The sequence below is a fragment of the Panthera tigris genome, chromosome B4 (genome assembly GCF_018350195.1).
Source record: "Panthera tigris isolate Pti1 chromosome B4, P.tigris_Pti1_mat1.1, whole genome shotgun sequence".
Taxonomy (NCBI): domain Eukaryota; kingdom Metazoa; phylum Chordata; class Mammalia; order Carnivora; family Felidae; genus Panthera; species Panthera tigris.
This window is the reverse complement of record NC_056666.1, coordinates 128480408-128620573: the sequence shown is the minus strand read 5'-3', so window position 1 is coordinate 128620573 and position 140166 is coordinate 128480408. Positions and strand designations below refer to the sequence as shown.

Sequence of the window (140166 nt, the reverse complement as noted above, 5' to 3'; positions counted from 1 at the left end):
GCTGATGGGCTCCAAAGCCTGGGCTCTTACCTCCATAAAAACCTACCCCCTGGCCAAAACCAGTTTTTCTCAAAACAGTGCCTGACTCAGGGAAGCCTCAGCTGGCGTCAGGCAGAGGAATGACCCCTGAGGCCTATTATACACTCACTCCCTCTCCCTCCCTGCAGACAGCTGGGGCAGGCATTCTGCCCAGGACTCACCCCTAAACCCTGCCCGGCCGGCTCCTAGCAGAGGCACCTGCGGGTTCACCCCCTTCTTCTCCCCCAAACCTCTCCCTTCAGGGCCCGCCTGGAAGATGGAGGGGATCAGATGGACAAGGACATCAGGACAGGAGTCTGGCCGTGTCCTTCTCCCTGGGGGGACCCCAAAGCTTGTTCACAGAACCAGTGCTCCCCCTCTCCCTCCCACACACCTCAAGCCTCCTCCATTAGCACACATGCCAGCCTCTCTGGACGGACACGTTATCCACTCGCTCCCATCCCCACACTGAGGGGTGTCCTGGGGGCTTTGCAAAGCCAACCCCATCACCCTTGGCAGCTCGGGGTGGCAGAAAACAGGCAGGCCGTCAGCTTCTGGCAGACCAGCCCTGCCTCTCACCAGCTCAGCAAATGGTTTGGGCCGGTGGGGCTGGTCATCTATCACCTGGGAACTGCAGAAACAAACCCGGAGCGTGGCCCGGATTGTTCAGCGAGAAGTCTAGAGGCTAATACAGCTCCTGACAAGTGGGTTCCTTTGAGGCACCTCCTCTAGGCATTCAAGGGGCCAGGCGGAACAGCCAGGTGGCGTAGGACTGGAATGCAAGCAGAGGTCTTGGGGGACCCCGCCTCGTCACTGCAAGCCTGAATCGTGGACTCCTGAGCCGGCTGCCCCTTCCCAGCCTGGCCTCCGACCTGCCAGGAATCCAGAACATCCTTTGTTATCCTCCAAGGAAGCAGGGCAAAGGGAGAAGGCAGAGAGAGCCCCTCAGAGGTACTTGGAGGCCCTGTGGCCAGCTGAATGCTGGACACACTTCCAGGGAAAAGAAGCACTCAGGGAACTCGCTCCTTGCACCAACCCCCCAAAAAGCTCAAGACATGCCGAACAAGGAAGGTATTGCTTAATCTTCCCTCCTCAAAGGAAGTCCTCACCAGGGCTGGGGGTGGGGGGGCACCAGGGAGCTCCATCCAGGTCCACAGGCAGCACCCAGCTCAGGAAGGGGGTGGGAGTGTTTGGGGAAGGTTAAGTGCCACTTCCTCCCTGAGCCTCAGTGTCCTCCTATTTAAATGGCTATTGCTCTAGGTCCCTTAAACGGAAGGCTCCCAGCAACACATCTAGCACATAGTAGAAGCTTAGTTAAGTCTTTCCTACCAGGGAGAAGTAAAGGGCCTAGCACTCAGCCGGACCCATAGTAGGTGCTCAACTCGAATCATTTGCTCTAGATATGTAAAGTTGCCTATGATTCCGGCACACAGTAGGTGCTCGATCGGTTTAACTGTCCCTGATCATGTAAAGCTTCCTCTAGTCCCCCCCCCCCCACAAGCCTCCAACCTTTCTTCCTGGCTTCCCCCACTTCAGCCAGCCCCCCAGTTCTGTTGGGGTCTCTCTCCTACCTGAGAATGGCCAGCCGGGCCTCTGGCACGGCTTGGAGGGCTGCCTGGAAGCGCCTGGAGGTGCGGGGAACCGCCTGCCTCTCCAGCCGCCGCCGCCGCCGCCGCCGCCGAGGCTTCCTGCAGCGGCTCCCGGGTCACTGCGCCGGGCTCCTCCTCTGCGCGGCTGGGGGCGCCGAGCTGGGCGCGGCCGGGCGAGGGGACGCGGGGAGCCGGTACCCCATGGGTGGGTTCTGAGGGCTCCGAGGGGCCTGGGCGCCGGGCGGGCTCGGGCTCGCCGCTGCCGACCCCGCCCTGCCCCGACCCGGGGGACTCCTGCTGAGCCAGGTGCCCGGAGGCGCGGGGACGTCCGATCCCGGGGTCCCCGCCTAGGTCTCCGGGGCTGGGGGAGGGTGGTAGGGACGACTCCGGGGCTTAAGAGGGTCCTCAGACACTCCTGGAGGGTCCTTTGGCGGTGTGTGGGTGCGTGCGGGTGTGCGCGTCCCGAGTGGGCGAACCTGTGCTGGCCGCCTATGCCACCTTTTCCGCCCGCGCCAAAGGGGTTCGCTCGGGTTCGGGGTGCTGCCCGTCTCGTCGCGGCCTCCTCCTCTGCCTGCAGCTCTGCAGCTGTCCCCGCGCCAGAGGAACGGCTCCCTTCTCCCGGCGAGGCTACGCCAGCAGCCGGAGGAGGAGCAGGGCGCTCGGCTCCGCGCGCGTGTGGGAGGGGGCCTTGAACGCCGCCCCAAGGTTTTGCACGTAGCTCCGAGTTAGCCTGCAACCCGGTCCTCCTCCCACTTCACCTCCTCCGGCCCCCAGAGGAAGCGAACTTTCTGCGGGCCCTAGCTCCTCCCTCCCTCCCTCTCCGGGAGGCGAACGCCCCTCTCTCCCGCAGGGCGAGGTCAATGCCCTCCCCCCCACCCCCGCCCCCAGGAAAGCGGTGGCAGCCGAGGCTCGCGGTGGCACACCCAGGGGCAGAAGCCCAGATCAGGCTTCGGAGCGTGCCTCGGTGGACCCCTCGCTCAGGGTCCGCCCGCCCCCTCCGCGGCCCGCGAGCAGCCCTTCCAGCCGCCCTGCGCCCGCTCGGCCTGCCGGAGCCCGCTCGCCCGCCTTCCCCGGCGCCCCGCCCCCGGCACTTCGCTCGGCCAATGGGCGGCGGGTCCCGCGGCCTGGCCCCGCCCCGCCCGCCCCTCCCGCGGCCGCCGGGTCGCCGCAGTCGGGCGCTCCGCGTGCCCGGGCGCGTGGGGTCGGGGCCGCTGGTGGGGCGGCCGGGGACGCGCACCGTGACCGGAAGGCGGCATCTGCCTGCGAGGCTGATGTCTGCGCGCGCATGCACACGCACCCCGCGCCGGCCGCAGGTGACCCGCGAGGGTTCCCCCCCGCCCCCCCAGCCAGCCGCCCGGGGTCCCCAGCCCGCGCTCCAGGACTCCCGCGCGCTCCTCCATCGCGGAAATGCCCAGGTGCCCTGCCGGGTGCCCAGCCCGCCCGCCCCGAGCCGCCGCCACCTCACGCCCGAGATCGCGGGACCCTGCGGGATGGCTCGTGGACCCGCACGTGCCGCCCGGAGGAGCCGCGGAGTCGCCTTGGCCTCGCGCGCGCCTGAGTGGAGGTCGGCGCGTGCGGGTCTGGGAGAGCACTGTAGAGAGAGCCCCGCGGGGATGAGCCGGGTGCCTTGGGCGGTGCGTCCCTCAAGGCATTCTCCCCGCCTGGAACTAGGGCAAGACTTCAATCATTCTCATTGCCACATCTATGCACCACATATTACTTCGTATTTTCTTAAATCCAAGGCCCAACTCTCCCCGCCAACACGTTTTTTAGAGGATCGTTATATCACTGCCTTAAATGGGAAGCCAGTATCACTTGCCAAAAATAGAAGGTAGAATAAAAATAAACACAATGAAAACAAACGAACGTTATTAAATTCTAGCTGGAAACCGGCATACCAAGGCTTGAGATGTGCCCTCAGTGGAAAAGGAAGACTGGCGAGGTTTGGAGAGGTGTTAAAGACCTATCAGCACCCAACGGAAACTTCTTCCTTTGTACTTTCAGGAGGCTGAAAAGAGAATGTTCTCACTGTGTGATGCGTTGAAGGGACACAGCGCTGTCTATCAAAACATATTTTGTATCAGCCAGAGAACTGTCCCATCACTTGCGAACCTCAGACCTGGCGAATGTCTGCCAATCTTCCCTCCACCACCTCATGGTGGGGGGTGGGGGGTCGGAGGGCCACTCAACTGAGGGTCCCACTCCACTGGGGGAGAGACTAGCGTTCAAGTCCTGCCTCTGCAGCCCCTCAAATATTTGATCCCGGTCCAGTCATGTTTCCGTGACTAGTTATTCTTCAAGGACTAGATGGGGTCACACAGGGCTACCTTGTATGGTTGTGCAGGTTGCTTACTGACTCAGGGGTACTCAGCTAAAGAAATTCACCTGAGCCTTGGTTGTGTCACCTATAAAATGGGTGTGATATACTAGGTCCACAGAGTGACAAAAACGCTGAAATCATCTTGGACCTTGATTCTTGAAAGGGGTTTGCTCTGCTTGTCCCTGTGTGGTCTTGAGATTCTCTCGGGACATCAACCAGAGAAGATGAGGCAGGTGAAGGAGGAGGGACTAGGTGAAGAGTGCAGCACGTGCATTACTTGATTGTGTTTAAACAGAGGATGTGAAATCTAGGCTCGGGCTAAGGGATGTGCCCAAGGTCACCCAGCCAGCAAGTGGCAGGATCCAAGCCCAGCACTCGTTCCACATCCAGACTTTGCTTCCAGGAACTGGCTTCGGCCCAGGAGGGTTTGTGCTCAGCTCTACACAGAGGCTGTGAGCTCAACACCGGGAGGCGGGCAGGGTGTCATGTTTCACCTGAAAGGCTGGGGTCAGAAGCACTTAGGCCATCGGGCCACTTATCCCACTCCCATGCAGGAAATGTGGCAGGTGGCTAGCTCTGAGCCCGCCCAAGAGCCCTCTGCTTCAGCGCAGTCCTCCACTCTGAGCGGGTCACGCTCCGTGGACCATATCTTTTTTTTTTTTTTTTAATGTTTATTTATTTTTGAGAGAGAGAGAGAGAGAGAGAGACAGAGCACAAGCCGGGGGAGGGGCAGAGTGAGAAGGGAGACACAGAATCCGAAGCAGGCTCCAGGCTCCGAGCTGTCAGCACAGAGCCCGACGCGGGGCTCGAACTCACGAACCGTGAGATCCTACCAGAGCCGAAGTCGGACGCTCAACCAACTGAGCTACCCAGGCACCCCGATATTTCCATGGATCATATCTTAAGGGCTGCTGCACTTGGATTTGCAGGGCCCCAGGAGCCCCACCTGCTCCTGCCCCTACCCCTGCCCCTCCTCAAGTGCAGAATGGCTCAGTCAATAAGCAGGTGCACATAGGGATCGATGCCCAAAGAAGCCTCATGTGGCAACAGCACACTTCCCCGTGTATCCACTTTCCTACCCTCCTCCCACCGTCCATGTGCCTCACTGTCTCGCGTGGACCGTTTGTCGTCACCATCTCCCTCCTTCCTGGGCTCCCCATAACCCATGACCGCTTTAATCTTTTTCCAAATAATGCCACCCCCTGCTCAAGAATTCTCAATGGCTCCCCATGGCTGAAGACACAAAATCTAAACTCTTTAGTCCAGCGTACAAAGCCTCCAACCAGGATCTAGTTCCCATCGTGTCCCACCGTCAGCCTGCCTTGCAGCTAAATCAGACCAGTTCCAGGTCCCCTCAAGAGGCTGCGATTTCCCTCCTCCGGGCCTTTGCATATGTCGATCCCTCTATCTGGGATAACTTCTCTATCCTTACCCAGTGAACTTCCACACATCCTTCAAAGCACAACATTTGAGCACTCCCTACAAAGCCTCTTAGCCTTTCTAACCGTGTGAATAGTGTTATCCTCTTCTGGGATCCTGTAGCAGGAAAAAAAAAAACAAAAACAAAAACAAAAAAACAAAAAAAACAAAAAAAAAAAGGCAACTCTTGTACAGTAGGTAACTGACCATTCCTTTAGGCCTCAGTTTCTTTACCTGTACAGTGGGTGTTACAGTTTCTACCTTATGGGTTGTTGGGAGAATTAAAACATCGTGTAAAATGCCTCGCACCAGGACCTTGCGTGCAATGCATACCGTAGTCTTCATGTGACTGCTTCCTTCATGGCCTGTGTCACATCCTGCCTTACATTTTGGGCACACGCCTCACCATCCCCATTAGCTCCTGAGCTCCTTGGAGCGGGGATGGAGCCTGAATCATCTCTGTATTCCCACGTCGTTAAGGGCAGCGTCTTGCACGCTGTGAGTTTTTAATAAATGCTTATTGAATTGTGCTCGTCTCAACAGCCTCAGAGCAGAAGCAATGCGCAAGCTGTCCTTGGAAACAAGAGCAAAAGGGGGAGGGTAGACACGGAGAGGCGGTTTCGTTTAGTGCTCCTAAGAGCCCCGCTTACGGAAGGGGAAACTGAGACTCGGGGAGGCTGTTCAAAGCCAGGCGGCTAATGGGAGGCTGAGCTCGGGTCTGAACGACATTTCTCCGAAGGGAAATAATGTGTTTGCCTGATCAATGTCCTGTCACATCCCTGGCTGCTTTTCTAGAACAGTGGTTCCTGTCCCTAGTGGAGCATAAAAATCACCCCGGGAGAGGTTCACGTGTTAACAGCTCCCGCTCGGAGGTGTTGATTTAATTGCTCGGGTGTTGGGCTTGGTGTCCACAGTGTAAAGCTCCCCAAGTGATTCCAATGTGCAGCCGGATTTGCTCAGTGGTAGGGCAGTGGTTCTCAAAGTACGGCCCCCGGACCAGCAGTATTAGCATATCTAGAACTTGTGAGAAATACAGGTCCCACCCCAGAGCCACTGAGTCTGAAGATCTGAGGCCAGGCCCAGCCATCTGGGTTTTAACTAGCCCCCCCCCCCCCGCCCAGTAATTCCGATGAGATGCCAGCGTTTGAGAACCACCGATTAGAAGATTAGAATCGGCAAAACCTTAGACGTCAAGCGGCACGATGTTCTGATTTGAAGACAAAGGGATGGTTGGGGGCTTGACCGCGTTCGACACGTGCTAGACCCAGAGCCCAGGCATCGGAGTCAGCCTCGAGCCCTTTAGCCCAGGCCATTGGGTCACCAGCTGCACAAACTTAGCTGGATCAGGAGCGTGGGTCAGGTGCAAGTCAGTGCAGAGAACAGCTAGCTGGAGGAGACTGGCACCGTGCCTGGCATTACAGGGCCTCGCCAAGCATCCCTTGAGGTCGAGAAGTAAGGACAGGGTCAGCAGGAGCACAGCTGAACCAGCCACGCCTTGTGCCCTTCTCGTCATCTGACCACTTCTGCCTCCTGCCGAGCATAGAAATGGTATCTGTCACAGCAGATATTCAGTAAAAGTCCAATAAAGGAAAGAGTGAATGAACGAATGAATGAATGAATGAGTGAATAGTGTTTAGCTTCCTCTTCTTTACAACAAGAATGTTGGGTCAGATCCTCTCTGAGACCCCCATCTGATTCTACATTTCTAAGCTAAATGAATCCCACTGCAGGTGACTAGTGTGCCTTCTGGCTCTAGTTTGTGTACAAATTAGAAAAGACGCCTCCTCCGGGCAGAGGCAGAGCTTCCCTAAGGCTCCCAGCTTTGGCAGGCAGGGGAAGGGGAGGAGCACAAGCTGAATTTCCTTAGCTGATTTCCTTTCCTGGGCCAGTAAGCAGCCTGCACAATCATCCCGGGCAGCCTTTTGTGACCCCATCTAGTCCTTGAAGAAATGCCACAAGATGGGGCGTCCGGCTGTCTCAGGTGGTTAAATGTCCGACTCTTGATTTCAGCTCAGGTCACGATCTCACGGTTTGTGAGTTCAAGGCCCACACTGGGCTCTGCGCTGACAGTGCAGAGCCTGCTTGGGATTCTCTGTCTCCCTCTTGCTCTGCCCCTCCCCCACTGGCGCGCGCACTCTCTCTTCCCCCCTCTCTTAAAAATAAATAAACATTAAAAAAATTTTTTAATAGAATATGCCACAAGATAGTTCTGCAGGGAGCAGCGATGACCAGGAGAGTATGGTCGTTATACCGGGTCAGGCCAAGCTAAGGGTGTGACCGGGAAAGAAATAGCCAGAATGAACCCGAGGCTTTTCATCATGAGGATCATTCTTGAAGCCCCCACTTCTCTCAGGTTCTGGCTTGGTCCCAGCTGCAAGAGCCCATTTTTGCCAGGACACAACCCTATGTGGGGGTGGCACTGTTGCCCTCATTTGTGGGTGAGGAGCCCGGGAGGGACCTAACGGGCTTAAAAACACCCGGGCGAGGAATGGAACAGAGCTGGTGCTGGAGGCAACTCGCCCGATGGCAATGACTGTCTGTGGGTGGGATTTACGCTCAGACACACCAGCAATTGCCACGGCTGCTTGTGTGTGTGAAATGATTATGGTGCGATCTCCGTGGGTGCCCCCTATGAAGGAAGCAGGAAACCGGTTTTGTTTTATAGGTGGCGGAACCGAAGCCCAGAGATGTGTAGCGATTCGTCCAAAGTCACTTGACAAGTAAGAGGCAGAGCCCGGGCCGACGAATATACGGGTCTTGGAACAAGTAATCCTTTGGTCTTTTTATGACCGATCACTGTCTTCTGAAGGCTTGGCCTGAACATGCTATAATGGGCCCTCCCATCCCCCCATCTCTCTATCCAGCATCATCGTCATCATCTCTGTCATCTCCTCTGTCGTCATCACCTCCATCACCGCCATCATCATCAACATCACCATCACCATGTCCCAAGCCCATGAAATTTCTGCTCCTCTCTGGATGTTTGTCGGGCCCCTGGCCTTGACCTGGTGTGGTCTAGGCGGAGACACAAAAGCAACACAACGTTCGTTAGCCTTGCTCTTTTGACGGGACTCTATAGGTACCTTCGTCATCTTCCCTCACATTTAATCTTCTCACAGCCCCAGGGCACATGCCGAGCAAAACGCTACATGGAAGAAAAGCTGTGGCAGGAGGGGCTCAGGGGCAATGGGAGGACAACAGGCCTTCTAGCCTAATATTTGTCAACTGCTTCCTTTACGCTAGGCTCAAGTTGGGGGAGGTTGGCCCTGTTCTAAGCATGCTGCACAGTTAACTCATTGAACTTGCTCAATAGCCCTGTGAAGAATATCTTATTATCCCTATTTTCTAGACAAGGAAACTGAGGCTCACAGAGGTGAAGTCACTGGGCCAAGGTCACTCAGCTCTTATTGGTGGAGCTGGGATCCGGCATCTGTGTGGGACTCCGAAACCAGTGCTCTCTCCGTGGTAGGAAGTCATCTCTGATGCAGCATTCTGACTGCCCCTCTGGGAAAAACACTTCCTGATTCTGCCCTGGAATCTGGCCTGGACCCCTTTACCCAGAGGGTGGTGAAGACCTTAGGCACAACTTCCCAGGTTCTGACGGCCAACTGAGTCATTGGTCTGGCACCTCTTGTCGACAGAAGAGGTGCCTGTAAACCCTCAATGGAAGAGGGATTGAGGGAGGCCAAACCCACAGAGGCTCACACACCACGCAGCTCAGCCTCCTGGCCCCAGGGTCCACCCCGTCTCTAGAATAACTCTCTGTGAGCAGTGAGGCAGAGAAGTACCCGGACTCTCACTTACTCTGCCAGCACCCTCTGCCCCTCCCCATCACCACCGGCCACATCTGCATTTGCTCGTATGAGCCAGGTGTGGTAGAAAGGACACAAGCTCGGCCACCGGACCGTCTGGCTCTGTGTCTCACCTCATTCTGGCCTGGGACAAGTTAGCTCTCTCTGAGCCTCCGTTGACTCATCTCTCAGAGGGGCTGTTGCGGAGACATTCATTCCATCATTCAGCCATTCAACAAACACTTAGAGAACCCCGAACGAGGAGCCTACGGTCTCGCAGGGGAGGCAGGGATCCTGATTTGAGGCGTGCACTGGAGTTAACCAGGGAAAGCGTGTTTCAGGCAGAAGAAACAGAACACGCGAAGGCTGGGGAGAGAGAGAGCGGCCCGTTTGGAGAACTAAGATACACCCAGACCGACGGGCAAGCGGGGAGCGGGAAACGAATACGAGACGATGCTCGAGAGAAAGGCAGGGGCCAGCCATGCCTAGCAGCACTTGGCACCCAGTGGGCACGCAATCGAGGTGAGTCGCCTTCTGCGGGGCCCAGGGCAGAACCCCGAGCACCAGGTGCGTGCTGATGGGCGGGGAGAGCGGGGACTCGATTTCCTCTCTTGGTTGGCACCTGGCGCTTCTGCTAATGCCACATAATACAGTGGGCTCATTACCTCGGAGTGCTGAGCCAGGGAAGCAGGGGGGAGAGGTTTGCCAACTACCTCAGATCTGCCAGAAATAGAATCCAATGTTCCGGGATGCTAATGACTGTGGCCTTGGTGTATTTCTCTTTCCCGTTAGTGGTCTCCCGCCGCTGGGGTTGTTTGAAGAAGAGGAAATCAGGGTCGTGGAAGAGAGACAGAGGCAGCCGTGCAGAAGCCCCAGCTCCCGCCCCACGCAGACAGATGGCGAGCCTCACTCCACACCCCAAATGTGCTTCTGTAAAATTGTGCAATAAGGCAGATTGGTGTAAATCCTGTCTTTTTCCCTTCCACGTCCCCTGATCCCTATCCACTTCCAGTGGAGGTTTGTCTGCAAATTTGGCCACCCACGATTCCTCCCGTCAAGAGGGGGGAGTTCGGGGCGCCTGGGTGGCTCATTCGGTGAAGCGTCCGACTACGGCTCAGGTCATGATCTCACGCTCTGTGAGTTCGAGCCCCGCATCGGGCTCTGTGCTGAAAGCTCAGAGCCTGGAGCCTGCTTCGGATTCTGCGTCTCCCTCTCTCTCTCTCTGCCCCTTCCCTATCCCCACTGATGCTCTGTCTCTCTGTCAAAAATAAACATTAAAAAAAAGAGGGGGGAGTTCATTTCCTCACCACTGGAGTCTGGGATATGCTGCAATTTGCTCTGACCAACAGAACATGGTTGGAAGTGACCCTGTGCCAGTTCCAGCCTGGGCCCCGAGTGGCCCGGAAGCTTCCACTTTCACTCTCCCCAAATGCAGCCACCACATAGTCAGGAAATCTAAGCTGTCTTACAGGAAGGAGAGACCACAGGGTAAAAAAAAAGGCCACGTGGGGTGGGGGGGAACTGATGTGGCTCTTCTAGAACCTTCCAGCCACCAGCTAAATGGCTGCTTCCATATCCAGCTATCACCCCACCTACCAGAGAAACATAAGAAATCATAAAACCATTGTTATTTTAAGCCACCAGGTTTGGGGATGGTTTGTTATATAACAGAAAACAACAGAAATAGATCCATTTGTTTTGTTTCTGTCTCGTAACCCTCAATTTCGACCACAGTGTCTGTAAGGATGGACAGGCCCATAAAACACCGGAAAGAAAACTGGCTTATTCCAAGTCAAATTCCAGCGAGTCCTTACGTTTCTCACCGGTCACTTTTGGTTTCACATCAAGTGCCTCTCTCCGCCTCCAGCTCTGTCCGCCTACTCACCCCCCACCCCCCAAGTTCTGTGATCTTTCGAACCCCACTGTTCCTGGGGATCCTTTCCCGTCACCAAGGATGGGCAGACAGAGGGAAGAGCACAAGGCTAGGAGCTGGGCCTGAGTTCTAGTTCCTGTTCAGTCCCCACCTTGCTGTGTGACCTTGAGCAAACGAACGGCGTCTGGGGTCTTAGTATCCTCACTAAATAAAGATACTGAGTTTCTTTAGTATCCTTAGTATCCTCCTAAAGAGATGGTGATTTCTACTCTTGCGATCTCCCACCCAAAGGGTATAGACAAGAAAAGAGGGGCACCTGGGTGGCTCAGTCAGTTAAGCTTCTGACTTCGGCTCAGGTCATGATCTCACTGTTCGAGAGTTCGAGCCCTGCCTTGGTCTATTTGCTGGCAGCTCGGAGCCTGGAGCCTGCTTCAGATTCTGTGTCTCCCTCTCTCTCTGCCCCTCCCCATGTCTATGCTCTATCTCTCTCTCTCTCAAAAATAAATAAACTTAAAAAAAAAAAGAATCCTCAACTCTTTAAAAAAAAGAAAAAGAAAAAAAAAGAAAAATCTCAGTAGAGTGTCTGTTAGGAGATTCTATAACAGACAAGTACCAAACCACTATCTCTGCCCAAAGGTGCAAATGTTCAAGCAGAGGACAGGGTGCCTCGGGGAGAATCTGAAAAGCCGGTCGTGGCTTAGAGTGATGGCCACTGAGACCTCTTCCAACAGAGTCAAGGAGCCTGAGTTCTAGAGCAACAGAAGGAAAGATGTAGAGATCTGGTTCAGAAGCAGTGACAATGGGAAGTCTGGGGAGGAAAGCCCTTGCCATTGGGCTGGGTTTTCTGGGGAGGCTTTCTGCAGAAGGAGGGATTGAATGGGGGAAGGTGTTCCAGGTGGGAAACTTCTAGAAGTCACAGGCCAAGGCTAGCTCTCAGGCTATCTAACGTTGGCCAAGTCACTGAGCCTCCCTCAGCCTTGGTTTCTGCGTCTATAAAACAGGGATGTTGAGAGAATTAGAGAGAATACATAAAATCTACCACAGGGCTCAGCACACATCAGGCCCTCAATCATTGGCCATTTCTTGCCCTGATTTGTCACCAGGAGGGTGCTCGCCCTCCTCCCTGTTCGCGCTCTAGGAATCCTGAATCTCACCTCCCACGCCCAGGGAAGCCACCTGCTCGCCGTTCTCTCGAAACCAGTCCCAGACCTGGTTTCTCTCTCCATCTTGCCTGACAAGCCCCCAGAATCACTCCTGGTTTTGGCGGGGGGGGGGGGGGTTTCTTTCTCCTTTTCCCCTGGGGGCCTTTTAATTTCTTCCTCTGTATCATAAACACAAAACAAGTGTTTAAACGTCTGCCTCAAAGGCAATCTGGGAAGCAGAGCGACTCTTACATAAAGACCAGATGAAGGCCACACTCACCAGAAGGGCCATCTGGATGCTGGCTCGCCCTTCCTTCTCGCCCTCCACTTGGGAACCGCTGTTGGCTCATAACTAAGGATTCTGGTGGGGAGCTGGAGGGAGCAGCTGTGATGGGGAGCCTAAGGCAGGTTAACTGCCCAATTGCCCTGGCCTTGGGGTGGCCACTGCTGTGGGCCAGGGCTCCCCCTCCTTCCCCGTCCACTTCCGGCTCTACTCCCTGCCACCGGGGTCCTGGGGTCCTGGAAATGCAGGAGGAGCCCTGCCGCCAGGGAAGAAGCTGGGGTAGAGGGGGACCGTGGAGCCTGACGGTGACTCCCCCAGGCACTGGGGATAGACAGCCTGGGTGTGGATCTCAGCGCCACCACTTTCTGCCTTTGTAACTGTGAGTACCTCGCTGCTGAGCCTCTCTGAACCTCAGTTTCCTCAACTGCAAAATGGGAACAATAGTAATACCCACTTAATAGGTTTATTGTTACAATGCACTGAGATCATACCTTCAAAGTGCTTAGCTTTAAAAAAAAGGGGGGGGGGGAAGGGGTGGCGCCTGGGTGGCTCAGGTGGTTAAGCGTCCGACTTCAGCTCAGGTCATGATCTCGTGATTCATGGGTTCGAGCCCCGCGCCGGGCTCTGTGCTGACGGCCCAGAGCCCGGATTCTGTGTCTCCCTCTCTCTCTCTGCCCCTGCCCCGCTTGCACTCTCTCTCTGTCTCTGTCTCTCAAAAATAAATAAATATTAAGAAAAAATTGCCAGGATGGCTTGGAGTACCACGTGCTACTCCCCTAAGGACAGATCATGAGAGACCTTTCTCTCCTCCAGCTGTGCTATGAACAAGGGCTCCAGGGGATTTGGCTTCCCCTCGGTCTGTCATTAGCTGCTTGGGTGACCCTTCGCTCAAGCACCTACCACTTGCCCTCTCTAGCACCCAGGATTATGAGGAGACCAACAGGCCATATTTTTACAGGTGGGGGCAGGTTCTGGAAAAGTAGAACGTGGCATGCCAACGTTAGTGGTTTTATCAGTGGTGATTTCTATAGTCACGGCCAACAGAATGCCAGGTTGGGCTTAAGAAAACATGGCAGAGCTCCAGCGTGCAAGCACACGGCACGTACACGTATGCACGCAGGGTACCTGTACATGAGCACACACCTGCATCACGAGAAGGGGCTTCAGGGTGTTGGGGGAGGGGGGCGGGCTGTAAAGGTTAGGGTGAGGACCCGGGGTCTGGAGCCTTCGAGGCTTGCCCCTGCCACCAGCCCGCTGTGTGGTCCTAGGAGAGTTACTTCCCATCTCTGTGTCCCAGCGCCCTCACCTGTAAACGAGAGCTCATAACGGTACTTAACTCAGGAGCAGCTGGAAAGATCAAGGCGCGTGTCCATTTAGACACACACGCATCTGTCCTAGAACAGAGCCTGGCAAACGGTAAGCGTTCAGTCAAGTGTCGGCTGAGTGTATCATTACTTTCCCTGGGTCTCAAGCTACTTAACCTTCTTGTGGATCCTATGAGAGGTGTTGTGTTTACCCCTTTTATCCAGATGGGGAAACCGAGGCTCGTGCCATGTGCCCAAGGTCACCCATCTTGAAAATGGCAGCGCCAGAACTTGAGTTCCGCTCTGCCGACCGGGAAGCCTGCACTCTGTCATCTCCCTGAGAAACAAACCCCCCCGCCCCCATTTCCCAGCCCCGGGGGGGCAGGCAGAGGCCCAGCCAGAGAGAGTAAGTAACTCAGAGCCGCAGGGCCGTCTAGAGGCAGAACTCAGATTTGGCTCTGAAGCCCGCAGGCTTGCTTTCCGCCACGCGCGTCTTCCGACCGTGGCACCATTGAGGCTGGCACAGGTTGCCTCGTGGGCTGGCCCCGGGCCTGCACAGGTGCGACGGACCCTCCGGGAGAATGTCGAGATTTGAGATGGCACAGGGTGACCTTTCTGCCCTCTTGCACCCTGAGGTTGGGTGACTGGATAAGATGATGCACCTGGAAGGTCTGGAGAAGGTGAAAATGCGGCACACGTGTGGGAGAGGTGAGCGAGCCCGCCGAAGCTTCTCTTGCCGTCAAGGTCAGCTGGGAAAGCTAGGTTCCTGCTGGGGGAGTGGGGGGAGGGCAGGAAGTCCCGCCCGCTCTCTGTCCAGATCGCGTCTCTCCTCCCTGCTCCTCTGCCGCCTGGTGTCCCTCTGCCTGCGTATCTGTCCCCATCTCCCTCTGTCTGTCTCCCGTCCTCCTTCCCTCCCTCTCCAGAGAACGAACCGTGCCCACCCCGCCAGCAGCATTCAACCAAGATGAGTAATTAATCCTTTCTTATCTTCCTTATCTTATCCTTATCTTATCCTTATCTTATCTTCTTTATCTGGTCCCCTCAGATTTTGTTACTTTTGGCCGAAGAATATCCAAAGACATGTGATAGCCAGAGTCAGTTGCAAACTTGAACTGAATTTCTCTGCATAGAAATGTGTAGCCTTCAAAGGCCATCTTATAAAGGGGATTACTGGAGCCGCGCACTGCCCCCGTCAGCGAGATCTGTCAACGTGAAACGGGGCAAAAGCAGATCATCTAAGAGTTATTTACTCGCCTGTGTCAGTCATAAGCCATCTTTTCTGGGACTGAGTTACAACTGCTCCCAAGGCGGTTGAGACAAGGATCCGGATATAAAGGTGGAATAGGATAAGAATGGGAAGACAGGCTGGCTCAAGGGTTTCTAAAATAGAGATCCGATGAATTGGAGGCGTCTGGAGAGATCCAGCTTTCGAGACAAATAACATATCTATTCATTCTTCCTTTCTTGCTTTCTTTTGGGAGCAAGGGTGGGCTCGGTTCCAGGCCCTGGGAATACAAAGGAGATAGAAATAGACACGGGTGGGCAATGGGGACATGTCCCCGTCCTTCTGGAACGTTGGGTCCGGGGAAGGACAAGACAGGTGAACAGACAGTTAGAACAGAATGTTCAGAGAGGCCCGTGTGCTCACACTGGGTGAGATACTGGGGACGTGGGCACTGCCCTCGAGAGGCTTAGAGTCAGCGTGAGCACCAGCACGTGGGGCTCAGCTGACAAAAGCCAGCCCTGCGCGGGTGGCCCTCGAAATAGCCCGGAGCCAGGGTGGCCCAGAGATGGGAGACCACCACGGGAAGGGATGGTGTGAGCAAAGCCAGGGAGCGGGGCAGTACGGAGGGTGTAAGGATGCTGGGGTGACCCTAGCAGAGATTTGTTTAGGGGAGCAGTGGGCGCAGGGCTTGGTGAGAATGTGGGAGGCCACCTTGTGCAGGTCCTGGGGAGCCTCGGGGGCTTCTGAGCCGGGGACAGTCAGCTGGGCTTCACCCTGATGGCTGTGAGGGCTGGTTCCAGCTGGGGAAACGTAAGCCTGACCAGGTGGAAGGCTCACCCCGGCTCGCCATCTGTTGAAGAAGGGGCACATAAGTGCCACCTGGCTTCCTGGGTGGCGGGGGCGGGGAGATAGCATCTGGGAGGCGGAGAGGGCTCCTTTGGGGGAAGAGGCTTGATGGGCCCGATAATGATTTATTCAACAGGAACAGACACCTGTAGCCGGGCAGACTGGCCTTGGTCGCTCTCCAGACCTCGTTCTGGGTACACACGCCCGTCTCTTCAGGTGACCAGGGGCGTGGCGGGGGGGGGGGGAGGCAGGGGGACACAGGCCAGCCCGGAGGGAGCAGCCCCCTCCACCTGCAGCTGGGCGGTGGGGGTGCTGGTGGAGGGAGATGCGTCCGGCTCACCTGGTGGCGAGCCCCGCCTGCTGCAGGGGTCCCAGGGCCAGGACTCGAAGGATTTCAGGAGAACCTTTACAGCCTCCCGGCTGGGGCTCAACGCAACTCAGCAGCTTCTTCATTCCCCCGACAGACTGCAGATGCCTCATGGGGGCTCGTTTTCCCCACTCTTAGCCCATGGCCCTTGTATGGAATTGAAATCTGTCCCTTACAGCATCTGCTCATTTGTCCCCAGGGTCTGTCTCTAACCGTCTCTTCCCCACACCTCATCACAGCCTTTCTGCCGCTTGGAGATCACAATTTCCCGTGAATCTCTTCTCCAGGCTAACGTTTGTCGCCGTTCCCAGTGGGAACCCTCATCGATTATTATTCATGAATGTGCATTGAAGACCCTCCACGTGTTAAGCCCCGGGCTGGGCACAAAACAGAGCCTGATCTCTTGGTTCTCCTCTTCCAGTGGGTGGACTGGGGGGGCCCTACCCCGTTCCAATCATTGTGGGAATCTCTCCAGTTTTGCTATTTCCCTCTTAACTGCTGGGGCCGAGAAATCAGCCCAGCACCGCTCTGAGCCTCCACGGCTATCCTGGGAAGTGGGCAAGACAGCAGTTACTGTCCCCTTGCAGCAGAGGAGGTGACCGTGAGGCCCAGAGAGGGGAAGTGATTTGCCCAAGGCCACACGGCAAATCCGGGTTTCACAAATTCACACATCTGACTTCAGCCTCCTAATTCTCTGGGTGATACTTTCCTTGGATTTGGCGGAAGGACAAGGGGGAGCTTTTCTGGGGAGAGGGAGAAGGTGAGGACCTCAGGGCTCTGACCTTCTTAGCATCCCTACCCACTGGGATTTGCAGGACCTGCCTGGTGGAAGCAACATTACCCCCTGCTTCATTTCTTCCCCTGACTCTGTGGACTCAGGGGGCACAGACCCCTGGTGTCCTACCCCTGGTCTGAAAAAAACATAAAGGCTAAAAAAAAATTCCTGAGAAGTTAAAATTAGTTTTCCACCTTCTTCTGCCCCAGAAAGAGCTAACAAATCACCTGGAAGGGACTCTGCTTTCTGGGAGCTGAGAGGGGTGCTGGCACACGGTGGGCGGGGGGGGGTGGTTTGAGGGTGTCGATGGGGGGACTTGAAGGGTTATTTTACTCACCACCCCCATCTTTTGTGTCCACAGAGAAAGCAAAACACTTTGCTGTATTTTAATATTAGAAGCCAAAAGAGAGTCGTTTCTGCCACCGGCCTGGTCCCTCCGATGACCAGAGGGAGGCATTGGGGCTTAGCATGTGGCTCAGGGAGAGGAAGTCCTGAAGGTCACGTGACTGGCTGGCGATTAAGGCCAGCGGCACGTAGCAGCCTAGAGCAAGAGGCTGCCAGGAGGGGGCCCTGCCCAGACTCCCTGTGGACTGTGAGCCTCTTCCTTCCCTTGGTTGGGCCTTGGTCTCCTCATCTGTAAAATGGGGCTCGGGACACCCAGGGGCTCAGTCGGTTTGAGCACCAGATTCTTAATTTCAGCTCAGGTCGTGATCTCGCAGTTCGTGGGATCGAGCCCCGTGTGGCGCTGCTCGTTGAAAGCGTGGAGCCTACTTGGGATTCTCTCTGTCTCTCTCTCTCTCTGTCTCTCTCTTTTATGCTCTCTCAAAATAAATAAATAATAAAAAAGTATAAGAAAATAAACTAAAGTTGGGGTCATACTGCCAGCTGGAAGGAGGTCAGGTGAGAAGGGGATGGAACAGCTTCCCCGCTTATAATCAGACGCTGCCTCTGGTGTAGACACCAGGCAGGGGACAGGTGCATGGAGTCACGGCCCCAGGTAACCACTCTAGGAGGCTGCTGTCTGCCGACACGTCTTGGAGATGCGGAGAAACTGAGGTGTGCGGAGGCCAGCTATACTGGTAACTCAAGCCTGAGTCTCAGTGCCTCTAGGTCCCAAGCTCTTTCCATTACCCACCTGATGGGGTTTTGCAGACTGTTCCTTGCCTTTCAAGTGTGAATGACCGTCACTAGGATAGTTCCGGAGAAGCACCCGGAGCTCCATGGCTGCCCCTCACCCTCAAGTCGGAAGCCCTGGGGCTCCTCCCGGGAGCAGGGCCGCTCAGGGACCCCCTGTCCCCTCTGCCCTCCTCCCCTGCATCCCCTGCCCCCCAGAGCCGGCCCTCCTGCATTCCAGCATCCTGTGCAGCAGGAGTCCCCCCGGCACACCTCCCCCACCCCTCACACGCGGGAACTTCCCACAGAGAATGACAGAGGGAGCAAGGGATCCAGTTTCCATAGCAACGCTGGGTTTCTCATTCCCCGCACACAAAATGCCAACCCAGGGTTGGAGAGGTGCGGTCCCCTCCCTCACTGCAGAAGCTTCTCTCCGCCTTCTCCCTCCCCCGCCAGCTCCACCTGGAAAGTGGGAGGGAGGGACCCTGGGACACTCGGACCCGCGGAGGCCATTAAACTGCACCCTGTGGATGACGGACCCACCAGAGGTGGAGATGGCCTGAGGGTGTGCAGAGGGAGAGAAAGGAAAGGGAGGGGAGAGGGCACAAGCCTCACGCAGAGCCTCCTTCCTGGGACAGGACTGTCAGCAAAGACTCCCCTTCCCCCCCTCCCCGCCCTGCTGTCACCACACAGGTCACCAGGGACCCCCCAGACGGCCTGGGGGTCGTCGGGCAGACCCGAGTGTCAGTCCACAGCCTGGTGCTGATTCAAAGAGAGGCCTCTGCTCTCTGAGCTTGAGTTCGTTCATCCAGAAAACGGGAGAAAGAAGAGAAGCCCGGCCCGGGACACAGAGCTTGGAATCTCAGAGCGCAGTGAACGATGCTGATTCCTACTGCTCCGTGGTTGTTATTAACAATGACACGAAGTCCAAACAGCTCCCCCCGGCAGGGCACCTTCCGCGGCCCTCTGCTCTGCCCTCGGCTCCCACGCACCCCTAGGAAAGCCCTCGGCTCAGCTGCCTGCCTATGGGACTGGCGGAATCAGAGGGCGCGGTGGCCCCAGGGAGCCAGCAGAGCACCCAAGCTCGGTGCCACCCCTGCCACAGCTCCCGCGCCCCACGCCTCTGAAGGTCCTTCCACGCTTTCTCCTGTTCACACCCTGTCTGGGCACCCGGCCCAACTCGAGGACTCCATCCCTAGGGAAGCCTTCCCAGCCTCCCAGGATCTTACCCTCCCCTGAGCTCACCTTGGTCCTTGCTCCCAGCTCGAACCATGTCACCTGGGAGCACCTGTCCTTCTAAGGAACCACCGTTCCACAGCTCTTCGGGGCTAACGCTTGGTGACTTTGTCCTGGGTGCTGTTCGCTGTGCTGACAATTAGTACATAGAAAAGCACTCAGTGCCCAGCTGATACTCCACACACCATTCTCATCATAGAAGCAGAAGCTTCACACAGTCTCCCTTCATCCCAGCAATCATAGCAAACAGGTGCTACTATTATCCCCATATTTGAAAAAAAATTGTTTTTAATCTTTATTTATTTTTGAGAGAGAGAGACAAAGTGCGAGTGGGGGCGGAACAGAAGAGAAGGAGACACAGAATCCGAAGCAGGCTCCAGGCTCCGAGCCGTCAGCGCAGAGCCCGACCCGGGGCTCAAACTCACAGACCGCGAGATCATGACCTGAGCCGAAGTCGGACGCTCAACCGACTGAGCCACCCAGGCGTCCCTGTTATCCCCATTTTAAAGACGAGGAAACAGAAACTCACAGAGGCCAAAGGATCTGCTTGAAATCACAGAGCTAGAAAACGGAAGAGTCAGGATTCGAACCCAAAGCCCTTTCCAGAAGCAACAAGGTGAAACAGCACTGACACGTGGCACCAAAATCTTTCCTGGGGAGGAAATGGCCTTTTTTGGGAAAGACTTTCACAAGTCTCTCCATTAAAAGGTGACACGTGCGGGGCGCCTGATCTCACGGTCCGTGGGTTCGAGCCCCGCATCGGGCTCTGTGCTGACAGCTCAGAGCCTGGAGCCTGCTTCACATTCTGTGTGTGTCTCTCTCTGTCCCTCCCCCATTTATGCGTGCGTGAGCTCTCCCTCTCCCTCTCTTAAAAATAAAAATAAACACCTTAAAAAAAAAGGTGACAGGAGCCCAAGAACCCAGAAAACAAAGTCATAAGAGCTGGTGCTTCATGGGTACCTGTTATGCACCCTGTGGTTTTGTAAGAACTTTAAGTCAATTACTCAGGTTGATCGTCCCAATAACCCTGTGGAAGGTAAGAGCATGAGTTCCACTTTGCAGATGAAGAAACTAAGGGGGGGAGGTGCGGATTATGAAGTTCTTCCAAGGCGACCCAGCTCATAACCAGAGGCGAGATTCAGACCCGGGCAGACTGACTCCGATGCCCAGGCTTTCAACCCTTTTGCGAACAGGCTGAACTATGTTGCAAAAGACAAGGAGTGGAATTCCTGGTGTTGCTCCTGGGAGGAGAGACTTCAGAGGTCAGTGTAGACAGGTGATACAAAGACACCATCAAAGTGAGTCGAGACAGGCTAATATGGGGGCCGACCTCCCGTGGCAGGTGGCTGCAAGGTCTTTTAAGAGCACAGATGCCTAATGTGATTTTAAAGTTATTTGCATTTCTGTGATGGAAACCCTCGCTTTCTGCTTGTTCACTTCTCCCACCAGATCTCCAGGGAAGTGTTCCACGCTAATGACTGCTTTGTGTGAGTGCAGCAGGAGAGGGGAGAGGTTAAGTGCACAAAGGAAAAGCATCTTTAGTGCTTTCGTCGACAGACTGGGGAAGACGGGGTGGGTAGAAAAACCATTAACAAAGTTTGCTTCAACCACACACACGTACGCAGGCGTGCACACATCCTCTAATGCAAGTTCGTTCGATCTCCTGCATCCTATTTTACAGCCTTTTGCAATACTTAATTTGAAGAATGGTCAGAAATAAAGAAACAGGGACTCTGGAAGCCAAAGGGCAAGCGGGGGGAAGACGCGGGGGAAAGCCGGAAAGGTTTGGCAGGTGAAAAGCATTAGGACGAACACACAGGAATGTGCGTGAGAACTGGCCAGACACAGGAGAGTCTTGAGAAATGAAACTATGACATCTCACTGAGATCCTCTCCACTTTGATTGGAAAGAAGAAGCTAGGGATTGGAATTACTTTTTTGTTGAGGTTTATTTATTTTTGAGAAAGAGAGCACGAGCAGGGGAGGGGCAGAGAGAAAAGGGCCAGAGGGTCCAAAGCGAGCTCTGAGCTAATAGCAGCGAGCCTGATGTGGGGCTCGAACTCAGGGACCCTGAGATCATGACCTGAGCTGAAGTTGGACGCTCAACCGACTGAGCCACCCGGGCACCCCTGGAGTTACTTTTTAACTACCTTTGTTTGCTGGGCTGGGCGTTCTGGATAAAGGCAAAGACGGGCAGCATGGGATCCTTGCTCATTATGATCAGGTTACGGTAGAAAATAAGGAAGGAAATGAGCGTCCCATCTCATCAGTTTTGGGGGAAACAAAAATAATACTAGGGGCTGCAATAGCCTGGAGATAACAGTGACTTTGATAACAGGAGTCTCTACCTCTCCCCCAAGTTTGCAGAAATTTAGACTTCCAAAGGGCATGGAACTAGGGGGCTCGTCCTGATAATTTTGAAGCTCTCAAGGGGTAGAAAGTCTCCATCTGACATACATAGGAATAATTGACTACTAGGAAAAACGCTAAGAAAATCTGAGGTCCCCATCCTGTCTCTTGCCAGCTGGCCTCTGATGAAAAATCGAGACGAAAACACCGCTCCCGGCCACCCATGGCGACAGACTGCTAATCTGTTATGGCGTGCCAGACCTGTGGCACGATGGCTATAATCAGTTCTATGGATGCTGAGTTATTTCAGGAACCCTGTATAGACTTCCTCTGGAATGCTGTTTGGATTCTCCTCAACTAATTTCTTTGGTTCTTTCCAATTCTAGCAAGTTTATAAACCAGACATCGCTGACCTACGGGGTTGCCCAACAGCTGCCAAGGCTGCTTCTCCCATGACACCTGTTCTACCACAGAGCCCAGAAAGGGATCTCTCTAATCAGATACACTGACAAAAAGGTGGCCCAAATGGAACTGGCCCTGATCTGGGGGATCACCTTCCCCAGACCCTCAGGGTTTATTGAGTATTTCACTAGATACGAGACAGCGAGGACAGACGTCATGTCTTCATCGTCTCTTTCCCTGGTGGCCCTTCCAGGAACCGGCCCCAGCCCGTAACCACCATTTATCTGGCTGCCCAAGTTAAAAACGTACAGGCGGCCCCGGCCTCCAATCTGGCTCTCCCTCCGCATGTCCGAGTTGTCGGCAAATCCCGCTGGCTCTGCCCACCTAAATCCTCCCCAAAGCTGTCCACTTGTCACCACCTGCATCGCCTCGCCACCTCCTGTCCCAGCTAGCCACCGTCATTTCTTGCCTGGGTGACAACAGCAGCCCCCTCCATCTGGTCTCCCTGTCTCCTCCCTTGGCCCTCTATGTTCTGGCCCCTCTACTGCAGCCAGAGAGCTCCTTTTAAAACAGAAGTCAGGGGCGCCTGCGTGGCTCAGTGGGTTGAGCGTCCGACTTTGGCTCAGGTCATGATCTCACGGCTCGTGAGTTCGAGCCCCGCGTCGGGGTCTGTGCTGAGAGCTCAGAGCCTGGAGCCTGCTTCGGATTCTGTGTCTCCCTCTCTCTCTCTGCTCTTCTCCTGCTCGTGCTCTGTCTCTCAAACAGAAATAAGCGTTTTAAAAAAACAACAGAAATCAGATTGTGTCACACTCTCCAGTGGCTTCCTTTCTCCAGCAACTAAAACCTCAAGTCTCTACTGGGCCCTAGCAGCCCCTCTGTGTGCCCGCCCTGCCCATCTTTCTGCCCTCTTTTCTCCCTCTCGCCCCTCCCACCTTGCTCCTTTCTTCCAGCCCTGCAGCTGTCCCAGCTGGTCCCTGGACACACCAAACGGGTCCCTCCCCCCAGGCCTCTGTGTCCCTCCCCCCAGGCCTGGGCACTCGATGTTCCCTCTGCCTGGGCTGTTTTTCCCCTGGATGTCTGCAGGGCTCACATTCTTTTTATTTGAGTGTTTTCAAACGTCACCTCTTTAAGAAGAGCTCTACTGGCCAATCTTTCTATGGCATCAATAAATAAACACCTATCACTGTCCTTTGTTATGTTTCCTCTTTTTTTTTTTTAATGTTTATTTGTTTTTGAGAGAGAGAGCTTGCGCAAGCAAGGGAGGGGCAGCGAGAGGGGGACAGTGGATCTGAAGATGGCTCTGTCTGACCTGACCGCAGCAAGCTTGATGTGGGACTTGAACTCAATAACTGCAAGATCATGACCTGAGCCCAAGTAGGATACTCTACCAACTGAGCCACCCAGGCGCCCCTACTTTGTTATGTTTCTAATTGGTTGTCTGACTTGCCATTCTGCTCCACTAGGATGTTAGTTTGCTTCCTTGCTGATGTCAGGAGCTGTTTTGTTTTTTAATTAAAATTTTTTTTAATGTTTATTTATTTTTGAGAGAGAGAGAGACAGACCGCGAGCAAGGCAGAGGCAGGAGAGAGGGAGACACAGAACCGGAAGCAGGCTCCAGGCTCCGAGCTGTCAGCACAGAGCCCAACAAGGGGCTCGAACCCACGAACCGTGAGATCATGATGCTCAACCGAGTGAGCCACTCAGGCGCCCCAGTGAATTAATACTTAAAAAGAATCGTGATGTCTGGCACTATACAAGTCTTGGCTGTTATTATAATATTAGAATTTGACATGGTCCCGCCCTGCTGTTACTAATTCAAGAGTGTGGGAACACAGGGAGACCACTTGAACCTGGGCCGACCTAGACTAAACCCAAAAGGGCTGGCTATAACCCTTAGAGAAGTGAAGCCCCCCGCCCCCCACTTTACATCAGCACCCTCAGCGTGCTGTCATCTGAGGGTATGTGTTTGTGCCCCGGTCATATGGAGCCATGAGGGAGAATTCTCCAATTATTGTAGCTTCTTTACCATCAGCTGCTGAACAGGTAAACCCAGGAGCCATATTTAAGACATGAAGGGAGGAAATTCGGTCCCCACTTTCTCTCCCCCCAACTCCGCCCCCACAGCTCTGGTGCTCATCACGTGAGAACCAAAAGGGTGCTAAAACCCACTCTGCTTAACCCAACTCCCACCCCCAAGCCCCATGGTCTAAACACTGTTGCCATCCAGGGCTCTCAGTCTGTTCCACTCAGACTTCATCAAGGCCGACGGATAGAAGGACCCATGGAGCCAAGGTACCTAAGGTTTTCGAGCACCAACCATGTGCCAGACCATAAAATGGGTGCCTTATACATATGGGATCCACTGTGATTCCATTCAACGAACAGGAATCTGGGGACATAGGAAAATCTTATTACACCCACTTTACAGAAGGAATGACAATCAAGGAGCCTGATTTGTCAAAAAAGGCATTTGGGGAAGGGGGGGAAGCAGGAGACCTGACACCCAAACCCATCTCCATCTGACTGCACAGCCCATCCTCTTTCCCCTTCACTGGGCTGTTTCCCAAAGTCTCTTCCATGGAAAATATGGTAATAAACAATGATCATCCTGAGGAAAGAGACTACCCGGCAAAGGCTCTCCCTCAGGACGGCGAGGTGCAGCCGTGAGTACTGGGGTTCCAACCTCGGCAGCTTAAACCCAGAGGGGCCGGCAGGACACCACCCAGCTGCTCCGGGCAAATGCATTCCTTTAACTGGGTGCATTGTTGTCCAAAGTAAACCAATGCTCGGTCATCAAGGAAGGGAGAACGAATGCTATGTACACACTGGTCGTGTCCTCCACCCCAGCTGGAGTCTTTCTGCTACTTAAGATGTAGGTAAGAAGGATGCCGATCCCCCTTATATTCCCGGAGGAAGTCCCAAGCCCTCCCCAACCTTTATGCAAATTCCCAGCGGATTTACCTTCTCATGACCACCTCTGCCTCCTGTTTCTGCTGAGTTCATTCCGGTTCTGAATCGCCTTGCTGTGCTGCCCGTCCTTTCTCTGTCTTGGGTCAATCCAACTGGGGAGCTCAACCCCTTCCCTTATGTTTCGGGTGCGCACCCCCACACCCATACTTGCAAGGCGTTTCTGCGTGTAATAGACTGTACTTGAGATTGAAGGGGATGGACCGAGAGGTTACACCACGGCAAGAGAGGTAAACAAACAAACAAACAAACAAACAAACTTGCCCGTGTCTGCCCATCTAATCAGCAGCAGTTCAAATCGTACATTCAAGATTCACATGCCAAAAAGACTTTGGACTTCGGCCATTCTGTCCCACTGGAAGGGGCTCGGTCCAACCCCGTGTCATCATTTCCATGATCATAGGTCTGGTTTCGTAGAAGTAGCATCTGAGACAAGGAATCTTGTGCAAATGGTCTGTTGAGGACCCACAGGAGGACCGTGTAGGGAGTGAGGGAAGCAGAATGGGGGAGAAGAGACTATGCTGAGATGTGGATTCAGTGGACACTTGGCCTCACCCCACCCCTGGGGAGCCCTGGAGGGAAGGGCTCCACAGATTTCTCCTACTTTGAGCCAAGGGGCAGGGAGGGGCTTTTAGACCCCTGCCTTGGTCAGTCACTGGCCAAGGGCAGGCAGGGTGGCCTCCCAGGCTTCTGTGGGTGGGAGGCAGTTCTCAGTTGAAGGGTGCGGTCAACAGCCACAGCAGGAGGGACCTGGGCGAGCCAGTCCTGCAAAGGGGTCTGGACAGGTCACCAACAGGATCTATGACACCCTGCCCTCTATGGTCTTCTAGGTTCTGGAAACTAAATTTTCCTCCCTTATTTAGGCAGAGGATTTAACCCCCGTCCCCCTTCAGCTGCCCACTTCCAAACACGTGTTTCCAAACTTATCAACGTGCTCAGCAAAACACACGCAAGATCCCAGCCCCGAATTTAGAAGCAAACAGGGTTTCAAATAGCCGTTCTGCTTCCCTGGCTAGGTGGTAAATACCTTGCAGGCTTGATGTTGGGTCCCAGGTCGAATAGGCTCACTTCACCCAGGCTTGCAGCCCTTGGAGGCTTTTGGTTTTATTGCAAAACTCGATGGTTTCCCTAATTAGCCCACCGGCCTGACCTGCTGGGTCCCTGGCTGGGTCACCTCCCCGTGCCTTGCTCCCCAGCCTGGGTTCATCGGCAGGTGACGCCGAACCCCCTGAACAAATTGTGTCATCCTGAGCTGTGTGAGTTTATTTCCACTAAAAATACACCCTGAAACTGGGGCACGATGAAGGATTGCTGACAAATGAGGAAGAGGAATGAGTAAAGCCTCTGAGGCCAGTCTGATTCCTCAGTCACCGCCAAACACTCAGCAGCACCCAGCCGAGCCTGGACCCCCTCCACTCACTCATCACCCTCAGCAGGGAAACGTTCGTTCGAGCAGCCCTGTGTGGCTCAGAGGGCTTGTGAGTCCTTGTTAGCAGATGCCCCGGAGGTCACGCAACCCCTCACTTTACTAGGGAGAGAACAGGAGAGCGAGAAGGGACTGACTTTGCCCACAACCACACCACTAATTAGTGGTGGAGCAGAGCCTGGAGCCCATGCTTGGCTTGCTCCCAGGTCATTCCTTTTGCCCCGGTTCCTCGGGAGTCTGTGATTCCTGAGGTACATCCTAAGGCAGGAGCATTTCAGAGAGGTCAGTGAGGGCATCCTCACTGTTATCAGTAAAGAATGCTTTTGGTGTCAAGTTACAGAAATCCAAGGTCAATGGCCGCTCTGCTGTAAGGACATTAGTGTTTACTTACCCAGTTAGTAAAGTGAAGCGGGGGTTGGGCCACTGACTCAGCGATCTCAACAGAGATCCAGGCTCTCCCATCTCTGCCATTCTGAGCATTTTGACTTCATTCTCAAGCTTATTGCCTCATACCACAAAACGGTTGCCACAGCTCAGGATGTGAAAGCCTCATAAATAGTATCCAGAACGAGAAGGAGCTACCAAGAAAATTTTTAAATAAAAGATAAATTTAAAAACGCAGTCACAAAAATACTAATTCAAAAGGACACAGGCACCCTATGTTTATTGCAGCGTTATTTACAATAACCAAACTATGGAAGCAGCCCAAGTGTCCATCGATAGATGAACGGACAAAGGTAGTGTATGTGTGTGTGTGTGTGTGTGTGTGTGTGTATAGATGTATATATATACATATATATATGTATATATATATGTATGTATATAGGTGTGTGTATATACATATGTGTATATATATATACACACACACACATACACACACACACACACACACACACACACAATGGAATACCATTCAGCCATAAAAAAAGAATGAAATCTTGCCATTTGCAACAAAATGGAGTGTATTATGCTAAGTGAAATAAGTCAGAGAAAGCCAAATATGGTATGATTTCATTCACAAGCAAGTGGACTTTAAGAAACGAAACAAATGAGCAAAGGGTAAAAAAGAGAGAGGCAAACCAGAAAACAGATTCTTCACTATAGAGAACAAACTGATGGGTGACACAGGGGAGGTGGGTGGGGGTGATGGGTTACATAAATGATGGCGATTAAGGCGTGCACTTGGGATGAGCACCTGATGACGTACGGAAGTGTTGCATCACCATATTACACACCTGAAACTAATATAACACGATATGTTAACTACACTGGAATAAAATTAAAAACTTAAAAAATTATTTTATTTTTATTTTTTTAAGTTTATTTACTGATTTTTAAAATTTGTTTAGTGTTTAATTATTTTTGAGAGAGAATGAGAGAGAGAGAGAGAGAGAGAGAAAGAGAGACAGAGCACAAGCGGGGGAGGGGCAGAGAGAGGGAGACACAGAATCCCAAGCAGGCTCCAGGCACCGAGCTGTCAGCACAGAGCCCTACACAGGGCTCGAACTCACAAACTGGGAGATCATGACCTGAAGTGGGACGCTCAATCAATTGAACCACCCAGGCGCCCCATGTTTATTTATTTATTTTTGAGAGAGACAGAGACAGAGCAGAAGCAAGGAAGGGGAAGAGAGCGGTAGACACAGAATCCAAAGCAGGCTCCGCGGGGCTCCAACACATGAACCTCAAGATCATGACCTGAGCCACCAAAGTTGGATGCTTAACCGACTGAGTCACCCAGATGCTCCTAAAAAATTTTTTTAAATAAAAAGTAAATAAATAAAAATAAATTAAAAACAAAAAAAAAAAGGCTGCCTTATCCCTGCCCCGCCCCCTCCTGAGAGAGGAAAACCCTTTCCTTACATCTCATTGGCCAGAACCAGGTCCCAGCGCGCCCCTCCACCAATCACTGGCAAAGGACTTGGTTTAGACCAATCAGGATTCACCCTGAGGGTGGCCACACTGCAAAGGTTCTCTCGGAAGTTCCGTGGCTGTAAAATGGGAATATTTCATAGCCGCCACACAGGGTTACAGTTAGTGAAGACACTGATATGAGACAGGAACATTATTCTTACAATCCTGAGAAGGAGAAAGTCTATAAAAATAGACCTTTGATCATTAGAGAAATACCTTCCACGAAGAGATGCGCCAGGAGATGTTGCTAAGAGACATTTGTAGTTAACACAGACAAAGCTTCTTTGGTAGAATAAATCCGAGGAGGGAACTCCCAGAATCACACAGAAACCTCGAAGCTGAAGAGAAGATGAGAGTGACTGGAAGGACTGGAAAGGTGGGGGGCGCGGGGGAGCCGAGATGTGGCTTCCTTCGTGGGCTGCACCTGCAGCCTGGCTGTGTGGGTTGGTGCTCAAGGGGGGCATAGCAAGAGACTACTCCTTCTGTGTACGAGAAGAGTCACCCCCACCCCTGCTTTTTAAAAATAGCTGTAAGGGGGTGCCTGGATGGTTCAGTGGGTTAAGCCTCTGATTCTTGGTTTGGGCTCAGGTTATGATTTCACGGTTCGTGGGATCCAGCCCCAAGTCGGCTCTGGGCTGACAGTACAGAGCCTGCTTGGGATTCTCTCTCTCCCTCTCTCTCCCCGCTCCCCCTTAAAATAAATAAATAAACTTTTAAAAATGGCTGTAAGTTTTCCATTGAATGGATGTACCATAATTTGCTTACTTGGTCCCTCAATGATGGATATTCAGGTTGCCTCCAATCTTTTGAGAGATTTCTTCTTACAACACAACAGTGATCGTTTTATTTGCCTGCGGATAGCCATTGAGTAGCTCTCCAATTCTCTAAGGACAAAACACTAAGTGAATGTGGCCTCAGGCTCAGGCCTGGTCTGCACCCGCACCCCTCCTGGGAACGTCTCCTTCCCACTCAGAGCTGCAGACCCCCAGGCCTTTCTGCAATCTCTGCACGCAGACCCCCCCTCACGGTTTGTATGCAGGCTGCTCCTTTTGCCTGGAATGTTCCCCCACTTCACCTGGTTAGCCCCTTCATCTTTCAGATCTTGGCCTGAAAACTGCTTCCTCCGGGAAGCCTTCCATGGTTAAACAGTGTTTATCATGGGCTCCCATCCACGTGAAACACAGCAGGAAGGGAACAAATATGTACACATCTACATGGTCTTATACATACACAACACTCTGGAAAGAATCCTTATGAAACAAGCACTTGACTTGTCTCCCAAGAGGGAAGCCGGGTGGCTGGGGAAGAGGTGGGAAGGAGACATTTCTCTCCACACACCGTCTTGTATCTTTTGCATTTTTGAACCATGTGTTTCTTGATTTAGACAGGGAGATGTGTCGAGAGATAGAGCAAAACTTCACAAATAAAGCAAGTCTCTTGGCTGCTGTGGAAAACGGGCTGATGGGGCCGAGAGCAGACGTCAGCAGATCAGTGAGTCAACGTCTGGGAGCTGGGAACAGGGCTGTGCAGGTGCAGAGATACGGATGGAGTCAAAAGACAGGCACTGAACTCCTTTTACAGCCCATTCTGCCCTGATTCTGTCAGTGTCTTCAGAGGAGACTCTGAAACAGGAGCTTGTCCCCTGGAGAGCCCTCCTCCATCACTGCTTGGTCTAAGAGCTGGTCGCTTTGTGCCTGATGGCAGAAGTGGATCTGACAGGGAGAACTCCGGCACCTGAGCAGAAAAAGCAAGGGGGAAAGGGGGGAAGGGGGGAAGGGGGGCGCCTGGGTGGCTCAGTCGGTAAGTGTCCGACTTCAGCTCAGGTCAGGATCTCACAGTTCGTGAGTTCGAGCCCCACGTCGGGCTCTGTGCTGACAGCTCGGAGCCTGGAGCCTGCTTCGGATTCTGGGTCTCCCTCTCTCTCTGACCCTCCCCCACTCACACTCTGTCTCTCTCAGAAATAAACATTAAAAAAAATAAAAAAACAAGGGTCAGTGTTAGGAGGGGAGGACCATTGTGGCAGCTCCCCTTCTCTCTGGCACTTTCTCCTCACTGGCCACCCTCCTTTGCAGCATTCTGGATGTCAGATACATAGGGGATCTATGTGCCCATAGTTCTGGGCAAACACCCGGTTCACTGGCACCCCACCTGGCATTCCCACCCCCCCCCCTTGTCTGGGGTGACCCTACCTGCTGGCTCACGGAAAAGCTTTCCTCATGGAGGAGAAGCCAATCCTTTGACCTACGGTTTGGGGGAAGGGTTTGATGAATGGAACAGTGGACTTCTGGGTAAAATGCAAAAGTCCTTCAGAGAAGCCACATAGGAAACTATAATCTCACCCAGAGTACAAAGCAACCCTCCTAAAGCCGTGAGTCACATGATCACAGACATAGGAACACGGCTCACTACTCCAAAGGCAATTCCAGTTTGGCAGTTTGTTATGAAGTTAAACATAGGCTCGCCATCTGACCCAACGATCACACACTCAGGTGTTTGTGCAGGAGAAATAGCAAAAGACTTCTACACGAATGCTCATGGAAGGCTTCTTCATAACAGCCGAACCCTGAAAACAACCCAGACGTCCATCAAGTGGTGAATGGATAAATAAATTCCACTGTGTGGGATATCCTCACACAGTGGAATATTACTTAGCAATCTACAGGAACAAACAGGGATACGCAGTTGACTGTCAAACATGACAGGTTAAGCGAAAGGCTAATCACCCTATGACTGTCTGCACGTGACATTCTGGAAGAAACAGAACTGTATGGCCAGAAAGCAAACCTTTCGTTCAAATTGGTGGTTTCCAGGGGCTGGCGGTAGGAAGAGGGACTGGCTGTAAAGGGCCTGAGAGAATTTTTAAGGGAATAGAAACGCCCTAGCTCCCGACCGAGATGAGGATTATGTGACTTCTCTTAGAGAGGCCTTCTTTCAGCACTGAGCGCCCCGCCCCGGAAGCTCGCCGGAAGTCCCTTGGGGCCTCTGGGGGTGGGGTTGAGGGAGGAGCCTGGTGGGCGGGGCTCTAGGCCCCGCCTTCCCCAGAGACTTGCTGGTCGATCCGTTTCTACACACTGAGCTTCCCCTTAACCTGTGGGAAAGAGTGGCTCCACTTAGCGAAACAGAAGTTTGAAAAGTACTGGATCCGACATTCCTTTAAAGTCCCTTTCAGGCCTGACATTCTACACAATACGTAGAAGGAAACTGATAATTATTATTTGTTCTATTTAATCATTTAATTTCACCTTCACAGCAGCCCCGAGAAGTGGTGCTTATTCAGCACCTAACGTGTAGGAAACATAGGCTCGGGGAGGATACCTGACTCGCCCAACACACAGCCGGTAACGACCCGCCCATCCACACCGGCCCGCCCCAGCATCCATGCACTTTTTAGTACAGTTCGTAACACCCCCGGTGCACAGTGACTTCAGAGAGGTGCCCATAAAGCCTCAGGGGGAACAGTGAGTGAGAGAAGTGATTTCTGGTTGGAAGACAAGACCTTTGAAGTCTGAACAGGAAAACTACCAGGAGCAAGGCTGGATGTGAGCAAAACGCTGGAGAGCCCTGCGATTGGAGGCCAGGTTGGGGGTGGGGGGGGGGGGTGGTTGGAAAAGACGGGGAAGGTCCCCTGGGAGAGGAGGGAGGTGCCCCAGAGAGGCTGGTCAGAGAGGGGCTTACCTCCACTGTGAACTCCCCTCGTAAATAGGTTTTGGAGATACTCATGATGGGCAAAGGTCTCTAAAGCCCAGGCGGTCTGCAGAATGTAGGGCGGGTGGAGGGAAGTCAGGGTTCACCTTCTTCCCACGTTTGCAGGGAGCAGTGGCCCCAGCCCACAAGGGAAGAAGAATGAATGATCCATGAATGAATTAAACCAATATTTATTCACCGCCGCTCAATCCCAGGGTCTGTGCCAGATGCTTTCACTGATACTAACTTTCTTAATTTTCATAATAAGCCTGTAGAATCAAAGTTATTACTGCTATAGTCTCACTTGGCAAACATACAGAATGCTTATTACGTGCCAGGCACTCTGCTAAGCCCCGAAGATACAGAGATGAACCAGACGATGGAACTGAACGGTTTAAAGCCCAGTGTGCGAATCACGATTCTGCATTTTAGTAGCTCTTTGTCATTGGTGAAGTCACCTCTCTGTGCCTCAGACTCCTTCCCTGTAAAATGGGCATAATAGCAGCCCCTTCCTAGGACTATTGAATAGTGTGTTAGAACACTCGGCAGCCTAAGTGTCACGTGAGCCCTCGGCCACAGCTGATTGGAGGAGGGGCGGGCACCCACACAAAAGCAGCCAGCCCATTGGCCAGGGACGAAAAGATTCTCTGCGAATGGGAGTAAGACCAGTAATGTATTCACATGCCCCACAAAGGTTGGCGGGACCTGTGGATGCTTCCATTTCCTAACTTTGGAAAGGTATATCCATTTGGCTAATTAAGCCACACCTCCTGTTTAGCCAAGACCATTCAAATAATTTTCACATCCAACAGCCCCATCACACCTGTGACTTGAAGGGGGAGGGGATGCGCACCTCATTTTACTGGTGAGAAAACATAGGTTCGCAGAGCGAAGCCACGAGTGGTCACGGAGCCCGCCTCCGGGAAGCGGAAATGCCAGCAAGCCCAGCTCTGTCCGTTACATCTGGCTTTGAGTTTCAGCTTTTTTACCGGGTGTTCAAGAGAAAATCACGTGCACTTTGTAGTTTGGTAAAAATAAAAAAAAAATTAAAAAAAAAATAACATATATATTATTGTCAGCTCTGAGATGTGTTCAGGGTTGGAAATGTGGTACATCGTGTTCCAGCCTTTATTTAGTACGTGGTTCAGATCCAGGCCCTCTGCACAAAACAGCCAGGACGGTGCCTCAATTCTCTGTGCCAACGAAGAGCCCGCGCCGGATGAGTAATTCCAAAACTCGGGCAGCCCCTGAGCCCTGCCAGCTTCCCTCTGGGATGCCTTTTTCAGCCCATTTAGTATTTTAGAATTCCTAAAAATACTTCTGCTGTGGATATTCCTCACAGTTGGTGTTGAGAAGTTGGGGTTCTGATCTAAACAGCTAACCTTGGCCTCCAAACCCCATACATTGGTATCCACCAACCCTTCCTTCTAGCCTGGTATCCGCCCATCCAGTGTGCTGCTCAAACTCCAACCAGGATCACTTGCTCATCGTTCGCTCAGCGTTTATTGAGCACCTGGTATGTGCCAAGGACTGCGCTAGATGCTGGGAGTGAAAAATATACATGAATTAAGTAACCACGCATATAAATATAAAACTGCAAATTGTGGAAAAGCCCAGGGTGGGAAAATTGCTTACAAGAGAAAGACCTGGCTTAGTTTGAGGGTGAGTGGGTCAAAGAGAAGCCTGCTCTCAGGAAGTGATGACTCTTGAGATCTGACACCCACAGCCCCACATCCCTCCCCTCCCCACCCAACTCTGACCATCCCCACCACTGAGCCTTTCCTGGAGCCAGACTGTTTCTAACACCCGCACCTGACCATGCCAGTCTCCTGCTTGTGAGCTGCCAGTGGCTCCTGGTTGCCTGCTGGCTACCTTAAAAATTTTCACTTGACCTTCAGAGTAGGGTCCTTCCAGGCAGGGCAAGTGGCCTGTGCAAAAGTCTGGGGCTATAAGAGCCAAAGGGTGGCCACTGAGGAAGCTCCAGCAGAGGTGAGGGTCATCTCTAAAGAGGTGACACCCTGCCCCCACCCCCGATCCCTCACTTAAGTCCATCAAGGCTATGTCTTAACCGTGCCTCTCATCTTCCCGCTTCTGTCCTCCTCGTTGGCCGCCATCTTGGTCCAGGGCTCATCGTATCGGGGATTGGGCCACCACAACAGCCTGCTCTCATCTCTGCCTCTGGCCCTCACTATCTTTTCTGTGCAGTGGCCAGAGTGCTCAGGGACCCATCGATGCCCTGTGGCCACATCATTCCCCCACTTAAACACTTTGGTGGCTCCTGTCACCGCCTGGTCTGACTTCACAGCCTGGCAACACCTGGCCTCGGCCTCCTTACCGGCCTCATCTTTGGCCTCTGGAGCCCTAATGTGAGCCACAAGGGCTTACTTGCAGCTTCTCTCATGTCCCGTGATCTCCTGGGAGGCCAAGAGAGCTGCACTTTCTTCTCTTCTCGTCTCAGGGATGCTCTTCCTCTCTCTACACCCTTCCCCTCAGGACTCAAGCCAGGGATCACCTTCTCTGGACACCCAGCCTGGGTCAGGTGCCTCCTCTGTGCTCCTGCAGAGCCCGAGGCCCTTCAGAACACTTCATGCAATGAGCTGTCATCACCTGAATACCCATCGGTCTCCCCAACCAGACTGATGTGCGTGAAAGCAGGACCGTGGCCACCACTGCAGCCCGTGGTCAGTGCAAACATCAGGTGGCAGTGCAGTGGTCAGCAAGGGAAGCACAGAGGGAGGGAGGGAGGGGTGGCGGATGATTGGGTGGGTAGATGAGTGGACAGATCCAGGGCTTGATGGAAGGAGGGGAGCACAAGTAGGCAATGAGGGAGATGAATGGTGGGAAGTCCGGGGAGAGCTCGGACACAGGATGGGAAAGGCAGGTGGAGCCGGCCCTGGGGCAGCCAGAGAAAATGGGGGGCCAGAGAATGGGGCCTCCTGGAAGGAGGATGGGGCTGCCACACGCCAAACAGGAGCAGCGATGATAAGTAAAGAAGGCGCATGCTGGGCACTTCCTACAAAAAGGCAAATTAGAGGGGCGCCTGGGTGGCTCAGTCGGTTGAGCGTCCGACTTTGGCTCAGGTCACGATCTCACGGCTCGTGAGTTCCAGCCCCGCGTCAGGCTCTGGGCTGACGGCTCGGAGCCTGGAGCCTGCTTCGGATTCTGTGTCTCCCTCTCTCTCTGCCCCTGACCCACTTGCATTCTGTCTCTGTCTCTCTCAAAAATAAATAAACATTAAAAAAAAAATCAAAAAGGCAAATTAGAAATTCTGGTCTCCATTCAGGGACAGGCAGAGTGACTGCCTCGGGTTATACAGCTGGTGAGGGCCAGAGCTGGGGTTTGAACCCAGGTCTGTCTGCAAAGCGTCCGCCCCTCCGCCACACTGCCGCTCCCGTGGAAGGTGGTATCCACGGCCGGGTACTGTCATCTAGGATCGGCTGGTCCAGGCGTGGTCCCCGGCAGGTAGGGGAAGGGGGCCTCTCTGGGAAGGAGGGAAGAAGGGAGGCAGTCGTCCTGGGCGGGGAGGTGACCCGATCTTCAAGAAGCAGAGTTACTGGGCTGGCAGGGACTTGAGAGAGGGTTCTGGTGCCAGTGTAATGAAGAAGGTGTGGAAACCGGATCCAGACGTTGGCAGGATGCGGCTGTAGCTGCATTGATTAGAACCTCCTGGGAGATCAGTAGCTCCTTTCCATAGATAAGGTGCGTGGGGTGGAATCAGGTATTGGCTTCCTGGGGGGGGGGGGAGGGGGCAGAGAGGGAAACCCGCCAGCTTCTCCTCATCAAAGCGGGCGGAGAGTAAGCTGAGGGGGGAACGGGTGACCCGGCTCTGTCCCCGCCCCTCCTCAGATCCGCTTTAATGCGTGGGACTCCTTTACTGGAGACCTAACACGTGTGAGGCACTGTGTGCATGCTTTCAGAGACGCGATCCCACTCTGTCCCCATGACTCCCCTCACCATTAGCTCCGTTTCCAGATGGGAAAACCACTGCTCAGAGAGAGACACAACTTGTCCAGGGTCCCACGTAAAGAACTGCTCTAGACCCAGATCTGTCTGCTCCCAAAGTAGGTACCACTACTCGAGCTCAACGTGTCCCTTTCCATCTCTGGGCCTCAGGTTCCCATCTGCACAATGATGGCACTTGGCGAGATGATCTCTAAGGGCTCGTCCCGGTCTGGAGCATGTCTTCCAAGTCAAGTACGTCTGCTTTTTAGTTCTAGGGTCAGAAACACAGCACCTACTCCATGCAGGCCCCACGCTGGGCACTGAGGCGAGGAAGCCAAGAAGACGTGGTCCCTCGAGGAGGGGGCAGGCCACAGGGGGACAGATGGTTCTAGGAATGACCCCGGGACTCAAAGTTCAATGTTCCCATGCACGCTGAGTCCTCCTAGGTGCCCGGCCCAGGGCCAGGGATGAAGGGGAGATGACGATGAACTGGGGGGCCCAACCAAGGGGCTTGTCTTCTCTATGGAAGCTCGCTGGGACCCACTGCTCCTGCCCCCCAAGAATGGGGCCAGCCCTCACGTGTGCACTGTCCCTTATCGTGTGCCCAGCCCTCCCACAAGGGCCTGTGAGTTAGCTAGGGATGGGTTCTTCACTAGACTCACCTCCTATACAAGGACAAGATGAGGCTCAGAGGAGTTAGGGAGCAGATCCAAGGTCACAGCGCTTTGGAAGAACAGGAAGATATAAGCCCATCTATTGCCTTGTCCCCTTCTACGTCCCTTCCTAATCCCTTAAAACTCAGAGGAGATCTGAAAACACACAATATGTAGTGTCCTAAAAAGCAAAGCTGGTGGGCTCAACCACAGAGCAGATACAAAAGGCGTCTTGAAGGAAGTGGGGACTCATTCCGGACCCTAAGAATGGGGTGACAATCGGCTGAAGCAGAGGAGGCATCCCAGGCAGATAATTCACATGTGCAAAGGCGCAGGGGCAGAGTGAGCTCCCAAGCTGTGGTTGGAAAATGGTACACCTGGAACAGAGAGGAGAGGTGAGGCAGGGAGTACAGCTGAGGCAGGGAGCACGCCTGGGGCAGGGAGCACGCCTGGAATGGGGAGCACTACTGGGGAAGGGAGCACGCTTGAGAAAGGGAGGACACTTGGGGCAGAGAACACATCCAGGGCAGGGAGGACACCTGAGGCAAGGAGCACTCCTGAGATGCGGAGCACTCGTGGGGCAGGGAGCATGCCTGAGAAAGGGAGCACACTTGGGGCAGAGAACATATCTGGGACAGGGAGCACTCCTGGGGACCGGGATGGGGAAGGGGCAGGGGATCCGGGTGGGGGATGCCTGGCCCCCACAAAGGCTTGAAGGCCGGGTTGCATTTACAGAAGATGGGACCTGGGGCGGGTGCAGGGGAGCGGTGCGGGTGGTATCCAGGATTTCTCAGTCACTCAGTCCAGGACAGAGGATCTGGCGGACCTCGCTGCTTGACCTGAACAATAACTTTTCCTTTTGGAGCTTGTTGTTCCCTCCTCAAAGGATCAGAATCGCCAAAAGTCCATGGAGTTCTAACATTTACGACTCGGGGTTGGAATGACCTTTCCTGAATCAGCACTGTGACTGAGGAGCGCGTGGGTGCTGGCCCCAGGTGGGCTGAAGCTTGAGCCCAGGGAAGCCCGGGGTTTGGGGCGGGGAGGACCCCGTCTGCTTGGCCTCAGGATCCCTGGGAGAGGAGGGGACTGGGAGTTCGGACCAGCCAGTTCAAGCAAAGGGACCGCCGCAGCCGAGAGGGTGGCCAGGAGACAAATCGCACAAACCCACCCCCCCACCCTGGAGAAACCCATCCCTCCCTGTGTCTCCCTCACCTCCTGCCTGACTGCTGACCCAGAATCCCATGCGTTTTCTCTCACCCCCTGGAAACACCTTCCCCCCAGCCTCTCCCGCCCATCCCAACACTGCCAGCTAAATCTCATCCCCTGGGTCCTCCTGTCTCCAAGGAGAAGGGGGAAGAGGACACCCGCCTGTGTGTTCATTCCCTCAGAAAGTGCATGTTAGCAGCTCACACTGGTCCCGTTCTGGAACACAGACGAGTGGAGAACTCTGCCTCCAGGCGCTTGCGTGCCAGCGGCAGAGAGAGACAGCAAATGGAATCGACGCGAAGGTGATGTGTGATATAGAGGACGGGACAGAGTAGCGCCGGGCAAGAGGAATGGGGTGGCTGCGGCTGTAAATAGGGTGGGCAGGCCAGGCCTTGCTGAGAAGGTGACAGTTGAACAAAGACTTGAAGGACTTTTTGGGGGGCTGGCTGTGAGCTGCAGGGATTTACCCAGAGCTCCCGGCAGCCCCGAGAGGCAGCCCGTTTACAGAAGAGGACACCGAGGCTCAGAGGGCAAAGTTGTAGCCCAAGGTGCTCAGCCAGGAAGTGGTGGACCCAGGATTCGAATGCAAGTCTGCTGATTCTGGACCCTCACAGGGGAGCATAATGGTTAGGATCAGAGTGAGAGTGCCAGAGCCCCGGGGACTGAGAGCCAGACCTCATCTTGGCCACATCTCAGCCGAGCCTCCTTACCACTCTGGACCTCAGGCTCCTCATCTATGAAGTGGGGGTCACGATGGAGCCAATGTCGTGCACATAAAGGCTTATAGGGTGCCTGACGCCAAGCAAGGTCTTCAGAGTGGTAACAAATCATCGCTGCCATTGTCACCATCATCATCGTCACCACCACCATCACTGTTATGGGGAATAAAGGCAAAAGGAACACGTTTTTTACTTATAACTCACAACCCACCGACAAGTCCTTGAAACAGAGTGACCTTCCTCTGGTTGCTCGGCTGCCTCAACGTTGACCTTCTGCTACCGGCAAAAGGCAATCTCAGCCCCGCCCCCAGGATCCTGTGAGTCTACTTTAAACATACAGAAATTCCTTTGGAAACTTCCTTTATCTCTACCCCTCGAGATGTATGTTGGCGACCGGCCTCCAAGCATGTGGCCCCCTGATATACATCTGAAGGGGCTTGTGACTGAAGTTTTACTAAACAGTAATAAATGACCTTTGCCTCTCAAGCTCCTGGAAACCTTGTTTCTGAAATGCCTTGGGGGTTTGTGCCGTCCCTAACCCCCTCCCAGCTTGAAAATATAGAGCCGGCCACTCCTCATGACTCCAGTGTGGCTCTTTTTGCCCACGGCACTGTCCCCGTGCTTTAATAACGCCACCTTTTCCCACCAAGGGTGTCTCAAGAATTCTTTCTTGGCCACCAGCTCTAAATCCCAACATTTCTGCATCGATCACCACCATCACCATCACCATCATCATCATCATCATCACTGTCACCATCATCACTGTCACCATCATCACCATCATCACCATCATCATCACCATCAACACCATCATCACTGTCACCATCATCATCAACACCATCACCATCATCATCATCAACATCATCACTGTCACCATCATCACTGTCACCATCATCACCATCACCATCATCATCACCATCAACACCATCATCACTGTCACCATCATCATCATCAACACCATCACCATCATCACAATCACCATCACCATCATCATCATCATCCATCACCATTTTTTCTCTGGCATCTCATCTGCCCAGCCCACACCACAGAGCCCTCAGTAAGGGTTCCTGGCCTGTGTCCAGAGCCTGCTGACTGAGCCTGTGTCGGGGGACTGGTGGATGTGAAGGGGCTGCCTCCGCCAACGGACAGGCGCCTTTGGCTCCATCTACCCCTCCCTCCCTCCCTCGCTCCTCTCTCTCCAGCTGATGGAATATGGAGGAGCTGGCACAGCCGGCCGCTGCTGAGAGGGTGACGGACAGCCCTGATTCCACGGGCCTGGGGTGCCGGGAGCGGGGAGGAAAGCAGCGGTCGCCATCCATCCCACGGCCTCCAGCCTACCTTGTCTGGCGTCTCGGGCCGCCCCTAGGACAGGAGACAGCCCTTCCGCGTGCCGCCAAGTTTTCCATCCGAAGGTCCCTCTGCCGTTTCCTTGGCCCCTCACAGCAGCCCGTGGTGGAGAAAGGGCAGTGGTCTGTTTGCAGAAGAGGACCTGAGGTCCTGAGCAGGGAAGAGGCCCATAGAGAGTGGCCAGAGCAGGGGCTTATTTTTGAAGGAGAAGCCGGCCACCAAGGTAGCAGCCGGCAACAGCTCTGGGCTTTACCGCTCAGAGATGTCTGACTTTCCCCAGGAGACTGAAGTCAGGAATTGCTTTCCCCAACCCCGAGGACACGATCGGCAGTGGCGGGCTTCCAGGGCAAATGACAGAGAAAGGTGTGTAGACCAGCTGGGGCTCTACACCCCCCTTAATCCTACCCTGCTAACAGCCTCCTATGCCCCGCAGGGGCAGGGCGCCTGGCCTGCTCTAAACCCTTGCTGCTGCAGGATGGATAAAATCTAATCCTGGTGCCTGCCAAGTCCAGCCCCACCTTCCCCAGAACTTCTTCCTCCCTAAAGCCCCCCGCTGCCTGCCACACACATGTTTTCTTATTTTATTTTTGACCCACTGCCTTCAACTGCCCACCCTGTACTGAGCTCTCCTGCCTCAGGACCTTTGCACAGGCTCCCTTCTTTGCACACGATGCCCCTTCCTCAACTCTTTGCCTGGGTTATGTCCACTCATTCTCTCAGTCTCCACGGAAGTGTCGCTTCCTCAAAGATGCCCTCCCTGGGCCCTTCGACTAAGCTGGGCCTCCTCTTTTTTTTTTTTTTTTTAAGTTTATTTTTATTTCTTTTGAGAGGAGTCAGAGAGGGGAGGGGCAGAGAGCGAGGGAGACAGAGAAGCCCAAGCAGCTTCCGTGCTCTCAGCACACGGCCCAATGCGGGGCTCGAATTCACAAACCATGAGAGCACGACCTGAGCAGAAATCAAGAGTCGGACACTTAACCAACTGAGCCGCCCCGGCGTCCCCTACTTTATTTGCCCTCCCAGCATCCCCAGCTTCTCTGCCATTGCACCCACCACAGTTTGTAATCACACGCCTTATTTACATCGTTGCTCACATCCTGGGGGAGCTGTGGCCAGGATCACGGGTCCCTGGAGCCAGACGGCCTGAGTTTACACGAAGGTTTTACCCTGCGCCGGCTGGGTGGCCTTGGCCGAGTTGCCTCACTTGTCCGCACATCAGTGTCCGTATCTGTAAAATGGGCCAAGAAAAGTACGTGCTCCCGGCCCTGCTCTGAGAGTTAAACGGGTCGATGAAATACAGCACTTCGATCAGCGTGCGGTCCTTCGCGGGAGCCTCATCCACGTCTCCCTGGACGGTCACTGTCCGTCTGGGCATCGGCAGGGCCCTGCCCGTTTGCCCGCCGGCTGACCGCCGGCCCCATGCTGGCACCGGAGCCAATAAACAGCTACCGAAGGAACGAATCTGTGAGCGGTGCGGCGCGCTGTTTCCAAAAGCTTCCGGTTTTAAAACGCTTTATTTGAAAGGACTTTATGGACGCCCCTATGATAATAGCTCCCTTCAAGTCGTTATTAATGGAGAGAAATAATAATGTGATAATATCACCCGGTTGCTGATTCGGCGATGCCTTCACTTCCAGCTTTTCTCTTAGTCTCGATGCTTGAAAAAGACCCTCCTGAAGGGTGGGAGCCTGGGGCTGCGCAGTCTGCAGACGGGCCGGTGCCCACACACGGATTTGGGTGCGATGTGGGCGCCCGGAGGCAAGCAGGGACTCAAGTGTGCCCAGACTGAGCTGGAGATGGCAGAGAAACACAGGGGGCTGGGGGGGGGGGGGGAATGTCAGGTAGGTGGCCGTGTGCCCCACCCTGGGAATTCAGGGGGCTGGACTGGGGCTGGGAGTGTGGGAGCGTCAGCTTAGGTGCGGGATTGACAGGCAGGGTGGGAGGGGGCCGGGTGTGCCTGGGGTGCTCGGTCGAACTTCTGACTTTGGCGCAGGTCCTGATCTCACAGTTCGTGGGTTCGAGCCCCGCACCAGGCTCTTCACTGTCAGGGCGGAGCCTGCTTCGGATCTTCTGTTTGCCTCTCTCTCTGCCCCTCCCCCTCATTCTCTCTCTCTCTCTAATAAATAAACATTTTAAAAAGAGAGAGAGGGGGGCCTGGGTGGCTCAGTCTGTCAAGCGCCAACTTCTGCTCAGGTCATGATGTCGCAGTTTGTGAGTTCGAGCCCCGCATCAGACTCACTGCTGACAGCTCAGAGCCTGGAGCCTGCTTCGGATTCTGTGTCTTCCTCTCTCTCTCTGTCTCACTGCCCCTATCCCGCTCGCACTCTGTCTCTCTCTCTCTCTCTCTCAAAAATAAATTAACATTAAAAAATTTAAAAAAAGAAGAAGAAGAAGAAGAAGAAGAAGAAGAAGAAGAAGAGGGGCGTCTGGGTGGCTCATAAGTTAAGCATCTGAGTTCAACTCAGGTCATGATGTCGCAGTTCGTGAGTTCGAGCCCCACGTGGGGCTCTGTGCTGACCGCTCTGAACCCGGAAGCTGCTTCAGATTCTGTGTCTCCCTCTTTCTCTCTGACCCTCCCCCCCCACTCAAAAATAAATAAACATTTTAAAAAAGAAGAAGAAACCAGGAGGACTGCTGGCTACCAGTTACAGGCAGGGACAGGGCTGGAGACTCTGGGATGTGGGTTTTTACTCCACACAAAGTATCAAAGAAATCAAAACAAGGCAATCATCTTTAATGAAACCAAACTTAAGGCCACATCACGAGAGGAACCATGCTGGCTCTCTGCAAAATTCCACTTTTAAATAGCTTCGATTGAGAGCTAGGTTCCTCTCAGGAACTTCTATCCAGCATGGGAGCCAGCTGTGCCCCCATTTTTGCCTGTTCTCTGCCACGGGGCAGATTTACACAAGTAAAGTTCACCATCAGTGTCACCCCCCGGGGCCAGCTAAAAGCTTAAGGACCCCGCACCAAGTGCTTACTGTCAGGATTGTGACATCGTGGGTTAGGAAGCTTTCTGTTATATACACTCGGGCCCATTCATTCATTCAATAATGCCAGGCTCTGTGCTAGGTGCCAGGGACACAGCTGAGGGCAGATTCAAGGTCCCTGCACGTAGGGAGTTTGCAGCCTCGTGGGAAAGATACCAACTAAACAAGCAGCAGACCTGAGGGGTGGGCAGGGTCTAAAGTGCGACACAGGTGCTCAGGGTATACCCCAGGTTCTGGGAGGACGGAGAGACGGGAGCCGGGTTCCGTTCCTTCTAGTGTCCTGTGCGATGTTGAGCGCACTTATTAGCCTCTCTGGTCCCTGCTTTCCCAAATGACCAGGAGGAAAAGGCCCTAGGGACTAGAAAAAGTAGCCTTGGACCCCGGGAGGCTATAAGAGACCGTGGAGGAGACGGAGAAGGCACTGACCTTGTCTGCTCTCTTCCCCACTGCGGAACCTTCTTGGCTTGAATTGTGTATAACTCAGAAGATGATCGGAAGACGAATCTCACTGTGTCTCAGGTGACCGTGGGAGTCTGTGTACTCTGCCCCTCGTTGGTCTTGGGTGGCCATGTGGTCCCGTTTCGAGTGATATTAATGTAAAGAGAAATCTCCGGAGGGCCCGGTGAGTGGCAGTTTGCTTCAAGGTAGTTTTTCCTCTTCAGTGGAAGAGAAAGCCACGTGAGGTGTAGGCTCCTTTGCTCCTTCTCTTCCCTTCCTATTTTGGACAGTTGTGTGCGGATGTGATGCCTGGAGCTGTGGCAGCCGTCTTGTGACCATGAGATGTCAAGCCTAAGCACCAGTACCCACCTGCTGAGAGTGCTAACGCAGCAGATGACACAATGGACTGAATGTTTGTGTCCCCCCAGCTTTCACATGTTGAAATTCCTAATCCCCGATATGATGGTCTTCGCGGGTGGGGCCTTTGGGAGGTAATTAGGTCACAAAGGCGGAGCCCTCTTGAATGAGGTTCATGCCCATATGAAAGAGACCCGAGAGGTGTCTCTCGCTCTCTGCCATGCCTGGATCCAGGCAGTCGGCAACTCGGAAGAGGGTTCTCACCAGAGCCCAACCGTGCTGGCGCCCTGATCTTGGACTTCCAGCTTCTGGACTGTTGTTTATAAGCCACACAGTCTGCGGTACTTTGTTGTAGAAGCCCAAACTGACTAAGACAGATGGAGCGAACGAGGATGCCGGATGACATCGCCAAGCTGGGGCATCGACCCTGGGCCGTCCGCCGTCCAGACGCCTGGCTAAGTGAGCGACAGATGTCCTCATGGGTTAAGCTACCGAGAGCTGAGTTTTGGGTTGGTACAGCTAAACATTTCTAGCTCCTTCTCCACCTTCAGAGCCAGGTGAACCATTATCTCCTTCAGCCAGTTTTTCGAGAAATGTTTGCTGACCATCAACAAACATTTATTAAGCACCCCTACGGCCCCTGCTTTGTTTTGGGTGACAGTTTGGTGGGAGGGCCATTATTACAATGAATTGTAGTGAAATAGACCGGTAGTAATGAGCTGGATGATTGAATTGATTATAAATTGCAATGAGTTGCATGTTTCAAACAGTGGGGTGCTGAAATAGAAAATGTCAGTGACCCCTCTGGGTAGAAGAGTCAAGGAAGGCCTCTTGGGGGAGGAAATATCTCAGCAGAGCCCTGAACGAGTGCACAGTGCAGGGCAGGGAGGTTTCCGGGCAGTGGAATGACCTGGCCAAAGGTCCTGAGGTAGGAAACAGCTCATGCAGCAGGCCGGGGTGGGACCGCCAGGGACAGCACGGGGTCTGACTGTGCTCAGGTTTACGACCGTGCCTGTGTCCAGAAACGGAAACGCCGGGCGGTCCCATCTCCCTGTTAATGTCACCAAGCTGGACTTCTCCTTGCTGGCGCTGGCTGCCTCCAGGCTCCTCCACCTCCTCCGTGGCTGAGTCAGGCTGGCCAGGGACAGAGGAGAGGAAGACACAAAGAGGGCATGTTAAAGCAACACTGAAAGTGCCTCATGTGGCCACCGATCCCCGGGCTTTTCGGGCAGTGGAGGCTCTACCACGAAGCATGGCTGAGCCCTGGTTAGCAGCCGGTGGCCTCTGCCATCAGAAGACAGCACGGGTGCAGGTTCTGAGACACTCCCGGGGTGAATCAGCTCTTGGGGCAGAGAGAGAGAGAGAGAGAGGGATTGAGAAGGGAGAGGAGGGGAAGGAGGAGGGGAGAGGGGGAGAGGGGAGGGATTTGGCTCAGAATGTCTTGGGTCTCTTCCCTCTGCAGCCTGGTCACATCCTTCCTCCTGTGACATTTATTGTTGTGGGCTGTATGTTTCAGACACCAAGTCTTAGCATCCTGGAACACCAAGAACCTTAGAGATCAAGTCAGGCCTGCCTAACACCCAAGTGAGGGGGAGGGAGGGCCACAGGGCCACGCCGGAACCTCTGAGATCTGAATCACATGCCCCATGGTTGGACCCTCGGCCCCCAGTGCGGGGTCTCTGGGTCTTGGTGTCCCCAGGCCCCCTCCCCAGGCTGCAATCTCACGTGTGTCCATTTCCACATCTGTGAAAAGGAATAGATAAAAGAATGTGCCAGGAGGGGGGGGCACCTGGGTGGCTCAGTCGGTTGAGCGTCCGACTTGGGCTCGGGTCACGATCTCACGGTTTGTGGGTTCGAGCCCCGCGTCGGGCTCTGTGCTGACGGCTCGGGGCCTGGAGCCTGCTTCGGATTCTGTGTCTCCCTCTCTCTCGGACCCCCCACCCCGTTCATGCTCTGTCTCTCAAAAATAAATAACTGTTAAAAAACATTTTAAAAAGAGAGAGAGAGAGAGAGTGCCCTGGAGAACTCTGCCCTGGAACGTGATCAGAACAGGGGCTGCCTCCACCTGAACACGGCAAGTGCTCAGGAGGGTTGTTACTTGCCACCGAGGCTTCTCAAGCCAGAGACAGGCGGCGGCGTACCTAAGGCCGTCCAGCGAGTCTGGGTCCCGGGCTGGAACCCTGGCTTCCAGGCTGGCGCTGTGTCACTGAGCTCGCCAAGATTTGCCGGCAGCTGGCATTTTTCTTCACCACCTGGGGAGATGCTCTGTCCAGGCACCAAGCTGCTGTTCACAATCAAACAGAGACTCACAGCGTCTCCCCAGGGGCACACGGATCTGAACCACAGACAGATGCCTGAATCTGAACCACAGACACATACACACACACACACACACACACACACCCCAGGCTGTTCACGCCCCAGGCACCCAGGCCTCCTCCTGGACCCCATGACCTTCTCCGTCCTTCTTTTCATCCTTTCTCTCCCTCTGCCACCCACAGATTGTGGCTGTCCTCCCCAAAGCCCCAGCCCGTCACTTGAAAGAGGGGGGAGTGTTGTCAGCCTTCACTGGCAACCGGAAGCCAAAACTTCTGCTCCCAGCCTAGGCTCGTGGTGTCCCAGCTCACCTGGAGGGCCAGAGGAGGCCGTGGGGTGGAGGTTCCAGCCAGAGCCAGCTTCCGGCTGAGGGCCTCCAGTTGGGGCCACCTCCTCCAACCCTCATCCCCCCCCAAGGGTGTCCTGGGGCAGCTAAGTGTTCTGACTGAAGCCCCCTGGCGGGGGGGGGAAGCCAGGGGTCTGCATGATCTCTCCCATCTGGGCAGCTCAGGAAGCTGTGGGGCTGGAAGGATCCCTCCTGTTCATCTAATCCCGCCCCTCCTCCCAGATGGGGTGGTTGAGGCTCAGAGAGGGGAGGACATTTGCCCAGAGTCCCACAGCAGAACCAGACTCCCAGCCTGGGCTCTATCCTCCCTCACTCTGAGGGCTGTGGGATCGATCACAAGCCCGCCGCTGACCCCAGATAGCACTGTCCCCCACCGCCCATCAGCCCCTTCTCCACAGCCCTCCAGGCCCTCCAGACACGGGCTGCGGTTCCCAAGGCAGAGACCTCCTGGCTCCTTTGTGACGGTCTCCAGAGTCAGAGACCTTCCCAGAGCCTGTCGAGACTCAGCTGTGATTTATTCCCTGTTTCCCTTCCTGTTTATTCAACCCCTTGGCAAAAAGCCCCAGGGGGAGAATTTATGAGCAAGAGGGAGGGAAACGGGGAGGGAAGGGATGGGGAGCCGGGTGTGTGGGGATGAAAAGGAGGAGGAGAGAGGAGGGAGAATAGAATTCAAGGGAAAAGCAACACAGAGGGTGTGTTTGTGCGAGAGAGAGAGAGGGAGAGAGAGAACGACCAGTGCTGGCTTCGCAGGGGGACTTGCTTGGCAGGGATCCGCTGGTCCGGGAAAACCCTCAGCCTCACCGGGGGTGCTCCCGGGGGATGCCCGGGTCGGGAGCAGGGATCGGGGCCCCTAAGCCACTCCCAGGGGGACAGGCAGCTGGAGACGCTGCACCAAGGAACCTCCCACCCCTCCCGGGGTACCGGTGTGCCCTGCGCCCCACGCAGTAGTCAGTCAAGTCCCTGGTAGCACTGTGTATACAGCAGGAACTCTTTAGACACCGCTGGATGCCAGACAGGAAACAGCCGGGAACCCCGGGTTCTCACCGGTCGCTGACCCATTCGATGCATGGCTTCGAGCAAGATGGGTCCCCTCCCGGGCCTCGGTTTCTTCCTCTGTCCAGTGAGGGGACACCGGGTGGCAGCTAAGGGGCCCTCCAGCTCCGACAGCCAAGGGGGTTGTGATTCCAGAGGCCACCCAGCTAAATGTCACCTCAGCACAAATGCCTTGACCTTCCTCCCCACCCCTGATTCTACCTTAGGTTATGTTTGATCATTTCCGTGACAAAACATCAAATCACAGCAAAAGTTAACGCATCTTTCGGGGGCACCCGGGTGGCTCAGTCGGTGAAGCATCCGACTTCGGCTCAGGTGGCGACCTCGCAGTTCATGAGTTCAAGCCCCATATCGGGTGAGCTCGAGCCCCGTTTCTGGCTCCACTCTCTGTCTCCCTCTGTCTCCCCTTCTCTCTCTTTGCCCCTCGTTCACTCTCTCTCTCTCTCTCTGTCTCAAAAATAAAATTAAAATTAAATATAAAATAAAATAAAATAAAATAAAATACATCTTTCTGAGATACCCCTGGAATGCACAGTAAGCAGAGAAACGATTACTGTGACACTGACCAATGAGTTTGAACCTGAGGGGGTTTAGGCACCCCGTCTGGTGCCCTGGGATGTCAGCGGTTTGCAGAGGCTCCGGTGGCCGCACAACAGAAAGGTTAAGTGCACGGTTCCTCTCCACGTTGTTTGCAAAATCATGCTCCATTGTCAAGTTCAGTCACTCGGGTATTTGCGAGAGTTTACAACCACATAACATGTACTTAACCACTCTACCCTAATGAATATGCCCTGATTAGCTTCTTTATCTTTGTGTTGTTCTGTATGGGCTTCCTCTTACTTTCAATTAAGTGTGTCCACGGAATTACTAACTTATTATTTTTGAAAGAGAAAAAAAGAGTAATTTGGGTCAAATAAATATTTTCACGAAGTTAAAAAAAAATGCCCCCCCCCCGCACCTTCTCCACCTCACCCCCCAGCCCTTGTCTCCTGCCACCTGCCCTCTCCTGTCCTCTCTCTCTGCCCCTCCCTCTGATGCTAACGGCAGGTGCCGGTCCTCCCAGAGCGACCCCTGCCCTCAAGCCCCTCTGCCCCACGGGTGCAGGACCGGGGAGGCCGAAGTGTGGCTGGAGGAGGCAGGTCAAGGTGAGGTCTACACCGTGTCAGCACCGATGGAGGCGTCTCTGGCCCTGTGGGCTCCACCAGGACTTATTTGGTGCCAGGGCCTCTCCACGTCCATGGGATCACTCCCGACTGACTGCTGGTCCCGCTGACCCCGTGCCCAGCCTCCACGTCCTTACCCGATGCAGGAACTAGACAGAACCTACGGACCGACGAGGTCAGCTGCCTGGTCTGATAGAGGAGAGGCAGGGACGTTGGTTCGAAGTCACGCGGCAGAGTCTGTGCGGATTAGACATGATCTGACCAGCCTCTCCCCTGCGTGGAAACTCCCAGGGGCTGCCCACAGGACAAGGTCAGACACCCTGGCCTCGGCACACGGCCTTTCAAGATCTGCTCCCGCCCCGGCCCAGCCCCACTTCCCACTGTGTTCACCAGCCTCTCACCCTCCCCCTGCCACCCCGTCCTTACCCAGATGGCTCTAACTCCCCCTTCACAATCGCCCAGGTCCTCCTCTCCATGGGGTCTGCTGGCCCACGTGGGATTGAAAGCGAGACTCCGGAGCCCCCGCTCCCCACCACCGCGTGCTCCTGCCCCAGCCGGGGAGGGGACACCCGGTGGGGACCCGGTTCCCGTGGGGGGGGGTGGGGCAGAGGCGTTCTGCAGGTGGGGGAGGTGACTTCTGGGGGAGTCAACTGCTTTTTGTCTTGCCTCCATCACCCTGCATTCTTGAAAACATCAAGGAGAAGGAAAGTCTAGATCTGGGCTTGTGCTTGGTGGAAAGGAAGATTCTTCTCTTCCTTCCCGCCCCATACATTTACCTTTCTGGAGCCTAGGCAGGACCCCATGAGGAGCAGAGGTTGCCCTGTGCCCGGAGGTGGGGCCAGGGCTCTGTCCCGCCCCAGGGCAGCTCGGCTAGCTGGGGGACGGTGGGCAGGCTACCTCACCAGCAACTCTATTCCTCCGGTGTTAAATGGGCACAGTCATCACATCGTCTCATAGCGCTGAACACAGCACGGTGGTGGCCTTCTCGAGAGGATATTAGCAACAGTAACGTGCTCGCCCTCTAGGAACTGGCCTCTCGCCCGGCAGCTCAGGAGCCATGCCCCTGGGACAGCATCCAGGAGCCGCCTGCCCACCCAGCAGCTCAGAGGAACCCGTGTGTGCAGGGGTGCAGAGGCAGAGGGCGACGGCACAAGGAAAGGACATCCCCTTTCTGGAGTGTCTGTCCCCTACAGGCTGCCTTACCCTCTCCCAGATTCCTCCAGTGCAGCCTAGGGAATTGGCCAGAGGTAGCAGCTCTGTTTTGCTAGGGAAATAAAGAAGCGACTCGTGGCCTGATCATGTCCAAGGAGAGACCATTAGGGAGACATTCTTGGGCAAGGAGGAGGGGGGCGGGGAAAAAGAAGAAAAAGAAAACTGGGTCATGAATCTGGAGATCTGGGACTAGCTACTGTGTGACCTTAGACAAGTCACCTGACCTCTCTGGACGTCAGTTTCATCTTGTGTGTGTGTGTGTCTGGTTTGAGGGGAGGAAGGGGTGTTGATTGATCAGCACTCACCCAGCGGGCCTGGGAAACCATGCTTTGTGGTCTGCGAGGGTTGTCCTGGGTCCCCACGCAGGTCACTTTCCAGATTTCTCCCAGTCCGCTGGGACTTGCTGCATGGGAATGCCAAGCCCAACTTTCTTCAAAGCTACTTCCAAGCTGCTGGTCACTCTCCGCTCCCATCCCCCACTCTGTCCGGCAGCCCCAAGGCAAAGGCAAAGGCAAAGGCTGGCGGGGTCCCATTCGGGGGGAAGCGAGAACTGAAGTTCGTGGCACACCCTGCTTTGTGCTGTGTGCCAGGCTCTTGGCGGGTATTACGTCCTTCACCCTCATAACAACCCAATAAGGAAACGGTTCGTGTTTTCCTTTTATAAATAAGGGAAACTGAGGCTCGGAGAGGTTACGTCACTTGCCCAAGGACACCAGTCAGTATGATTCCAAGTCAGTCCAAAGTCGGCTACTGTTCTCAACTCTGAGATGGGAGGCAAGAGGGCTGGAGAGCACGGAGGCCATCCTAAGCTGGGGCTAATGCTGTGAGCGCTGTCCTCACCCCCAGAAATGGCAAAGAGGTCCCCTTCCTCCTGGTTCTGAGAACCACCTTTGGAACCGCTCTTTCATGGAGGAAACAGCCATTCATGGAGCACCTACCATGAGCCGGCTCTAAGATGGGCATAACCACCATGAGCAACACACGGTCCCTGCCCTCTCGGGGCTGATGGTCCAGATCAGGAGACAAGGGAGGCCAAGAGTAGGCTGAGTGTCATAGCAGAGGGACCTGGGGGGCTATGGAAGCCTACAGGAGGGACCCTAGCCTAATAAGAAATCAGGGAAATCTTCCTGGAGGAGGGTACATGCACAGGGGGCTCTCTAGTGGGCTCAGACAGAGGAAGGTCTCTCTTCTTCACTGCTCTCTCCCTGGGATCGAGGACCCTGCCTGGCAAAAGTGAACTCTCAAGAAAGAAGAGGCTGAAATGCTTTGCTCAACTCCAAGCTCCGTGACAGCACCCTGATACCTTCAAGAATCGTGGCAGGAAGGATCTGGAAAAGAAAAGGATAGGGCTGGGGGTGCTGAAGGTGCGTGGGGACCGGAGGAGCAGTGGGAGAGAATGAGCTCTGTCTTCAAAACCTGCACCCACTGGGAAGAGAAAACCACCTGCACCGGGGGCCCCCCAAGGGGCAGAGCCCGGAGCTAACAGGAGGAGGCACATTTGGCTCAGTGTAAACGAGCATTTCAACAGTTCCGGGGTTGGAAAGGCTGGGAGCTGGCCCGCGAAGCTGGGCCCCCTGTTAGAGGGGTTTGAGTTGAGGCTGGATGACCGGCTATTAAGGATGCTGGGAAAATAAATAAGTCAAAGGGCCGGGTGGGAGGTGGTGTTAGCTGAGTTTGAAGGTCCCATCTGTGGCTGCGTCTGGGATTTGCCTGCCCAACGATGACTGACTTTGGCCCTGCTAATAGAGCCCCCGTGCAGGATGGAGCAGAGGATTGCTGTAGGCCATTTATGACTCTCCCATTCCCCTTGGCCAGATCCCTTCCCGGCTCCCTTTCCCGGCCGTATCCTTATGACCCACTTCTGGCTGACCGTAGGCAAGAACAGGTCTGCTGAGCACTTTCTAGAAAAGATCTTGTGTCCTCCCCACTCCCCCACCCCGCCACTGCTGGCTGGCCCTTTTCACCCTTCCTTATGGGGATAACGATGTGAGGACCTGATGCTTGGCAGCGGTTCTGAGACCACGAGGTGACAAAATACAGGCTGAAAAGCAAGCGCTCCGGAAAGCAATGATTAGCAATTCTAAGATACACCATATTTTCACATTGTGACATCTTTGAAATCAAGATATATCTTATAATAATCATGGGGGGGGGGGTCAGAGTATAATTGGCTTTTTTTTTTAACCTGTGGAGGCACAGCATGGCCTGGGGGTTTGCCCAATACCACATAAAAATGGATGGTGGAACCAAGATTCCAATGCAGATATTTTCCATCTCAGCATATAAAACGCGGTCTGGAGGAGGGAGGGAAGGGAGCACCAAAAGGCTTAGCCCTCATTTACAGATGCGACAACTGAGGCCCAGAGAGGTTAAGCAATTTTCCCAACGCCACAGAGCCCGTCAGTGGTAGAGAAAGGATTTGAACCCAGGGAGTTCTGGCCCCAGCGTCCAGCACCTGCTTGTCGCATATGCAGCCAGTCTACCGAGGGCCTTGACCCTGAACTGTCCGGTGCAAAGACACGACTCTAGCAGGAGCGTGCAGCCAGGCCCCATGGCTGGAGTCAGGACGGCCTGGCAGGGCTCTTCAAAGCAGAGTGACTCGAGCCGCCTTCTCACTGCCCGGGTCCTTCACAAACAAATGGTATCCGTCAGGCAGCCCCTGGGCCCCTGTACCGGGCAGGACGCTGGGCTCCCGAGCTGGCACGGTTGCCCGGCACCCCAGGGCCATGCTTGGATCTGCAGAGTATCCCTACAAGCCTGAAGGCCATGTTCAAAGAGGCAGCAAGAGCAGGGCCGGGAACGCGTGGACGCCAGCCCAGCCTAAGGTCCCCGTGGAGGCTGCCGGCCCCGCGTCCCCAGGCAGCGGGAAGGTCAGCTGGGAAGGACGCCCCCGGCCTCGGGCTGATCCACGGGCCTGGAATGTTCGCTTCCTCACCCGGCGCCCACAGCTCAGAGACACGCAGCCCGACTCGGTGTTCCCTCTGCCAAGGGTGGGCAGCCCACGTTAAATTCGGCACTCGGAGACGCTCGGAGGCCGAGATTGCAGAATCTGGGGGTGATGTTCCGCGGCTCGGTTATGGTGGTAACACAACGGGGCGTGCTTGTCAAAACCCTCAGCGCTGTGCACGACAGAGCCTGGCCTTTACAGTAAGCAGATTGCACCTCGCGAACCCTGACTGAAATTCATATCCGTGAATATAAACAAATAGGTAGACGTGTGATTTTTAAAGGAGAAAAATCCCTAAACCTTGAACGTGGGAGACGGGCCCCACGGTCTGGCCCTTGGCCGCCTTTCCCTTTTCCCTCCCGACGGGGCTCAGCCCCCACCTCGCCCCTCTCCCCTACACGGTGCGCTCAGAGCTGTCACTGTCCTTGGCGGTGTCCCCCGGCCCCAGGCACCTCCTGCTCAGAGCTGAGCTGGCCGGGTGGGATGGTCCTCAGCGCAGTCCCGTGACAGGGTGCCACACAGCCACCTCTGGACAACGCCGTCCGACGGCTCCTCGGCGTAAGTCCCCTCTGGAAGCGTCTCTCTTGTTCAGCCTCAGCACGGGGACCGTGGGAAGTCACCTCGCCCCTCCGTGCCTGGGGCCTCACGTGTTTAGGCGACGAGGGTAGCACCCCCCTCGCAGGCTGCTGTGAGCCTCTGATGAGTGGATGTGCACACACAGCTGCGCCTGGCACAGGCACACTTTCCAGAAGAGTTAGCCAGGGTGTCCTGACCAGCACTTTCATTGCTATGCAAGGGGAGGAAGGCACAGGCCACAACAACACGGTCCAAATGCAGCAGAACCCCAGAGGGTGTTCACACACCCTGTAAGCCCCAGTGACAGATCCCCCCCTATATGGAGTGGGGGCTGTTCCTGTCTTGTCAACTTATTGGCATCAAAAAGGCAAGGCCTCAGAGCTAGACCCTGTGTATCGCCTCCTGCACGACCACCCAGCATCCCCTCCTTGGAACTCCTCCTCGGCGCTCTGTCCATCCATCTCTTCTGCCGCTGGATGGGTGGGGGAGGGGAGGGCTGGGAGACCTCAGACCCTACAGCTGGGGAAGGGGAGGGGGCGAGGCCAGCACCAACATCAGCTCCCGGGGTGGTTTCCCCCTAAGACAGCCAGACTTGCTGCTCTATCACTTGTATCTTATTGTGCTAAAATAGTCTGTCTTCTCCTTGACCATGAGCATCATTACAAAAGTCTACCTTCTCCAGAGTGCAGTGTTGTCCTGCAGCATTTTGTTTAATGCCATTATTTAATGGTCATCTTCCAGATGGATGAGGAGAGGGTCTGTGTTTCTCTTGTTCAGGGCTGTTTCTATAGGGCAAGTGAGGATGGGTGGCTGGCTGGCTGGCTGGCTGGCTGGCTGGATAGGTGGGTGAATAGATGGATGCATGGATGGATGGATAGGTGGGTGAATGGATGGATGGTTGGATGGATGGACAGATGGACGTGTGGATGGATGGACGGATGGTTGGATGGTTCAATGGATGGATGGATGGATGGATGGATGGATGGACGGATGGATGGATAGGTGGGTGAATAGATGGATGCATGGATGGATGGAGAGGTGGGTGAATGGATGGATGGTTGGATGAATGGATGGTTGGATGGTTGGATGGCTGGATGGATGGACAGATGGATGTGTGGATGGATGGACGGATGGTTGGATGGTTCGATGGATGGATGGATGGATGGACGGATGGACGGATGGATGGATGGACGGATGGATGGATGGATGGATGGATGGATGGATGAATGGCTGGATGGATAGACAAGTGGATGGGTGGATGGGTAGATGAATGAGTGTGTGGGTGGGTAGGTGGATGGGTGTGTGGTAGGTAGATGGGTTGATAGGTGAGTGGGTAAACGAATGGGTGGATGGATAGATAGGGAGATGCATGGATGGATGGGTGGGTGGGTGGATTGATAGATAGGTGGATGGGTGGGTGGGTGGATGGACATGTGGGTGGGTGAATAGATGGGTAAATAAGTAAGTGAATGGGTGGATGAGTGGATGGGTAGACTGGACAAATGATGCTTAGTAAAGGCTGGAGCTGGGGACTCAGGGACATCACTCGCCTCCTCTCCACCTGCTGTTTAGTGTTGACAGCTTATGATATCTCCTCCACTGGTCCTGTGAGGGACCTTGATCCCTGTGATTGGTGAGTCAGTCCCCGAGCTCCCCAGACAAGGAGAGCGCAGACTAAAGAACAGAACCGACAGAGGATAAAGGTAAGAGGAGTTGGGGGAAGCTGGGATAAGGGAGGGGGGTGGGGGCAGAGCAGCTGGAATAAAGGTCTGTGAAAGCAGAGAGCTGTTCCTCAGGAGGAAGAGAAAGCGGGGAGGGAGGGAGCAGCAAAACTAGAGCTGGAGGTGGAGGGAAGAACTCGATCAAAGGAAAGGCAAATGAGGCAATGGGCTCCCTGAGTCCCCAAAGGCAGCGATGGGCCTGACTCCCAGCACCCTTCCTCTCCATCAGCCAGCTCGGTCTCACTACATCCCGGGTCCCTGCAGCGGCTTTGGGATTATCCTTCCCTCAGCTCTGCCCTGGGAAGGAAGACATCAGCGCAGGGACCCCCCCTCCTCCCCAACCAAGATCCTGATCCCCGCCCCGCATCTGGAGGACCCTGGACAGCTGTGTGGACCCTCTGAGCATCACCTTCCTCAACTGTAAAATGGGGGTGACAAGGATGTCACAAAAAGGAAACCAGAGAGTACGCGAGAGGGTCTGGAACCCAGGCAGGGCCACCATCTTGCCTTCCTTCCTCTTCTCATTCCCGATGGACCATAAGGTGCCCAGAGAGTCAAGGTGCAGACAGAGCTGTGTTTCTCCTCCGTGCCTGCTCAGGAATCAGCGGGAGGCATCTGGGACAGGTGCTGGGCCTGTCCCCAGAGACTGGTCTCATTGATGTGGGGTCCCCAAGAGATTCTGGGCAGCCAGCGTGGAGCAGCTGGGATCTAAGTGGATGCGTGTGCGTTAGGCAGGGACTGGGACAGAGACCCAAGTCCCAGTCACAGTGGGCAGTACTTCTGAGGAGGGCAACCCGGTGGTGGCCAGGGACACGAGGAGGCCTGGGGCGCTGGTGTGGGAAGGAGGAGAACTTTCCTCTGAACACCAGTAGGCCCTGAGAATTCTGTTTCAGGTGCCCATATAATCTATTCAGACAGAAAATAGTGATAAGCAAATGGGATTGAATCCAGCTCCCCCCGCCCCCAAGACTGGCCGGAAGTTCATAGTGGCGCCATCTTTAATTCCTTCTCCTTCCCATGGATTCCACGAGAACAAGGTTACCTGGTCGCCAAGGAAACAGAAGTGGCTCCGGCCATACACAGCTACCGTGGGCTGAATTTCGTCCCCCCAAAATTCGTGCATTGAAGTCCTCACCCCAGTACCTCAGAATGTGGCTGTATTTGGAGATGGGGCCTTTCAAGAGGTAATTCAGGTTGGAATGAGGTCTTCGGGGGGGAGCCCTGGTCCAGTCTGACTGGTGTCCCTCTACGAAGAGGAGACGTGGACGCAGACGTGCACAGAGGAAAGACCACGTGAGGACACAGGGGGAAGACGGCCATCTACCGGCCAGGAGAGAACAACTCTGCGGACACCTTGGTTTTAGGCTTCCAGCCTCCAGAGCCGTGAGTCATTTCTGATGTGTAAGCCACCCCGAGTGTGGGGTTGTGGAGAGAGCACCCCAGCAGACTAGCGGGGCGGCCTTGTACAGGACAGCGGGTCCCTCCACCAACACCTTCGATCCCTGCCACACGAGGACCAGCTCTGGCCTAGACGGCCCTGAGCCCCAGCCGACCCCTTCCCAGCCCCTCACCCTTGGTGGTGCCCAAGGCCACTGGGCCCAGGGCCCCTCTGCCCTCCTGCCTGCCCTGGAGTCGAGGCCTCCCCTCAACCCTGGAGACACCAACATAGCCCACACCCCCACGGGCAGTCCCGCTCAGTCCCTTCGCGGCCTAGACCTTCAGACAACAAGGCCTTCAGGGCAACCGCCTTCTGTGGCAACCTGCCTTTGTCAGCCCTGGAGCAAAGAAGCTGTCAGACCACCTTCAAAATACAGAGGCCTGGCCAGCAAGTACCCTTCCTTCCTTCCTGACGCATCTGCAAGGGGCGCACACCACACAAGGAACTTTCTCGTGTCTTCTTGCCCTCCCTGCCTCCCCCTCCCTTCCCCTCCCTCTCCCCCCCCCGCCCCACCTCCCCCTCCTTCCCCTCCCCTCCCCTCCTTTCCTAACCTCCTGTTTTCTCAGGGCTCTTGCAAATGGCAGAGTCTTGCTGCAGCCCAATGAAGACAACTGGTTGACCCCTGTGACGAAAAGGTCCCTCAGTTTTGGGCACCAGCACGCTGGTGACCAGAGTTGGAAGGAGCCCCACAGGGGGTGGGAGGGGCGCTAAAACAAGGGATGAGGAAGCTGGGGAGTGACGGTCTGAGCCCCCCCCCGGGGTTCCTGGGACAGGCGCTGTCACCTGCACCACCCGAGACCCGCCCCGTGCTCCTGCCTGCACCCCGCACCCCCACCCGGGCGCCCACGCTCAGTGACATCCTGGGCGCAGAGAGCAGAGTGCAGGTGCCCAGGCACGTGAAGATGCCTGTGCCACATGAGCACGGGGACTGTTATTCAGCAGGGAAGAAGCAGACGGGCTGCTGCGTGCAAGTGGGACTGTGCCCGCAAGCCCGCCGTGTCCGTTTCCAGAAGGACCCTGAGGTTTGGAAAAGTAAAGCTTGGAGTGCCCCATGCACGCAGCCAGGAAGGGACCGAACTGTGCATCCAAACTGCCAAGCCCTCGCTCTGTCCCTTTACAGCGGGAGGCCTCAGTGTCCTCCACTTGTCCCCTCCTGCCACCCCTCTTTCCTCTTGCCCCCACCCCCCCCCCCACCTACATGGCCTCCGGCCTGCACCTCCCTCCACTTTGCTCCATCCTGGACCCACCTGCAGAGGTGCTTCTCCCACCCAAACCTTGCGTTGTGTTTCCGTCCTAACCTTGCTCAAGAACCTGCGTTGGCTCCCCATGACTTCTAAGAATCGACTCAGAAACCCCCAGCCAGGCACAAAATGCCTCCCAAGCATCTGGCTCTTCTTGCCTGTACCCTCTGAGGGCTCCCTGCTCCCCTCGCAGAGCCTCAGCTCCAGATGGGGGGATCTGTCAGCCCCTCCTCTGAGAAGCCTCCTCAGTTGCACATGCCCACCATAGTTTCTTACCCCTCGACCCCCTGTGCAGCAGGCCACATAATGGCTCCCCAGAGAAGTCCTAACCCCTGGAACCAGCAAATACGTGGTTCGATGACAAAGGGGGGATTAAATTTGCAGGTGGAATTCAGGTTGCTAATCGGCTGACCTGAAAACAGGGAGATTATCCTGGATTATCTGGGTGGGAAGGAGGCAGAGAAGGCCGTGACTGCACTGTTGGCTCTGCAGATGGGAAGGGCCAGGAGTCAAGGGATGCAAGGCAGCTGCGAAGGGCAGGGAAACACTCTCCCTAAAGCCCTCGGAGGAAGGGAGGCAACACAGCCCTGCCCAACGACCTCCATCGGCAGGAGACTTCTGATCCACAGAATCTACGTTAACAAACGCGTATTGTTTAATCCACCAAGTGAGTGGTAATCTGTTACTGCAGCCGTAGGAAATTAACACACCCGGGCAGAGGAAAACACACCGGACGCCGAAATAACCTGGTTCCGGGGACCTCCTTGAGCTGCCTAATCCTCCTCCTTGATTTCCTCACCCAGGAAAGTAGTAGAAGCCGGAGCTGGCCATGGGGGTGGAGGAACGTCGGGCACAGCGTGAGTCCGCTGGCTCCTCCCACCCGGGAGGCGGCGTGATCATTTGTTTGAAGACAGATATTAGTTCCTTTCCCACGTTTCATCTTCTCCAGATTGAACATTCCAGCTGCCACCTACATTCCACGTGTTCCTAACCATTTTGCAAGCAGGGTCTAGCATCCCAGGGATGGGACTGTGCTCATCACGGCCCTTTTTAAAAACTCATTCTTGGGGCGCCTGGGTGGTTCAGTCGGCTAAGCGTCTGACTTCAGCTCAGGTCATGGTCTCAGGGTTGGTGGGTTGGAGCCCTGCATTGGGCTCTGTGCTGACAGCTCAGAGCCTGCTTCGGATTCTGTGTCTCCCTCTCTCTCTCTCTCTCTCTCGGCCACTCCCCCACTCACAATCTGTCTCTCTCTCAAAAAAAATAAATAAATAAACATTAAAAATTTTTTTAATTAAAAAAACTTTTAAAATAATAATAAATAAAAAATTAAAAAACCATTCTTATTTTTTATAACAATAGCTACAATTATTCCAAGAGCTCCCCTCTCCTTGCTGGATGGGAGGCCGCCTGATTCATGAATCGTTTAATAAAGCCAATTAGAGCTTCAAATTAAGGGAAAAAATAGCTTTGATTGTTCCAGTGGCTCTCGAACAGGGTTGATTTTGTCCCCGAGGGGCATCTGTCAAGGTCTGGAGACATTTTTGGTGGTCATACTGGAAGGTGGTCCTGGCACCTAGGGAGTAGAGGCCGGGGATGTTGCCGAATACCCCACAGTGCACAGGATGGCCCCACAAAAATCAGAATTATCCAGCCTCAAATATCAGTAGTGCTGAGCCTGAGAAAGCCTGGCTTACTCAGATGCCCACCACCTCCACGTCCTCATCCTCGGCCAGTTTTAGACATTTTGTATCAGGAGCCCTAACCTTGCAATGACTTTGCAAGGTAGCACGAACATCCAGAAGACAAAATGCAGGCTCAGAAAGGTTAAGGAACTTGTCCCAAGTCACACAGCTTGAAAGAGGCCTTGTCGGGACTCCTCACAGGACTCCCTCTTGTGGTCTCAGAGCCCGGGGGGGCCCTTCTGACGTGTCTGCCTTCTGCAGATAATGGGCAGAGGCACCCCTGGGGGTGCGCAGCCGGGCTCAGCACCTGCGGGAACTCCGTGCAGATGAAGACGTTGGCACCCAGGCCTTCCCCATCAGATCGGAGCCCACGGCTTACCTATGGGTCCCTCCACTTGAAGGTCAAAAACATTGCATAGAAAAGTTTGGCTTTTCAAAGATGTCACCCAAAAAAGCACGCCATGTTTTATAAAGTACCTCCCTCGGTTGGCTGGTTAGTCAGTCAGTGAGTCAAGTTTCATTGAGCTCCGTGTGCCCAGTGCTGTCCAAGCCTCCGAACACGCTTTCGTGGGCCCTTCGTGGGACTCAGTGGTCCACACCCTTGAGAAGGCAGCTACCAGCCCGGCAGGATGCTTACCAGTATGGGCTCTGCAGTCCAATGGCCTGACCTTGAAACTTGGCCCTTCTAACCTACAGTTGTGAGGTCTTGGACAAGGTGACCTCCCAGGGTCTCGGACTCCTCAGTTGTGCCCCAGGGGCCTTCACAGTCCACCCCACCCCCCCAGGGCTGTTGTGAGTTCGATTTGCACGGTGCCTGATGCCCACACCATAAATATCAGCTCTAGCGCCGTGGCCTGTGACAAGGAGCAGGGACAAGTCAGCATGAATGTGGGGCCCTCCTTGTCTTCCCCCAGGTCCCTGGGATTCTCTGAGGGTCCAGTCAGCTTCCCGACCTCCCCGGTGTGAGAAGAAGCCTAAGGGAGAAACTTGTTGGATCAACATGTTAGAATCCAGGTGGAGAAATGCTGATAGGCGGCTTGGGCTCTGTGTCTGGGGGAGTCTGGAAGGGAATCGTGGGGGAAGAAGAAACCACTGCTGTGTGTGTGGAGAATACTGAGACACCGTGGGGGTGGGGGTCTTCTCAGTATCGCTATGAATTGGGAATAAACTTCTCTCCGGCCCCAGTCCCGCTGCCCACTTTGGGATCTCCTAGAAAGGCCAAAGCAAAGATTTAAAGTTCTTTGTATTACGCCCTGGTTGCGAGTCTGTGATTCTTTCCACGTGTCGCCAAGCCAAGACTGGACCACGTGGAACACAGTTACCCACGGGTTACGTTACTTTCTCCCCCACTGTACAGACCGGGAAACGGAGGTTTAGAGACAGGGGGCTCGCTGCCCCCAAGTCACAGAACAAGACAAGGGCACAGTGCTCCCATTTTGGCTTCCTGACTCCAATTTTCCACGCTCCAAATGAGTACCTGAACCCCCCTCTTGTATACGTATTGCTCAAAGGAGTCTGTTTCTCCATTGCGTCTACAATCAGATTACGGGGCCACAAGGAAACAGCAGGGTTGACATACTTTGCTTAGAGTGAGAATTACTGGGCCTTCCTTGGCCTCGCTCTCCTCCCCGGGCCATGGTTTCTGTCAGCAGAGGGCTTGTGACGGCTGCTGGGTAAACGCTCCTATGAGACCAGATTCCTGGGGAGCCCCAGTTCCCCAGATCCGCTGGCACGGCCTTGGCCTCGTCCCCTCCCTACCACATCCGAAGCCCCAGAATGAGGCGCCATCCGGAGAAGAGTGGCTAGTGCTCCCCTCCGGAATATGAGAGGGGTGGGCAGACTGCCCACACTGATAGAAGAACCCAGAGCCTCTGATGGGTGTCTCCTTATCCACCCAATACCCGCTCATGAATTGTGCACGCTTCCTCAGTCTCACTGTCCTGCGGGCAGCCGCGGTCTGTCCGGCCTCTCTCTGAAGCGGGCCCCCACCTGGTTTCCAAAGAAAGAACATCCATTCAAGTGCCACCGGCAGACCTGAGTTCAAGTTACGTCTCTGTCATGACTAGCTGTGCTGCTTTGGCCAAGTTGTCCAGCTTCTCTGAGCTCAGAAGGAGTCGTAGCACCAATGCCTTAAGGTCCTTATGAGGACTGCGTGGACGGGAACGGGACCTTGTAGGCCCCACAGCCTTGCACGGGCAGCTAATGAGATCCCTCAGCTCCTGCTGGCCGGCTCCCTGCTCTAGGCCAAGGCGGTAGAGAGGAGGGGGAGGAAGGGAAAGGTTCAGGGAACCCTTTTGCCTTCGGTGAAAGCTGCTCGCTTAAAGGAGGGTAACAGCATTCCCCAGGACACCCTCAAGGTGTAAATATTTACCCATCGAGAGCTTCAGGAAGGCCTGTCCTGCAGGGAGGTGAGGTCCTGAAGAATGTCCCCGGCCCACGCGGTGGAGCAGAGGGAGGCAGGAGAGGCCACAAAGGAAGGCCAAAAGGAGAGGGGAAATCACACATAAATATTTGCCAAGCGAGAACGAACTCCACAAGTGGCAGAACTATTTAGAAACATTCTATTTGCACAAGAGCTGGCCAGGCGGGCACCACGGCCCCAGAGGGTGGGTGAAATTTACTCTTTAACACACACACACACACACACACACACACACGACTAAGCACGAACTGAAACGTTGAGGAAGAGCCAGGCTTCTATTCCCAGGCGCTTTCTTCTCACTGTATTACACGCAACTCGGAAAGGGAGAAGGGCAGCGGGGTCCAGGCCAGTGTGGGCAGGGCTGAGGGCTCTGTAGGCGCAAATGTGCAGAGGACTGAGCTGAGTGCATCGGGGGACCAGGGAGAAGAGTGGAATCTCTAGGACATCTGTGGCCAAGGGGACTGTGGCGGGGCAGGGGCAGCGGGAGATGTGCATCCCAATGGCCCCCGCGAGCAAGGCGGGTGCCCGGCTCAACCTGATGTGAGTCCCAGCAGGTTTGGGCAAGGGTCGAAGCCAGGATTGGGGCAGGAGAGAGGGGCAGAGGGAAGACCCCTCTCCAGCCAGCCCCACCCAACTGCCCTGCAGGACCAAGTCTTTGAAAAAGGGATCCCCAAGGGGGCTCAGACAGTCCCCAAAGAAGCCAACGGTCCCTATTCCCTTTACGCGGCCTTGCCTCTTCTCCCTAGAGAGGGGCTCATTCTTTGCTGCTGACAAAGCCAGGTCTCAGGAGCCCCTTTCTCCAGTGCCGAGAGCCCTCCCGGCTTCTGTAGGGGGATGAAGGACAGACTAGTTACCCAAAGGTTGGGGGTGGGGGGAAGAGGTGAAAAGTGAGGCTGTGACAAAAAGCACAGCCCAACACGGAGATGAACGAACACACAAAAGCTGTCCCCGCAGAGACTGTCCTGCGTGGCGTCGCGCGTCAGCAAAGACTGCAGACGGTAGATCAATCTGGAACGGGCCCTGCGGTCAGGCCGCGGCTGCCCCCCGCTCCGCGAGCGCTCGGCTCGGCGTTGGCAGAACTGGCCGGCGAGGGGGCCGAGTCTGACTTGCTGAGAGTCACCGCCCCCCCACGCCCGAGACCCACCAAGAAGTTTGACTGACATATGCGGTTGCCGTGGCAACGTCCTCCGGAGGGTCCTCCCCATGTCATTCTCCATCGCAGCAAACCGTGGTAGGAACTTTTCGCTTCAACTGGCAACTTACGGTTGCCAAGGCAACCTCCTTAAAGCACCCCAAGGCTGCAGGTGGGCGCAAGGTGGGGGCGGGGATCAGTCGACGGTGGGCGCAAGGTGGCCACGGCACGGTGGGCAGAGGCGGGGTCCAGGGCGATGGGGGACAGGGTGGGGGGTGGGGCGAATAAGTTTGGGGTAGAACATGGCGGGGAAGGGGGTTCCAGAAAGAGGACAAGGGGCCTCCACGAATGCACTCGTTCATTCCCTCCTTCACTAGCTTGGAAGTCATTCATTCATTCCCTCACCTCCACGCCCTACCACTTGAGCATCCGTTCTGTTTTCCGGCTCTTTTGTTTCCTGTGGGCTGGGTGGATGAAAGGACCCTCCGCGCGCACGCGCACACACGCACGCACGCGCACACATACACTTGGCCCACATGGAAAAGCGGGAACAGAAAAAGCATCCGCTTTGGAGTTTGGAGACAGACATGGGTTTTCATAACATCCCGGACTCTCCTCGTTTCCCCGTTTGAACCTGCTTCTGAAGATACTGGGGGCAGCAAACAACCCGCGACCCCATAACAACACGCCGAGTGGGGCTTCCTGCACCTGAGGAGCGTGCGGGCAATGACCCTGGCTCCCCCTTGGTTCTCCGGAGGGGGCCGGGCAGCTCCCGAGGGGAGGTGGGGGCGCACTGCGGACACTGGGGCTGTGCCAGGCGGGGAAGGTCCTCACCCACCCCCCACCCGAGCGCAGGAAGGGGGAGTCCAGGAGGCCCTGCCCGCCAGGGGTTTTAAGCTCCGTCTCGCTGGATCCCGGCAACGCCATGACGCCGTTTTCTCTCCCTCTGTTTGGCAGGTGAGGAAACTGAGGCCCAGAGAGGTGGAACGAGGTCACCCAGAGAGCAGGCACGTTGAGGCAGAATTCACCCGTGGGCCGCGTTCCTTCCAAAACCCCTCAGAAAACCCTCACACTCTATTAGGAGGCGGATTCCATTATCCCGTTCGCTGATGCAGAACACATGCCAAGCGAGGCTAGGCCGCTCCCCTGAGGTCACACAGCTCCTCCGTGCTCCTCCCCAACCCCCTCAGCCGAAACACCCAGACCTGGAGCCAGGATCCCACCCCCACCCTCACCCCTGCAGTCCACTGGGAAGTCACCCCTGCGAAGGGAGACGGGAGGGGAATTTAACAGAAGTCCATCATTTCGGTTCCACCGTCACCCTCCAACACCCGGCTTCTCCAGGACCTGGGCTTGGCCACAGGATAGGAGAGAGAGGCTTGGCGGGGGGCCACCGAGGCCCTGTGGCCACATGGAGGGCAGACGACAGGCTGGGAGACCAGGCAGGCCGCTGGGACAGGACAGCTCCGTTTTCCTGCTCCTTCACTAGAACTGGCAAGACCAGACGCCCCTTCAGGGTGTGAGGACCGCAGATGGGGGAAGAGGGGAAGGAGGAGGTGACCCTGGGGGGCGGGGTGCTGTGTCTGCAGCTGGGAGGAAACCAAGGTGCAGAAACATTAAGGGAGGCTCACAGGGACCGAGGGACATGCAGACCTGAGACCCGGGCTCGATCTGTGCACCTGCATCCGGGGGTCTGCCTCCCTAGGAACTGGGTCCCCGCTCTCCCTCTCATCCAGAATGTTCTTCCCCCAGACGTCTGCTCACACTCTACCCAGAACTTTGCTTTAATGTCCCCTCCATGGAGAGGCTTCCTCTGACCATCTTATGTGAAACAGGCACCCCGTTTGATTAAAACGCTTAGCTCTGGAGGCAGGCGGTGCTGGACAAATGAGCTGAGCCAGCCACGCTGGGGGATGCGAACCTCGGGCTTCATTGCTCGGTTATCTCTATCTTTTTCTATGTTTGAGATTTTCCACAATGAGGGGCACCTGGGTGGCTCAGTTAGGTGTCTGACTTCGGCTCAGGTCATGATCTCACGATCCGTGGGTTCGAGCCCCGCATGGAGCTCTGTGTTGAACGCTTGCTCGGAGCCTGGAGCCAGCTTCGGATTCTGTGTCTCCTTCTCTCTCTGCCCCTCCTCTGTTCACGCTCTGTCTTACTCTGTCTCTCAAAAATAAATAAATGTAAAAAAAAAATTCAATCATGAAATTTTCCATAATGAAGCTTTTTATTTTTTTTTAATTTTTTACATTTATTTATTTTTGAGAGACAGAGAGAGACAGAGCACAAGCAGGGGAGGGGCAGAGAGAGAAGGAGACACAGAATCAGAATCAGGTTCCAGGCTCTGAGCTGTCAGCACAGAGCCCGACGTGGGGCTCAAACCCACAAGCCGTGATATCGTGACCTGAGCTGAAGTCAGACGCTCAACTGACTGAGCCACCCAGGCGCCCCCATAATGAAGCTTTTTAAACAGTGGATTACAGAAACCAACATGCCCTGCACCTGTCTGTATCCCGCCACCCTGGTTTATCTTCCTTCAAAGTAGTTAAGTCCACCCGGCATCACCTGATGCACCTACTTGGCCATCGTAGGCCCAGATGCAGGGGGGGGGGAGCACGGGCGCAGGGGACTGCTGTATTTCAGCGTGGCTCGGGCAGAGAGCCTGAAGGGGGTGCTCAGCACAGACCGGAGTGTGGGGGCCTTGGTGGGCAAGCAGAGGAGCCCGGCCTTGTGCCGAGACGATGGAGAAGACACACCCCACCTGCCCCACCCGCCTCCGGCCAGTTCCAACGCCGCGGCGATTCATTCCTGTTCTGAGTTTTCACACTTGCTGTTCCCTCTGCCTGGAAAGCTTTTCCCTTGGCTCTCCTCCTCCTTCAGGTGGAAGCGTGAGTGTGGGCTGGGCAGAGCGGCTGACCCCGGGCAGCCATCAGGAGCGACACTCGGGGATTATCCGCGTCAGCACCCCCTGATTCCCGCACATCGTGTGGCGGGTGGCTCCGCTGCCCCCAGCTGTCCACCCAGCCCTGCACGCACACCTTTCGCCCCATGGCTTTGCCGGACCTCCCTCTAGAGGAAGGGCGTATTTTGCCAACACCCTGATGGTGGACTTGACCACAACGCGAGCTTCGGCCAGTGGAACGTGGGCACAAGTGAGAGCGTCCCGGGGTTCCGCTGCTTTCTCTTTGCACCCTGGCCCTTCGGCCATCCCCATGGGACAGACACGTCCCAGGTGGTCCCAAGAGGAGAGGCCCGTTGAACAGTCCTGGAGCCAAGCCCTGCAAAGCCCAGCCGGATCCACAGATCCCCAGCCCGTCTGCAGCCTCGGGAGTGAGAATGAATGTTGTTTAAGCCGCTGAGTTTGGGGTTGTTGGGTGGCATAATTGTGACCACCGATGGCTGGCTTGCAGAACGTAACACGCTCTCACTTATCCCCCCACTCAGCCACCATTGTGTTGGCCCACACTAGACCACAGGCCCCGCGAGGCAAGGACCCACGCCTGTCTCACTCATGCAGTATGGTCAGCGCCCGGTATGGGGTTTGACGTACGAGAGACTGTCAAACACATGCGAAGCCAGCGAATGAATGAATGCAATGTCTTCAAGGGTCGTGAGCAGAGGAGAGGCAGGAGCAGACACATGGGTGAGGACGACAGCTGGTTGCCATAGGAGGAAACAGACGTGGGGAGGCATTTGCAGAAGACCCAGGGAAGAAGCTCTCGCCGTGGTCCAGAAGGAGACAAAGGTGGCCAGGACTCCGGAATGAACCGAGAGGCCGACAGACTTGAGATGATTAACCACAAAGCTGAGGCTGGTTCAGCCCGTCCTGTAGGCCAGGCTCTGCCCACATCCCACTTCATTCAATCCTCAGGCCACCATACGAGGTGGGTCCTGCGATCACCCCCATTTTCAAGAAGAGGAAACCGAGGCGCAGAGAGGGTCATCGCCTTCCCAGGTCATGCAGTGAGTGAGTGGTGGCTGCCCAACGAGGCAGGAGTCCAGCCCCGGGGTCCTCACGCTGACCCCCTGGACCACGCTCTTGTGTTCCGGTGTCACATTTCAGAGCAACCTCAGGGGGCCCGGAGACACCAATGGCATTGGGGGAGGGGGCAGAGAAATGCACCCCCAGCGCGTTTGGGATGGCTCACCACCAGGGGTGGGGGGGACCAGAAAAAGGGTGTGGCTGCTCTTTGCCATTTAGTTCAACCCGCTGGGTCATGCCCTGGAGTGGGTCTTGGGCACATAAGCCAGCCCCCACCCTTCCTGAAGGCCCCCTCTGCCCCGGGGATCCTGGGGGGAGGCAGGATCTGTGAACACTTGAACTCCGGCCGCGAGGGGGGTTTCAGCAGCCCCCCACAGCTGCCCTTTCTCCCCATTTCCTCTCCCTTGCTCGCCCTACCCTGGAAGACGTTGTGGATGGTTCGTCCCAGCATTGAGGACCCACGTGGAGACCACCCACACGCCCCTGCCAGGGTTAGAGACAAAGCAGAGAGAGAACTCCTTAGTGACAGAACCTGGGCATCTGCCAGAGGCCAGCTGAGCAAACCCAGAAGGGAGTCTCTGTGCAGGCCCCCAAAACTCCTCCGGGCTGGGAACCCCCAAGTGGGTGGGAGGAGGCGTGGATGGGAGCCCTCCCATCTGCCTGCTCTTGGCAGTTTTACAGACCGCTTTCCCACAAGGTGGCCTTGCAGGACGGAGGCTTCCTGACTTCCCCGCACCCACACCTAGAAGGACCAGAGCTGAACGGGGCCCTGGTCTGACGGTCACCTCCGCTTGCTCTGTCCCCACAGTGATGCAGAGGGGTTGGAGGCCTGGGCCAGGCTGACGTCTTGAGGGTGAGGGATCGGCGGCCCACACAGGGGCCTGGGGACCCACTGGGTAGCAGTTCGGCCCCCGAAAGATTTGTCTCCATGGAGGGAGCCAGACTCCTTGGAAGGAACTTCATGTTCAAAAAGACTCTCAGAGGGGCGCCTAGGTGGCTCAGTCGGTTAAGTGTCCGACTTCAGCTCAGGTCATGATCTCACAGTCCGTGAGTTCGAGCCCCGCGTCGGGCTCTGTGCTGACCGCTCAGAGCCTGGAGCCTGTTTCAGATTCTGTGTCTCCCTCTCTCTCTGATCCTCCCTGTTCATGCTCTGTCTCTGTCTCAAAAATAAACAAACGTTAAAAAAATTTAAAAAACAAAACGAAAAGACTCTCAGAAAGAATGTGGCCCTGATGGAGATGCTCGGAGAAGTGAGGGGAGGAAACAGTGAGAAAGGTGAGGGCTGAGGTCAGGCCGAGTCACAGAGCTGCTCGGGCTGCGACCAGAGGAGAAGCCCGTCTGGAAAATTCTGTAGGCAGAGCCCCAGGGAAGCTTCCAGCTCCTGCCTTCGTCCTCCTCCCTCAGACTGGCAGCCATTCCCTCCTCGGACAGTTCCTCTGCACACTTCATAGTGCTCTTTGGTGATATGTGCCTGGTGGGTTTCCATGCTGGCCTTGCCTACTAGACTTTGAGCCTCTGATGGGCTCGTTCACTCGTGCGTTCACTTACAGGGCGCCTGGCAGCTCTCGGTGCTGGGGCTACAGTGACGGGTATGACGGACCAGGTCTCATGTATCGCTGGTGTGAGAGGAAGAACGAGGAGAGGGGGCTTTCCTTTGGCTCCACAGGCGGCAGCTGGCTTCCTCGGTGGGGAAACCAGGGGCTAGAATGTTCCAGCCAAGAACTCGTTTCTGGGGCCCACCTCCTCTCCCGCAACAGCCTGGCTTTCCCCAAAGAGGGCTTTCTTCCTTTCCCTTCGGATATTGTTCTGTGTTAAATCCCAATCCGCTCGCCAAAGACGAACACACTGGCCTTGCCCATCAGTGACTCCTCGTTTGTTCTTGGTTTTATTTGTTTCAATGCCTAGTACAGAGCCTGGCACCAAAATAGAACAAAAGAATAGAATAGAATAGAATAGAATAGAATAGAGCAGACATCCCGTCACTGGCCTCGGTGGGCACAGGTCAAATAGTTGCAAAACAAGGTGATGGAGAACCACCTTGTGGCCATCCCAATTTTTTTAAAAAAAATTTTAATGTTTATTTATTTTTGAGAGAGAGAGAGAGTCAGAGCGCAAGCAAGGGAGGGGCAGAGAGGGAGACAGAATCCGAAGCAGGCTCCAGGCTCTGAGCTGTCAGCACAGAGCCTAACGTGGGCTTGAACTCACGGAGATCATGACCTGAGCTGAAGTCGGACGCTTAACCCACTGAGCCACCTGGGCGCCCCCACGGCCACCCCAATATTCCACATATCAGGGATTATTAAAAGCATCTGCCAAACTGGATTAAACCGAATGCCAAAAACACTTCCAAAACAATGCGTCCACCATGGTGTTACATTTTCCTTCAGCAGCCCAGCGGCGCAACACGCCTGTGAGACAGAGCAGGGTCGCAGCCCTGGTCACTCACGCTTCTTCCCATTTCACAGATGAGACCGCTGAGGCTGAGGAAGGTCGCGCGGCTGGGAAAAGGCACAGCTGGGAAGCAAAGTCAGTCCCGTGCGAGGCGAGCGGCCTTCACGTACGTGATGCGTTCCTTCCGCGACAGCTCAGTTCCTTCTCTTGTCCCAGCCGCCTGGGCTCTCTCCTGCCTTGTCCTCTCGGCCTCTTGGAAAAAAACTGTCTGTGGCAGGAGGGAAGGAGGCCAGCGCAGAGGTGCGCCATGAGGTGGGGATGAAACAGGAAAGCACGGCTTTCTCGGGGCCCTGGCTGCCGACTTTCACTTATGTGTCCGTGGCCAGACGTGGGTCCCATGGCCGATCTAGCTGCAAGGGAGTCTGAGAGGCGCGTGTGTCCTCTGGGCCGCCCCAGACAGACTCGGATTCTTGCAAAAGGAAGAAGAGGGAGGGACAAGGGTGGGTGACTTTGCTGTGTCTGCCTCATTTTTTATGATGTTGACGGTGATCACTATACAATGATTATCATTATCACTATGGCCATTCCCTGCCTGTCGCCAGCACGTCACCAGCCCCAGGCCAGGAAGGCACTTTCCCCGACCCCAGTCCGCCACACACACACACACACACACACGCACACACACACACACACACACACGCACGCACTCACGCACACAGACCCCCAGGACGGCCTCCTGAGCCCCCACTGCAGCTACTCAAGGCACAGGTCACAGAGGCTTCTTGCCATGCTCGAGACACAAGAGCCAAGGGCCCCGGGACGTGTCCAGACAGGGTTCCCAGCCCTGCCCCTCCCCCAGCCGCAGCCCCAGCAGGGACAGCTATTTTGAGAGCCGCTGGCTGGCAGGTGGCACCTCGTGATGGAGCAGTTCTCACTTGAGCCAGACAGACCCTGGCTGCCGCCCTCTGCTCGCTCGCTCGCTCTGCCTCCCCCCTGCACCTGGCAGCCTTCACTCCCAGCCTCATGACCCCCTTCCCCTCTCCCACCCATGATCCCCTCCCCAACCTTCTCTCCCCATCTCTCGTTCCCTTCCCCTCTGCCTCTCACTCCCGTCTCCCCTCTCCTTCTCTCTCCTTCTCTCTGACTCTGTCTCTCCCTCTAACTCCCCTTCTCTCCCTCTCCTTCTCTCGCCCTCTCTTCCTCTCTCTGTCCCTTTCTCTCTCCCTTTCTCTCTTTCCCTCCCTCTCTCCTTCTTTTTCTGCCTCCCTCTCTTCCCCTTTCTCCCTCCCCTTCTCTCTCTCCCTCTCCTTCTCTCTCTCCTCTCCTTCTCTCTCCCTACTTCTCCCCCTCTGTCTCCTTCTCTCTCTCCCCCCTCTCCCTCTGTTTCTCCCTCTCTCCTCACCCTCTGTCCCTCCCTCTCACCCTTCATCTCTCCCTCTCCTTCTCTCTCTCCCCCCCCCGCACTCTTTCCCTCTCCCTCTCTCCCTCCTTCCCGTCTCCCCCTCCCACTCTCTCCCTCTCTCCCCCTTCCTCTCTTCCCCTCCCTCCGTCCTGTCTTCTGGTTCTATTACATGCAGCCAACATTCCCTGAGTCCCCAGCGATGAGCTCAGCACTGATACTAACTCAGATTGATCTGTCACCACTGGCCTAGTACCAACAGAGCAGGGATTCAAGCCCAGGTGTTCCGGCTCCTCCCTGTGTGTCTGTGGCCTGGCGCTCTCCCAGAGGGCCTGCACCGGCCTCGAGGGACCTGGGCCCGAAGAAGGAGCAGGGGCTGCTCTCGAGCTCACTGTCCAATGGGGCAGCAGCTTGGCCACCTGGACGGACATGGGCACCCCTTGGCCGTCGCTGAAAGAGCCACGAACCGGGCAGGAAGGGCGGCCAGGGCATGTGGGGTGGGGGAGGCGCTGGTTCGGCCCTTAGTGCGAGCGCTTCCTTAGATCTGCACCCCAGGAGCCTCGCATGCTGCACCCTCCCTCCAGCCCCGCCTGGACTTCAACGAGGTGACTTGAGAAGTGTGGGGGTGAGACCCAGGAGGGCAGGAGAGCCAAGGCCATTCCACGGCTGCCAGAAGAGGGTGCCGCGCCCAGGGGCCAGGGGAGGGAGACAAGAACAAGCACCCCCCCACCCCCTACCCCCGCCGTCTCTCTCCCCTCCCACCATCCATCTCCACTGAGCTCCAGCACCTGTGAGTCAAACCCAGCAGGAAAACAGGGGACGAGGATGGGGAGCCCCGCTGATGCCGCCCCGGGCAGGCCGGGTGGTGCTCCCCAAACGTGTCCCTGTCTGGGTCCCTGGAACCTTATATGGCATAAGCGGCTTTGCAGGTGTGATTAAAGACCTTGAGATGGGGACATCATCCTGATAATCCGGGTGAGCTGGTGCAATCACAGTGCTCTTTAAGGAGGGAGGCAGGGGGTCAGGGACAGAGGAGGAGGCCGGAGTCCAGAAGCAGAGGGCCAGAGACTGGAAGGTGCTCCCCGACCAGCTCTGAGATGGAGAAAGTGACCACGAGCCAAGGAAGGCAGGCGCCCACAGGAGCCGGAAAAGGCTGGGAGACCGATTCTCCCCTCAGACCTTCCCGAAGGACCCAGCTCCGCTGACAACTGGACTTTAGCCCAGTGAGGCTGATTTTGGACTTCCGATCGCCAGAGCCGTTAGAGGGTAAATTTATGTCATTTTATGCCACTGAGTTTGCGGTCATCTCAGCAGCCACAGGAGACCCGCACACCATCTCCCGGGACAAGGAGCAGGGAGAGAAGGGTGAGGGATGTTCAGGAGTGTGGACGGGGGTGGTCAGCACGGGGGCAAAGACGCGGCGGGCATCCAAAGCACGAGATGCGTTAGGGGCAGCGGGCCGTCCACCGGGCCCTGGGCCGTGTGTGGTGGCAGGTGGGGCTGGAGAGTGCGGCACAGGAAGGGCCTCGAAACATCACCAAGCTGGTGGAGCTTGGGCTTTGTGCTCAGGCGGTGGGGAGCCACGGGGGGTCCTGTGCAGGGAGCAGCTTGATCAGCTTTGGATCGAATCAGATTGCTGAGGGACCGGGCAGGAGTGGGGAGGCCGGAAGGACAGAGGGGGGACGCTAGTCAGGATGCTGTGATACGCTGGCTGGTCAGCCGAAGGGCCCTCCGGACACAGGCAAGGGGCCCGGCCCGTGGCTTTGGGACTGCGTTAGACAGTCCTGGCCATGCCCATTGGTCTCCCCCCACCCGCCGCCTTCACACCCACGCCGCATTCCCACCTCCAGGCCTTTGCACCTACATCTTTCCTGCCTGAACACCCCTGCGGCTCCTCTCCATTGATCATTCCCAGACTTCACTTTCGGTTCAAGGGCACCTCTTCCTGAGAGCCCTCCCTGGTGAGCCTCTAAAGCCATCTCGCCCAGCCCCTGCCCCTGCTCTCTTCCATCCCTCTTCACCTCTGCTCACATGGCCCCACAGCCAGGATGCCCCTACCACCTGGGTTCAAATCCCATCCCCTCCACCTCTGGACACGTGACTTACCTTCTCTGTGCCTCGATGCCCTGGTCTGTAAGAGGAGGACTATGGGAGCACCGACAGGGCAGGGTCAATATCCTCACACGGAGCTCACAGGGCAGAGGGCCTGTGGGTCCCTGCTAAGCAGCCAGCAATTGTGAACCTGTGCTGTCGTATCGGCCAAACTGAGGGCTCAGGGGGTCTTGGGATGTCCTCCCTCCTCCCACTGGCCCTAGCTCTGCCCCCCTGGCCACCAGCACACACCCAACCCATCTTCCACCTGCACCTGTGAACATCTGAAGGCGGCGATCAGCACCCCGGGCCTTCCTGCCTCCTGGCAAAACGGCCCAGTCCCCCCTAGCCTTCCCCTCCCGCCGTGAGGTTTCCAGGCCCTTCTGCACAGCCGGGCACATTCCTGGGCAGGGCTGCCTCAGACACAAAGCCCCCTCACTAGTGCTCAGTGGACCCCTGCTTTGTGCTGGGCCCTGGGGACACTGAGGCAAAGACAGCGTTATCCCTGTTTCCAGAGCAGCTCTTGGGCTCCTCGGGGCCTCTGGAAGGACTCATGAGTCCCCCTGCCGCCTGGGACAAGAGCACATTCAAGTGCAGTTGTTTGCATTGCTGTGATTGGAATCCCAAACTTTTCTTTCTTAGAATTCTTGAATAAGAGTTCTTGAATTGGGCTTTGTGGCCTGGCCTTGTGCCTCCAACGGGACCGTCAGGTCGCCAAGGGCAGGGTCCAGGCTTCCTTTGTAGCACCTGGCATGCCAGGTTTGTGGGTTGCAGGCCCCCAGAAACCCAGAGCTTCAAGGGGCCTCAGGGATCAGCCAGTTCAATGCTCCCATTTCACAGACGCAGGAGCTGAGGTCCAGAGAGGTCACGTGGCTGGTTCACAGCCGTTTCCAGCGTGACTCCCCAAGGGGCCCTCTGCATGCTTCTCAAGGCCCCAGAAAGTCCTGTTTATCTCACTCAGGCTTCTGTCTCCGAGCCAAATCCCCCTTTCTCACGACTTTCTTCACTAACATCCTTCATCGCGGGGCCCCGTCAAAGATTCTGAGCATCTCAGCATCTCAGCACTGCGACCTGGTGTTAGGGGACGGGCCAGGGGCCCTGGGGGAATAATGTCTGTGTGCAGTTAGGCCTGCAGGGAAATGGGGAAAACTGACAGCGAGCAACCTGTGAAGACGGGTGGGATTCGAGGAGGCCCCGTTCTCCTCCCTTTCTTTTCATTTTAACACTTCCACGTGGCTCTGAAATCCACACAGAAGGAAGGGCGTGGCCACCCGCGTCCCCACACACCCACTCACGTGGTTCGGCTGTATCGCTGCCAGGGTCCTGTAAGGCTCTGTCACCCCCGCTTCCCGAAACAAGGAAAATGGGGGGCAGAGAGGCTTAGAAAAAGCATGTGCCCAGTTCACGTAGCTACTAAGTGGTAGAGGCGGAAGGTGAACATGAGACTTCCGATACCCGGTCTAGGGAGAGGGAGGGGGTGGAGAGTCAGGGAGGGTGGCAAAGAGGAGGGAGGGAGAGGCAAGGGAGGAAAGACAAAACTAACCTACACAGGCCTCTTAACAGGTTTATCCAGGTAGACACAGTGCTTAGTACTTGATGAATGGATAGATGGATGGATGGATGGACAGATGGAAGGACGGATGGACAGAGGGACAGAGGGATGGATGGATGGACGGACGGACGGACGGATGGATGGACAGAGGGATGGATGGATGGACAGACGGATGCACAGAGGGATGGATGGATGGATGGATGGATGGATGGACGGATGGACGGACAGACGGATGGATGGATGGATGGATGGATGGAAGGATGGATGGACGGAGGGACGGACAGAGGGATGGACGGATGGACGGACGGAAGGACGGACGGATGGACGGACGGATGGATGGATGGATGGATGGACGGACGGATGGACAGAGGGATGGATGGATGGATGGATGGATGGATGGACAGATGGAAGGACGGATGAACAGAAGGACGGAGAGATGGATGGACGGACAGACGGATGGACAGAGGGATGGATGGATGGACAGATGGATGGACAGAGGGATGGATGGATGGATAGATGGAAGGATGGACGGATGGACAGACGGATGGACGGACGGACAGACGGATGGATGGACGGACAGATGGATGGATGGACGGATGGACGGACGGATGGACAGAGGGATGGACGGACGGATGGACAGAGGGATGGATGGATGGATGGACGGATGGATGGACGGAGGGACGGACAGAGGGATGGACGGACGGACGGACGGATGGACGGACGGACGGACGGATGGATGGATGGATGGACGGACCGATGGATGGACAGACGGATGGATGGATGGATGGATGGAAGGATGGATGGATGGAGGGATGGATGGATGGAGGGATGGACAGATGGACGGATGGAAGGACGGATGGGCGGATGGACAGATGGATGGATGGAAGGATGGATGGATGGATGGACGTATATCAGGCAAGCAGCAGCTCCAGAGCTAACAGTTCAGTAGTTTGTGTACACCCTCTCAGCTTCTGTCTGACTGGTGGTGGTGGCATTGCCTACAGGACAATGGTCTGTGCTGGGGCCCCTCTGCCTGGAGAATCTTAAACCTTCCCCATCTTTGCCCTTGATCTGGGGAAGGGTGGAGAGAAAGGAAGGCAAGAAAGTGCGAAAAGAATGGATGGGGAATTGCCACTAATTTGCTGTGTGTCCTCCCCCTCTGGGCCTTAGTTTCCCTAATTAGAAAGTGAGGGAACAGGCCTAGGTCAGCAGTTTCCCACCTGGCTGATACCAGAATTCCCTGGGAAGCTTGTGAAAATGCAGGTTTCCAGGTCCCCAGCATGTATTTTTAACAAACTGCCCAGCTGATTTCACAATAGGCCAGAGTTAGGGATGAGGGACTAAAAAAAGTCTCCGTGGCCCCAGTTGGGACACCCTCTGACCCATGGCCTTTCCTGGAAGCTCCCATCCTCTCTTTCTGATAGGCTTGTTTCCACCACAATGTCAAAAAGCAACCCACCCCAGCTGAAGGGAATTTATTTGCTGACATACTGAAAATTCAGAAGTGGGACTGCCTTCAGGCCCAGCTGGATCCAGGAACTCAAACATTCTCAAGGCTTGTCACTTCATCTTTCAGAAGTTCTTACTTCATCAGTGTGCTGGTTTCATTTTCTGGTGGGTTCTGTCTCTACATGGCATGGCAATGGCTGCTGGATAGTCCAACCCGCTTCAAGCCAATGGACAGCAAGAGACCCTCTGTTTTTGGTGTCCATGTACCAATCTCAGGGAAGACTCTGATTGGCTCTGCCTGAGTCATGTGCCCACCATGACCCAATTGCTCTATCAGGGGATGAGGTATTCTGATTGGCCGGTCCAGGTCACGTGACCCAAGGAAGGCCATCTGGGCAGACACACAGCAGTGTGTCTGCTTTGCTCCCCATTTGCTTGTCAAAGGCCAGCCACAGAGCCTTTGTAGGAGGGGGCAGGATGGACAATCCAGTCTTCTGGGGGCTGACCTTCATAAACAGGGGTCAGGTGACAAAATCACTCCAAACTATTGTCCCTCAGCAATTACCTGTCTGGGAGTCAGGAAGCTGTGGCAGTGTTCAGGAAATTTCTGGTGGATCCAAGCTGACCAACCACCTTTATACATCTGAAAAGGAGGCGGTCCTAGTGATGTGTGGCTCGGTGCCAAGTCTTGGGGCACCCCCCGCCCCCGTCTGGCTGTGGAACTTGCCCTCGGCACTTGCAAAAGGACCCTCTCCCTCTCCAGCTGGACAGGGCTTGGTCCCAGAGATGAGAGTCTTCCCTGCACCCCACAATCCACAAGGCGGATCCCCAGATCTCTTTTGTTTGTGAAGATTGCAGGGAGGGGAGGGACAGTGATGGGACCCAGAAGGGCCTGTGCTCCTGCCCCGCTGGACTGGGGAGGGGGACGAGGGAGGGGGTGGGGACAATAGTCAGTCAAGTCTAGGAGAGCCCACAAGGGAGTGAAGGGGTCCGGCGGGCTCGAGGGAAGGAGCACACCATGCCTGGGACAGGGCGAAAGGCCAGAAACTTCTATAGAGAATGTGAAGCTGTGGGTTTGGGGGTCAGTGTAAACCCTCCCCTACCACCGCCTTCCCCTCACGGTTCAATAAAGTCCACTGCCCCACGCAGGAGAGGCATTTTGTGGAAACCGAGGCAGGGGCTGAATTCCACACCCGAGCTGGTGTCACACGTGGCAGAGGAGCCACGAGATGGAGGGACACCAGGAAACTGTTGAGTCAGCGCGTGCAGGAGCCCGAGGCTTTAGGACCACGGGGCCCCTTGGGTGCGGAGGCTGGCGGAGCTGGTATGACGATTCCCAAGGGCAGGGGGCCCACTCGACCTCCCTCCGGCCCATGCAGGCGCTAGATATTTTCCATCGGTTTCGGGAAGCCGAGCAAAAACACAAGCCCTTTCCACTCTCCAGGAGATAGTGGAGGCAGGACTGGAACCCAGACCTCAGCCTTCAGGCCAGGCCGGAGAGGTGGCGTCAGGGGAGGCTGGCGGCCGGTGGAGGGAGTCCACTGGGCCCCCCTCTTTCTCTGCCTGCCCCTCCCAGCCCCTGTGTCAGGGGACAAGCCCGCAGGACAGGAGGGCCTGGGGATAAAGCTGCTGCTGGGTAGACCAAGTGCTTAAATGAGCCAAACTCGCCAGGAGTCTGGTCCCCATGGCAACAGGAAAGTGGCTCAGCAGAGGCAGAATCGGGCACTCCCCGTCACCAGGAGGAGCCTGCTGTAGCCAGGCCCTGGGGTAGGCACTTCCACAACCCGCTGTGCCCCAGAGTCCCGCCGCTGCCGTGGTCCCTCTGCAGACGAGAGCCCTGGGGCCGAGACGGAGCCCCCCCGCCCAGAGTCACAGCCCCGAGCTGCTGGCTCCAGATCCTGCGGTGGATAGGAACTGGGAAGCCTGGATCCGAACCCCCACCTCCCTCCCCGTCTCCCAGCCTCCCAGCCATCTCAGCCCTTCTGAGCCTCAGTTTCCCCCTCCGCACCCAAAGCGTTGTCAGGGGTAGATACGGGGTAGTCCTGCCTCCTCCATGGTGGTAAAGTTGGAGCACAGGCACGATCGCCCCTGAGCAGGGACCCTGGGATTCCTGCAATCATCTCCTGCCCCCCTGGGCTTAATTACAACTCTGTCTCTCGTGGGATTCGTTAATCGAGCTTCCCTGTGGCGGGCGGCGTCAGACGGACGTGGTAGCTAATGCTGTCTGTGTGCGCCAAACTTTCCCAGCCGCTCTTCCAGAGACGGGCCCTGTCCCCTGGCTGCAGCGGTAGGACACGGCCCAGTCATTCACTCCCCATCCCTCTGGCAACTGTGAGCAGGTCAGCACAAGGACTGACCCAGCAGAGCCCATCGGAACGCTCCCCGGGGACTGCCGTCTGGACCTCTCGGTAGGGGCGGGGTGTGGGGTGGAGACCTCCTGTGACTTTGTCCCGCATATTCTGGGGAAGGTGTGAGCATCAGTCAGGCTTCAGTGACAGACAACAGAATCTATCCCCAATCTGAAAAAAAAAAATTTTTTTTTTGTTTTTGTTTTTTTTAATCATATTACGCAGCTGAGTGTCCGAGAACGACTGCCGAACTGGGCCGCCGAGGGGGCTGCGGCTCCTGCCTCCCTCGGGAAGCTGGGGCATCAGGTCACCTCTCAGCTGCCGGCCCCAGAACCACCCCTGCTCTGCTACGATCCACACGGCAGAATGCGTGCTCTGTGCCCAGCCTCTCTGCCCACGAAATCCGGTTCCAAATTCTCACCATCGGGAGCACTCTCTGCGGGAGGATTTATGTTGCCACCGATCCATGACCAGCGGCAGGTGACTCTGGGAAACAGAGCTGTTGGGCTCTCCACCTTCTGCAGCCCAGCAGACACATGCCACAGGCAGCCTGACCCTAGCTGTCACCACTGTCGTCCCAGACGATGCTGTCACAATGTCCCACGCCGCCCTGAGTCTGTTCTGCTGTCATTCAGGGATGTGGAGACCTGTCCCAAATACATCTCCAAGCAGTTATGAGGGTCAAGGTGAGAGAAGAGTGAGAAAAACCTGTACATGGGCCTGTGCACCTGGGAGAGCGGCTTTAACCAAGAGGAAAATGAGCCCAGAGAGGGTGAAATGCCTTCCCCAAGGTCAGGCGTTCAGGCGATACGGTGTGGAAGACTAGGATTGGGACTAGGAATTCCTCCTTAGGGCTGAGGGGAGTGGGGGGAGGGAAGGGGGACGGAGGAGCCAGGGGGTCGGGGGATGGCTCCAGGAGGAGGTGGTGGTGGGTTGTATTAAGTCATCCATGGCTGTAGAGCAAATGTCCCCAAAACTTAGTGGTTTAAAACAACAAACATTCGTTATCTCCGTTTCTATGCATTCTCTGGCTCAGCTCTCTCGTGAGCTTGCCAGCAGGCAGGCGGCCAGGGCTGTGGTCTAATCTGGAGCCTCATCTGGGGCCGGGGGTTCCCTCCCAAGCTCACGCTCATGGTTGTTGGCCGGCTGCAGGTCCTGGCTGGCTCTCGGCCAGAGGCCAGCAGCTCACAACACTGGTTTTCAAGGAAGCGAAAGGGCGGGCGCACCCAGAACACAAGCCACCAAATCTCACAAGGGACATCCCATCACTCCTGCTGTATTCTACTTCCTAGATTCAAGTCACTACATCAGCCCGCACTCAGGGGGAGAGGATGACACAAGAGAGCCTCTCCCAGGAGGTGGGGTCTGAGACTCACTCTGCCTCTGAGAAGAAGGGTGGGCTGGGCCAGCAGGGGTGGCTGTCCCCCTGCTCCTTTGCACCCGATGTGCCCAGCCCCGGGTCTTGCAGATGGAGAGGCTGAAATGAAGCCTCCTTTGGCCACCACCCCTTTCCCTGCAGGGCCAGCCCCCTGGAAGAGGGGGAGGACGGAGGAGTAAGGATTCCACACATCACTAATGGCAGCAACATGGCCACCCCTTAGGTCAGACATTCCCAGTAAAACAGGAGGTCCCAAGGCCCCGAAAGCCAGCATAATGTCATGCAGGAGCCCTGAGCTAAGAGCAGAGAGGACTGGGTTCTGGCCCTGGGCAAGCTCCTAACTAGCTGTGTATCTGTGAGCAAGTCGCATGCCCTCTCTGAGCCTCAGTCTCTCCAGCTATAATGCAGAATGGTGGTCTGATATCCCCAAGGTCCTCTTGGACTCCGAGGGTCAACGTTCTCGGTTGGATGGAGGCAACCTAGGGGCTTGGCCCAGGCCTCCACCACCTGCCCGAGGCACCTGCCCCCAGCAGCCCCTCTCCCTCCCTGCCCCCCACCTCTCTCCCAAGCACCCGATTCCCTGATTTCCCTCCTGACCTGCCATCTCTGTGTCCCTGCAGCCCCCCACCTTCCTCCAACCCCTCCCTACACAGAGCCAAGGAGGCCCGTCTGGGCTAAGCAGATGGCTTGAGCCAGGGACTAGACAGTGGCAGAAGCTGTCCACCTGTCGCCAGGTGTTGGTGCTGGAGGCTGGCCCCCATTTCCCTCCTCAAGGAAGGGGGAGAAAGATGCCTCCAGACTCAGAGCAGCTGCTCGGGGCCCCTCCTCCCCCTCCACACCCCAGCTCTGCTGCTGAAGAGCAGGTTCCTCAATGGGGGCTGTGAACAGGACTGTCAAAGCCGCATCTGGCTCCCAGGCTGGGGGCTTACGTAACTGATGGCTGTCACCCCCACCCCAGCTGCCCCCCCCCCGGGCTCCACCTCCAGGCCCAAGGCCACCGGGTGGCCCCACACCAGGCCTGCGTGGAGTCCCTCCTCTTGGAAGGTGTCACAGCACCGGTCTCCTTACACAAGGTCCTTCCAAAGCCGCCCTGACATTCTTCTCCGGGCCTTGCCGCCCCAAGGCAGGAAGAAACCAGCTTTGTTCTCCGTACTCCTGGTGTCTAGGAAACGTAGCAGATGCCCAGGAAATTTAGTTGAATGAACTAAAAAAAATCAGTAATGATAATAGTGGCACTTACATTGCACCACGTACTGAGGATTCGTCCAAGAAGTCTCCCTATGCTAACGCATTTAAGCCTCATCCTAACCCTGCACTGAGGTCCTCTTAACATCTCCGGGACATGAACCAGTGAATGAGTGAACGTCCTGTTCTTTCCGGGGAAGGCACTGACCCAGGAGAGATGACATCACCAGGCATAAAGCCTGAGAGGGTGTGAGGGGAGGGATAACTGGTTCCTATCACACGCATCTCTTGATGGCCACACCTCCCCAGGGATGTACAAAGGGCAGAAAGTCTGCCACGATCCCCGTTTTCCTGATCTGTAGCAGTCAGGACAGGGAAGATTAACCTGTGTAACAAACAACCTCCAATCTCAGTGGCTTAAAACAACACAGCTTTCTTTGTCACTCAGGCGACACATCCATAAGTAGGGTGGGGACAGGGCTTTGCTCCCTGTTGTCCCTACAGAGGAACCCATCTGGAATTTCCCCAATCACTGCTCAGGACGAAAGGAGTCGGAAGAATTGGGCTCCACCCAGAACTGACACGTGTCACTTTGGCTCCTAGGTCATTGGCCAGAACGTATCACGTGGCTAACTCAAGGGACAAGGAGGGTGTAATCTACGGCATGCCCAGAAGAAGGGGCAACTATGAATTGGGGTGGAAGATGTTGGGGTAACGGAGTCACTTATGGAGTGTCTGCACTGTGCTGAACACTGAGAAGAAATACAAAATTTGGCAGAGCCCTGTCCTCCCAGAGCGCACCTGCTCACGGGGAAACAGATAAACAGAAGAAAAGTACAATCCAGCAAGACTAGAGCTCTGATAGAGGAGAGGGGTGCGCAGAGGGGCCCCTGACCTGGCCCCCAGAGAACAGGAAAGGCTTCTGGAAAAGATCTCCCAGCTGAGGAAGGCAGGCCCTCAAACCCAGACCTCATCGTGGCCCTTGCCCTCCCAGGTGGAGACAGGGGAGGTCTTAAGGCCTGCCCTTGGAGGGCCCATCAGCCCCCATGCTGCCAGGCATCCCCATGGGGGAGTCTATCTCAACACCCGACACCCACCCCGTGAGTGGGTGCTCCCACTCTCCCCTCCAAGGGGCAAACCGAACGCGGGTTCCCACCACAGGTACAGGTCCAGGCTTTCCGGGGTGAGGACCCCCAGGGGTGGGGCTGCCGAGAGGAATCAGGCTCAGCCTCCCTGAACTGGAGGGGACACCCTCTTAAGTGCCAGCAAACCCCTGTGAAGAGGTAGGTGGGCTTGCAGCTGGGGGGCCTCGGGAGCCAAGACAGATCCTCAAAGCCAGCCAGACTATGACAGTGACACCAGCAGGAGCCTGAGGGCAGGGGACTAGAAGCAGCTGGGTCACCCAGAAATCCCATCTAATTCTAATATTTGATGAGCCTCTACGTGGGGAAAACCCGAGAAACCAATTGTGGTTTCCTCCAGGGAGGGGAAGGAATCTACGTGCACATAGTCATAATAAATATATTAAAGTATATAAAAGTAAAAACAGATATATATGGGACTTGAATAAAAATTTCTGAATCTAGCCTTTGGAGCCTCTAAGTTTGTAAGATTCTCCTAACACTTAAGATTCTGGGATTCTCAGAGGCTGTTGGGCAAAGATGTGGGCATCAGATGTCCCTGGGTTTGGATCCAGGCTTTCCCCATTGCTGTGTGACCTAACCCCTTGGTGCCTCAGTTTCCCCATCTGTGATCAGAGAGACCTTGCTTCTCCTGGAACAGTGTAAGATTAAATGGGATAAAGCAGGTCAGGCGTCCCCCAGGGTCTGGCACCTTCAAGCCTCTGTCTAAACCAAGCGGGGTGGTGAATACCCAGAGCCTCTTGGACTCTCCAGGCTGAGTCGGAGCCAGGGAGTTTCCAGATTCCCAGGGTCGGGCTGGGAGGTCGCTGGGAAGCCAGTGGGGAGAGCCCTCTGACAGCCCTCGGTGGGAAGGGAGGCGGTGGACGGCTGCCGCCGTGGCTGGCGCTCGGGCGCCCCCTCGTGGGCACTGTCCTCCTCAAACCCCGGGAAAACAGGCGCTCACTTCTATTTTAAAAATCTCTGGCGGTACCTGGGTGGCTCAGTTCGTTAAGGCTCTGACTCTTGATTTCAGCTTGGTTCATGATCTCATGATTCAGGAGCTTGAGCCCCACGTCGGGGTCCAGCTGTCAGTACGGAGCCTGCTTGGGATTCTCTCTCTCCTTCTCTCTCTGGCCTTCCCTTGCTTGTATTCACTCTCTCTCAAAATAAATATATAAAAACTTAAAAAAAAAGGGGGGGGGGGTTGTTGGGACAGATCCTGATCCAATATGATTGGTGCCTTTTATTAAAAATTTTTCTTAAGTTTATTTCTTTGAGAGAGAGCAAGCACAAGCTGGGGAGGGGCAGAGAGAAGGAGAGACAGAATCCCAACCAGGCTCCATGCCATCAGGGCAGAGCCTGACATGGGGCTTGAACTCACAAACTGTGAAATCATGACCTGAGTGAGTGGAGAACAAAAGTCAGATGCTTAACTGAGTGCACCCCCCAGGTGCCCCTGTTTTTTTTATAATTCCTTTTTTTCTTTTTTTTTTTTTAATTTTTTTAAATGTTTTATTTATTTTTGAGACAGAGAGAGACCGAGCATGAGTAGGGGAGGGGCAGAGAGAGAGGGAGACACAGAATCTGAAACAGACTCCAGGCTCTGGGCTGTCAGCACGGAGCCCGACGTGGGGCTCGAACTCATGAACTGAGAGATCATGACCTGAGCCTAAGTCGGATGCTCAATCGACTGAGCCACCCAGGCGCCCCTATAATTCTTTTTTCTAATGTTTTTTATTTTATTTTTCAGAGAGAGGCAGAGAGAGACAGACAGACAGACAGAGGGTCTGAAGTGGGCTCTGATGACAGCAGAGAGCCTGACGCGGGGCTCAAACTCACGAACCGTGAGACCATGACCTAAGCCAAAGTTGGATGCTTAACTGACTGAGCCACCCAGGCGGCCTGATTGGTGTCCTTTTAAGAAGAGATTGGGACACACGCAGAGGAATGGCCATGTGAAGACACGGTGGGGAGAAGGCACCCATGCACCAGCCAAGGAGTGAGGCCTCAGAGTAAATCAGCCCTGCCAACCCCTGGATCTGGGGCCTCCAGCTTCCAGAGCTGTTCAAGCCCCCCAGTCTGAGGAACTGTTACAGCAGCCCCAACAGATGAGTAACCACCCCACCCCCTAAATCCAAAGGGCATATTAAAGGCTCATCCACACCGGCCTTTTGCTGAATTCTGGAGGCTACTAGTCACCAGTCTACTACTCCCAGCCGATTCCAACTTCCCACTAAAAGAGCTCTAAAGAGGGGCGCCTGGGTGGCTCAGTCCGATAAGTGTCAGACTGTAGCTCAGTTCCCGATCTCGTGGTTTGTGGGTTCAAGCCCTGCATCGGGCTCTGTGCTGACAGCTCAGAGCCTGGAGCCCGCTTCAGATTCTGGGCCTCCCTCTCTCTCTTTCTCTGCCTCTCCCCCGCTCACCCTCTGTCTCTCTCGCTCTCAAAAATAAACATTAAAAATAAAATAGCTCTAAAGACTCACAAAACGGGGGGGGGGGTGGGATCATAAATTGCTTCTTGCAAAGAATTTGGTTTCCAAATAACATGGTGAACGTTGTTCACCAACATTGTGCCAGGGTGTTCTAAATGCTCAGTCAAGGTAGCCGATCCACTGGTCCTAGGGCCTGCCACACGCCCAACCCTACTTTCTTGTTCCATAAACAGGAACATGCACCCAGAGTTCTGAGCCCGCTTTGAAATGCTGCGGTCTAGTAACTTCAATATTAGCACTCACTTGGAACTCTTACTGTGAACCCAGCACAGTCCTGAGTGCTTTATAAACATTAACCCACGTTACCCTCACATCCCTCCTTATGATAGAGTTACCCCCAGGTTTATAGGTGAGGAAATGAAGGCTCAGAGAGGTGTCTTGAGTGGCCCAGGGTGGCCAGCTGGAAAGTCACGGAGCTGGGATTTGAACCCAGGCCGTTTGGCTCTGAGACGACGCTCTCAACCACTGTGCTTTGCTGCCTCATATTTTAAGTGGAAAATGCTTATTTTTGAACTGCACATTACCAAAAGTTGTATCAGAAATCATTATGATGTACTCTTTCGCCTTATCATATTGTGTGGGGGAAAAAATGTCTACTTTTGGGGGCACCTGGGTGGCTCAGTCCGACTCTTGATTTTGGCTCAGGTCATGATCTCATTCTTCATGGAATTGGGCTTCACATCTGGCTCTGTACTGACAGCACGGAGCCTGCTTGGGATTCTCTCTCCCTCTCTCTCTGCCCCTCCCCTGCTTGTGCTCTCCCTCTCTCTCAAAATAAATAAACTTTAAAAAAAGTCTACTTTTGCTCATCCAGTCTTGAAGCTTCCGTTTACATCAGCTATCAAATAAATACAAAGCTTTTATATTCATGTTCAAATATATGTGAAAAACAGTTGTTACTATATCCCCAAATGGAAAAGCTTCTTTCACGAACTGATATTTGGAACACTTGTCTTCTGCATTTTTTAAATCCAGTATTTTTTGTGGTCTTGTTTCTTACAGACAAGAGAACGGGTTTTAGGCTGGTACCTGCGAGCACTTCTCTGAAATAACCCATTTCAAGTGTGGGCCACCTGTGTTTCCAATGTATAAAAACCCAAACTGTATCATCCTCCTACACCTTCCTTTATAATATTGGGTTTATAAGTACATCGGTTCTGTAAGATTTGTGATCTGGTGGGCACAGATGAGCAGGCCCAGTGAGGACAGCGTCGAGTTACCTTGGGTCTCCGCAGTGGCTTAAGCCTCCTATCGTTAGGGACCAGGGGCCAACTGTGGGTAGAAACCCAACAATATGTGACTGAGGGCAATGAAAACAGTGTAAGTCTCCAGGGGGCCCGAGTGGCTCAGTCAGGATAGCGTATGACTTTTTTTTTTCAATGTTTAATTTTATTTTGAGAGAGCGAGAGACAGAGTGCAAACAGAGGAGGGGCAGAGAGAAAAGGAGACACAGAATCAGAAGCAGGCTCCAGGTTCTGAGCGGTCAGCACAGGGCCTGATACTGGGCTCAAACTTGTGAACCGTGAGACCATGACTTGAGCCAAAGTCAGACACTCAACTGAATGAGCCACCCAGGCGCCCCGAGAGCATGTGACTCTTGATCTCAGGGTTGAGTCCAAACCCTACATTGGGTGTAGAGATTACTTTAAGAATAAAATCTTAAGTCGTCTGGGTGGCTCAGATGGTTAAGTGTCAGACTCTTGATTTCGGATCAGGTCATGATCTCGTGGTTCATGGGACCAAGCCCCACATCAGGCTCTGTGCTGACGGCGTGGAGCCTGCTTGGGATTCTCTGTCTCCCTCTCTCTGTCCCTCCTCTGCTCTCTTTCTCTCAAAAGTAAATAAAATCTTAAAAATAAGATCTAAAAAACAAAAAACTGTAAGTTTCCAAACCAACAGGCAGAAGAACTAAATGACAAGCATGCTCCTCTGGTCGCTCCTCATGGACACGGGGGACAGGGTGGCTCCCTTAGTGGGAATAGAAGGGACAAGAGCCACAGAAGCCGGGGGTGGAGTCGGGGGGAGGGGCGCCCAAAGAGGCCTGGAGTCATCAGGGCAGGAAAAGGTGATCTGAGAAGTTCCAGCCCTCCCAGGAGCAGCTCTGTGCCTGAAGGGACTGACTGGATGGACATCTGTCACCTCAGCTAACCCTCACAGCCCTCCTGGGGGGAAGGACTCTTGGCACCCCCTTTCTATGGATGAGAAAAGAGAAACCAAAACCGAAGATGCAGCCGCCTGCACCACGTGGTGTCCACAGAACAGCCCTCGGAGGGCCAGGGGAGGGAGAGGGCCACACCCGCAGCGGGCTGGGGCAGGTGGGAGCAGAGCCCCCACCCGGGTTAGGATCCCTCTCCCCGGAGTTCACGGAGTCCCGGCCCGGCCCTGACTCCCAGCCTGGGTGCTCCTTTCCGGGCAGCCTGCACAGCCCCCCACCCCAGCCAGCCACAGGAAATCCCGGCTGCCTCCCTCCTCACCCTTCAGTCTTTGTGGAGGCTCGGGGGCTCCCTGGACGCCCCAGGATTTTCATGGCGCCAGGCCCTGCTGCTCCCTCCGTGGGACTCCCTGTGCCCACCCACCTGAGCCCTGCTCTGCCCTCCCCAGTCACAGCCAAGCCAGTACCCGCTTCGGTCCCTCCATACTGTGCCTGCCGTGCCACATCGCCAGGGACGGGGACTATGCCAGGGCACTCTTCCCCCGGACCAGCACCTCCTCCAGGCCGCAACCGTGTCTGCCCCGGCACCCCGCTCAGCCCGAGCACGGGGCCTGCCTGGGGAGGGGCTGCTGGAGAGTGACATGAGCACAGCCGGGTTTGAATCCTGACCCTGCCCTCACTCGCTGTGACACGGGACTCTGAGCCTGTTTCCCCATCTATAAAACAGAGGTGACCACGGTGCCCACATCCACGACTGCCGGGGGCTTAAGTGCATCCCAGCTGACGATGTGGGATGACAGAGCCTCCACCCTGCAGTCCCCGCTGATGGGGCACCATCCATCACGGCCGAGACCCCGAGTGAACGCGCTCCCTGGAGAGAGATCCCTCTCCCCCTCCCAGAAATGCGAGCCCTGGCGGCAGGGTTAAAGCTCACCCTGCCTCCCGCACCCCCAAACACAAGAACAGAAGGCTCGGGTCTGCAGCGGATGCCGCCAACGCTCGCGTCTCCACCTGCACAAGATGAAAGGAGCAGAGGATCTGGAAGCGCTCACGATGCTCTCAGAAGATGGGCGTCCGAACCAGGTGACAAAGAGCTCTTCAGAAGTTCTCCAAATTACCCAAGGAGAGATGGGCTTTGAGCAGGAGTGAATCAGAGGAAAACTGATTGAGCGCCTCTCATCCCTCCATTTCCTGGAACCGGGCAGTTGCAAAGAGCTATAAGCGGCTGGAAATTACCACAGGTAAGTACACGAGTGACTCAACAGTGACCACACTGACGCACCCAGGTTTCCTGGTCGGGGTTTTAGGAAGATCGTGTAATCGGACTTTCAGTTCGCGGCGGTCTTTGTTTTAACATGGTGCTTATTTTTAGACACTGTATCTGCTAGTAATTTAATAGAATAAAATGTGTAATACATTTCTGAATTCATGCTTTGCTTGAGGTGCTGCATTCCTAAATGTATCTTAAGTGGCAAATATCTTATTTCGTGGATTTTTCTTGAATTTTACGAACTATACCCTCTTATTGGTATTACAGTATTAAGCAAAATAATGACAAACAACGAGGACTATTGATTTTCTCCGATACTGCTGTTACTCGTGCTTTCTACCATTCAAACCTCACAACCTGCGGTGCTGAATCCTACGACTTCCAGCTCACTGATGCTAAATTCAGGTGCACACAGGCCAATGGGACAGAACAGGGAGTCCAGAAATAAACCCAGGCATACACGGTCCATTAGTTCCGGACAGAGGAGACAAGAACATGCGATGGGGACAGGACAGTGTCTCCAGGCAGCAGTGCTGAAAAACCGGAGATCCACGTGCAAAAGAAATTGGACCACTGTCTCACACCACACAAACTAACTCAAAATGGGTTAAAGAAGGAAGTAAGACCTGAACCCATAAAGCCTTAGAAAACAGGGGAACTTCTGGACATGGGCCTTGGTGAGGACTTTTTAAATCTGACACCAAAAGCAGAGGCAACAAAAGCAGAACAAACAGGTGAAGGGACCACTTCAAACTAAAAAGCTTCTGCACGGAGAAGAGAACCGTCAACAAAACAAAAAGCTCACAGAATGGGAGAAAGTGTTTGCAGATCGCATACTAATAAGGGACTAATACTCAAAACATATAGGGGCACCTGGGTGGCTCATCAGTTGAACATATGACTTCGGCTCAGGTCATGATCTCACAGTTCGTGGGTTCGAGCTCCGTATCGGGCTCTGCACTGACAGCTCAGAGCCTGGAGCCTGCTTCGGATTCTGTCTCCCCTCTCTCTGCCCCTCCCCCGCTTGTATTCTGGTCTCTCTCTCAAAAAATAATAAAGAGTTAAAAAAAAATAAAAGTAAATAAATAATAAAAAACAAAATATATAAAGAACTCAGGTAACTGGACAGCAAAATAATGCAACTAAAATACGGGCAGAAGATCTGAAGAGACATTGCTCCAAAGACATACAGATGGCCCACAGACACATGAAAAGATGCTCAACATCACTGACCGTCAGGGAAACGCAAATCAGAACCACAACGAGCTCATCACTCACACCTGCCAGCATGGCTAGTCTCAAAAACACAAGACAGAACAAGTGTTGGCGAGGAAGTGGAGAAAAGGGAGCCCTCGGGCACCACTGGGAATGTGACCTGGGGCAGCCACCGTGGCAAACAGCATAGAGTCACCGCGGGGCTAAAACTAGAAATACCATATGACCCAGCGATTCCACTTGTCAGTATCTCCGTATTTACACGAAGAAAATAAAAACACCAATTTTTTAGCAAAGGAAATGAAAACACCAATTTGAAAAGACCTAGCACCCGCAGGTTCATTGCAACATTTACAACAGCCAAGATACGAAAACGACCTTGGACCTAATTCCAAGATATGGAATCCGTCCACTGACGGAAAAATGGATGAAGAAAACGAGGTGTATGCACATATACACACACACACACACACACACACACACACACACACACACTATCCAGCCATAAAAAAGGAAGTCAAAGAAAAATATTGTATAACCTCACTTATACATGGAGTCTTAAAAACAAAAAAAACAAAAAACACAAAAAACAAAACAAACACCTCAAGAGACACAGAGAATAGATGGGCGGTTGCCAGAGGTGGGCGGTGGAGAGCGGGCAAATGGGTGAAGGGGGTCTAGGGGTACGTACTTGCTAGTCAGTCAGCCATGAGGAGGTAACGCACAACATGGGGACATAGTTAATACTGTCTTATGAATGTTTCAAAGTCGCCAAGAGAGATCTTACAAGTTCCCATCCCAGGGATGCCTGGGTGGCTCCGCTGAGGGTCTGACTCTTGATTTCAGCTCAAGTCATGATCCCAGGATCGTGGGGTCGAGCATCGTGTCGGGCTCTGCGCGGAGCATGGAGCCTGCTTAAGATTCTCTCTCGCCCTCTGCCCCTCCCCCACTCATGCTCCCTAAAATTAAAGTTCCCATGACACACACACAAAAATTAACTACTTGTGGTGATGGATATTAATTCCACTCCCCTCCCTGCCCAAGAAAAAGGAAACGGCAAAAGGCGTATCCTCAGACCCAGAGAAGTCGATTGCCTCAGCCAAGGCCACACAGCTACGGGGAGCTCATGGGGAGCAAACCAGTGCACACAACGCTGGCACCTCCCCTCTCAGCCACTTTGCTCTAAGGCCTGTGGGAATCCATGTCCCCGAATCCCAAAAGCCACTGGCGTCTCACCGCACTGCCCCGTCCTCCCTGAGCACCTCGCTGTCATTATCCCGAACACAACCCTGCAAAGCACGTGCTAGCTTCAGCCCTTTACGGTCCGGACACTGAGGCACAGAAAGGCGTGGGGACTGGGCGGGCCTGAGGCAGGAGCACGGCCCCCGCGCCCCCACAGGCTCCGGGGAGCAGCAGAGCCCATCTTGCGCACCCCCCGGGAGCCCTCCACACGTCCCGGATCTGGTGGGATTCTCACCGCTGCCGGCTGGCGAGCAGTTCAAGAACCCGGAGCACAAAAGGGAAGGGCGCTGCCCAAGGGCCTGAGGGGCGGACGCAGGTCAGATGCCCCGCTCGGTCTGGCTCCAAGGCTGGTCTGCAGGGCAAGATGGGGGCGGGGACGGGCTACCCAGTGCAGAAGCCCAGAGACATCCAAACGCACCGTGGCTTTATTATTTCAACAAACACCAAAAGCACGCCTCCTGGACCTGCGCCAGAGGCAGGCGCCCGGAGGCGGCGAGGCAGGGGGGACGCTCCTTCCTCCAGAGCAGGTGGAGAGCGCGTGGGAAGTTCAAGATGGCAGCAGGGAGGCGGAGGGCAGTGACGTTCGGGGTGCGGGCCGTGCGGGAGGCACGGGCCGTGCGGGAGGCACGGGCAAGTCCGAGGCCGCGAGGGCTCACTTGAGGCGGTACAGGACCTTGCGCTGCATGCGATGCTGAATCTCGCCCCGTCGGAGCATGAGCTGCAGGACCTTGTGGATGGCGTGCTCCGGGTATTTCTGCGGACGCAAGGCTGGATGCAGGAGCGTGCCTCCAGAGGGGACCCCACGTATCCCCCCTGCTCACAGAGAACTTCCGGTTTATCAAAGGCCTTCACACCCATCTCCTTGGCTCCCGCGAAGGGCTCACACCTCCTGAACTCTACTACGTGCCAGGCACCGTTCTAGTCTTCGTACCTCAACTCACTCCACCCCCACAATAGCCCCACGCAGCCGGTACTGTGATTACTCTCATCTTACGGGCCAGGAGCTGAGGCACAGAGAGGCTAAGTCACGTGCTCAAAGTCACACAGCAATTAAGTGGCAGACCTGGGCCTTGAACGGAGTCCACCTGACTCTAGAACCGAAGCTCTTGACCCCCTAAACCTCCCTAAGCCCCAGTCTGCTCGCATATAGAACGAGCGTGGTACCACCTGCTGCGTGAAACTGCTCTAAGATTCAAACGACATGACGTATGTTAAGAGGAGCTGAAATCAGAAAGGCGTGGATTGTTCCTGTGGTTTTAAAGACCACAAGTTGGGGCGCCCAGGTGGTTCAATCGGTTAAGCGTCTGACTTCAGCTCAGGTCATGATCTCACGGTACGTGGGTTCAAGCCCTGTGTCAGGCTTTGTGCTAACAGCTCAGAGCCTGGAGATGCTTCCGATTCTGTGTCTCCCTCTCTCTCTGCCCCTCCCTAGCTTGTGCCCTGTCTCTCTCAAAAAGAAAGAAATGTAAAAAAAAAAAAAAAAAAAAAAAAAAAAAAAAGACCACAAGTTCTCCACAGCACCCAGAAGGCCCCACTCCTCTCTGGGTTCTCGAACGTTGTCCTCCATGAACTGGAGACTCCCCCTCCTGACTCTGCCCCTCCCCACCCCACAAAAGCCAGGCAGCGAGGGCAGAGATACACGGGAGGTGCTGGGGGAGCCTGGGTGTGGTGGTACCAGAACACCAGCCCCCCGTCCTCTCCCCTGATGGGACAGAAGACCAGCCCTGCCCCAGACTGAGGCCGTCTCTAGGGGATGAATGACGGGAACAGGTCCAGGGCGAGGAAGAGCCACCTCATCCCCATCCCCAACCCAGGCCTGTCAGCTGAGCAACAGGACACAGGTGCCGGGTGGGTGGGAGGCAGGCCGCGCGAGCCCCCCCCCCCCCCCCCCAGGCCACGGGAGGGCCTACCTGCTTGGTGAAGTCCTGGATGATGCTGTGCTCCGACACCTGGGAGCCGATGGCAAAGCGGCGCTTGAGCTGTTTCTCGATGCGGCTCAGCATCTCCTGGTCCTCCTGGCTGGTAAAGCCCTCCACCCCTGTGGGCAGAGAGAGACGGGTAGGTGGGGACGGGGCACCGGAGACCTCAGTCTGCTCGTGGTGGGAGACCTGAAGGGACGGGGCCCCTGAGCCAAGAAAGGGTGGCCGGGGAACGGTGCATGGGGGACAGCACGGGCCTGTGGAGATGGCTGGACACAGCCGTGAGTCAGGGGACACAGCACACCTGTGTGGAAGGGTGCTCCAGGCAACGGACTGGCCGGTGCAAAGGCACAGGGGTAGAAACCCGACTTCATTCGAAACCCAGTCCAGGGGCCAGGGACGTGGCCGGACCGGCAACCAGGGGCCAGGTCCTGGGGGCCCTAGGCCATGGCACGGGTTTTGCTTTGATTCTGGGAACGGCCAGGGGAGGGCTCTGAGGAAGGACGTGAGCGGACTTGGAGAGAGAGCCCGTAATACCTGGACCCCACCCGGCTGGTCAGGCAGCAGGGACAAAGTTCCTGGAGGAGCAGATCTGAGAAAGCCGAACCCACCAGTGCCCCAAGGAGGGAGGGCAGGCTGCCCGGAGACCACGGCTGTGAGGTTCCCCAAGGGGCCCGGGCAAGCACCAGGCTGCTGCAGGGCACGTTCCTCCTGCTGACCAAGGCCTACAGATGCCCTGGGGTTTCAGCTGAGGAGAGGGTGGGGCACGGTCAGCGGAGCCACTGGGTGGGGGACCTGGAGGCTCCAGGATGAAACGGATCTGCAAGGCAAACTGCTACGCAGCCTACGACGCCCAGCTCAAACCTCACTGTCCCAAATCACACCTGACCTCTGGCCATCAGCAAAGCCAAGAGCCCCCATTAGCAAATTTCTCATGTTGACGGGAATCCCCTCCAGGGCAGAGACTGAGTCTTCACCAAGGGGAGGGTGGGGGCGATCAGGCCCCTCACACCACCCAAGACACCGGCCACACTCACCCTTGAACATGCCAAGCCTGCTCCCTCCTTGGAGGTGTGGCATTCAGCCTCCCCCTACAGTGTCCTCTCCCCCTGCCCTTATTTCCTCTTTTCACACCACTCCTGAATAATGTCACCTCCTCAGAGAAGCCCTCCAGACCATCTTCCTCCAACATATCCGGCCTGCCAGGATCCCCCCCCCCCCGCCCCCGCAGCCCAGTGCACTCCTGATTGCCTGAACCCCATCTATCTGCCTTTGTCGAATCTCTCCCCATCCAAAATGAGGCCCGCACGGCAAGGACTTGGGAGATCTGTTCACTCCTACACCCCTAGCACCTGGAACAACGCCTGACAAACACCACACCCTGCTCAGTGAAGGAATGAATCTACTCCCAGGAGAGTCTGGCACAGTCAGTGATCCAGAAAAATCTGTTCAAAGACTGAGCCTGAAGCAGATTGTAGGGCTTATGGCAGTTTGACCTTCCCTGACCTCCGGGCCGAGACCTGCATTCCAGCTAACGAACAGCAGCCTTGGCACCATGAAAAGGCCTCTGAATGACTGTCTTATTTCTAAGTGCCCCGCCTGGCTTCTCGGGGGGTGGGGGGGATGTGGGGACAGCTGGAAGTAAACAGGAAAGAGTTCTGGAAGCACTCAGAACGGTTATGAGCTCACAAGGAGTGCCATCGTTCTCAGATGAGGTCAAGATGACAGTTCTTACTAATTAACTGGGTCAAGAGGATCGTCTCCAAGGGTGTGGAGAGAAGCCACCGCTTGTCATCGTGGAAGGAAGTGGCTGGGGCGGAACTGGGAACGGGGGCTCACCGCCAGGAGGACGCTCGGCAAAGGCACAGACGCGACACATGCTCCGGGCCTCCCGGCTGTGGCCCCGCCCGACGCGCCCCCTCACGCCCCCGCCCTCCCCCCCCCCCCCCCCCCCCAGCTCGGGTCCCTGCGCCTGCTCACCTGACAAGGTGCCGGACAAGGCAGCGTCCAGCGTGGACACCTGGAAGAGCCGCAGAGCCTCCTCCACGTCCGCCTCCGTGGCAAAGGGCTGCAGCTTCATCTTGCTGAGGGCCTCGGCGATGCGCACGATGGCCTCCAGCTGCCTGCGTGGGAGCAAGGGGACGCGGCGGGGACTCAGCTCACCCCCCGCCCCTGTCCCAGCACAGCAGCAGGGAGGTGCCTGCCCAAGGTGTCAGACTACGGGGGAGACTGCTTGCGGTCCCCATGACCCTCAGAAACGGAACCCCAGGGGCGCCTGGGTGGCTCCGTCGGTTGAGCGTCCGACTTTGGCTCGGGTCGTGATCTCACGGTCCATGAGTTCGAGCCCCACATCGGGCTCTGGGCTGACAGCCTGGAGCCTGGAGCCTGCGTCGGATTCTGTGTCTCCCTCTCTCTCTGCCCCTCCCCCACTCGCGCTGTCTCAGCTCTCTCTCAAAATTAAATACACATCAAAGAAATGGAACCCCAATTTTTACTCCAGGATGTGGCGCCCAGCTCAAATTTGACATTTCCCAGCCTCTCTGGTATCTACATGTGTCTATGTGACTAACGTAGGCCAAGAAGATGGAAGTTCAAACATTTTGTGGGAATTTCAGGAAATGTCCTTAAGAGATGGGCCCTTCTTTTCCTGCCTCTCCTGTCTCCTGGAATGCAGAGGTGATGGCTGAACTTCCAGCAGCCATCTTAGACTAGGAGGATAAGGGTAAGCATGAAAGAGCCCCACTTGCCAACGACTCTGAGGAGTCATCGCATCAGTCCTGGACCACCCACCCTCTAACATTTTTACATGTGAGAGAGAAATAAACTCCAGTTTATTTACTCTGTTTGTATTTTCCATTACATACAAATAAAATCACTTCTAACTAATCAGTGCTAGAGACAGGATCCAGACGAGATGGGGTCAAACTCTTCATCACTATCTTCTACTGTATAATTTCACAAAAATGAGGAGTTAACCACGAAAACTGAGATCCAGAGAAGGAAAGCCATTTCCCTGCAGTCAGTCGGCCAGAGTCTAGGACCCAGGTCTCTTTAACTCCCATGACTGGACCCTTCCCTTTCCCTCATGCTGCCCTGCAACGAGGGAAACCAGACAAAATTCAGAAAACAGGGTCCCAGGTCTTCTCAACCTTAAAACAGGCCAAGAAGTACATACCGTGAGGGTTTATACTCCCAAAAGCCTCCCTGACCCGCAGCCCTCACTACAGGCCTGCGCTGTGCGGTGAGCAAGGGCCCCCAGCCCTGGCTTGCGAGGCACACCCTACTTTGTAAACCGAGGAGGCCCATGCAGCCCTCCTGGGCCCGGCCCTCCCGCGCCCGCTCACCGCACGGTGATGGGGATGTTGGAGCGGCGGTCGCTGTCCCTCTCGTGCTGCCGGGCTCCACTCCGCATGATGATATACCGGTTCTTCAGCTTCTCTGCGGCCTCTGCCGACAGCCGGGGGCCACACTTCCTGCAGGATGGTGGGGAGCAGCTGACATGAGGCCAGGAAGGGTTCTTGGGGCACCCACCATGTTGCCCAGCCAAGTGACAGTCACAGATTCAGGGGAATACTCAGATCACCTAAGGCAACCCTCATCCTGAGGGTGAGAAGACAGAGCCAGGAGGGAGGAGTCGACTCCCCAAGGCCACCAAGGACCTGGCGTCAGGATGGGGCAAGCCTCACAGCTGGGGCCCGAGCCTCTGAGGACGGGGCCACAGGAGCTCAGAACTGTGACAAGGACCCAGGACGGGAGTCATTGCGCCACTCCATCACTCCAAGGGTGGGTAGGGGGGAACTGAGGGACCTACCGGACTACAGTGCTCCCCTCCCATCGGAGGGGCTCTTGAAGACTCCTCCACCCTCAGGTTTTACCCCCAACAAGAGGCCACCGAGGCATATGTCCAGCGTCTCCACACCGTGGCTAACAGCACAGCCCCTGGCGCCAGGTACCTGGGTTCAAATCCTTGCTCTCCTACCTCCCACTCAGGACCTTGGACAAGCTACTTAACCTTTCCTTCCCTCAGCTTCTTAGCCGCAGCCCCAGTAAAATGGATTCCTATGGTCCCTCAAAGGTTTAGGGACAGGGCTAAAGTTCGCTTACACGTGAAATACTCAGAGAACACCCGGCACAGGGTAATTATTGTATGTAGGATTACAGTTACTGGCCGGCTGTGAAGAAAACAGGAATAAAAGTCTCAGCTGCCATTTCCCGAGTGTTGACTCGGTGCAGGGGCTCTGCCAAGCACTTAATCACCCGTGCCATCATTACAAAAACCCTAGGCAACACCAGTCCAGGAAACGGGAGATTCAGAGGGCAACTGACTCGCCCAAGGTCACACGGTGGGGCGGACATGCCCCAGAGCCCGTGTGCACGATGTCCACACTGCACCGCCTCCCTGCATGTGAGAGTCGAGCTGATCTTTAAAGACCTTCTGATTTTTACAATCTCATTTTAGAGATGGGGCAATGTAAGCCAAAAGCCACCGAGTGACCTGTGCGAGTTCAGAAAGGAACCTAGCCAGAACCCTCAGGAGGGCTTCACTTGTGAGAAGGCATCCCTTCTTGTAATCCCTCGTAAGAAGCAGGCCCAGGGTCTCTCCCACCCTAGGAGAGCCAGGCAACCCCACTCCTGCAGGGCCCATGCCTAGGACTCACGCTCGGCAGTAGGCAATGAACTTCTTGAGCTTGGCCAGGTCGACCTCACCCTCCACAGCCTGGGTCTGGGTCAGTGCACTCACGTGCAGAGTGACGACGTGCTTGGCCAGCATCTGGGGAGGCAGAGGGGACACTGGGTCAGCCCACAGGCCCTCCCCAGCCTGGATCCCAACACAGAAGTTGAGCAGGCAGGAAGAAGGAGCTGGTAGGGCCAGAACTCGTGGAAAGGAGGAGGCCTCTCTTTCCTCAGGGTCTGTGAGCCAACCAGACAAAATCACAGAGCTGCCAGGGCCGTATAGGCCACAAGGAGAGCATCTGCCTGAGTACAAGCCTCCAGCAGGGAGGGAGAGCAGAGGCAGAAGCAGAGAGCTCTGACCACGGGGCCCCGGATGCAGCTGAGCCCCACACCTTTAGGCTTGCCCATTACATAAGCCACTACTTTCTTCCAGAGACGTCCTGGCCAGAGCCGGGCTTCTATTATTTGCAGAGGTCAACTTCCTTGTTTCGTATACAAGGGGCTGAGGCCCGGGGGGGAATGACTGACCCAAACCGCACAGCCTAACACACACAGGAGGCAGGACTGGACCCCCAGTCCAGTGTTCTCTGCCAGCCACAGCCACCCCTCCTGGGCTGCCCACTTACGGGCAAGTCGGCTTGATGGTCAGGACTCTGGGCCAAGCCCCGGTGACCCTCCCCCAGAACTGCAGCCCTGGCTGGACCCGGCCCTGTGCGCCCTGTGGCCCTGGCCGTCTTCAAACGCACCACGTCCCTCTCCTCATTGTGCTCGTCCTTGACAATGAAGATCATGTCAAAGCGGGACAAAATGGTGGGCATAAAGTCGATGTTGTCCTCCCCCTTCGTCTCATCCCAGCGCCCGAACACCGAGTTGGCTGCAGCCAGGACGGAGCACCGGGAGTTGAGGGTGGTGGTGATCCCAGCCTGAGGGGAGAGGGAGGGAAGCAGATGGCAGAGATGAGAACCCGGGGGCACGTCCCCTCCGTGCGTCCGTGCACACGCGCCCCACCACCCCAGGCCGGCGGCTGCTGCCAGCACAGGCCCTGGCGAACAGTGGCCCCCCGCCAGCACCCTCCCCACGCACGCCGGGCCAGGCTGGACGGGGGCCATTCACCTTGGCTATAGAGATGGTCTGCTGCTCCATGGCCTCGTGGATCGCCACTCGGTCGTCTTCCCGCATCTGTGTGGGACAGGAACGTCTGAGGCCCACGCGAGGGGTCAGGAGAGCAGCAGGGCAGCAGGAAAACCACAGCAGCTACCAGTCAGGCCCCAACTCTATGCCCGGCGGACGGCAGGAACGTGGAGACCTCTCGCGCCAGTGACCACGAACCCACTCTCCAGATGAGGAAACGGAGGCTCAGAGAGGTTAAACCACTTCCCTCGATAATAGGCCGGGAGACTGACCACACCGGGCTCTAAGTCAGAGGCGGTTTGTGCCGTCTGAGCACAGGAGGCCACACCTCCACCTTCCAGCTGCCAGCCACGTCACCATCAGACTCACCTTGTCAAACTCGTCGATACAGACGACCCCGCCGTCGGCCAGGACCATGGCCCCACCCTCCATGATGAAGTTCCGGGACGAGGGGTCCCTCATCACTGAGGCAGTCAGGCCTGCCGCGCTGCTGCCTTTCCCCGATGTGTACACCTGCAGGGAGAAGGGGAGGGGTCAGGGCCCTGCACATCTCTAGCTCCGCGCTCTGACCCCAGTGAGGCCGGGGCCCAGACTGATGGGGCTGGCTCAAGCTCACACACCAAAGCCGGCCACAGAGCCCAGGACAGAACCCCAAGCTCTTCCCCTGGGCCAGGAAGGCAGCCCCGGCACCAGTCTGGCCCGGTGGGCGTCCACACGCGCTCTTCACCTGAGCCCCGCCACAACCCTGGGAACCGACCCTCAGGGGCCCGGCTCACAGAGGAGCAAACGGAGACCCGGAGATGAAGGACACACTTCGAGGTGGCCTCAGGGCTGGGACAGGGATGCCTGACCCCCAAGGAGAAGGCTCCCCCGCCCCAGTCCCATCATCTCTGTACAGACTCGAGTACCACATGCTGCCCCTGTGGCAAGTCCCAACCCAGGTGGCCTTACGGTGTAAAATATGCACCCATTTCAAACTTAGCCCTTAAAAAAAGAAAGGATATGAAGTATCCCACTGCATTTTTTATGTTAAGCTACAAACTAAAACAACACCGCTTCCGATATATTGAGCTACACACAATAGTAAGATTAGTTTCGTCTGATCCTTTTAGTTCTCTAACGTGGCCACCAGAAACTTCAGCCCACTGGGGGCACCTGGCTGGGCCCAGTCAGTTAAGCAGCAGACTTCGGCTCAGGTCATCTCACGGTTCGTGAGTTCCAGCCCCGCATCGGGCTCTGTGCTGACAACTCAGAGCCCGGAGCCTGCTTCGGATTCTGTGTCTCCCTCTCTCCCTGCCCCTCCCCCACTCGTGCTCTGCCTCTGTCTCTGTCTCTCTCCCAAAAATTAACATTAAAAAAATTTTGTTTTGGGGCGCCTGGGTGGCTCAGTCGGTTAAGCGTCCGACTTCGGCTCAGGTCACGATCTCACGGTCCGTTGAGTTCGAGCCCCGTGTTGGGCTCTGGGCTGATGGCTCAGAGCCTGGGGCCTGCTTCCGATTCTGTCTCCCTCTCTCTCTGCCCCTCCCCCATTCATGCTCTGTCTCCCTCTGTCTCAAAAATAAACGTTAAAAAAAAATTTTTAAAAAAAATAAAGAGGGGCGCCTGGGTGGCTCAGTCGGTTGAGTGTCCGACTTCTGCTCAGGTCATGATCTCACAGTCTGTGAGTTCGAGCCCCGCGTCGGGCTCTGTGCTGACAGCTCAGAGCCTGGAGCCTGCTTCGGATTCTGTGTCTCCCTCTCTCTCTCCCCCTCCCCTGCTCATGCTCCATCTCTCTCTGTCTCAAAAATAAATAAAAACATTTAAAAAAAAAAAAATTTTTTTTAAAAAATAAAGAACAACAAAATATTAAAAAAAAAAAAAAAATTTTGTTTTTTTAAAGAAACGTAAGCCCACCCCGATGGCTCCTGGCTGTAGTGCACACGTGCTTGTCAGGCTGCTCTGGCACGGAGCCCGTGGCATACTTCCGGTCTATCCAGACTACAGCTCCCGCTGGCACAGCCCTGTCCCACTGGCCACGATGGCCATCCCCGCCCTCTCTGAGCCCCCAGGCCCCCAATCACTGCACAGAGCACCCCGCCTACCACACACCTGGGGTCAGATCCCTGTGCTTGCACTTACTAGCTGTGGGACCCCGGGCAAGACGGAGCTCTTCTGTACCCGTTTCCTCCTCCTTAAAGGGGTCACAACACCCACCGTGCAGCGAGCAGAAGGTCAGGTGAGTAAATCTACGTAATGCACTGCGAGCAGGGCCCGGCCCTTAATCTTCACCTGATTATTACCAACATTACGGCCCAGTGGGTAGATAAACAGAGTCTCGGGGACAATAGGTGACTTGCTTGCGGTCCGTGACCAGCCAGCTACTGGCCAGGCAGAGATCCAGAGCCTGTGCTCTCAGGCCGCACTCCACCCACGGCCCCAAACCGACCCACACCCATTGGTTCCCTTCCTCCTCCCTCTGTGCCGTCCTGACCACAGGCGAGAGGAACGAGAAAGAGATTCCGGGAAGCCAGCTGCCCCAGGGGTCCTGGGGACCCGGTAGCCCTGCCTGCAGCCTGCCTCCCTACTGGGGTGGCCAAGCAGAGCAGTGAGCCCTAGGCACTCACCCCGATGGGAGAGCACTTCTCCACAAACTTCAGCAGCTGGGACTTGGCCGTCCCCGGGTCCCCCAGCATCAGCAGGTTGATGTCTCCTCGGCGGGTGAGTCCATCAGGGAGCCTGGGGGAGGACGGGCAGGTGGGCGAGGCTGGCACTTGGGCTGGTCATGGGGAGGGCTGGCAGTTGGCCCCCCAACCGGGTTATCACGAGCCTCAGAGCAGCAGGCAGCCAGGGGCTCCGGGCTGAGACCCTCGTTCACAGCCGCCGTGTCCCCTAGCCTTGCCCGTGGTAGCAATGGGGGAGACAGCTTGCCTCCAGGGCACAGACAGCCAAGGAAACGGGAGACCACAGATGAACCACAAGCCAGCTGACAGCAAGCCTGGTTGATGGGGAAGAAGCCTGGGAGTAGCAGGCAAGGCTGAGGGTCCCAGGAAAATGAAAAGAACATTCAAGTCCTGACCATCAGCAGCTACTCTCGTAGGGGCCAAGTTACTCATCCCCTCCAAGATCTGGAGGGACCCAGACCCCCACCTCTTTCGGGAGCCCCCAAACAGCAGGCAGGCGATGGCCTTCTTCATGTCCGTTCCACCGAAGATGGACGGGGCGATGCTCTTGGAGATGACCTCATAGACATTGGGCAGGGCGGCCAGGCGCCGGAACTCCTCCTCCTCCTGTGGGGTCACGGGCCCGGCAAAGCTGCGGCCTGGGTGGGCCGGGGAGGGAGGGTGTGTGAGTGCTACGTGAGGGAGACCCTGGCCAGCCCACCGCCCGATCAGGGCGCCCTGCGGGGCAGGGCCTCAGAGCTGGGACGCCACAAGCCTGAGCAGAGACCCCGGTTCTGCCCCTCAGGAGTCGGCCTGTGCTCAGGGTCCAGTAAGTGAGGGGAACGGGTTCTGAGGAGCTAGGAGACTAGATCGCAGACACCCTTGGGGACCGCTGGGAAGGGTGGGGACAGGGAAATCAGGAGGCCCGGCAACGATCCAGAGGAGAGATGACAGGGGCTCGGCCCAGAGTGCAGCACAGCCAGGACCCCAAAGCCAACTCACCAGAGCCATCTGTGTCCACCTGGATGCCCAGGACACGGATGTAGGAGCTCCGGATGCCCACACCCACCCTGTCGCGGCCCCTGCTGGAGGTCAGGCCAAACTTCTTGATGGAATAGATGCCCATGATGGTGACCCTGTTCCCGGGGACGACCTTGTCACACAGGTACCTGAGGGAACAGGGAAGAAGGAGAAACAAAGATGAGAGCCTGGTGGGGACAGGGAGGTCTCTGACCCGCTCACCCACCCTGTCACACTCATGGTCCACCTTATCATCTATACCAGAGGCCTCCCCGCCTGAGCTGGCTCCAGCTGGCTCCGTGTTGGCTCCCCACCCCTTCACAAGCCCCATCCCCGTCCCATCTGCTGTCAGACTCGCCGCGGGCTCCCCAAGCCTTCCTCCTCAGGCCCTCCAGCCTCTCTGCAGGGGCCACCCCCACTTCTGCCTCTTTACGGCCCCATGAGCTCCGTTCCGTCAACTCATTTTGCCTCTGGACTTTCACGTTCTCTTCTCAAAACGAAGGTGCTGGAAGAAGGCAGTCTCCGAGCCCCTCCAGCCAGAGCTGGAGCAGTGGGGACGCTGGGGTGTACATCCGGACCCTGCCACTCAGAAGTCACCGCACATCTCTGAGCTTGGGGGGTAGGGGCAGCAATATCACGGGATCAAGAGAGGAAACAACCCAAAAGTGCTTTCCGTGCGGGAAAGACTCACATCCTACCAAGGAGCGTCACCATCACTGTCACTGTTCTGAGAGGATTCTAAGGCCCTTCTTCCCACACACCACTGCTTGAGTCTGGATTACAGACTGCTTGGAGAATAACCTAATCAACAACAAACACACAATTTGTATTAAGGAACTATGCTAAACACGTGCATCTTCCAATTACCACCTCCCAGCAGCCTAACTAGAGATTCAGGACCGTCATTATGCCCGTTTTCCTGATGAACAAACCGAGGCTTTGCCAACTCATGTAACTCGCTAGAGTCTGACCTCTACACGTCCCACTGCCACTGACGAAGCTAACAAGACCTGTGGATCCACGCCTCAGGAAACCACACAGCACAGGACACCTGCACGCACACCCAGGTGCACCAGCCCAGGTGACGAACCCCCATCACGTCGCCAAGTCTTCCGCTCAGGTGGCCGAGAGGGGACCAGACTCTAGAGTCAAGCACCCTCCCCTCCTTCCCGATCCTTCGGCAAAACCCAAGGAAGAGGGTGAACAGAGAGCCAGGGATGCAGGTGAGGCAGGGGCTCTCCTGGCTCCGAGGGCTGCGGGGACCCCCCCCCCCGAGGAAAAACCCAGAACCAGAGCCCTCACGGAGCCAGTCGGCCTCTCGGGGTTCCAGGTCCAGCACCCGCACGGCAGGGGCTACACGCCCTCACAGACTCTGGGACGACAGGACGAGCGGAAACATGGGGGGCACCAGGGTGCCAGCGAAGGGGTGTTCCGTGACGAGCCACCCTCTCCGCCCACCACACTCACTCGGCCACACCCAGCACCTGAGCTGGGGACTCGGCCTGGCCGCCGCCCCGGTGGGAGCCCCTCCCTGCCCCCAGCCCCAGCCCGTGTCACCTGTCGCAGTAGAGCTGCATGTGTCTGGGCATCTCGCCGTGAGGCACCGCGTCGGGCAGCTCCTGCAGCTTGAGGGTCTGGAAGTCCACACACTTACACTTGTCGGGCATGATGAAGTAGGGGTCCAGCGGGCACTTGGGGCGCCCAGCCTGATCCCTGCACAGGGGGAGGAGAAAGGGTCACCAGAGCTCCCCTGAGAACCCAAACCCCAGGGAGCACCCCCCAGGAGTCGGTGACAAGCTCTGGTCCACAGCAAGTTGAGGGTGTCCGCAACAGCGGGGCAAGGCCCTGAAAAGGAGTGCAGCTCTGTGGGGTACCACGAGCCAGGTGAGGAGCGGGGAGGTCTGCTCCAGGCCCGGCTCCTCCCCCTTGCAGACAGGTCACACTTCCAAGCCCCACGAGGGTCTCGGGGTCCCCACAGGTAGAGGAGCCAAATCACCAGTGACCTTATGAAACCCCCGCTCAAATCCCAGGACCTCTCGGTGAGGGTCTGCGCACCTGGAGACCATCCTCAGGGTCCAGGCCTCTGTTCACCTCCACGTGACGAAGTCACAGTTCAACCATTACAGAGGCGTTAGAGCAAAGCACCCCCTACGTGCCAGACACAGTTCTACAGGCCAGGGACATGGCAGTGCGTCCCTGCTCGTATGAACTTATGGTCTAGTCAGGGAAGAAAAAGCCAGCCGGCGAATGACTCCGTGACAGGACGACAGGCAGTGCTCCATGCCGTGAAGTCGGTGGGTGACAGAGTGACTGGGCACGCACACACCCAGTGTAAGCTGGAGGCCTGGGGGAGGACCTCTGTGAGAGGACAGAAGAGAAAGCTGATGGAAAAAGTGAGAATGTGGACTGTGGAGGTCAGAGGAAAGAATGTTCCGGGCAGAGGAAACAGCATGTTCAAAGGCCCTGTGTTAGGAGGGAGGCAGCGAGGCTGGGTCCAGAGTTGGGGGAGGACCGGAGGCCAGAGAGGGCTGTGGAGGGCCGTGCGGGCCAGGACAGCGCTGGTCTCTGGGTGACACGGAAACGGCTGGGTCACCTGCGGCTGCAGAGTGGAGAACAGACTGGGAGATGAGGTTGGGCCCGGGATTCACCACTCCAGGTGAGAGGACAACAGACATGCCCAGGAGGTTAAGAAAAGGTCTGGTTCTCTACGTGCAATCTTAAGGGCAGAGCCAAAAGGACTTCCCAGAAACATTCTGAGACCGAGCACTTGGGCCTGGGCACCTGAAAAGATGGGGCTCCCATCTGGGGCGGGGGAGGGGAGCTGTGGAAGGACAGATCTGGGGGGTGGGATGGAGGTCAGGTCAGTGTGGTTCAAATCTGCAATGTCCCCTGGGCACCGGCTTGGGGGCATCCCGCCCACAACCAGGTCTGACTCTGGAGTTCAGGGGAGACACATGTGAGTGTCGTCTGCACGTGGATGATTCTTAAAGCCCGAGACCACTCAGGGAATGAGTGCAGAAGGGAGCATGGCTGAGCCCAGGGCACTGCCGACACTTTGGTCAGGTAGCTGAGGGGGACCAGCAGAGGCCCATGAGCAGCCTGAGAGAGGGCGTGGGCCCTTCAGACCAGGGGTGGAGATCATTTTCTGTAAGAGCCAGAGTGTAAACATTCGGTGTTACGGGCCAAGAGGCCACACACGCAGTCTCTACAGTGCAAATGTGGTCATAGGCAACATGTAAATGAACAAGCGTGCTATGTCGCTGGCCCAGCTGCCCCAGCAAGCCAGTGTGCTTCAGAAGACTCCAGACAGACTCATCCCCCTGGAGTGCTTTCCCCTTCGAACCCTGGGTTCCCCGCACAAGTCGTCTGGACGTGCCGGTGGGAACAGAACTCACCAATGGAGAAGGACGTGGCCCCTGGTTCTCAGCCCTGAGCCCCAGCACATCGGCCCGCACCACCCCCACAGGGCACGGCTCTGCCCCAGCCCCTCTCCCTGCAGGCGCTGCAGGCTGGTCCCTACGCTTCCCGTCTCCACTCAGATGTCCCTCCCCCCACAAGGCCCTGGGGCCCCCCCACAAGGCCCACTCACGTGTTGCACTTCCTAGGCAGGGCGTAGCCCTCCAGGCCGGGGCGCATGGCGATGTTGCTGAGCGTGTTGCGGCAGCTGCGGCACTGGATGGAGATGCGGGTGGCCTTGGCTCGGACCCCAGACGCTGAGATGATGATGCCAGGAATCTTTACCAGGTGCGACATCATGTCCGACTGCAAGAGAGCCATCCAGAGGGCGGTTGATTAAAGGGAGACAGGGACCCCAGAGAGTGCACGGGAAAATCCTTTTCTCACGTATGCAGAAGTACTGAGAGATAAAGTGGCACTTCTGTAATTTATTTCAAAGTACTCTGGCAAAAAAAAAAAAAAAAAAAGAAAAAAGAAAAAAAGAACAAAGGCAAAATGTTAACCACTAAACCTAGGTGAAGGTATATGAGATTCATTACACTATTCCATTTCCATGTGTAATTTTCCATAAGACAAAACAAGAAAAGTTCCTTTCAGGGGAACCTTGATGGCTGAGTCAGTAGAACACGTGACTCTTGATCTCAGGGCCTTGAGTCGAAGCCCCACGTTGGGTGGAGGCTTCCTTAAAATTAAAAAATTAAAATTAAAAGGACTTTAATATTTATTTTTGAGAGTGAGAGTGAGAGACACAAAGCACGAGCGGTGGAAGGGCAGAGAGAGAGAGGGAGACACAGAATCCGAAGCAAGCTCCAGGCTCTGAGCGGTCAGCACAGAGCCTGATGCCGGGCTCGAACCCACGAAACCGCGAGATTGTGACCTGAGCCGAAGTCAGACACTTAACTGACTGAGCCACTCAGGAGCCCAAAATTAAAAAGATTTTTTTTTAAAAGTTCCTTTCGCTATCTTTTCTTCCAGTTCCCAGTGGCTTTCCTGGGACAGGCAGGCTACAGGTTCATGCTGACACCCCCTCCACCAAAGCCTGGGAGATGGGAGGCGGAGAAGGAAAGAGGCTGGCCCCCTCTGTGCTAAGTAAGGCCACATGTGCCCACAACAAGCCAGGGACACCGGAACTGTTGGAACCACCCCAGAGCATGTTTTTCAGACAACAATCTACAAAGACGCGGTCACCTGGCACTCCAGAATCCCGAAGGACTGGGGTAGTCTCAGCCCCTCCGAGCCATCCCTGACCAGTGATCCTCCTAGAGAGGGCTCCTCCTCTACTGTAGGAAACCCATCACCTGAAGTGGGTCATTCAATGTGTTCTCCAATGAGTCTGACAGTCGGAAGCGTGTCCCTGGGGGGAAGTGGAGGCTTGCCACCCTCATGAAACAGCTGCCCCCCAAAACAGGTCCAATGCCGCTTCCACAGAAAAGCGTGATACTGAGTTTAATTCCAAACATAGTCACGGAGCCCTTCCCTGGTGCTGGGAATAGATAAAGCCGACAAGCTCCAGAACTCACAGCCCTGCTTCGGGAACAGACCTGCATCGTGCCAGCCAAAGGCGGCTTGACAGGGACCCCCAAGAGAGCTGCAGGATGTGGAGTAGATCTGTCAAGCAAAGACCAGAGCATGGCCTCATGAGTATGACGCACGAGGAGGAGATGCCATTAGCTAAAAGGGTGACATCTGGGCCCCGCTATGGAGCATGCCGAGTACAGCCAAGTGCATCACCTCCTTAGATTCTAACCACCACCCTGTAACGGAACGACTAACGTCACGACCATCACTTCCTGCTCACTGCTCCCCTGGCTCTCACTCCTGCCAATTTTATAAGTTGTCCTCCACGTGGCAGCCAAAGGGACTGTTTGCCAATGGAACCAGCCCACTCGAATACCTAAACACCCCCTGCTTTCCTACCGCGCTCCATACAGAATCCAAGCGTTTCCATGGCTGGAAAGCCCGGGCCCTCTGGCCTCTTCCTCCCTTCCCCCTTCCTTCCCTCAACCCTCATGTTCACTGGGGTCCGGCCACACTGGTTCCTTCTTGTTCCCTGAAGCATACCACTGCCCCCACCTCAGTGCCTTTGCACCTGCTTCTCCTTGAGCCTGGAATGTTCTTCCCTTGGGCTGTCGCGCAGCTGACTATGACTCACTCAGACTCACTCCAACATCACTTCCTGAGAGAGGCCTCTTCTGACCGCCATCCACCTCCCTCGGCCACTGTCATATTTACTCGCGTTTCTCTTTCCTTCATGACTCCTATCACGGCTCCTGAAGTTATCTCAAAGTCCTGTATCTGTCTCTCCCACCATAAGCTCTGTGAGAACTGAGTCCTGTCTGTTTACATGAGGGTCTAGCCCACACGTGGAGCACAGCAGCCTTCAGTATCTGTCAACTAAAACAAATAAACCCCTCAGATGCCAGCCCCTCCTGCTTCCCGATCACTCTTAGCCTCGCCGGCTGTCCTTCAGCATGGCCTTGACCATACATACCATGCTCCCCTCACCACTCAGGCTTTGTCCAGGCTGTACCTCTGCCTCCCTGGAATGTTCTCCCAACTGTCTGCCCACTGCTCAGTCTCCGCTCAGATGGTTCTCCACCAGGGAAGCTTTCTGTCTTTCCCACAGGGCCACCCCCCTGATTTCTTCCACTGCACTTAGGAACATCCAAAAATCATCACAGGTGGGGCTCCTGGGTGGCTCAGTCAGTTGAGCATCCGACTCTTGATTTCGGCTCAGGTCATGATCTCATAGTTCGAGATCAAGCCCTGCGTCGGGCTTTGCACTGTGCTTGGAATTCCTCCCCCCACCCCGCCCCTCCCCACCTCGCATGCACGCTTGCTCATTCCCAAAAATAAACATTAAAAAAAATAGGTAACTAAAATCACCCTGGGTAATATTCACTGCTTTACTCAGGGCTCCCCCCACACCCCACGGGTAGACATAAACCCCACACAAGAGCTTTTTGTTTAGCTCAATGTGATTTCTCCAAGAACCAACTCAATGCCTTGCCCACAGAAGGAGCTCAGTAACATTTGTCCTATGAGTTAATTTTACAGAGGAGGAAACTGGCTCAGAGAGGTTGAGTGAGCTGCCCAGGGTCACACAGCTGGCACTTAGATCTGCCTTTTCTGAAGCCCCAGTGCACCATGCAGCAGCCACTGCCACCCTCAGACCAGCCTCTAAGGGGACCCACCTTCAGGCTACGAATGCTGGACGGGCTGGCATCGGACTTGAGCATGACTTGAATGTCCTGGAGCACCTCCTCGCCAGAGGGCCGGGGCCGGGTCACCTCATCGGCCACCTCCTTGGCAGCCTCCTCCAGCTGAAGAGGAAGGAGACAGCTGTTGGTGACCAGAGCAGGACCGGCCCTGGAGCGGGGAGGGGAGGTTCAGGGACGGGGTCCCACTCACCAGCTGCAAGTGCTCAGCTGGCTGCTTATACAAGTAGTCGGCCAGGTCCTCGTCAAAGCTGGCCAGGTCCTCCACCTCCACTTCGATCCAGTACTCCCCCAGGTTGTAATGGCGCTTGAGTTCATCCCTGCGGTGGGCAGGTGGCAGGGTGGGGGAGGGGGAGGGTGCAGAGGAGATCAACACTGGCCGAGGCGCACCTGCACCCCAAATCTGCCCACACCAGCACCACCACTGCCCGCCCCCTCCTCTTCCCAAATACACATCGAGTTCCAGGTGGTTCTGTGACATAACCCTGCGGAGGCTCCCTGCTGCCGACAGAGGCATATCCTCCAAAAAAAAAAAAACAGGTTCCGTGGAGATCGTCCACAAGATGGCCGAAGCACAGTTCAACACTCCAACACAGGGTTGTGTGCACACACAGGTGGGTCTGGGAGACTCAGCTCTTTCGCTGCAGGACTCCCTGGAGCCTTTTACTTTCTCCTGGAGACTAACCTAACATACACCTCAAACCTGGGAGCCCAAAGACAGCAGAGACCGTGTCTGTCTTATCAACCACCAGATGCACTTTTTACAGAGCATCCTATGGGACTCTTGTCCCAAAACACACTTAGGGACCACTGACCTACACAGGGCCCTCTCCTCAGCCTAATCTCAGACCTTATCTCCCCCCCCCCCCCCGCCTTATGTCCCAGAGCCACACACAAAATGACCACCCTGGCCCAAAAAGCCCCTTGCTATTATAAAAAGCGACTCCTACCTCTCTGCTCATGCATGCAACTGCCCCTCTCAGGAATGCCTTCCACACCTGAAACTCTTCTCTCAGCTAGGGGTTAAACTTGGGCTCCTCTGGAAGCCCTCCCTAACTTCCTTCTATATTCCTCCTTTTCTTTTCCTTTAATTTCTTTTCATGTTTATTTATTTATTTTGAGAGAGAGACAGAGCACGAGCGGCGGAGAAGACAGAGAGACAGAAAGAGAGAGAGAATCCCAAGCAGGTCCCGCACCGTCAGCGAAGAGCCCGAAGTGGGGCTTGAACCCATGAACCTCGAGATCACAACCTGAGCTGAAATCCAGAGCCAGACACCCAAATAACTGAGCCACCCAGACACCCATATAGTCCTCCTTTGAGGTAACTGTCACTTTGTAATCGTCTCTTGGCCTCTATGCCTTGCTCCCACTGACTTATAAGCTTCACGGACCTAAGAGCTTCTAAAGGGTAAGCAATAGGCCTTTCCATCTTCATACCTCAATGCCTAGCACAATGCTTGGCACACAGATGGTCAATGTCAGCTGGTACATGAATAGGGGGAGGCACCATTTACTGATGACACAGAGACTGTTACTTGGAAGTCACTCAATAATTGGTCCTGCCCAAGCCTGAACCTACAAATCCACCTCTGCCTTTTAAGGTGCTAGGGACAGAGGCTGGACCTACAAGGATCTGACATGATGCCGCGGATTATACAATGACAAAGAGCAGGTTCAGTGGAACAGTGCCTGGCCCGCAGCAGGTGCTGATCAATGGAAGTTGCAAATCAGAATGACTGCATGAATGAAATAAATAAATCCTAACTACCATCTTCACCTTTTACACCCATTGAGAACTTGAGTTTAGGAGACATCAGAGACAGTACACGGAAAAACAACAAGAAGCAAACGACCAGAAACAAGTCATGGGTTAAAAAAAAAAAAAAAAAAAAAAAAAAAAAAATCAAAGGACCCTAGCAGCTCTAGCTGGCTGTTAGGAGCCCACTCAACAGGTGACCACTCAAAAGTTACCTTCAGGTACAACACGTACAAAACCAAAGGCCACAAGGGTGCAGCCGGATGAAGCACGGCTGAGACCCCGATCCTCCGACCTGGGACATGCTCCCTCATTTCTCTGGGCCCGTGTCCCCCCATTCGTGCTCTACGACACTAGCCGGCTCTGAGTGATGACGTGCGACCCCTGTCGGCGCCACACTTGGGGGGGGTCTGTGTGCCCCCCTTCCTCCTGTCCTGCTCCAGCCCGCACCTGTATTTGAAGGTGAAGCCGGTGCGGTCGGTGCCCACTCGGTACTGCCGCAGGAACTCCTTGAAGCGCCTCTGCAACTGCGATTTGCGGGCCTGCCCCTCGTCGGCCGCGGTGTCCCCCCCGAAGCTGTCGCTGTAGAAGATGCCGGGGTCGTCGAAACCCGACATGACTGCGCCTGGCGCGGGGACAAACAGCTGGAGCCGGCGGGGGTGGGCTCGGCTCCGAATGCGGGGCGGGGGGACCCCAGCTCGCCGGCGAGAACGCCTGCCCACCCTGCAGCGCCCTCGGTTGCTGAGCCCTACAGACCCCCCGCCCCCGGTCTCACCTCTGCGACCCCACAACCCCCAGACCCGGGTACACCAGCACCTCCACGCACCGCCGCCGAGTTTCGCGGGAAAAACGAGACGCCGCGTTCGGGCGCCGCGGCCGCTGCGTCCCCATTGGCTCGCTGAGGTTCCACAGCCAGCGATTGGACCGCTCTGCGCCCGCGAGCCCCACCTTCCGGACAGGCCGCTGGAGCGGATTGGCTGCGGGGCCCGTGACGTCACGTCCCTGGCCTCCTTCCGGGCTCCATTTTGCTTGCCGGACAATTTGGCGCGAAACTTCTGATCCGGGAGGAAGCGGCGGCGCGGGGCGGGAGCCAAGATGGCGGAGGGAAGGCCTTCGCGGGGGGGGCGGTGGGCGCGGTGCGAGGGCTGCCTGCGGACACTCCTCAGGCCCTTTACAAACCTCGTGAGACCATGTTCGCCTCCAGAGCCAGGGGCTGGGAGAAGTGGGGGTTCCGAAGCTGTCGGTCCCGCGCAAACCCGCTCGCCCCCCGCGCCGGGCTCTCCCTGGCACACACCCTTCCAGACGGTGGGGATGAGTTAGAAATAAGTCGCCTCTGGATCCAAAATGGTCCCGGGGGTGTTTTCTTCGACCCAAAGGGTGATTTTTCTTTTTCCATCGTAGACGACTTTTCGTTATTTGCCAGTGCTTAAAATTTGCGAAAGTTCACGACCCCAGATACCCAACCTCGCTTGGAAAAATGGGAAGATTTGGTAAAACTTGGCGTTCTCAAGCAGCAGCGAGGGCTGCATCATCTCTCTTCCCTTGTCTTCCGTTCCCACCCTCCACGATGAACCACGGCAAATGTTTCCTTCCCTTTGCCACAGGCATGTAAACCTATTTAGGGGGGGGTGTAAAATACCAGTATTTTTACAGTGTGTAACAAAATCAGATAAATCTGAAATTTGCTTTTCTCGTTAATACTTCCTGGAAGTCTCTCTGAGGACGGGATAGATTTATGTCATTCTATTATTTTTATTTTTTTTAAGTAATCTCTACACACCCAACGTGGGGCTTGAACTCACGACTCCAAGATCAAGAGTTGCACGCTCTTCGAACTGAGCCAGCCAGGTGCCCCTGAACTCATTCTACTTAACAGCTCATAATTCTCCATAGTATGAATAGAATACAGATTATTCAGCCCTTTTCCTGTTAGTAGAATCAAGATGGTTTGTTTCCCTGTCTGTCCCCTCCCTCTTTTCCCTTTTCACTACAAATAAGGAATATTGACGTCCCTTTCACAGAAAACTGGAAGCGAGGCCTATGGTGGGAAGATCTACAGCCGCTATTTGGATGCCTACTCTTTGCAAACATAATGTCATCATAATCAGTGGCTCCTGGACCTGATTGCACTTTGGACTCTCTCAGCTTTTCGCAAAACAGGATTCCGGAATCAGAACCTCTCGGGACCCAAGATCCCCTGGGGTGATTCTGACAGCACTGTCCACAGATGGGTGTTTAGACACCCCTGGCCCCTCCACCAGCTGCGGAAGGTAGTTGTATCACTTTCATTTTGCCAGTGAACAAAAGGAGACCAAGTGCCTCGTCCAAGGTTCCAGACTTAGTGACAAAGCCAGGACAAAGTTCTCCAAACTCCCCCGTCATCACGTGCTAGTGGTATAAGGAAACACTTTGTCCCCTGCTTTCTCAACTACACCTTAAGCGAGGGCTTTTCACTTTCCCAAATTGGGAAGCTGCACTATTAATATTTCAGTGGCTCTCATGACTTAGGGGGAAAAAAATCGGGGCTCTAGAGCTGGACAGACTTGGCTTAAATCCTTCCTGACCCCCAGAGCACCCTGCGCAGGTTTGCTGCGAGGATTAAACGAGATGACAGGTGGGGTGACACAAAAATCGCTTAGCCCAAATCACAAAACCCCGATCACCCTCCTTTCAAAATAGGAGCTGACGTTGGGCGATGTTGACATTTTACACGCCTCTCGTTTGCTTCTCCAGACAGGCAGGTGATGTGGGTCTCACCGCATTCGTGTTGGAGATGACGGGACTGAGCCCCACAGAGGTTAATAACGAACGTCCACAGCCGCGCTCCATAGCAGTGTCACATCTCACTGTAGTCCCAAAGATTCACTGTATCGACTAGATAAATTTTATCCCATAAGCTGCTCGTTGCCGCCTAACAGGGCAATGTCATCCTCAGTAAAGCAGTCCTGCATCCAACAAGGTTCCGCACAAAGCTGCACACGCCCACTGCCCAAAAGCTCGCCCCCCACATTCCCACACCGGAGACCAACATCCGAAACTGGTTCCTTCCACCCCCACCTTCGCCCCTTCTCCCCACCAGGCATTCAAGAAACAAGTGGGGGAAAGGTCAGCTCCCCAAGGGTAACAGCGCCCAAGAAAAACACTTCAAGTTACTATCAGGCAATGTAGTTTATTATTTCACACAAAAGTTAGCGACCAAGGCCACAGTGTCGTTAAAACACCTCCCTCCCCACCCCCCCCCACCCAAACTCGCCCCACCCCCGCTATAAAAACAGAACACAACAAAATACCACAGTTCACGTTGAGCCAGGAACACAAAGTGGCTCCGACAAAAACAAGACAAACACAAGACACAACATCTTTGCACGTTTGTATAAAAATTGCCATGGCCCACGGGGCAAGCGGTCATGGCGTGTCAAGGAGACCGCGAACTCGGGGCATGGGGAGGTTCAAAACAGCTGCCACTTCTGGCCATGTCTTCTGGGCTCTGCTGCAGGAACGGGGGCTGCTGAGGGTCCAGGCAGGACCCCTCATCCCAGTTTGGAAGTGCAAGTCATTGAGTTGGATGTGCTTTCGGTTGGGGAAGATGCCGCAGGCTCTTCCTCCCTTTCCAGAGAGAGAGGGACGCAGGGACAGGGCAGGCGGGGGGCCCAGACAGCCCCCCTTGCCTACAGTAAGGAAGCCAGCCAAGAGACGTGCCCTCTCCAGAAAGAGGGCCCTCGGTGGGACAGAGTTCACAGCCTGAGGGGCCAGCACCCTTGCAATCACATGACATAAAGCCCCACAGCAACCGTTGCCACCACAAAACTGAGGGTAAGGACCCATCGGAGGAGCGGCGCCTGGGAGAGAAGGTTCGGCTGGGGCTTCCCTCTGGGAGTCTCCGTGAGAGCAGCATCTGAGAGAGAGAAAGGGGGCAACGTCACCAACAGGTGGACACGGGTGGGAGTATGGGGTGTCACAGAAAGACACAGCCAAAGGGTCTCGGCAGCCTCTAGTACAGTTCCTGCTCAGTGTCTACTAGAGCAGACAGAGAGCCCTCTGGCCACTGCTCGGTTATCTCCAAAGACCGGGAGCTTCCTCCTTCTCCCAGCTGTCCACTCTTCCATTTCAGCCAGCCCGCATGGTGAGGACACATCCTCCAGGGGTACTCCGGGGAACCCCACTTTGAGAACTGCTGTGTTAGGGTAACGACCCCCCTCCCCGCACACCAGCTAGCCAATCCCATCAGGACTGGCCTCATTCCCATGTCCCCAGGCGCGGTTCCACCAACAGAGGGCTCCACAGGGTCCTGGCACAGGTGGGAAAGCCACAGGGCGGGTGGGGTAGGCTGGTGGCTCGAGGGGCAAGGCCTACAGTAACCCGCCAAGCAGGGGGCTGGCCTTCACTTCTCTGTTCACCCCCACCCCCAAAACCACAATCTTGCCCACGCCCGTGTCGGGCTCGATGAGGGTACATTTCGTGGAGCACTTTGGTCTTTCTGGAAGTTTTCCAGATGTTCTCTCAGGACTGCCACGCAAGAAGACCGAGGGGTTCCGTGCCTCCCCGGGGTCCCACGGCAGGGTAACTGCTAGAACCACTTCCAGAACCCTGCCCCCCATCAGGGGTCTCCACTCAGAAACCATGAAAGGGGCGGGGGGCGGGGGTGACAGTGAACGAGAACCAATCGACCGCCTTTGATTTCAGAGATGGGGAAACAGGTGTGGAGAGGCTGCAGGGCTGGCCCCGAGCCCCACTGTGAAGGCTGCTGCCCTGTGCCTGCGCCCTACTTGTCACTCGGAACACTCGGAAGACGGGGCAGCCAAGCGGCGCCCGAGACACGCGGCTGGGCCCCGCGCCCCTCCCACAGCGGCCATCCCCGGGGGGACCCTCACCTCGCGCCCCGCTGCCGACCCGCCGGCGCAGCCCCGGTGCCTGCGAGGGGCTCTGGTCCTCGGCGTCCTGGCCCAGCAGCTCCTGCAGCTCCTCAAACAGCTGAGAGACAGAAGACACACAGCCCGTCTCAGTGACATCACAGGTGACGAGTACGTTAGAACCGCCTGCCTGCTCTTCCCCAAATGCTCCCCGGTAACCAGCATCCTGACGTCAGGGTTCACTGGGGCTGTTCGTGCCCTTGTCCCGTGTCCCTGGGCCAAGTCTTATTCCGCGAGCGGTACCCAGTGTATGTGGCTCCTGCAGCCCGCTGTCCTCACCCAGCCGTCCCCTGCGCCACTCAGCCTTGGTCCGTGTGTTTCGTGATGCTCATTAGCCAGGCTTTGCAGGGGAGGCACCTGGACCGAGGCTGACCCAGAGGTCAGGCAGCAAGAGCCAGCCTTCCAGCGGCTCCAAAGCCCCTGGAGGGGTTTTTCTGAACCCCTCCGAAAGACACAGAGCCTTCTGGGAGGCTTGACCAGGTCCGCTTGCCCTTGTCATCGGTCAGGGGACTGCAAGGGAGGGACGTTGTTCCCTAAGAGGTGCTGGGTGCCATGCTGGGAAGCAAGGGGCCCAGGAAGGCACGAGCTAAGACCCCAGTCCCCACAGCACCCCCAGGAGGAGAGGAGAGCTATAGGATTCTACAACATCCGGGTTAGAAGGAACCTCACCCTCAGCTCCGCCCAGTCATCCTTCAAGGTCTTGCTCAAAGCCCAGGCTCCCCTTGGGTTTGAGGCAATGCTAGAAACTTGCATCCTGCCTTGCCAGCCACACCTGTGACCCCTGCAATGCCAACCCGGCCACACACAAGTCTATGTTGTCGCACGGTGTTGCCACAGAGTGCTACAACTGTGCCTCTCACACCCTGAGAGACCACGAACCAACCGTGAGAAGGCTGGCCCTGTGCCAGGCCCTGCCATTGGGACTTGATTGGTATAAACTCACTTGACTCTCACAACAACTCTTAAGAGGCAGGCGCTGTTACATCCTCGTTTTACAGATGGGGAAACTGAGGTAAGATCACCCAGCTAGTGGGGCGCCTGTGTGGACAGTCAGTTAAGCGTCCGACTTCAGCTCAGGTCAAGATCTCGCAGCTCACAGGTTCGAGCCCCCCCCATCGGGCTCTACGCTGACAGCTCAGAGCCTGGAGCCTGCTTTGGATTCTGTGTCTCTCTCTCTCTCTCTCTCTCTGCCCCTCCCCTGCTTGTGTTCTCCCACTCTCTCCTCTCTCTCTCTCAAAAATAAATAAATAAAAACATTAAAAAAAAGATCACCTGGCTAGGAAGTGGCAGAACTAGGAGCCTGACTCCCTAACCATGCCTTTAACCATGACCCACAGCCCACACCCCCCGTGTAGGAGCGATGTCCCCACAGGAGCAGCGAGGGGAGACAGTGGCCACCCTGGGCTGCCAGCCAGCTCCTCACCTGAATGTTGAGCAGGAACGCAGCCTTGGCCTCTTCGATGACCCTCTGCCTGACCTCGGGGGTCATCTCCAGAGTGTTCATACGGGAGCGGTACAGCTGCTTGAACTTGGTGGCGCTGGCGACGTTGGGGAAGGTGAAGAAGTCCACGCCCTCCCCGGAGCTGGGCAGGTCCAGGGCCTTCTGAGCAATCTTCTTGAGGACCTGGCCCCCAGACAGATCGCCGAGGTAGCGGGTGTAGGCGTGGGCCACCAGCAGCTCCGGCTCCTTGCGCCCCACCTCGTGGAGCCGCCGCACGTAGCGCCTGGTGGCCTGCGTGTAGGGGATGGCGTCCTCCCAGCGGGGCCCGTACCAGAAGGCCATGTCCCGCTCCAGGGCGGCCCTGCGGTGCAGCTCTTCGGGGAAGTAGAGGGGGGCATAGACGGGGTTCTCCTTGTTGCGCTCGATCTCTTCCTCCAGAGCCACGTAGATGTGGTACAGGGAGGCCATCACCAGCTGAAACCAGAGCGAGAAGGTCAGGCTGCCAGCCTCGCGGAAGAATCCCATCCGGCCCCTCCCCCCACTGCCCCGGGGAGACCCTCACGACCTCCCCAGGCTGGGCTCCCACCTCTTGCTGCCCCCCCACCCCACAAATCCTCTCTACACAGCAGCCAGAGAATTCGATCATGCACCTGCTGAGCCTAAACCCTTTTATTCCATGGGATGAACACGCAGCCTAACTTAGTCCCTATGAACAGAGGAGCTGCTGTCCCCACTTTACAGAAAGGGAAACGGAGGCTCAGAGAGGGGAGGAAACCGAGGTCTCACAGCTAGTAAGAGATGAAACTGAAGTCAGGCCCAGGCGTTGCTAGGGAACCAGCACAGCTCTAGAGCAAGGGAGGACCTGAATGAAAGTGCTTACTGGCGACTCCCGGCGCCTCTGGACTTTGACCTCTGGGTAACTATCTGCGGGCCGATTCTCCCTGGAAACGCACTCCGAACCCCACACCTCTAGATGTTGGTCTAGTCTAGGGGGACCGGCCCGGTCCACCTTGGCTTGGGGAACTGCCATTACACGTTAATACTCTAAGCTTGAGTCTGAAGGAGAACAAAGATGCTCTGGTTAAGGTTTCCAAGTTATTTGTAAGCCGCAAACCTTCATGGCAGCCTCCTTTCTCAACAGGGCAGAAATCCAGGCAGCTTTCTGATACAAAGCAGCCTGGGCTATCGAGTGTGACCGACCTGGTTCTAACCTCTGCTCGGCCGGTCCTCAGCTGTGTGACCTTGGGTAAGCCGCTCGCCCTCTCTTGGCAATTTGAGGTCTGAGTGACTGTCAAGTCAAGCCTTGGTCCCCTCCCCTGCCAAAGGGGACAAGCATGTACTAAAGGGGACTGATGGGAGAGTCAAGCAGGGTGACACAGGTAAAGTACTAGGCACAGCCTGGCCCTTGGCCCTCGGTTAAGAGGCTGTGGCGATAAACGTCACCGCCATCGGCATCACCTCCGCGAGCATGGGTTCTCTCATGGATCTCTGTGCCCACTTTGAACTCAGAGGCTCAGACGCAAGATCCAAAGTCCCAGTGGTTGGCTATGGGATACTCCAGCAGTCACCTCCGCGGCTCCCGCTGTCCCCAGCTACAGTACACCTACTGGGTGTGTGTCACGCCTCCTGGAACTGACATGTCACATGTCACTGCAGCATCTCTTGGGCTGGAAGCGGGGGGAGGGTGCCGATTGCAAAAGGGCGGGGTGTCAGGAGCAGGGGGGATACACCTGCTCGACCCCCTCTGTTCAAGCTGAATAAGCCTTTCCTCATGCTGAGGTCTGATCACCAGACACCTGCCTGACCCTTGGAGTGCTTGCCTTTTACTCGCATGAATTCCACAGCGGTGCTGGGAAAATCAGTGCCTCACATGAAGCGGGTGCTTAAGAAGACTCTGTGTTGAGGGGGCACCTGGGTGGCTCAGTCGGTTAAGCATCCGACTTCGGCTCAGGTCGTGATCTCACAGTCCGTGAGTTCGAGCCCCGCGTCGGGCTCTGTGCTGACAGCTCAGAGCCTGGAGCCTGCTTCGGATTCTGTGTCTCCCTCTCTCTCTACCCCTCGCCTCCTCACACTCTGTCCCTCTCTCTCAAAAATAAATGAACATTAAAAAAAAAAGAAGACACTGTGTTGGAACCCCACTTCATAGAGGAGGTCTCCACAATCTTATTAGGATTATCCTTATTAGGATTAATCTTATTAGGAAATGGTCGTGGTCGGGCTCGAACCCATGCTGCCCCTTGCCTTCAGAGGCAGATCAGAATTACGTCACGAGCACAAGGTCTGAAGTGCGACCAAGCCTTGGTTTGATTTCAGCCTTTCCCGTTTACTTATTGGCTGTGTGACCTTCTGTTAGCTACTTCACCTCTCTGAACCTTCCCTTCCTCATCTTCCTTACCCAGAGGGGAGGCACAGAATAAGAAACTGTAAAATGCCCAGCACAGAGGAGGCGCTCAGTTGATGGCACTAGGGCCCCTGCCCCTCCACAGCACTACCGTCACAGGTTGGGAATTTGCTGTGTGACCTTGCGCAGGTCACTTCCCCTCTTTAAGCCTCAGTGGTATCATCTGCAAAATGATTCCCTTGAACACGCCCATCTGGTCCCTCGGCATCCCTGGGCCGAATTTCCACTTAAACCACTGGCCTGGGTGCCTTGGACACACACACACCCCTGTCATACCCTCCACCAGGGCTGGTCCCCACCAGGCCACATACCTTAAATCCTTTCCGGGTCACCTGGCCCTTCTGAAAGTTCTTCATGAACTCGGCATTCTCTGCCTGGACGTGCACCTCCTTGGTGGCCTCCTTCAGGGCCTCTGACAAATCCTGGGGCATGCTGCAGAGGGGAGGGGGGAAGGAGGGAGAGAGGGGGAGGGTGAATAAGAGTGGCTCTGAGCAGGGTTCATCCCCACGCTGAGCTTCTGAGCCTGCCATCTGCCTCTCAGCAGGCCTTAGAGAGCGATCAGACTCCTCTGCAGAAATCGCTCCAACCTGCCATCTAATACATAGGCCACCTTCCTTCCCAACTGCCTTCCAAACAGCCCCATCAACGCGCTTCAGGTCCTACAACTGACTGGGAAACCCTGATACCAAGTTATTGGCGAAAAGGGGGGGGTGCGGTTTGCAATGCCCGGGGAGAAGTGGCCCCCAGAAATACGAACATTCATATTCTACATCATCACTGCTTGCATTGGCTTTGGACCCAAGATTTAATTCAATTGTTTTGTTGACGTTTCAGGTACAAATCTCTTAAAATGTTACGCGCATCAAAAAAAAAAAAAAATGGGGCGCCTGGGTGGCTCGGTCGGTTAAGCGTCCGACTTCGGCTCAGGTCATGATCTCACGGTCTGTGAGTTCGAGCCCCGCGTCGGGCTCTGTGCTGACAGCTCAGAGCCTGGAGCCCATTTCAGATTCTGTGTCTCCCTCTCTCTCTGCCCCTCCCCTGTTCATACTCTGTCTCTCTCTGTCTCAAAATTAAATAAACGTTAAAAAAAATTTTTTTTTTAAATAAAAAATAAATGTTATGCGCATCATAAAAGTGCTTGGTTTAAAAAGCCTGTGAAACTCTGCGTTACTCAAAAGAATCCCTTTCTGGGAGTATTTCTGCCATATGTCTGTATCCACTTCCCGCAGAACTGTCATTTCTCCTTTCTCTCCCGCACCCCCCCTTCCAGAAACATCACCCCCTGTTCTGTAAACGTTCATTGAACTCCTGGGAGAAGGGAAGGAGACAGACTGGGAGGCGGACAGACGGTGGTTCAAATCCCAGCTCAGACACCTGCTAGCCAAGGGGACCTTGGGCTTGTTGCCTCCCTGGTCTGTGAAGTCCTCATCTGTAAAATGGGGCCAGGAAAGCCATAGTGGTGTTTTCGTTCAAGTGCCGGACAACTAGTAACACAAGGACATGGCCACCAGGGGGCTCTGGTAAGAGAACCAGCCACTGTCACCCAGCCTGGGCAGCCCCAGGGATCCTAGATTTAAGCAGAGAGCACCTCCAAGGTCATTCAAAAGTCCAATACAAAAAAAAGAAAAAAAAAAGTTGGGATACCTTAGGGTCACAGCCATCTGGTCCCCCAGCCCGGGCCGGGGAGCCAGCCAGGTAAGCCACCTTTTATCCCTCTAACTGGCCCACCGGATGAGACTGAAACCCAGCTTCTCCTTAATGGGAAACCCAAGGGAGTGAGCGATGTGGCTTCCCGGCTCTGTCTCGGGGAGGGACTGGAGACCAGAGCTGGGCGGCAGGGCAGGGGCTGCCCGCCGGGGAGAGGCCGGTCCCCGGCCCCGCGCCCCTCACTTGCCTGTCGGGCTGCGGGCGCTCCATCCGGCCGGCGCTCGGTGCTGGCTGCGGTGCTGGGTGCTGGGTGCTGGCTCCGACGTCTCGGGACGCGCGGGAGGAGTGGCGAAGGCGACTGTGCCGAGGGCGACTGTGCCGAGCCGCGCCGCGCCGTCCATTTATCGCCCGGACGGGTCACGTGGCGGCCAGCAGCTGATCCCCACATTCGGCCCGACGTTGCAACACCCGCGCCGCGCCCGCCCCAGGCCAGCGGGGGTGGAGGGGGAGCGGTCATATGACCCTCGGAAAACAAAGCAATTTAAAACAGGACTCTTAAAAAAAAAAAAAAAAAAAAAAAAAAAAAAAAAGCAACAATGTCTGGAAATCTGAGCAACTGTGTGATTTTGTCCCTTCTCGAGGGCACCCCCCCCCCATGCCAGGATGGGACTTGTGCTCCCCAGGAATCTGAAAGAGCCAGAAAGCTCGGAGGCTTGAGTCTCAGAGCAGGAGGCGGGTGGGCCACAGCCGGGACTTACCAGTCCCAGACCCTGCCGGCAGAGCCCTAAATGTCACCTCCTCAGGGGACTCTCAGCTGACAACCTCCCTCATTCTCACTTTAAATGTACATTTAGGGCCTTTTTAATTTTTTTAAGCACCTATTAAGTGCTAGAGACTGTACTGAATTTATAGTTCATCCCCACAACTATTCTGTGGGGTAGACCACTACCATTTTACAGACGGGGAAACTGAGGCTGGGGATTGGGGGGCGGGGGGGATGATGTGGTGTGCCCCGGGTCACACATAAAGCAGGAAACTGGGACCCAAACCTGGGAGTGAGTCTGAGTCTGCCCTCCCCCTCCAGGCTGTCCTAACACTTGGTACATAACTTGAGAGCAACGTCTGTCACAAAGCTATCTTCCTGGTGGCATGCGTAGGGCACTCTTCCACGGCTCGTCACAGCTGACTCATCTTGGAACAGAGCTGTTCCCTATCTGATCTACTATTGAATTAGTTCTGCATGAGATTGATCACTTAGGACACTGGGTAAGCCCAGGTGACAAAACTGAATAGTTCCTGAAGTGCCGTCCCAATGCCACAATTCTGGACTCTAAGTTTAAAAACAAAAACACAGGGGCGCCTGGGTGGCTCAGTCGGTTAAGCGTCTGACTCTTGATCTCAGCTCAGGTCTTGATCTCCGGGTCCAAGCCCCGCATTGGGCTCTGTGCCAGATGTGAAGCCCACTTCAAAACAAAACAAACAAGAAACATAAAACAAATCATAAACACATAACTTTGGCTCAGTACAAGTATGTTGTTTGGAAACAGAGGTAGCAAATGCCCAAGTCTGAAAAAAATGCAAGTACGGGCTTGAGGATGGCCTGTCAAGCATGGATTTCCCAGCTGGAGGACTGTGGTAGCTGAGGCCTGAGGTCCCTTCCGTCTGTGCATGTCTAGAAAGCTCTGCTGCTTGGAGACCGTCTGCAAGTCCCAGGCAGGGACAGGTGGGCAATGGATCCATCTAATCCGCGCTCAGAGTTCTGGCCCATGAGCCACCCTCTTCCAGGGTCACTTATCTGAGTTTCAGTCACCAAATCAATCCTGAGATCTGGGGGTTGCTGAGCCTTCTAGATAGAGGGGCTTTGCCAAGGAGTTCGGTCCTTGGTATAAACCACATAACCACCTCTGCTTTTGTGAACAAGGTTTACAATACTAACAGCTAATATTCACCGAGAAGTTCCTGTGCACCAGCTACTATATAAACACATGCATCAGCTCATTTAATCCTCACAATTACTCTATAAGTTTGGCATTATTATGCCCATTTTACAAATGAGAAAACTGAGGCAGAGAGGTTAAGATAAGGGCTTGAACTGAGGCAGCCTGGGACAAAGATTTCAAAACGTCCAGGTGGGATGTCATCTCCCAGAGGTGACGAGACTCAACAGAGGTCAGAACTAGAACGGGAGCTGCTAGAACATTAAAAAAAAAAAAAAAGTTGCCAAGAGCTTGCTAGAAATTAGGGCTACTAGAAACCAATGACCTCATTAAAATGCAAGTTCCTGGAGGGCAGGGTGTTTGCTTTGTCTTGTTAATCCTGGAGTCTGGTACAATGCCTGGCAGGTAGCAGACAATCAACACTGATTGATTGGAATGAATTAATAGATAATCCACAAGATCTCTTACTGCGAAACGTGATGTTATTGGTCGGCTGCCGGAAAGGGCTGGAATCAAACTACAAACTGCAATCGTAGCCAGGCTTTACAGAGCACTTACAGAGACCTTATGGGCAGGATCTCATTGAGTCCTGACATCAGCCCTCCAGCTTATTGTCATTTTCATCTCCATTTTGTCCCCGTAATCACTAAGGCACAGAGAGGTTAATAGTGTTTGCAAGTCACATAGCCAGAGACGGCAGAGCCAGGATTCAAACCACGGTGCTTTGAAGCTGGAGCCAGTGTTCCTAAGCCTCTCACCACATGCCCTGTCATAGAGGGGCCCATCTGAGCCCCAGCAATTTAGGGGATGAGCCTGTCAAGATATGAAAGCTTCCCATCAGCACACCCAGAGCCTGTCCATTCGGGAATCCCGGAAAGTAATGCTCGTGTGATCAGATTCTTTCTTATTTAACCTGGGGGAGCAGAGGCCCCAAGTGGGGACTGACTTGTCCAGACCGCACCCGTAGGACACAGAGCCTTCAGTGACCACAGGTTGCTGGTTCTCTGTCCAGGCTTGCTCTTCATCCTGCCTGCTGCCCCAGGGAGCCTCAGACTTGTCCAAAACAGACCCCACACCCAGACAACCCCGGGGACAATCCAGGTCAGAGCTGATCTGGCTCTCTCCTCTGTCCCAGTATAGAGCTGGGGGTTCTTCTGCATGCTGATTCAGCTTCCTGACTTTCCCTTCCGTGTCCTCAAGCAATTGGGATGATCCAAATGGTATTCTTTCTCCTCCTGTAGTAAACTCAATAATGTCCCCCCTCCCTGGATGTCCGTATCCTAATCCCCAGAACGTCCGAATATGTTACAATACATGGTGGAAAGGATTTTGCAGATGTGGTTACTTTAAGGATCTTGAGACAGGGAGATTATCCTCGTGGGCCTAATGTAATCACAAAAATCCTGATGAGGGAGGCTGCGGGGTTACAGATACAGAAAGTGATGTGACGAGAGAAACAGGACACCGAGACTGGGAGATGCTTGTGTTGAAAATAGAGTCAGGGGCCATGAGCCAAGGTAAGCAGGAGTCTGTAGAAGCTGGAAAAGGTGAGGAAGTGTATCCTCACAAGTCCAGAAGAAGCACAGACCAGACCCGCTGGTCCATTTTAGAACTTCCGACCCCCAGATCTCTAGAGAATAAACATACATCATTTTTGTTGCTGTTGTTTTAAAGTTTATTTATTTTGCGCGAGAGAGAGAAAATCCCAAGCAGGCTCCGCGCTGTCAGCGCAGAGCCCGACGTGGGGCTCGAAACCACAACCCGTGAGATCGTGACCTGAGCTGACATCAGGAGTCGGACACTTAACGGATTGAGCCACCCAGGAGCCCCTAAATGTGCATCGCTTTAAGCCACTATGTTTGCAATATTTGTTACAACAGGAAAGGAGGACGCGCCCCCTCCAAGCCTGTCTTCCTTATACCAGGAACAGAGAGCCTCAGCTTTGGGAAGCAGGAGACAGATGGAGAGAGAGATCCTGCGGGTTCTCCCTCAACTGCTCCCTTCTGTCATCTCTCAGCATAACGAATGGACGCCATGAAAGCTTTATTCCGTTAGAGAACCCACCACCTCTTCTCTGAGCCTTTCTTTCAGGGTCAAATGCTTGAGCCGCTGGATCGGACCTGATTCGTAGGAGGGCTAGAGATACAAAGTTGGAGAGGCTCGAAGCCCACCTTGACAGGGCATGTGCGCTCAGGATCCTAATTGGAAGAAGTCTGGGACGAAGGGAAAATGATCCAGAAAGGGGGCCAGGGGGCACAGAAGACAAATGTGGGCGGAAAGAAATACTGAGGCCTCCCTTGAGCCTAGCATTCTTCCAAGCCTGGTTTCTCTTTTCGCTGTGGGCGTCTCTCTCTCTCTCCCTCTCTCTCTCTCTGTAGTGGGTGGAATCACAGCCCCCCAGAGATGCACAGAGACCCCGAACCTGGGACTCTGTTATGTTACCATTGCCCTGTGCGTATGTAATGAAGGTTACAGACTTCCAGGCAGGGCGATCCTGCTGGATTCTCGGGCAGGCCTAATCTAATCTAACAGGAACCCTGGAAGTTGAGAGCTTTCCCTGGCTGGAGGCAGAAGAAATGGTAGGAGAAATCTGATGAAGGGTCAGCAGGACTCCGGGATTGCGATGTTCAATCAAGGTCAAGTCAGGGCGGGCTCACTGGCTGGGAGGTGTGGGGTGAGGCAGGCCCCGGGCCCCCAGGTGGGCCAAACCTAGCAGCAGTCAGTGTGGCCGCTGCAGAGAGAGGAAGGGACAGGTGGGAGAGCAGAGCCAGGGGAGACCCGGGACAGAGCCCCTGGGGCCTGCAGGCTCTTGCAAGGAACTTTGGTAAGTAGGTGAGGCTGCAAGCCTCGGAGCTGGGAGAGGCGGGTCTCACTAGGGATGGATCGCTGGGGTTGCTGAGGGGCAAATTGGCCTGAAGAAGGCTGGGGGCCGAAGGCTGAGCATCGCCGTAATCCAGGGCTCGGACAGGACAGGGTGAGAGGACAGGACATCCGTATTCTAAAGGCAGAAGTTGGAGTTGCCAGTTTACTGTGACGGGGGGGGGGGGGGGGGGGGTGCGTGTAGGAACGTGCTGAGCAGTTGAGTCTTGGACGAATCACCCTTGAGATGTCTGGGACCGGGCTTTGCAAACAACGTGCAAAGACTGGAGATCGATTGGAGGCTTCTGCTCCTTTCTGGAAGCTTCACTTCCTCCTGCCTGCTGTGAAAGCTGTCCTTTCACCCAGACCGCTCAGAGGGAGGCTGAGGAAGCAGCCGGTGACTCAGCAAAATCTGCCTTCCCTTTGTCTCCGAGTTCCCCCCTCCCAACCGTGACTCAGCAGAAACGCAGCTGCTGGAGGGGAACGTGGAAATCTCGACTCAGCACTCCCGGGGCACCACCCTCCGCTGCCTGCTTGGAAAACAGAAGTGGTTTGGACTGCAGGGGAGGCCCAGCGGTCTCCCAAGGCTCTAAATGTGAAAAACAGAGGTGAGGCCCCCAGCCGAGGCTGGGGAATTGCAGGGAGGCTCGCCCCTGCTGGATGTTGGTTCAAGGAGAATCAGGAGACCTGCCTGGGTCTCTCCACAGGCAGGGGGCATCCCAGGTTAACAAGGCTGGGGGTGGGGGGTAGTCCTGACCACCCAAGAGGATATGCCCTTGACCCAGCAGGGGTGGGGGGGACGGGGAGAAGGGGGAGCCGAGGGCCAGGCGCTGCCTAAATGGAGCACAGCCTTTCTCAGCGAGGCAGACAAGCCCAAACCATAAAAACATCCTCAGACTAGACCACAAAACACTAAAGCTTTCTGGGTTTCCAGTGACGCGGTTCTCAAGGCCAAAACCCCCGACATACTGGGAGAAACTGTCACAAGTGTCACAGACGAGAGATGAACACTCCCAACATTAAAGAAAAAAGACAGCACAGGCCGCAAAATGGAGTCACTTGAGCTAAGCCACACGGCAGCAAACCCAGACCAACATCTAACCTCATTGTAGTTTCTGCCTCTTCCGGGAATGTTACCGGTACCCAGTCTGGAGTTGCCTTGGCCAGACGAGTGAGGTTGTCAGCCCGAGAGATCCTTGCCACCCTTCCCCTAAAGGAAGGTGACCTTGCCTGAAATAATCCACTCTCACTGCCCTCCCCACCCCAACTTCTGCCCATAAAAACCCTAAAGAGCTCCCTTGTATTTGCCAGATATGGGATGCTGCTCGACTCGTGAATCACTGAATAAAGTCAATTTGATCTTTAAATGCACTCCGTTGAATTTTGTTTTATAAAAGTAATAAAAGAGGTGCCTGGGTGGCTCAGTGGGTTAAGTGTCCAACTTCGGCTCAGGTCATGATCTCGAGGTTCGTGGGTTCGAGCCCCGCGTCGGGCTCTGTGCTGACAGCTCGGAGCCTGGAGCCTGCTTCGGATTCTGTGTCTCCCTCTCTCTGCCCTACTTACCCCACTCATGCTCTGTCTCTCTTTCTCAAAAATAAATAAACATTAAAAAAAGTTTTTTTTGAGTAACAAAAAGGTCCCCAAAGCAGTGGGACAAATAGTCACCAGGAAATGTTAACAGTTAATTCAGGGTGCTTATCACGAGCCTTCTGAGAGGGCTGGGTAGCCAAAGAAGGTAAGAGAAGCTGGCCAACGCACCAATGGAACACCTTTCCATGCCTTATCTCCTCCACTCCTCCTGCCCCGGATTTTGCAGATAAGGTAGCTGTGGTGGCCACATCACTCCTCTCTGGTCAACACCCTTCTCTAGCTCCCCCTGCCCTTGGGATACCGTGCAATCTCCTTCTTCTGGCACACCTGGCCTTCCGCCCTTGGCGGTGGCCACCTCTCCAGCAGGAGAGCCTCACCCCACCTGCCCCGTCACACCACGCATGCCGGTCTCAGAAATACTTACCCCTCCCAACTATCCAGGCACACATCCCCCTGGCCCTTTGCTCAGGGTGGTCCCTCCAGCCTAGAAGACATGTCTGCCTCTCTCACGCCTTTGCCAAGCTATACATTTTCCAAGACTCAGCCCAGAAGCAGATTATAGACCTCGAAGGAAGAGTGAAACCTGTAAAAAATATATAGAGTAAATCATAAAGGAAAATCTTAGTGACCTTAGATTTGGCAGATCTCTCAAATACAATGCATTAAAAAGGCAAGAAGAAACTATGATGAACATTTATTTTTATTTAAAAAAATTTTTTTTAATGTTTATTTGTTTTTGAGAGAGAGAGAGGCAGAGCACAAGCGGGGGAGGGACAGAGAGAGAGAGAGAGAGGGAAACACAGAATCCGAAGCAGGCTCCAGGCTCCGAGCTGTCAGCACAGAGCCGGATGTGGGACTCGAACCCACGAACCACGAGATCATGACCTGAGCCGAAGTCAGACGCCCAACCGACTGAGCCACCCGGGTGCCCCAACAATGATGAACATTAAAAAAAAAAAAAAAACAACACAAAACGCACAAAATATAAAAGGAAAAGTATTAACCAGTGGGACTTTATCAAAATGAACAACTTTGGCTCTTCAAATGACACAAAAAATAAGAGGCAATCTAGAGACTAGGAGAAAATATTCACAAATGTATTCAACAAAGGACATGTCCCTAGAATATGTAAAGAGCTTGTATGATTCAATAATATGAAGGCAATTAAGTTTGGGGTTGTGAGTTGAAGCCCCACGTTGGGTGCGGAGATTATTTAAAAAAAAAAAAAGCCAAATAAGTTAATTTTAAGAGTGGATAAGAAGTTTGGACATCATCAAAAGAGATATATGGATGCTAAGTGCATGGAAAGATGTTCAAGTCTATATATAGTCAGGGAAATTTAAATTAGAATCACAAGGAGATAACCGTACACACCTCTTTGAATGGCTAAAAATAAAAAGACTGACTATCCTCACTGTTGAAAATGTAGAGCGAGTAGAACTTTCACTTTCTGTAGGGGGTGGGTGGGGATCTTAAAATGATACAGAATATTCCATCCCAAAATATGCCACTTTGCATAAGGGTTCTCTTGAGCTAAAGACAATTGAGAAACAGCAAACGCGCAAAAAAAAAAAAAAAAAAAAAAAAAAAAAAAAGCTATCTGCCTTCTGCCTAAAAGCAGGCTTCAACTCTTTCTTTTTAAATTTTTTAATTTATTTTTGAGACAGAGAAAGACAGAGCATGAGTGGGGGAGGGGCAGAGAGAGAGGGGGACACAGAATCCAAAGCAGGCTCCAGGCTCTGAGCTGTCAGCACAGAGCCCAACGCAGGGCTCGAACTCACAGAGTGTGAGATCATGACCTGAGCCAAAGTCAGTCACTTAACTGACTGAGCCACCCAGGCACCCCGGCAGGTTTCAACTCTTGATCACCTGAGATAAATCCAGACTCTTACCAGCTCAGAGATGGCACCCAGAGGAATCAACAAGAAGAGTTAAGATGGTAAGTCTCAATATCAAGTGTTATCTGCCCTAAATTTCCCCCAAGACTTTACCCACCCACTGCTTGCTGCCCTTTAAAACCTCAACCCCATTCCTTTGTCTTATCACTTCTCCACAAACACACCGAACAGTTGACTCTTGAACAGCACGGGTTGGAATGACACAGGTCCACTTATACAAGGATATTGTTTTCGATAAATACAGGACAGCACTGTAAATGTATTTTCCTCTCCTTATGCTTTTTTGTAAGATTTTATTTTGAAGTTATCTCTATAGCCAGCGTGGGGCTCGAACTTACAACCCTGAGATCAAGAGTCACAAGCTCTACGACTGAGCCAGCCACGTGCCCCTTCCTTATCGTTTTCTTAATAACCTTTTCTTTTCTCTAGCTTACTTTGTTGTGAGACTACAGCATATAATATATACAGCATACAAAACATGTGTTCATTGTGTTACCAGTAAGGCTTCTGGGTCGACAGTGGGCTGTTAACCTTAAGCTTTGGGGGAAGTCAAAAGTTATCACGGATTTTCAACTGTGGGGGTGTCCCCGAGCCTAACCCCTGCGTTATTCAAGGGTCAACTGCATTGTTCTCTGTTGAGATGCATTTTAAACTTCAGTTCCTGAACCCCTGAAGTTACTCCTCACTGTTTCTCCCACGTGCATGAGTGCCACACGTGTTAACAAACTGTTTCTTGTTAATTTGTCTTTGTTTCAATTTCTAGGGCCCCAGATAGAGAACCTAGGAGGGTAGAAGAAATCACCTCTCCTACTGTGCAGCCACTTTCGAAAAGAGCTGGCAATTTCTTTTTTTTTTTTTTTTTAATTTAATGTTTTAATGTTTATTTTTGAGAGACAGAGACAGACAAAGCGTGAACTGAGGAGGGGCAAAGAGAGGGAGACACAGAATCCGAAGCAGGCTCCAGGCTCCGAGCTGTCAGCACAGAGCCCGACGCGGGGCTCGAACTCACGGACCATGAGACCACGACCTGAGCTGAAGCCGGACGCTTAACCGACTGAGCCACCCAGGCGCCCCCACAGTGGCTTTTTTAAAAGTGTATTTATTTATTTTGAAGGTGGAAGGGGGCAGAGGGAGAGAGAGAGAGAGAATCCCCAGCAAGGAGCCCCACACGGGCCCAATCCCATGAACCGAGAGCTCATGACCTGAGCCAAAATCAAGAACCAGACGCTTAACCGACTAATCCACCCAGGTGCCCCCACGGTGATTTTATTGGTAATAGTCCCAAACTGGAAACAACCCATATGTCCGTCAACAGGTGAATGAAGAAACAACTGTGGTATAAACATACACTGGATAGCCAGCAATAAAGAGGACTTGTACCACACAACAACACAAATGAATGTCAAAATTATAATTCGGAGTAACAGAAGCCAGATTAAAAAAAAAAAAAAGAATTCTTGCTAATTACATTTATATAAAATTATATATAAAATGAATATAGGATCTTATAAGATTTTGGAAAACGCATACTAATCTCATCATACTGTGCTTACCTAGCTGGAAGGGGGATTACAAAGGGCCATGAGGCAACTCTGGGGAGTGGTGAATACATTCGTGATCTCCATTGTGGACACAGCTGCCCGGCTTCACTTAGGTTAAAACTCATCAAATGATAGACTTTAAATATGTAGGGCTTGTGTCAATTACATGTCAATAATAATTTTAAAAAGTTGGAAAACAAACAGACCCAGCCCAGGCTTTCCTGAATTTGTACCCCTAACCTTACAAGCCTCCTCACCGAGCTTCCCACGCCCCAGCTGTCCCCACCCCAACTCTGCGCTCCACGAAGGCAGCAAGGACCGCAGGGGATTCACTTTCCTAGGCTCAGAGCCCAGCCCAAGGCAGGCAGTCCTACATATTTAGCAAATGAGGCTTCACAGGGTTAAACTCCCCTCCTACAGTCACACAGCTCACCCGGGACTCCAGGCCAGGCGGATCTCTCTCTTGCAGGGGAGAAAAACCTTCCCCTGCTTCCCTTCTAGGTTTTCAGGCTAAGCTAATACTTAAATGGACGTAAGAGAGAGTAACAGGAGAAAAAGAAATTTAATTTTGTACACAAGAGAGCCTATAAAAATACAGGACTCAAGGAAGTGACCACACCGGGCAGCTTTCATACCTTTCAGACAAAGAAAAGATAAATTTGTGAAGCACTGACAAGCCAAAGCAGTTTGGGTTTCGGGTAGTAAATCAGCGAGGAAATAAGGGTTGTTTTTGCAGCCTTCTCAGCCTTGGATTCCCTGTCTCCGGCGAGAAGGATGCCTTCTACCCTCCTGGTACAGGGAGGGTACCTTTCACATGGGAGATTTATTTCCCACTTTCAGAGGGACAGAGGATATTCAGAGCATCCTTGCACTGGCTGTTTCTTAAGTAACTTCAACTCAAAATAATCTATGTGCCAAAGTGGCATGTTTTGGGGTGGCAAATTTTGCTCCCTTTCCGCCTTAAAGCACGCTCAAGTTCGACAAGAATCAGCTGTCTGAAGCCCCTCGGGCCTGGGGCAGTGAAGGATATATGTAGAAAGAGCAACATCTTTGTCAAGAACCGTCCAGCTTCCGTTTCCCCAGAACCAGTGACTCAAGACCTGTGACCAGACCAGGCAGCAGTCGGGTCTCTGGAGAGCTCGGGCCGCGAGGACAGTCTGGCCAATACGGAGCCCGCCCATGTCTCCGAGACCTGGTTCAACCTGGCTCAACACGATCAAGGCACTTGTAGGTAGTGTAGACGGGTTAAAGCAATGAACTCTACACAAAAAGATTGCATCAAATCCGGTATCCGTGACTTACCCCACGTGCGCACTTTTAATCCTCTAAACTTTATTTCCTCATATGACAAAATGATAAGTAATAACAGCATCGGCTCCAGGGGATGTGGTAAGGATTAAATCAGCTTAACATATGTAAGAAGCTCAGAATGGGGCCTGTGGAAGAGGAAGCCCTGGCTCACTAAGCATTCCTTGTTCTGTTTACTCGGAGAATGGCATCCAGTTCCCCTTTCAGGATTCTGCCAGAGCCTTTTTCCTACCTAGAAATTTCTAGATGGTTCTGAGTACGGTGGGGGGGGGGGTCACTAAGATCTGACCCAATCTTGCTCTCATTTGGGAGTTCAGAACCTCAGGTTCCTCATCTTTATTTTCTTCTCAATAAGTAAACTTCCGTGAGATAATCTCAAATGCCCAGAAAAGTTGCAAGAATAGTACACAGAATTCCTCACCTGGATTCACCAGTTGTTAATACTTGGGTCACATTTGTCTTGGCATTCATGCTCTCTCGATTATATATGCATACACACACTTTTTTACATTTTTACATATACGTACATATTTAATATGGGTATATCAAATATTTGCATGTTTAATATATATTTTACATATATGTAAATATGTATGTTTCTGGCTTATTTGAGAGTAAGTTGCAGACATCATTCCCCTTTGCCCCAAATCCTTTAGCATGTACTATACCAGAGTACAGTCTCTTGTAACCACAGTAACATCGTAAATATCAGGGACTCTCACTTCAACACAAATACATTATATAAAGCCGGCATCGGGGTCAATTGCACACCCCCACCAACTGTTCTCCCAACAGTCTGGGTTGCAAACCGGATCCTGCACGCGTTTAGCTGTCCCGCTGCTTTGCTGTCCCCAGTGTTTCATGACTGTAGAGGACAAGACGGGAATCACTCGTGTCAAGCAGGGGGCCCCGTCTAGCAATGACTAAAGCAGTTAAGAGCACTGCAGCCAGGAGCTGTCCGGCAGTTAAGGCCCCAGAACTGATAACAGGCAGAGAGCACAGTGATAACAGGCAGAGAGCAGAGTGGGTCTTCAGGGGCCCAAGCCTGAGTAAATCCCTTTAAAATGGGAAGATTTTTGCAGCACACTGGCAAGACTCTTCAGACACTGACCCCTCTGTGTCTGACCACTTAAAAAAAGGCAGCTGTGGGATGGCTCTGCCGGATTGATCTCGAACACCGCCAAGATCCTTCACGGCTTCGATATAATAAGCAGTAAGGGCCCAGAGCGGGACCAAGGTCTTATCTCAACTTTGCCCCACAGACTGACTTCTCCTTTGGCTCATTAACTTCCTACCCACTCTCTTATCTTGCTTATAGTGTGACTTATGTTCGCTACGTGTGCCGTGTAAGAAGCCAGGCTAATCACGTCTGAAATGTTAGTGTAGAATCCTGAACCTGCCTTATAATTACGCTAACCTTGCTTTAAAGACACAACTGGGGCGTGCTCGTTCATAGCGTGCTCATGACAATGACCTTGTCATCTGGGGAAACTAAGGGGCTGTTTTGCGCCTGGCCCTCCCCCCTGCCCCCCTTTTGAGTAGATCTCCTCCTCCACGTGGGCTCACATGCCCACCCTGCTGGGCTGTTAGGTCTGCAGAGCGCCTGGTCCTCAGAGGCGGCTGAGAAGGCCGGGTCCCTAAAGCAAGGCTGGGGAGGCTGGCGAGGACCCGGGGGCAGGGGACGGGACGCTGGCTCCGCCGGGGTTGCGGACGCGGCAGGCAGTACGACGTGCCGGCCCCGGGGTGTGGCTGCCCGGACCTAGCCCCAAGGGAGAGAGGCGGGAAGCAGCTGGAACCGTGACTCAGCGAAAACAGACCTCGGAACCGTGACTCGGCGAAAACAGACCTCGGGACCGTGACTCAGCGGAAAGCAGGCCGGGCGTGACTCAGCAGGAAAGAGCAGCCGGGCGCTGGGCAAAAGGATTGCTCAGGGGGCGGTCCTCTGCGGGCTTTCCTCCGCGCTCCGCCCCTCCGCGCCCCGCCCTCTGCGCCCCGCCCCCTGCCCCCTGGCCTTCCGGGGTTCCAGCAGCCTCCCCTGCCAGCCTGCGGGGCATCTGCGGCAGACACGGTGGCAACCTTAGCAAGTGACATTTGAGCGGGTGGTTCCGCCACTCACAGCATCGTGGGCAGCGTGGGGACTGCTGTGGCGGCCTGGGAGGGTCTTTGGTATGATCCCAAGACTCCCTTCTGTCCAAGTTAGCAAACACTTGGGTGCCTCTGGGGCCTCCGTTTCCCCATCTTCAAACTGAGGGGGAGAGATGAGCTCCCTTCACTTTATGACGTTCCATGGCTCTGTCACTGTTGACTTTTAAATGCATTTTTTGTTTTTATTTTTTGTAAGTCGATTTATTTTGAGTGAGAGAGAGAATCCCAAGCAGGCTCTGCATTGTCAGCGCAGGGCCCAGTGTGGGGCTCGATCTCACGAACTGTGAGACAAGAACTGTGAGATAATGAGCCAAAATCAAGAGTCGGATGCTTAACGGACTCTTGAGGCGTGAGCCACCCAGGCTCCCTTTAAATACATTTTTTTAAATATTCCGTTTTGATCCACTAGTTAGAAAATCCTGCATGGCTACTGTAATCCATTTAAGTCTGCAATCCCCCAGCCTGCAGACAACCATTGTTAACCCCGCAGTGTATTTCTTAGGATTAAAAACAGTGCTGAAACTCTTATGCTCACGAAGGAGTGTATACACAGGATGATTCTATGTAAGGAATGTTGATGACAGGAACACAGCTTATGAAATAGCTGTTTTTCTTTCTAGCCTTTTTCTTTGTAAATTCTATATGGTTGTAATCATAACGTCTATATTGTACTTTTGCCTTCCTTTTGCTTAATTAACCTAACCGTCTTCCCAAATTACTACGAGGCCTTTTTAAGCATCATTTCAAAGGGCTCACAAAAATCCATTCAGGGGACATGTTCACTCATTCAACACATAATATCCTGAATGCCTCGGTCCTACTGCTAAACCTTTGGGTTGCTTCCTATGTATTTTTTTCCTATCAAAAAAGAACGATAAGGAGTATTTACAACAATCTCAGTGGCTTTCACATACCAGGGGAAGGGCATTTTTCATATTCAAGAATTGTCATTTATTTATTTTTATTTTTTAAATGTTTGTTTATTTTTGAGAGAGAGAGTGCATGTATGAATCAGGGGAGGGGCAGAGAGAGAGGGAGACAGAGGGTCCAAAGCAGGATCTGCGATGACAGCAGAGCTCCTGATGCGGGGCTCGAACTCACGAACCATGAGATCATGACCTGAGCTGAAGTCAGATGCTCAACCGACGGAGCCACCCAGGCACCCCAAGAATTGTCTTTTTTATTTTTGCAGAAATGTTACATGCTTCTCCCTGCCCCCCAAGATCTGGAAGGAAGGTAAAAGAAAGGAGGAGAAAAGGTAGGTGGTGAGAGACTTTGTCTATAGACCAAGGCCTTCAGCAGATGCTGGAAAACAGGTAAGCTGACTTCTTTCTCTCTTAGGCTTACCTAGGGCTCTCCAGACTCCAGAGGCACACAGAAATGTTTTAATTTCTTTTAAAATCAGAACAAAACAAAGAATAAAGTCATAAGAAATATAGAATAATGAGGCCAGCCTGGAGTATATTCATCTTTATACTATTGCAGTCCTAAAGTGCAATTTTTATTTATTTTATTATTATTATTATTTTTAGAGAGAGCATCCTCAAAGACAGAGGTGCCTCCAGCCCACGAAAGTCAAAATGCATCCTTGTGGATAAGCTGGGGTCTAGGGTGAGAAAGTGATCAATAAGAAATTGCTGGGGCTGGGTCGTCCAGGTGGTTCAGTCGGTTAAACATCCGACTTCAGCTCACGGTTCATGGGTTCAAGCCCTGCATCAGGCTCTGTGCTGACAGTGTGGAGCCTGTTTTGGATCCTCTGTCTCCCTCTCTCTCTCTGTCCCTCCTCTGCTCTTGTGGGCACGTGCACGTGTGCACTCTCTCTCTCTCTCTCAAAACTAAAATAAAACATTAAAAAAAAAAAAGAAAGAAGTTGCCAGGGGTGAGAAATGGCCACTGGGTTTATGGACGGAGGTGGCTAATGCTAAACTTTTATGTAGCTGCCGTGCTGTGTGCCCTGTAGTTCTTCTCCACTGCAGACCCTCAGTCCAGATCTGCCATTCACAAGGGCTCGGATGGGGTTCTTTGTGGGAATGAAGGAATAGGCCCCCACGGAAGAGGTGGAAGAGGTGTTCCCAGCAGACAAGGAGAGCAAGGGGTGGCCCCGGGGCTGTGAGCTCCCCCAAGAGGCGCCCTGCTGGCCGGGTGGGTGGGGCTGGGAGCTTTGCACTTGAAAATTGAAGGACAGGGTGTCCCCGCGTAATTCAAGAACTTGGGGGTACCATGGAAGCACACACTGGGTTACAAATCATTGCAGATAACAGCAAAAGGGGCACCTTTAGGCAACCTATTTCCTCCATTTTTGATTATGGGTTTAGATGGAAACCCAAGAGCAGACTTACTGGGCCACCCATAGACCTCTTTTTAAAACTTTGAGAGTCTTGGGGCACCTGGCTGGCTCAGTCAGGGGCGCTGTGATTTCTTGGGGTTGTAAGTTCGAGCCCCACGTTGGGTGTAGAGATTATTTAAAAATAAAATCTTTTTTTTTTTTTTTAAGGCTTTTGGAGTCTTTTACCTAATTGCAGGTGAAAGTAAGCCTTTACTTTTTATAACTTTATTTGTCCTGTTACTACAGTAAATATGACTTTTGCCATTGGGGATGGGGTTGGGGGCGGTTTGCTTCAGTCTGTGAGTGCCGGCCAGGAGGAAGGACGGCTCCAGAGTTCTGCAAGATGGTGTGCTGTTTGACTGGGAGTGAGGACACTGAGGGGTCTGGGGACCCGCCCCCTAAGGGACAAAGAAAGGATGCTGGGAATCCAGGAAGAGGCCTATTACATTGCACCCAGAGTAGGGAGGAGCCTTATCGCGGGTCACTTGGCTTGACTTTGACCCTGAACTACTGGCCGGGCCGTTGGGTGTGTGTGTTGTGTTGTGTGTGCATGGGGTGGGGAGGGGTGGAGGAGGGGGGTGGGGAAAGGGGCAGGAATGGATGAGAAGGTTGGTGGTGTCAAAGGTGAAGGAAGAGCCCGTGAGCTCTCTCTCTCTCTCTCTCTCTCTTTCTTTCCTGGCAGGTGCCTGCGGCAGCCCCCTCCCCCCCCAACAACCTGCCAGGAGCTCAGCCTCGGTGCTCGGCGGGGGGGGGGGGCACAAACGTGATTTCCTGAAAAGGCCTCTTTGTGCCCCTGTGGAGTTTGGGGTGAAGCTCCAAGTAGTCTTAGGATCTGTTATGGGCAGAATTGTGTCCCTCCTCAAATTCATCTGTGGAAGCCCTAACCTCTGGTACCTTAAAATGTGACTGCGTTTGGAGATGAGGCTTTACAGAGGTGATGGAGTTAGAACCGTGTTCTTAGGATGGGCCCCCACTCCAGTGTAACCGGTGTCCTTCTGGAAAGAAAGACGACGTCTGGAACATGCACAGAGGGAAGACCTGTGAGGACACAAGAAAACTATTGTCTGGGGCGCCTGGGTGGCTCAGGCGGTTAAGTGTCCGACTTCGACTCAGGCCATGATCTCGCGATTTGTGAGTTCGAGCCCCACGTTGGGCTCTGCGCTGATGGTGTGGAGCCTGCTTGGGATTCTTTCTCTCTCCCTTTCTCTGTTTGCCCCTTCCCCACTTGCAGTCTCTCTCTCTCAAGATAAATAAATAAACTTAAAAAAAAAAAAAACAGAAAGAGAAGGCTGTTGGCAAGCCAAGGAGAGGCCTTGGAAGAAAGCAAACCTGCTGACATTTCGACCCTTAGAACTATGGGAAAATTTAAGCCGCCCAGTCTGTGGTGCTGGGTCATGCTGTTGCTAACAGACTGACGCAGGGCCCTTGACTCAAGATGGAAATGGGCCCTGAAATAGGTTCATTCAACTTCTCTTTCCTCTCTCTTCTCTCTCTTCACCCCTTCCCTCCCTTTTTAAAAAGATTTTATTATTATTAAAAAACATTTTTTTCAATGTTTTTATTTATTTTTGAGACAGAGACAGAGCATGAGCCGGGGAGGGGCAGAGAGAGGGAGACACAGAATCCAAAGCAGGCTCCAGGCTCTGAGCTGTCAGCACAGATCCCGACGCGGGGCTCGAACCTGCGAACCGTGAGATCATGACCTGAGCCAAAGTCGGACGCTTAACCAACTGAGCCACCCAGGTGCCCCTCTTTTATTTTTATTTTTTTGTTTAATGTCTATTTATTTTTGGGGCGCTTGGGTGGCTCAGTCCGTTGAGTGGCCAACTTCAGCTCGGTCATGATCTCGCGGTCTGTGAGTTCGAGCCCCATGTTGGGCTCTGTGCTGACAGCTCAGAGCCTGGAACCTGTTTCAGATTCTGGGTCTCCCTCTCTCTGACCCTCCCCTGTTCATGCTCTGTCTCTCTCTCTCTCTCTCTCAAAAGTAAATAAACATTAAAAAAAATTAATGTTTATTTATTTTTGAGAGAGAGAGAGAGAGAGAGAGAGCATGAGCAAGGGAAGGACAGAGAGAGGGAGACCCAGAATCTGAAGCTCCACCCTGTCAGCACAGAGCCTGACGTGGGGCTTGAACTCACGTAAACCATGAGATCATGACCCAAGCCACAGTCGGACGCTCAACCTACTGAGCCACCCAGGCGTCCCTCACGACATTGACTTTTGAAGAATTGTTTGCAAGAGACAGGTCAGTTGCCTTGAAAACGTCCCATGTTCTGGATTTGTCTTTTTTCTCGTGTTTAGATTCTGGTTAAACATTTTTGGCCAGAATGCTGTATGGATCTGTTACGTCTCCTCATAAGGGGGAACCAAGGAAACGGAAACCCAGTTAGTTGGTGGCAGAGTTTAGATGCATTTCTTTGTCTTTTTAAAAAATTTTATTTATTTATCTATCTATTTATTTATTTATTTATTATTATTTTTAAAAGTTTATTTATTTATTTTGAGACAGAGACAGAGCACACGAGTGGGGGAGGGGAAGAGAGAGAGGGAAAGAGAGAGAATATCAAGCAGGCCCTGCACTGCCAGCGGCCAGCGCACAGCCTGATGTGGGGCTTGAACCCATGAACCTTGAAATCATGACCTGAGCCAAAGTCAAGAGCCAGATGCTTAGCCCACTGAGCCAACCAGAAGTCTCCTTTTTTTTTTTTTTTAATTTTTTATTTTAAGTAGGTTCACACCCAACATGGGTCTTGAACTCATGACCCTGAGATCAAGAGTCACATGCTCTAATGACAGAGCCAGGCAGGCACCCCATCTTTTTTTTTTTTTTTCTTAAAGGAGATAGAAGTTTGTTGAATATACCGCAAAGGAGCGATGGGCAGGACAGCAGAGGAGAGGTTCTCTGCCTTGGATGCATTTCAATACCAGATTTTTACTTTGCCTTTACCAAGGCTGTGACTGCAGAGGACAGGAAAAGTGCCTTTGTGTCAAGAAGGGGATGCTCATTAAATGAAGGAAAATGGGATCTGTTAATATAAATAATGCTATTTTTCCTTGTAAATCCTGGTGGTTAAACACAAAGACACAGCTTTGAATCTCACTAGTAATAAGCTGTGTGACCTGACTCAATCTTTTAATGTCTCTGGGCCTCAGTTTTCTTATCTGTAAAATGGGAGTAGTAATAGGACCTACCTCCTAGGCTTATGTGACATGAAATTATCCACCGTGCCTGGCTTGTTGTAGTTGCTGAATACAAAGTAATAATTATCATAGATACGTTATAATTACGATTACCGACAAATGAAAGTGGCCTGGCCCTGTCACTCGCATGCTTCCCCAGTCCCTGCGGTGAGTGAGCGGGAATGAGGTAGAGGCAGATCAGAGTGGGCGGGCCGCAGCTTGAACTTGAGCTAGCCCCCCACCGGGGGGAAGGACATGGCCTGGAGACTGAGTGGCTCAGGATTCTCCGCGGGCCGCAGGACTCTGGGCTGCACAACTCCAGGGGCACTGTCCACGTCGTGGCCCCTGTGAACGGTGTCTGAGAAGCAACCTCTTTCCCCAGAGCCCCTGTGTAGGAGGCCCTTCTCCATGTGTCCCTGGTAAAGGGTGGGGTTGCCCTTCCTGCCTCCCTTGGTGGGGGTACAGATTTCAGGCCTGAGCATCCCGTAGCCAGTGCGAGACCCTCCGCAGCTCTTTGCCTCTGGCTGGCAACAGGCACTGTTCAAATGGTGGCTACTCCACCCCCCTGGGTCCCTAAGTGCCTCCCCCTGCCAGCCCGCCGGGGACATGCGTGTGCACAAAACACAACCCTTTGCTGGGGACGTCGGGTCCAGCACAGTGGCGAGCGTTCGCAAAACCATATTGTACCTTTGAAAGTTGCGAAGAGAAGTCCTCATCACGAGGGGGAGAAATGGATGACCGAGTGAGGTGATGGGTGTTAACTCGAATGACTGTGGTGACCATCTCGCAATATCTGTGTATATGAAATCACTGCTGTGCACCTTCTACTCATGCCAACGTACAGGTCACTTACATCTCCCTGCCCCTGGGAGAGAAAAAACCAGAAACCATGCTTCGTAGGTCCAGCTGAGGAAGGGGCTTGGTGATCATCTCAGCATTACCGAGCCCACCCACCTGCTGCCG

At 54.7% G+C, this 140166-nt stretch overlaps 3 protein-coding genes and 1 long non-coding RNA gene across 8 annotated transcripts in view; all 4 read right to left on the bottom strand.

Annotated features, from left to right (window-relative positions):
* The window catches only part of RASD2 (RASD family member 2), an 11870-nt gene extending 9880 nt beyond the window's left edge, over window positions 1-1990 (bottom strand). The window contains exon 1 of the mRNA XM_042993151.1: window positions 1590-1990. The gene's annotated coding sequence lies outside the window, so the exon portion shown is untranslated. The remainder of the gene's footprint in view (window positions 1-1589) is intronic.
* A 33355-nt stretch (window positions 1991-35345) lies between these two features.
* Window positions 35346-43776, bottom strand: LOC122240456. Of its 3 annotated transcripts, none has more exons than XR_006220227.1 (5): window positions 43323-43776; window positions 39901-40059; window positions 38554-38715; window positions 36647-37014; window positions 35346-35689 (listed from the first exon to the last, which is right to left on the bottom strand). It is a non-coding gene; the product is annotated as an uncharacterized LOC122240456 (long non-coding RNA). The 3 variants fall into 3 exon arrangements; XR_006220225.1 differs by lacking the exon at window positions 35346-35689 and adding an exon at window positions 36070-36255; XR_006220226.1 differs by lacking the exon at window positions 35346-35689 and adding an exon at window positions 36070-36255 and having other exon boundaries at window positions 39901-40033.
* Window positions 43777-90614: 46838 nt separating this feature from the next.
* MCM5 (minichromosome maintenance complex component 5) lies at window positions 90615-110900 on the bottom strand. Of its 3 annotated transcripts, none has more exons than XM_042993149.1 (17): window positions 110847-110900; window positions 110471-110645; window positions 108458-108584; window positions 108241-108369; window positions 105180-105352; window positions 103148-103303; window positions 101573-101739; window positions 101058-101229; window positions 100535-100646; window positions 98301-98444; window positions 97914-97979; window positions 97547-97723; window positions 96785-96897; window positions 95471-95599; window positions 94107-94249; window positions 92118-92245; window positions 90615-90961 (listed from the first exon to the last, which is right to left on the bottom strand). In XM_042993149.1, exons 2-17 carry the CDS (start codon window positions 110635-110637, stop codon window positions 90860-90862), a joined length of 2205 nt encoding a protein of 734 aa, XP_042849083.1. In that variant the 5' UTR covers window positions 110638-110645; window positions 110847-110900; the 3' UTR covers window positions 90615-90859. The 3 variants fall into 3 exon arrangements, with proteins under 3 accessions (XP_042849083.1, XP_042849082.1, XP_042849081.1); XM_042993148.1 differs by having other exon boundaries at window positions 110837-110896; XM_042993147.1 differs by having other exon boundaries at window positions 110796-110893.
* Window positions 110901-113566: 2666 nt separating this feature from the next.
* Window positions 113567-120831, bottom strand: HMOX1 (heme oxygenase 1). The gene is made up of 5 exons (XM_042993146.1): window positions 120667-120831; window positions 119084-119204; window positions 116354-116845; window positions 114892-114991; window positions 113567-113915 (listed from the first exon to the last, which is right to left on the bottom strand). The coding sequence occupies exons 1-5, from the start codon at window positions 120687-120689 to the stop codon at window positions 113785-113787; spliced, it is 867 nt and encodes a 288-aa protein (XP_042849080.1). The 5' UTR covers window positions 120690-120831; the 3' UTR covers window positions 113567-113784.
* Window positions 120832-140166: the final 19335 nt, after the last annotated feature.

What these genes read in the sequence shown, in the direction of transcription:
- MCM5 (XM_042993149.1), bottom strand. Translation starts at nt 110,637, where the DNA reads ATGTCGGGTTTCGACGACCCCGGCATCTTCTACAGCGACAGCTTCGGG. An exon ending in CCAGCATTCGTAGCCTGAAG is followed by an intron (nt 105,353 to 108,240) that starts GTGGGTCCCCTT and finishes GCTCTCTTGCAG; the next exon opens with TCGGACATGATGTCGCACCT. An exon ending in TTCATTGCCTACTGCCGAGC is followed by an intron (nt 95,600 to 96,784) that starts GTGAGTCCTAGG and finishes ACCATCCTGCAG; the next exon opens with GAAGTGTGGCCCCCGGCTGT.
- HMOX1 (XM_042993146.1), bottom strand. Translation starts at nt 120,689, where the DNA reads ATGGAGCGCCCGCAGCCCGACAG. An exon ending in GAGCGCCCGCAGCCCGACAG is followed by an intron (nt 119,205 to 120,666) that starts GCAAGTGAGGGG and finishes TCCCCTCTGCAG; the next exon opens with CATGCCCCAGGATTTGTCAG. An exon ending in CGTTCCTGCTCAACATTCAG is followed by an intron (nt 114,992 to 116,353) that starts GTGAGGAGCTGG and finishes TCTGTCTCTCAG; the next exon opens with CTGTTTGAGGAGCTGCAGGA.